This window comes from Sylvia atricapilla, chromosome 6 (genome assembly GCF_009819655.1).
Source record: "Sylvia atricapilla isolate bSylAtr1 chromosome 6, bSylAtr1.pri, whole genome shotgun sequence".
NCBI lineage: Eukaryota > Metazoa > Chordata > Aves > Passeriformes > Sylviidae > Sylvia > Sylvia atricapilla.
In genome coordinates, this window is record NC_089145.1 from 44,515,656 (window position 1) to 44,643,222 (window position 127,567).

At 44.5% G+C, this 127,567-nt stretch overlaps 1 protein-coding gene across 1 annotated transcript; it reads right to left on the bottom strand.

Moving 5' to 3' along the window:
• Nucleotides 1-2,441: 2,441 nt before the first annotated feature.
• RCOR1 (REST corepressor 1) lies at nucleotides 2,442-85,210 on the bottom strand. The gene is made up of 12 exons (XM_066321758.1): nucleotides 84,809-85,210; nucleotides 84,649-84,708; nucleotides 43,947-44,030; nucleotides 26,233-26,285; nucleotides 22,056-22,217; nucleotides 19,330-19,448; nucleotides 15,789-15,867; nucleotides 11,049-11,243; nucleotides 9,980-10,057; nucleotides 9,760-9,817; nucleotides 8,973-9,202; nucleotides 2,442-6,851 (listed from the first exon to the last, which is right to left on the bottom strand). Exons 1-12 carry the CDS (start codon nucleotides 84,993-84,995, stop codon nucleotides 6,810-6,812), a joined length of 1,347 nt encoding a protein of 448 aa, XP_066177855.1. The 5' UTR covers nucleotides 84,996-85,210; the 3' UTR covers nucleotides 2,442-6,809.
• Nucleotides 85,211-127,567: the final 42,357 nt, after the last annotated feature.

The window sequence follows — 127,567 nt, forward strand, 5'->3', positions numbered from 1 at the left end:
AGAGCCCTAGGCTCTGCCTTGATCTGTAATAAGGAAGGGAATAAGCACTTTCAGGATGTAATACATTAGATCACTTTTCAACATCTAATTTAAGATGAAATTAATTATACCCTACAAAAGCTTATTTCTCTCTAAGGGATTCTGGACAGCGAGCTCAGGCAGTGATATCCCTATCCACTGATGAATCCTGCACCTTGCCATAGAATAGTCAGGTACACGTGGATCTCTGGCAAACCCACTGCACCCATTCTTCTATTTCATTAATTCATTTTCCATCGTGTCTTATTCTAAACCTTGAATACACAAGGCAGCATCAAGAAGTCTGCAGCTACTGAGATCACCTATTCATCTTTTTCTAATAGAAATCAGTTCCGTTTTGTCACACACACAGTCTCATCGTCCATTTCAAAAGCTTATCCAGGTCTTGCTAAGCCAGTCTCATGTGCCAGATGTCAGACAAATTAGGTCTGTGCCCCCAAAGTGTGCAGAGGGGGAAAAGCATCTCCCACCTCACATTTTATTTCCATCATTCCACACACTTTCTCCTGTTGCAAGCTACCTTCATGAAAACTAAAAACATGTCCAGAATCAGAACAAACAGCTCACCTCTCCCTCACCCTTGTCTCCAGCTACAAACAAGAAGTCAGCATGATGTGACTCCCATTTCCTGATCTGCCCAGTGTGAACTCCTTACCTGGTCAATGATTTTACCCAAATCAGTAAATCCTGCCCTTTGCTGCCCTTGTTAGGCTAGGCTGCAGCCTTCTTCCATACAAACTTCTCTCCTTTCAGCAGGGGAAAATTTCAAGTGATTTCTCCATCTATCAAAGATCAGATCTCTACACTGCTGTCCTCAAGAATTCCCTTCTTGACAACCTTAGAAACTTCGTTCCCATGTAATTTTAGAGTGATTCCTTCTTAGTTCTTCTGCAGCAAAAGAAAACTATTTCTCTACCAATGTCAGCGAGCCCTTTGCAGAAATGTTTTTGTTTGATTTTGTTTGTACATATACATTTTGTTGACTGTTCACTAAAAGCATGACCAGAAATTACATTTACTCTTAGAGCTTCAAAGGCTATTTGTGGGTGGATAAGCCAGAGCATGCTTCAGAGGTGAATCATAGGTTTGATACCTGGTTTTCTCTCTCAAACATCACTCTGCATCTTTCAGGCTGGAACAGGTTTGTACTGTTACTTCATAAAGCTGATCCTTGGGGATCTACTAAGATCTCGTCACACTTAGCAGCAAGAGTGAACTCTTCCCTTTCAGCTGAACTCCAGCTTGTGCCACATCCTGCAAGGCAGCTCTGACTCTAAGGGAGAAGTGTTCAGTGCCACCGTGTTCAGATCCCAATTTTTTTATGTAGGACAGACTATCAGGAATAATACAGCATTAATTCAACACTGTATTCCCATTTTAAAATATGTACCATTACCAGGCACAGATACAGCACCTCTATTTCCAAAATCAGTGGTATTAGCACTACTTTACCTTTGCTTCTAGGCTCCTCAGAAGAGTACGTGTTCAGGCAGGGGAAGTCCCAGTTCTCCTCACCTTTTAATGCTCCCTGACTGAAAGGAAGTTCCTTCTTTTTAGTTTGTTTCTCTTTGTTTTACTTTGGAGTTGGGGGGCACATGGGCAAGAAGGACTGGTTTGTATTGAAGGTTTAAGTGCTTTGAGTCAAATAACTCCCCTAAAAAAGCAGATTGCCACCTTACAATATTGGTACCGTATTCTCTACCAGCAGGAAAATTACAAGGAATGCTTTCCAGTAAGGAAACACCCTCAGCTCTCAAAAATGCTGCTTGTTCTTCCAAAACCCCAAATCAGTCTCCCCTCCCTACCACTTTGCTTTACAATATAGAAATGCATGACTAATTCCTGCCCTCCATAGGCTGCAGAGCTGGAAACCACCAGTGTCCTGCTGCCTTTAACACACACGAGCAAAGCAGAGAAGTTCTCGTCACCCGTCCTGCACTAACCCCGGGCTCTCAGAGCACTGCTGGGACCTGCCTGCTCAAAGCAGCTTCTTCCCCCAAACAGCCCCACAAAGTCTTGTCTGTGCTTCTGTGTTTGGTGCTTAGCAGCACCCCAGCATGTGAAGACAGAAAACGTGATCTTCCTGAAATTTCCAAGGTGCAAAATTTCCTGCCCTTCTGAGTGTTTTCAATAGTAACATTGCACACTGCTAAGTTTTGAGGGCAAGTGTTAACTTTCTCTATGTATTTTAAATGTGTTTCTTTCATTTGAAAGATGACAATCTTGTTAACTTGTAGAGCCAAGTGTTTTTTACACAAAGCAAAGAGGCAGTAGGTAATTCCTCAGGTCATCCTTATCTTAGCGACAACACTGTCAGGAAGGGGAAAACCCCTTTTGCACCTCCTGACCTAAATCTGAAAGGTAGGAGGTCAGTTACACATCAGAACCGCACTTTACATCAATAACATTTTACTACATATTTTATTACATCAATGGCTTGAAAAAATTTTATTTGATGTCAGCAAACATTGGAAATCATAGAAAAATGAATTATGTAGAATTTCACAAAGGAATTTACCCCACTATAATTCCTCATACAGTAAAATAATCCAAAACCAAATGTTACTTTTCAGTGGCTAAGCAATTTTATAATGCTATGAACATTCATCACAGTAAGTGTGCTGAATAATAGAAAACAGGCAAAAAAGACATTTAAAATATTACTTACAACAGCATTATTACAACATACTTTCTTTAAAATCCCAACGAGTATTTCGTCACTTCAAAAGCTATACAGCATTTCCATTATATTTGCAAACTTAACCTTATACATCTTTTAAAATCTTGAAAAAACTTCTTTTAAGCAATCTATAAGCAGTTAACAAAATTGATAAAATCTACATAATGGAATACTATACACTCCAGTATAAATTTTATTTTAGGAGAATATGAATGTAAACACTCATTATTATACAACATGCATAGACTATACTGACCTTCCATCTTCTGAACTGTAACTTTCACTGCAATTGTGCTTTACTATCAACAGGAAAAGCTGCATTAATCCAGGGAGTGGCAGAAAGTATTTGCTTTAGGGGCATTGCACAAGATCACTAGATTTTAACTTACTGAAGACAAGCTGGAGCTAATAAAATAATTTTTCTCTTTTTTTGTAAAATATCAGCCCACTCATTGCTGAACGGGCTATGCAGAAATTCATACCAATTTGAAAAATAAATGCATTATCAAAGAAAATCTCCAATGATATTTTTGCATTTCATTAACTTGGAGATTTTTGTTCACAAATCCAGTGATCAAATTAGTGTAATGCACTGTTTGGCTCATATTTGGTGTGCAAGAATACCAACAGCATATTAGCGATTTCATAGAATAAAAACTGAAATTTAAAGTGACAATGAGCATATTTTAATACATAATGTTTCTGATGTACTTGTACAGGAAAGAAAAATGTTTGTCAGAACATTGCTTTAAGAGAGTAAGAGTTTCACTCTTATTTTAACTATTAAAAAAGTGTTCTAGTGGATATTTATGGGGTCTTCCTGGTTGCAAACTTGTAAAAATATATTAAACCATTATCCCCATTGGTATTAAATATATCGAGACACAACCATTGTGGCTGCACTACCAGGTATGGCTACTACGGTCTTAAGCATCTGATTGTACATTGTTGCTTTACTGTTAAGCACAACTGAGGCGTGTATTTTTTTTCCCTTGGTTGTAAGATTATATTACAAAAATTGATCACTGTTTCAAACCAGTTAAACACGAATATTCAAGTAACAAGGTTGTTTTAATGGTTAAGTGAAAAAAGAAGTTACCTAGCACTTTACACAACTACATAAAAATTAAATAGAACAAATGAAATTTGTTTATGCATATGCAATACACTTTTATATCTTTAAGATTTCTAAAACTAAAACTTAAACTATCATTTTCTTTAACGATACCATATTTTGCACAATAACTTATACTTAGGAGAAATAATTTCCCATTTTCCACAAAATATATATAATTATGACATTCACATCGATAGTTTAAGAAACAAAATTTAAGTGAATATTCTTATCTTATGCAGTTATCTTTGTGGACCCTTCTAGTCAGAATTCAACCAGTTGATGTATCTAATGCTTGACCCATTTAACAAAAGAAAAAGAGGGTCTTCACCTAAACAAGGTCAAACCATTTCAAAAGCTAAAATGATTTTATTCCATTTAAAAACATAGTTCAAGAAAATGTAAAAAACTAAACGTTTAAAATACAGTGCTATTATATTGCATGTATCAACTACAATAAGATAGCAGTCAACTGAAAAGTAATTAAACAACTTTTTTCTTCCTAATATCACAAATTATACACGTTTCCCCCTACCCCATGGGGATGAAGCCAAAACACAACTTTTCTGATAAGATGGACAGATTTGAGGGCAAAAACCAATGAGAAGTCCTCACAGGTACCTAAGTCTCCAGCAGAAGCCTCTCCTGATGAGTTCCCCCAGCTGGGATGCAAGCTCCCACACCACTCCCATACCAGTGAGGACCTGCCTCCATGCACTGGTACCAGCAGGAGGTTTAATATTTAATACTAGAGTGTTTCTAAAGAGCAGCATTGCTTTACACCACAACTGTCAACTGGATTCACAGTGCTATTTGCCCGGTCTTTACTCCTAACTCACACTGGCTAACACCTAGCATTCCTTCCCACCAGAGACTCACAGCTTCAACTGGCACAGGTCTGAAAGAACATTTGAGCCACCAGAGCTGCCAGCTCACAGCAACAGCTGTAGAGACACAAACAGCTATACAGAGGAAAGGGAATAGCTTCCTTCAAACCTCCCATCACCTCAGAGGATCTCTCTGGAGCTACTAGAATGGAACTGCTCAGAAACAGCTGCCAAGTGGCTGAAACAGGTCCTTTTGGGGCTCCACACTCTAACTTGCCCTAGGAAATCTCTACCTGTACTGTGCCTGTGTGTTGCTGCCCAGTTTCTGACACTGAATTACTTTCCTCACACATGGCCCAAGGTTAAGACCACACCTCACTGCTACAAAAGGCCACGTCCCCTGCCTTTCCTGGGGCTGCGACCACCCTGCACAAAGTGCCAGAGCCAGCTCTGTTGCCCAGCTGGCATTAGCCTGCCTTGTTCAGGTACAGAGATCAGTCAGCACAGCACACAGCACGGCACAGCCCAGCAGCCCAATTTCAGCACCAAGTCCAGGGCTCGGCCCTGAGCCCCACAAACCTCAGCTGCAGGCCAGGCCAGAGACTAGCCCATTTCAAGTTGTGTTAAGAAAGGCTGGTGCTGTACATCACTGTGTGCCATCTGGCTTGAATCCTCTGTAGAGAGGCAAGAAAGGTCCTTTCTTCCACCTGCAAAGACACCTGGTGGTTTTTTCCAACATCATTAAATTAACCATTTTTAAATGCTTTGTGACTAGTGTTATTTTGCGGCTTTCCATTGGACAAGAAGTAATACTGCTGCTTCTAGCTTCCCTGGACACTGTCTGCTCGGCAGTCAGCAACCACCTCGTTCAAGGTGCAAAGTCCTCCCATGGGACTTGCAAGAACAGTTCCAGTTCAAGCCAGCTAGATAGGCCATCCAAGCAGAGGGCTGGGATTTGAAAGCTGCATGCACCAAGTATTTGGAAAAGCACCTCTTAGATTTTAAATTGCATATTTTGGTTCAGAACATGAAAGCGATGTGTGCTTCAGAAGGGTTAAAATGGCCAATGAAAATTAACCCAGTTCTTCTCCATTACACTTCCAAGAAACCAAAACTCTTGAAGGTTGAATTTTGTGCTCCAACCCTCATCCAAACTTCCAGTGGAAGAAGCAGTTTGATGTCTTTGGCGAACAGCGCTCTGAAGAGGAATGAGACACTGGGACAGAAAGTGATCTATGGTTGCCAAATGCAAAAAGGCACATATTCCCCAAAAGGAGAGGCACCAGAGAAAGTTGTTTTGACTTAATCCCACAGAGGATCAGGAAAAAGAAAGTTGTGTAGCACTCACTTAACAAGTTACAATGCAAATGCTGAATGCCAGGGGTTAAACAGCGTATCAAACAGTTCCAGGTTAAGTATTCCCTTTTGCACTAAATAAAAGCCATTAAAATATACAGGAATAAAATGCTCAATTAGGGAGCTTTCTATGAAGCAAGAACACACAAATACAGTGGAAAGAATTGCACAAACCAGAAGTGTTATGAGTTACATGTACAACCTTGGACTGACCAAACCTTAGAAATAACATCTCCTATCACTTTGCATTAGTCATGATTGCTTGCTAACATGTCCTGTCACTGCAGAACAAACCTGACATGGCTGGCATGTGCACAGGCCCCTCCTTTATAGAAAGCTCACTAATCATAGTGTCATCATAAGAATACACAGGAAGCGGAGACCACAAGGCCATGCAGCAATACATACTTATACCCTACGGACCAAGTATTATAGGAACTCCTAATGTGTAGTTACTGTGGGGCTGCTAAGGAGCTCCTTGTTTTGCAGGTTGGTCAAAATTTATAGACAGGTGTTACTGGTTCTAGAAGTCCCCATGCTTAAGCATGACGTTGGTGAAATGGAGAGCTGAGCTACCTGGGTGCTTTTGAAAGAAAGTGGAGGCAGTATGGAGGAATGGGGGGAGATTAAGGCAGATGTAGCACAGGACTGGAAGCGTTTGCCTTTTTTTTTTTTTTTGGTAATAGCTGCTTGTCCACAGATATGATGCAGATGGCTGTCTGAGGTTTGCTAATACCTGATATCCTGGATAACACAGTAGTCAACACAAATTGTTCTAGGCTACAGCACCTTCTCACGAAGCAGATGCATATCTGACATCAAGTACAGAAGTAGCCTGGAGGGAAGGGGGAAGAAAAAGCAGATGTTTAGTTTAAGATGAATACACATAGGCTTTCTTGCATCTCCAAACTTCAGCCCAAATCCATGGCACTAACAGTGATAAAACATACAACCCTGGAACATGGGACAAATTCCAACAGCTTTCCCTATTCTGAAGCAACTGGGATTTGTTGTTGGGAATGTAAACACAAGGAATTAAGACTGGAGTTGATACTGCTTTATAACCAGCAGCCTCACCTCCCCGCTTCAAGTAAAAGGAACTATGGCCACTTGCTATGGCAAAAAAAGCCCCCAGAGGCCTGATAAACCTTTCAGTAGGCAGCCAAGGCATGCCAGGAAAAAAAGCACTCGAAGGATTTCAGTGTTAGGCCAGCAAAGTCTTCTGGCTACTGCTGAGTCTGCCTGACTTGACCAGACACTGCCTGTACAAGTGTCCTCAGGAGCAGGCACCAGCCATGCAGCACTGCACAAGGAGGACCAGGAACCCACTCCCAGCCCATGCAGGTCACTTATGTCAAAACCCCAATGACGTTTCACTTTGGCCCCAGAAGCACTGAGACAGACACGCAGCCAGCACCGTGCTTACACCTCTGAAGGCAGGGGCAACACCTTCACAGCTTCTTTTGGTCTGGCTCCCAGCACTCAGCACTTGGTCTGCCCCAGAGTGGGCACTTTCCATCACTAATCTGGGGATCATAACTGCTGCTCTAGTAGTAATTCTGCCAGACCTTGCTGTGATGCCTCCACACTCTCCCAACTCATTTGGGATCCTCATTGCTCCAGTTATCCATACACTTGGCCACATTAGCCCACTCCAGTTCCTGCTGAAGAATTTTTTTCCCCCAGGTCAAGTGAGACTCCCCTTTTTTGACCTCAGCTTTCAGAAGCAAGGGTGTATTTGAAAGTAGGAAGAATCTCAGAAGGCTCAGAGAAGAAAAGCTCTGCATTACCAACATATAATTCTACAGGTCACAGGCAAAGACAGTGACAAGAGCCACATCTTTCAAATTGGTGGCTATGTACTAGCACCAATGCTGCTTTGTGCCAACTCTCAGTTCTGGACGAATGGGACAATTTCACTCACACACACCTATGAAGGCAAGTTCTCTGAGTTTGGTTTTGTTTATCTGTCATACCTTTGGACTTAGTTTCCAAATATAAACATCTTTGAATTGCATGCTATTGTGAAGCAGTGAACTTCTGCTTTTTGAATGTCTGAAGGACAACATCCAAGTGATCCAGCCCTCACCAGAACCACAAAAATACACAGCACACCGATAAGTCTTTACTCCACGCACAACCAAAATTTTCCTTATCCTGTTGACTGTCCTTGCATTTACAATACACAGCTTTTGCACCAGGTTGTCCTACAAATTAGGCCAAAGGGAATCCTTGATCATACTTTTTAACACACAAATCTCTACCATGGTTTTCTTTTGCAAGACTAAAGATTGGTCTTTATTGTTAATACTAAATTTTTGTAACTAATTTCCATACTTAAAACATCCTACTGTCTCTTCATTAATTTCAAACCTGCGTGGCCTTTGGAAAAGTATTAACTCTGAACCTCCATCAAGGAGAGGCTGTTCCTAGAATTTGCCTTTACAGAAATAGTTTTAAAATTATGGGAACTTTGCCTTTAGGTAATTCCAGGTTGAAGTTTCACACAATCATCTTGCTTATAGCTTTCTTCTCTTCATTCGAGTGAAACCACTCACCAAAAATGAAAGAACAAGCTTTGGCTCAGAAGACTCTATGGTCCCACAAAGCCAAACCTAGAAGAGCTAGGAGAACTGAGGGCAGGTAAAACATCCAAGTGAGATAAAGATGCATGGGATTTCAGCAGCAAAGGTTTTAAAACATTTATGTTCTGATGGGATGCACATACTGTCAGAGTGCTGCAAATTTACTCTTCTTCCACTTTCGTACAAGCTGGATTTCCCAATTCCCCAAATCAGTACTGGAATTGTATATCCAGATAATGTGAAATATGCACAGATTGAACATCGAAAAAAATGGCTTTTGCAAAGACTATATATACACATAAATACATACACACATCTATCTGAACTGGGCTCAGACTGGGAATTTTATGTGACTTTTAAATTGGATTTACCTCATCTTCTTCTTCAGACATTTTAGTGGAATTATCAGGGGATTTTACAGGCTTCTGGCTATTGGTTCCATTTGTCTCCTCTTTGCCGTGCTCTGCCTCCCACTCCTGTAGGACTTCATCTATGTTGAAACGACGTCGATAATTTACAAAAAAGTTTTTCACTTGCACCACAGATTTGTTTCCAATCACATCAGAGATTGCCTGAAAGTCTCGGCCATATTTTCTGATTGCTAAAAGCAACAAAAAGAAAAACAAAAGCAGTGTGTTATTTCCATAAAGACCACAAATCAGGCTCAAGTCACAGCATAAAGATCCAAAGCCGAACTTCTGTCAAGGTTTCAAGCCTTCTTCAGATTAATCCAGGATTTAAAAAAAAGTCTAAACTGGGCAAGAGAGACAGTTAAGATCAGCCTTGGAGAAGAGAAGAAAATAGAGGCATAGTAAAAGATGGTCAGAGTCAAACATATAAGACCTGTATAAATCTGCCTGTACTGCTTGAAAAGCTACACAGGGAAAGATCATAGCAGTGACTCCAGCAGAGTTTCACTTTCTGAAAGCTTGAAGGAGCAGACATTATTTGCAAACATCCATATGATGCCATTTATATTGCCCAGGGAGGGGAAAGGAGAATACTGTTTCCTTGTTCAAATACGTTCTTTGAACATTAGTACATGGCAGCGTCCAAGTCCTTCTTCCTCAGTCACTGAAAAGAAAGTCAGCTCTGAAATGCAGCAGGGTTTTGACTATCAACAACTGTAAAAGTACACATAAGCTTGTAGTGGCATACCTTGTACAGCAAGAAGCTGCTCATCTGTGGTCCAACGCGCATTAAATTTCTGGACGACCTAGACAGCAACAACAAAAATTATGTAACTTCTTTTATATACTTTCACTTGTATCTGAGCTTATAAAAACCTCTCAAAAGTGCAACAAGGAATTAATGGTTAGTCAAAGTATATCATTAGCATTTATCTTCACAACTAACAAAGATCAGAAAATTATCTCACCTCTGGAAGTCTGTATTGCTCTATACCACCTTCAAGCTTTTCTTTGAGTGCGCTGTTTGTCTGTTTGATATTCTGAATCTGAAAAGAAAGTTCCATCCCTTTAAGAAGGATTAAAAAATATCTTTGGACAAGGCTTTTTCCAGCAGCCTTGGCAGGAACCTCACAAGCTCAGCCTTTCAGTTTTTCTCACAGCCTGCCTTTTCCAAAAAGGAAGTTTGCTATATTGGAATAATGTACAGCAGGAGCAGCTGGCAAATCAGGAGATCCCATTTAATTTATTTTCCTCTGCCTACAAGTTATTTGGAGCAAGAACTGCCCCAACTTCCAGGTCTGTATAAAGCCCAGCATAAGAAGACCAAACTCATCTGCAGCAAGTAATGAATCAAAGACTGCTAAAACGGTTCAGCGTCTCCCAGAGTGCCAAGAAAAAGGCTTCAGGCCAAAATACCAATTTCCATTAAGTTTAATAAAGAGCTTGAGACAGTTCTCTGCTTTACAAACAACAAAATGCTCAGATCTAGGCAACAAACTCATGTAGCAAACCTGTATTTACTCACAGATATTTGAAAAACATTTGTTTCAAAGGCAGATCCATCAGGGAAGCAAAAGGTACATAGGGAGTTTGTTATCATACCCATCTAGAAAAGACTAAGCCAAATGTATCTGCCACTTAGGAAAGTACCACATGAAAAGGCAAAGGAAACAGCTGCTGCAGATGGAAATCGGATATTGATGAAACCAGTGTCACCTGAGGAAAGTTACAGTTTAAACAGAAGGAATTCTGAACTGCAAGAAAACCTAAGTGCCAACAAATGTTCCTTCAAGTCCTTGCTATGAGCTTTTTTCCTTGCTTTACTTCAGGTCAAAAGTAGGCTTGCCCACAGAACTAAAAACCTAAGAGAGGTAAAACCCAGAGCTGCACTCAGAGCACAGGGACAGCAGCTTGTCAACTAAGGCATGTAGCATTGTGCATCATCACTGCCAAGCTACAAATTCCTGCCAACTTTGTAGACTGCAATAGGCACCACCAGCAAAGCCAGCAGTTACTCCCGTACGATCCCGTTCATACCTGCCGTTTGATTGAGACTAGTTCCATGTCCAGTTGTCTGAGTACAGTGGTAGCAGCTGTTGCATTGGCAGAAACAGCCTCTACATCTTCCTGGGAAAGGAACATTCCTTTGGGAGGTTTCCTCTTTGCTCTGTTCTTGGCCTGTGTACTGTGCTTCTCCTTCTTCACCTGAGGGACAGTTTCAGCAGGCGGCACCTGGGAAACAGCAGTCAGTCATTTTACAAAACTGAGTAACTTTAGAGATCCCTTCCAGTTCAAACCATTCTGTGACTGATTTTTAGCCACCAAAGGCTAGAGAACAACAATGCCAATACACAGACAGGAAGACATTTTTGCTTTAAGTGGCATGTCATACAAACTGTCTTATACAAATTTCTCCTTTTCCTTAGCAGCTTTCAGTGTTTACAGAAATACTGTGGTTTCCTTCACTGCCCATTCTCATTTTGGGAGACAGATGCCCAATTTTGCATTTGTTACATATTCTGGTTATTTTTAAACCTCCAAAACCCCTCTTCTTGTTTTCATTATCAGATCTGATCACACCAGTTTAACTGAACACCAGAAAGAAACAAAGTGAAGTGTGAAGACAGAAAGAACATAACTAAAACAAGTTTACTGAGAATTGTTTTACTACCTGACAGACACAGAAATGACTAACCAAATTTATTTAAAGCCAAAGGATAAAGGAGTGAGTTGACAACAGGATAATTCTTAGATTGTTACACCATTTCTTGGAAGCCAGGTTTTCTTGCATAGCACTTGTGTATCAACTGTTCCATCAAAATGGTGCAGTTTTGCCTAAAATAAACTTAGTCCTTTTTGAAAAAAGGAGTATTTCACAGACCACTTCTTATTTTCATCCTTTATATCTAAAGCAAAGACAGGTAGATTAGCTAGGACATTTACTACAGATCCTTCAAGAGCACACCTGATTCTAAGATAGCAAAACCATTTCCTCCAGAATTTATACTCAACCATCAACTCATACCTAAGATTTATTACCCAGCGACTGGAGCCTGGCCAAGAACACAGATCAGAGAGGTGGCAAGGAGAGAAAAAGCAGAGAAGGAAGGCAGTACATCTGAATCCTCTGTCTGATCACTGTGAGTTTAAACACATTGGCTTCACTTGGTGCTATTGTTTTCCTCCAGATGTGCAGCTACATGCAGTTTCTACACAGTTTGTGGCACTTGCTCATTAGCATTGAATGCCTGCATTTGAAACCACATGAGGCTGAGCACCAAACCCCAAGTAAGTATGAGGTTTTGACTCCCAAAGGATTCCAGCACAGCTGTCACAGATAAAAGCTTTCGCCCTTCTCACGGGCATAATGGTCAGAGCCCCACAGCAGCAGCAATGTGGACAGTTGCCTGCTCTCAACCTTTTTCTTCCATCCATTGGTGCAAAGTATTCCATGAGATACAATGCCTAGGGCAAGCCCAGAGGTAACTCTGGCCATTGCAGGAGGGATACCCCTATTTCTCTTTGCAGAGGGCAATGTTGAGCAGGAGAAACCAGACTGCCTTAGTTATGAACAAGTAAAATCAGCTCTGCTCTCTGCTTCAGAAGAGAGCACATTGATAACTGAGCCAGGTAAATTATTCAGCATGGATAGACATTTCAGATCCACTCATATTTCATCTACATACACTGCTTCCCAGGACCATGCAGCAATGCCTCACCACAGGTTTAGGCTGGCTGTTGACCAACAGACAATGCCTGCAGTGCAAACATCCCAGAAGTCTCAACATTAAAGAAAAATGAAAGCAGTTTCAAATTACTGCTTTGCACAGTTCAAAAAAATGCAAAGCTCTTTTGTATTGTGGACAAGAACCAGAGCTCCAGCAGAACAATTTCTGACAGCTCCAAATGCCTCTAGGCCCCAGCAAAAATTGGAACATCTAGTCTGTCCTGGAAACTCTTCTTTCCTGGCCACACACATTTCTCTCTAGAACTAAATCAGTTTTGAAAACCAGAGAGAATTAAAATGCAGGGATTTAGAAGGGACTTAGCAGTGCTCCTATTTATTTAGATATTGTCACTACTATCCAGTGCACTTCAGTCTTACAAATCCTTTAATACAAAGTTCCCTTCCTCAGATTTCCCTGTGTAAAAAGAAGATACAGCTATCTCAAGCTACGTAAAAACAGAAGATGAAGTGGGAGGCAATTCCAGGAACAAGGAAGATACAAAGAAAGCAAGTCTAGGTCATGACCTCAGTATTAAGGAGTCACTACTCAAGGAAATCCAAACAGTTGCACTAACACTGTAAGTAAACAAAAAAATTTTTACAAAAACGAAGATTCCCCCTCCAATGATCCTCAAAAGAGGAAACAGACAAGAGAATTCAGAAACTCTGAGAAATCCCAGTATTACTGGGTAAGTCAGAAAGCAGCCAACAGGTCTCAGAGCTGAAAAAAGCCACCTCTGTAGATTTGGGACAGAGAGGTTCTTTACAGTAAGAGTCCTGAGCTGCTGGCACATCATAGCCCCTGCATGTCTGACCACATCATTAAAAGAACCCTAATGATCAAAACAAACTTATCCCCTCCTGGTTACCTGCTCCTCTCCCTCTCTCTCAAGACATTTCAATAAGCCCTGAGTTTGGGTACTGTAAAATCAGAATCATTGAATCATTAAGGTTGGAGAAGACCTCCAAGTTTGGCACGTCCAACATCTGACCAAACACTTGTCAACTAAACCACAGCACTAACTACCATGTCCAGTCATTTCTTGAACACTTCCAGGGATGGTGACTCTATGTCCCCAGGCAGCCCATTCCAGTGCTTAACCACCCCTTCAGTGAAAAAATTCTTTCTGATACCAAACCTGAATCCCCCTTGAGGACATTTTCTCTCATTATGTCCCTGGCTACCTGAGAGAAGAAACCGATCTCCGCCTTCTACAACCTCCTTTCAGGCAGCTGTAGAGAGTGATAGAGATCTCCTCTGAGTCTCCTCCTCTCCAGACTAAGCAACCATAGCTGAACTCTGAACAGGCTGTGAAGGCTGTCAGCTCCATTTTGCCCTCCAGCACGATCCCTGTCCTGAGAAGTCCCCACAAGGCTGCCTGCCATGGCATACACAGTCAGACTGCATATGCTTCATGAGTTTCATGAGATTGTTGGAACGCCATGGCCTGTACCAGTGTGACAAGGAGGGCACAGAGCCTCCCCCCACACTAAAATTTCCTGCAAAAATGTCTTGATGGTAACTGTCCAAACTAGATATCTAATCTGGTTTGGCCTTACAAGAGATGCAGCCAAGTTGATGAAGAACTACCTTTCCCTCTTCTGCAGCAAGTTCAGGACATTTCAGCATTGGTTGCGAAGGAAAAAATAAAGGGGGTTGAAGGGAGCTCTTTTACAAATGTGAGCTTTTGAAGAGCTTACAGAAAAATCTAAACTGTAAATTTATTAAAGTAATGGGAAATGAGACAATAGTATTATTTACAAAACACTATAGAGCTGCAGTACACAGCTGCAACTTAGCTAAGTGAGAACCCTTCCTGTCTGCCTGTTGCTGAGACTTCTGAGAACTCAGTTTCTTGCAAGGATTAATACAAATGGCTTCACATCCACTTTGCCCCTAGGAAGACATCAAGGGTACTGGTTCCTTCAGTGGAAACAACAGCCAAACTTTTCTGGAAAGTCTAGAGAGCATCCTCACGTAGGTGAAGAGCAGATGGGAATGTTGTGATTTTTCAGTTATTTGCATTCAAAATTATTTGTTGCAGAAATCAATCTCACAGAGTGACTGACAGAACTGTTACTCTTGGACTTTTTTTTTTTTTACTGTGTGGGATCACGTTTTTAAATACTTCTAGTGGGTTTTCCCTAAATAAAACCTTTAAAAAATTAAGAAATTAAATAGAATGACTGCGAGAGAAAGACTAAGAGGGAGAGACTGGGAGAGAAATCAGGCTAGAAAAAACCAGGAAAGGGAGCTTACTTCAAGGAGAGGTGGTCTTAAGCATTTTCCTGTAACTCATAAATACAACCCACACTGCAGCTGAACGAGGTGCTTTTATTTAGTAACAGGTAACCTGCAGGTTATGACTTCCTAGGGTATCACAGGCTGGGTTTTCAGAACTGTTGCATTTGTGTAGCTATTTTCATCCAGAACTCAGTGCCCACTGAAAATTAAGTACTTGGAAGTGAGACACAAATACTAGATTTTGAGCTGATGTAACAACAGATCAAGGCCAGCCAGACAGCCAAAATGAATTGGTCATAAAAACTTTCTCTTTTACTTTTCACCAATACAGCTGCAATCCTGGTGCTAGTGAAGTGACAAGCATTGCTGGGGATTTCAGTACATCAGGAATGTACCTTAGAGTCCAACGTGTACATAAATGCACTTCTGTTCTACCTAGAACAAAAGGATGTATTTCCCCTCCACCAATCCATTTCCACATGGGGATATGCTTCTACTCCATTTCCATGCACTTAGGTTGATTTAAACCACTGAGGGTGGTTTAAGGTAACACAGTCAAAGAGAAGATAAAAGAGACTGGAAACAGTCACATAGTACATTATCATGGGTTAAATTTTCCTAGCTCTATCCATAATAACTTATTTATCTATACTTGTCTTGATCTAAGAATAATTCTGAAGACAATTCTTTTCTTGTATGACAACTACACAAAGTACTAAAGAAAATTAGATACTGTCAGCTTCTACACAAAGTACCTAGTAAGTAAACACTTTCATTTGTACAGGAGTAAGAAACAGATTTATACCTCCTTTTTGCTCTCCTTGTTTTGTTCAACTTCAATGTCAATAGGGTTATTTCCATTTGCTTCTTCCATTTCATCCTCACTGGAAGACAAAAGCAAACAGCACTGTATTAGTTTGTGAGCCTCTCTTTTTCTATAAATAGCATGCTAAAACAAATGCATGAATGCCACAGGCAAGCCCAACAGCTTTCCTTAGTTTCATTCCCAGGATGTGGGTTTTTTGGGGGGGTTGGTGTTGATTTTATTTGGGTTTGGTTTAAGTCAATAAATTCTTAATTCTGAGGATACTGCATACAGGAACACTTCACAGCAGCATACTCAGGCAAAATAAATCTACACAGATGAAGGCAAGAGACTTGAAATTAATTCCACAAGTTATCTTTCAAAGAACATGGGACACTAAGCATTTTTACTTGAGGCAAACTGAGACAAAAAGAAAGACTTAAAAATACAGCAAGTAGCTAAAACACATTTCATACAGCTCCCTAATATTTAGCAAAACAGACATACACAAGAACTCCCTCAAGAACAAGCATAAAAAAATGTTTGGTTTGTTTGTGGGGTTTTTTGTTTGTTTGTGGGGGTTTTTTTGGTGGTTTTTTTTTTGGGTTTTTTTTTGTTTGTTTGTTTGTTTTGTTTTGTTTTTAAATGACAGCCTGATATTTCATTCTCCGCTGGAAAAGAAAAAGACATTATCAGTTACAGAGTAAGAATAGGCATGAAATTGAGGCTATATTGAACATGACCTTGGCACACTTGTCCAGTCTGGCTTAGGTGGAATTTTAATCAGATATTAAATCAAATGCATTTTCACAATTTAGAATTTTTGTACTGTACACAACCAAAGTTAATTGCAGCATTTGAAATGATGCCTAGAAAAACAAGAAATAAGTTGATGTAATCAAATCATTTTTTTTTAATCAAAAGAAATAAACCTATTTTGTCATATCAAACTTCGCAGCCTGTGCTGAGGAACATCAGCTGGTGCAGGTATGTCACAGCTCCAGTGCAGGGCAGGGCTGTGTCACAGGTAACAGGGGCCAGCAGGCACAGCACGTGCTGGTGAGCTTGGCTGTGGCATGAGCACTCATGTGGCCATCTCCCTGATGCAGCCACATCCTAAGGAGGAGGGGCCTGACATCCTTCTCCACAGGAGCAGTCAGTTGTACAAGTTACTTCTGCTCTCCCAAGCCAACAGTTGATTCATAAGACATTTTGTTTGGGTAATGATGATTCCAGGGAATCAACTTCCAAGCATCCCCTCCCAGAGCTGCACACACAAACCCCTCACATACAACTTAGAATGGCTGCTGAAAACCTGGTTCCAAATGCACCGAGAGTTGTGTTAGCGGCAATCTGATGGGTTGGGGAATTTCCCTGCCTAGCCACAAAAAGGATATAGAGGTATCTGAGTGAGATACCTCAGACTGCCCCTTCTCTTAACCCCATCTCCAAAAGAACTTCCTTGTGTTCTTTCTAGGTTCAGATTTCAGCCTTTTCACAACAGTCTCTGCTGTGCTGATAGTCTTCTCTTGTATTCTGGCAGGTTCCCTAGACATGAGCTAAATTAAAGCCCACCCTCTCATTTCTGCAGTCATAGACACTGATTGCCACAACCAAAGAACCCTTCTGAACTTCTGCCAACACCAAATGGCACAGTACAACCTGAAAATCCAGGCACCCTAAACTCACCCAGAGTAGATTCCACACCCTCCATGGCTGCACTGACAAATCCTTTGAGGGTGTAGGGGTTTGACTATTTTACATAATGGAGGGGAAAAACAGAAATCAAACATCAAGCTGATGGTGTGCTGCTTAACTTCCTGCAGATGTAAATCAAGTTAAGCATTTCCAATCCAGCTGCCTTCCTCAAAGGTTACAAAATTACAGCACATGGCAGTCCATGCAGTTCTTTCCCGTTCACCAGATGCTCTGAGGTGCTACTTTTCCTAGCAAACAGGCATAGGTACTGAAAGCTGTATTTCTAAATTCCCATAATTTCATTTATGAGCACAGAACAAAAACAGAGATGAGTATTAAAAGACCCTAAACAACATAGTACCAGAGAAACACATACTTCATACAAAAGATTCCCCCTGCAATAATTTAATAGGAAAACTGAAAAACTAAACAAACAAAAAACCCCAAAAACCAGGATGGGGAGCAGAAAAATAGACAGCCTTTGCAGAGAAGAGAAAATAATAGAATGGAAAAAGAGACTCAGGTCAAAGAAAGCCAACCAAACACTGGACAAGTTGGCTGTCAGTATTCTCCCTGGCCCTGCCTGTTAAGCAAGTACTGCTGACCTAATGGAGAGATGGGAGAGGTTGAGTGAGTCATTGGTGTATCACAGTTCAACCCTAGAAACATATTTCTTCCCCATTCCCAAACAAGACTTGTTCATATGCAGTGGAGCCAGCAAACAGCCAACTGGGAAATGCAACAACTCCTCTGAGGGAAAAGGCTCTTGCAGAACTTTGCCCAATTATGTCAGAAATCTTCCAAAGGCAGCAAGTTTAGTCTGCAAAGACAATAACTGCATTTCGGAGCAGGTTGAGAAGGCACCTGCATCAAGCAGATGGAGTTGTTGCTGTTCTGAGCAATCGTTTTCCCCATAGGCACCTGAAACTTCTGCATTTCTGAGGCTCTTTCAGCTCTAGAACCAGGTGAAGTCACCAAGTGACAGTAACTGTACTTACACCAATATGCACAAGGCCACTGCTGACCTTCTGCAGCCCCTACCTTCAAGGGGCTGCATGGGTATCCAGAAGGGTGAGCTGGCAGAAAAAGCATGAGTCAAGCTCGTTTGCTAAAGCTCAGTAGCTAATGACCTCCTGAACACCATCAGCCTTACCCAAATGCCAAAGCACCCAGCACTCCCTGGAACAGCTCAGCCAGGGAGCTCATCCTAAGATCCCCTGTGCTACCCTCTTCTCAGTAACACAAAATCAGAACCTTCATCTTTCTCATAGAACGGAGCTTGGCCTGGCAGTCTTATGCTTGGTCAGAGTTTCTAAGATGCAGGAGAGGAAGGGTCTGTGTGTGTACAGGCACAGGCTGAGAGAGGTCCTGCACCGGAGCCTGTTTCCTGTAGCAGGTGCACATTCTCACTCTGCTGAGCATCACATGGAGGAAATAAAGGCAGATTTTAGCTCTTTCATTAAATCCCTTTACTGACCTGCTTATCAGCTTTTCTGGCTCTGCTGACGACAGTGCCAATCAGATTGTAAACAGCTTTAATTTCAATTTCCCAAGCCTCAAGCGGTATCAGAGAAAAGTTCTAGAATGGTGGGACTGTAACCAGTGCGCTAGAGGGCAATCAGGATTGCAGTGTCATAAAAGGGAACACGGCTAACTGCCAACTGCCTTTTGGCTTTAAGCAAAGCAAAACATAGCAGGGAAGAGGGGTGGGGAAAGGTGTGGTACCAGGAAACATTTTGGGGAAAATCCTCCATCTAGTTTCTTAGAAGCTAACAGGAATTTCTGGGATAGACTAAAGAAATCAATGTGCGGCAATACACGGCCCTTCTGCTTGCAGACCTACCTTTCCTCACGTTCCCTTTTTTGTTTACGAGCATGACGGTCCATCACACTGGTTTTAGTCCTTGTCTTCTTCCAGGAGTAGTAAAATTTCACCAGGCTGGCTATTGATTTGTCAGGAAGCTGTAAATTAAACATGTATCCTTTTATATGTTTATATGAAAAGCATCCCCAGAACTTCACATACAATTGGGTCTTTTTTTCCAAGGAACATTTGACCTCTTTACATTGCTTCTCTAAAAGACCCAAGCAAGGCAGTTCTGCAACCTTTACAAAAACGATCTATAGGGGATTGTTTCAGGTTAGTGTCTACTATTTAGGATATCAAGATCTCTAAAGAGCATCTCAGCAATCTTCCATTCACCAGACAAGTAGCTGGTTCCCTCCAGAATAGGGGAACACAGCAAGAGCAAATCTGAAAAGAGGCCTCGAAACTTAACAGTTTTAAAGTTTTAACAGTTAACAGTTTTAAAGCCAGAACAGACCTAAAAGCCAACACAGTCACATGTAAGCAATCACAGAAACTGCTAAATTGCAAACATCCCAAACATATCTTTGATGTTTGGTTAAATAGGTTTAATACGTTTATTCACACCATTCACATGACAAAGTCTATTCAAAGGTCTCAACAAAGGATGTTTTCAAAAGGTGAAACGTTACTGTATGGTGAACTGAGGGTACAGGAAAACACAATATTCTTTTTTTTTTTTTTTGTCCTCACCATTACCCGTAGCTAGGAAAGAAAAGTCTGCCTCCAAAAAGCAGAAAACTACATGAAGACTAATTCTCTACTTTTGACGTGCTCTGCATGGATGCTCTTACACAGGACTTTTAAAAGGTGAAAGTCCAGTCTTTTCTGATGAATAAAACATGTTTTACTTAAGTGTCTGATTCAGGGTGGAGGACAGAGCAGGTGGGGAGGAAAACAGAACTCTGAGCAAGAGCCAGATCGCTTTCACTCAAACACTGCAGTTTAAGTCTTCACCTGAGACTAGCCTGGTTCTCAAACTGCAGACTGACTTTAGATTCTAGTAACAGATCACACCAGCATTCCCACTCCGGCCCACAGCTGCACACAGGCAGAAATCCATTGGTGCTGGCAAAGCACAGGTGCTAAGTCAATGTTTTGTTGCCAACAACCATGCAACAGGCTAGTGTTCTGAAATTAAAAAGAGTTCCACAGAACAAACTCAGGGACAAGGCTGTTCATGACAAACATCCACTTGGCTATAAACCAGTGTTAAGTGTGCCAAAATATCAGAACCAGCTCTGGTAAATAATGTAACCTGCCTTTCATTCTCTGGCTTTAGAGATTTCTCCCCTCAGTTCCAATCTGCACAGGTGCTAATGGGGCAGCATCTATAAACTAACAACTAACATGCTCCCAAGCCATTGATTCCTGTCCCCTGCTAAACACAAAGCTTCGTGCCATTTAATTCCTTTCATGCAGAATTGCTTTCCTGGGAGCAACAGTAAAAATATATCATTACCTAGGGAACAGTGCATGAGCTTGGCATCCCTGTATTGGAATGCACTTCACCCAGGGACAGGGAGCCATGCTTCTGCACATAAACTGAATTGAGAATTTCTTGCTTTGGCAGTTAACCAACCAACAGGACGGGCTTTATGTTCCCTTTTTTCCCCAGGACATTCCCCTGCCCTATTTTCTCTCCTATATAAGAGCACAGCAGTTCCAGAGGCATAAAGCAGCTTCACTCTTCAAGAGTTCTATCACCTGACCCAAGGGAGTGGAAGACCCTGGGACTCCAGGAACATGTGGAAATGAATGTCAGTGAAGGACAAGGAACATCAAGGAGGACATGACAAAAACAAGCCTCCTTCTGCTACCCTTTTGAAAAGGGACCCTCATCCTTAGAAGGCAAGTCACCTTTCACTTTTCAGTGAGATCAGCAGCACAGACTTATGTCACATGTGCTTTAAAGAGGCTGAACAGACTGCAACAGCCTAGGCTCACTTCAAAGGGTCACAGATAGTGAAACTGGGTCCTGCTGGAACACTCAAGAGGCTACTTTAGTGAAGGAGAGTAAAGAACAAAGTCTAGTTCCCACCCAGGTGATGAACCACTTGAAGACACTCTCAAGATGCAATTAATAAAAATGTTTACAACCCATCCTCTCCCTCTTTCAAAAGAAAATTGCACACTCCCTAGCACTTTTCTTTAAGGCAGAAACCCATCATTGAAGTTTTCAATCATATGTTTAAAACAGTACCATTAGCAACCAAAAGCAAATGACTGAAGCTTGCAAGGATGTATAAACCTTCATCACAGCATCCGTTCGCGGTCTCAAATCACATTAAGCACAGACTTCATCATTCAATAAAATTAATTCCTAAAAATCAGGCTGTAAGAAAGGAAATCAACTTTGCACAGAGATGATTTTTACTGCATATGTGTGGGCATATGTGTACAGACCATGCCTGAACTCCAGCTGAGACAAACACTATCATAGCACACAAGGGACTGAAAACTGTAATTTCCAACCAAAAAAAATTCACACAGCCATAGTTTATCCTGAACAAGTAAAGCACTTGAGGAAAACACTTCTACAGAAATTCTTGGAATATTGTTTCTTTCTATTCATGGTAGCATTTTCCCTCTAACATCCCCTTTGGCCTGTTCTCTCTCAAGAGCATTAGACACACATTCAGCACAAACAGCACTGAAGACAACAGTCTGTTCTGCTTTTCCATTCCTGCAACACCACTTACCATCTGCTGGATCCTGTGAAAGGTTTTCCCATGGAAACTGAAGGCCTGTTCAAACAAGACCTTGTCTTCCACTGTCCACTCATCTGGGAATGGAGTGAAGTTTGGCAGATCTGCCAAAGACTTCTCGATGTTGTGCTTGTGCCAAAACAGCATCCCAAGAGCCTAGAAATAATACAGACACCAAGGTGACAACTGTAATCAAAAGAAACATTACTGGAAAATGGAAAGGCAGAGCTACAACGTTTTTCTCAGGCAACACATTAGACATAATTTTAATTCTCAGCTACATCAGATGCTTTTCTGAATGCAAGAAACCTGGAATCTGCACCCAAGACAGGCTGTGAAGACTAGCCTGAAGTTTATCAAAACCACACAGGTCATCATGTAATAAAAGATTTGCAACAGAAAGGAGGGAGAAAAAACTTAAAAATTACTTCAGCTTTACTGATCATGATATGCACAGACAAGCTGAGCAAAGGATTGGGAAGTCTACCTAAAAAAGACTGGATGAAAGGCAGCTTCCTTCCAGCGCTGGACTCCATTTCCTGGCAATTAGAAGGATGGCTTAGTTGACTGGGGGTTGCTGTAATTGTTTACGGGGTTCTTTCTAAAGGGGAAGGGGAGAAGGGGAAGAAAATGAAACAATAACTGGAAGAAGGAAAGGCTGAGAATTTGCATCACCTTGACTGGGTGGTAAGAAGTCCCTGGTCCGAAGGAGGAATAAATCTCACTCATTCTGGGGACTATTCTTTTGCTCCCTTGAGAGGCGCGTCATTTTGCTGTTGCAGTCTCTGCTTCTCAGTTACAAAGACAAAGTGCCTGTACTGTGCTTCACCACCTGCAAACCATTCCCATTCTGCTGTCTCTGAGACACTCATGTGCAGCCTCCCTCTCCCAGAGGTCCACAGCCCCTGTGTGTTAGGACACAACTCTACCTCTGGCATGTCAGCAACCACTGCGAGTCATTTTCGGAAGGCCTGACTGCAGAGCTAAAAACCAGCCTTTCACAATTGCCATGAAGTGAAAACAATCCCTAACATGCCGAGTAAAACATAAGAGTAACCTGCTCATCATATGCAAACTCAGCTCAGGTTTCACAGCCATAGTTACCCTCATCTTGTTTCACAGCCAGTTTCACCCTGGCCGCCCAGCATTAACAAAATCCCTCCAAAATAGGGGTTTCCCCATTACGCTTTGCTATGCAAAAGAAGCAGTTCCTTTATGGGATTTCACACCCCTGAGATTCTGCAGAGAGCATGCATATAAATGTTAGTGTTTTTAAGATCTTGCCCAGATCTTACTGGGCTCTCAGTGCGACCCAGACACCTTCTCCTCCCTTTTGACACCGTGCAGAACAAGTAGTAATCTCAGTTGCAGCACAGGCACTCGAGATGTCACAGAAGTCACACAGCCATTCTGGCAAGGATGGAGGTCAAAGAAACTATTTTGCAGTCATGAAAGACTGAGTTTTCTCTCCCCTGACAAGCTCCTTCAGCTTCAAATTTGAGATCTACCTGACATCCTTATGAAGGGATAAACAAGGAGCAGGACATTTTGGGAGGGAAGAGTAGCATTAAAAGCACTGAGGTGTTAGTGAGAACTGAGGGGAGAGATCCTTACATAAAGCAAGAGGTAAACAAAAAGATTTTTCTCACAGGCTTATTTAACAGGAGATCAGTATTCCTCTTCCACCTATGCTGCCCTGGAAGAACTCTGCACTTGTACACAGGTGGGCACAGGGCCTTCCCAGGCTCCTTTGTCCAAGGGTGTTTGACAAAGGCTGGCAGGAAAGCCCAGGTCACATCCAGATTGTGCTGCTTCTAGAAGTCTGCGACTACTACAGCTGAGCACAACCACCCACAGCTGTCTGCACCACCAGCTGAAGCGCCTGCCCTGCCAAAGCTCACTGGCCTGTGGGAAGCCTGCCCTTTGCCTGCAGAGCCTCCCACCAGCACAGTCCTGAGCCTCCAGCCATCATCCAACAGCAGCAGAGCCAGCAGCAGGGCATTCAGCCACGGGCAAGGCGAGTGAAAGGACAGGGATGGGAGCCGGGCTGGCCCAGATTGGGCAGCTGGACAGGAACACTGCTGGGCAGAGGAGCACCAGCCAGCACACACCCCAGCATCCTGCCAGCAGCTCCCACACCCTTCAGCAGACTGGCATGCCTCAGCCTTTAAAAGGATGTTTTGGGCAGTGGGCACAGGTGGAGAAAAGGCAATCTCTGTATGATGACTGCTAGCCAAGCCACCTGGACAGAAGAGCAAAGTGACCAGCTGTCAGGGGAATGCATGTGTGGGAGAGAGCTGCCTTGGCCAGTGAAGCCCAGAGACAGTGGCCAATTGCTAAAGTGAGCTTTTACTGGCTTCCAGGGAGTCTGTAGCAGCTTCTCCAGTTACCCAGCCAACAGCAACTCTGATGATACCTGCTGAAGACAGAGTTTCCCTTGGTGACACAAATAATCATTCTGATTTGAAAGCCTTGACACTTGTCCCTGTAATACAGAATGAATGCATGCCTTCCAGAGCAACACAAGCTAGATTCTCTCCAGTTATTTCCTGAAAATGCTTAGCACAGCTCTCTAACAAATCCCAAAGGACCTGGGAAACACGTTTAACTCCAGAGTACTATGTGAGAGCGCTACAGAAGGAATGAGAAAATTTTTAGGAGCAGGGACACTTTTACAAGCTGCTCAGCCATTTTACACTCTGATGTGGCAAGTCATGCACATTCTGTACACAGAGGGGGAGAGAAAAATGGAGAAAAGGACTCCAAGGAATGAGAGGGATGTCTATATTTTCAACATTCAAATTGATGGAAATCTCTGATAGCTAAATTTAAGTTTTTCAAACCACAAGAATTCAGTGGGCTTTTTTTAAAAAAATCTCAATCTTCATTTTTATCAGTAGTCTGTATCAGTCTTTACTTTCCAAACAACACTTCTCCACTAAAATAACGAAACCCATTTCCACTGTTCCAAGACCACCTCTCTTGGGAAATGTTATCCACAATAACCAATAGTTGGGTATACCAATATCAGCTGAAGAGAGTTACCATCTTTATTTTCATTTCAAATTCACACATTTTGATGCCTTCAGGTTCATTTTATTGCTGTTTTCTGCTCTTAGAAACTACAGTTATCAAGTTTGATCATTCCTGTTTTGCTGGAAATTTTGCTGGCTATCTCAACTTCAGTCTCCTTGTTCAGCAAGAAGTCTTTCTAAGCATGAGTATCAACCACTAAAACTGACTCAAGGATGACAGCAGAAGCATTTACACAGAAGCCATTGCTCATCCCAACCATTTGTTTCTATGCTCACAGCCTCTGTCGGAACAATTTCATAAACTTTGAAGTTTTTGTACTTGTAGAGACAGTATGTGATTTGCCAATACAGTAAGTCATGAGATTCCCTGCCTTCCCTTTCCGAGCAAGTATTAGTGCATGAGGAAACTCCACAGAATTCTGAAATGTTTCCCAGGGACAGATCTACTCATCTCCCCAGCAAGTTTTGAAATCATTGTCAGTTAACACAGGAAAGATTAGTACACAATCCTAGACCACAGGGAATAAAGGAGAGGTCTGTTCCTCAGACCAGGATTTCCATCCCTAGGTTAGAGGTACTGGCTAAGGTCAGTGGCTGCTGGCAAAGTCATCCCCTGTTTACTGCACTGACAGACAAGGTGCTCATCTGTAAAATGCAAAATGATTTGCAGCACAGTTTTAAGGTAAATAACTGTGGGTATTGGTTTGCCTCAGAAAAGCACATGATGGCTCAATAGCTCATTAATAACTGCCAAGACATCCATGAAGCAGAGATGGAGCAGTCAGCTGGAAACTGCAGTGCAATCAGGCAGCTGTCCAAAGATAACCCAATCTTTTAAACATTGTTTAGGGGTTCTGAAAGTGCTCAAGAAGCAGTCACCAGAGGAACCATAATACTCATGGTCAGACTCCATTAGAAATTATAACGGTTTTGTTTTTCTTCTTTTGACTCTGGATGTAAAACCTGGTGTGAACTCTGTATCCACAGGCTACTATTAGGAACAGTCAGTTATGGGACAAGTGGTGGAGGAGAAAACATAGAAGATACAGAAAGAAAGAAGCAGTTCTAGGCAGTCACTTAAAGTCATGTTTGAATACTTTCTGAAAAATATTTTTAAGTATTCATAGGGCTATTACCTGCTCCATATTGTATCCATGCTTCTCTTTAGCAATGGCAATATATTCATCCACTGAAAAACAAAGAGAAGGTGTAAGTGCATTTCATATAATGATCTCATCTCATCTTCCTTTCCCCAGTCTAAAACCCAGATCTGCAGCTCCAACTTCAGTCCTCCACAGAGAACTCTCATGAACAGCTACTGTTTTCAACAATTCAGGAACATAAGGAAACAAAAAAACCAAGCCACAAGACAAAGTATTTTCCTTAAATGGCCCATGATATCCAATCCAGTTCCAGTACTTCTGAAACACAGCCTATAGTATTTCAGAACTTGTTCATCAAAACTGTAGACGTGACGGTGTCAGCTGCTTTTTGGGGAGTGTGTTCATTTTGTGGCGGGTTTTTTATCAGTTCATTGGTGGTGATTTTTTTAATAGCCCCAAAGTAGTTGTTCTCGTTAGGAAAAACACCCCCAGAACACAATCCATACCTTCCAACACTGCCAGAATCCTAGTGTGGTACAATCAGTGCAGATATCTTGGAGAATTTTTTTTTCAATTCTTAGGTCTCAGAAGTTTTCATCTTGGACCAAACCCCACACTCTTGTATTATTATGCCCCACGAGCTTTTAATCTTTACAATGTGAACGAGCACTGAGAAGTTGTATTTTGTATAGACAGGACTAAATCCAAATGTGTTTCACTCAGAGTGACTGAGCCCACGTTATGTCCAACAGCACCCATTTGAGAGGAATGGATCAAAGTTAGTAGCAGTGCTGTTCTGAAGTCTGCGCCCTTGTGCCTGATCATTATTAACCACACTATAATGATAATTAACACTCTTGAAAACAGAAAATTAATCTAAAAGGTGAGACTTCTGCTTCACCTAGCAGAGTGGAAGATGCTAGAAGCAGTGGTTGTCTGTATGATCCCAACAACATGCTAGTACCCTAAAACTGATACACACAGTCAAAGTTTTCATCCTTCTACAAAATTTGGACTTCACAATGAGTCACAACTCAAAAATCATTCCCTCTTATTTTTCTACAGATACCCAGGGAGGGATGAAAGGAAATTCCAGTGCTGAGCACAAGACTCATGGAGAGCACACATAGCAAGGAAATGCTTCTGTGCACACAACAGCTAAGGAAGCCACATTTCCCACAGTCTGGACAACATGATTAACTTCACCTCTCAAATGTGTTTCTCGCATCTTTTCTACCTTTATAAACACTCTTATGGAATTGTATGGCATTCTTTAAAGCTTCTCGTTCAAGCTGCGACAGTCCTCAATTATTCCTTCAGCTTATTAAACTAAGCTATAAACTCAAAAGGTACTGGGAAAATAGAAAGGATAAATCAGAAAACAAACAGCAGAAAAGTACTAGCCTCTTATTTTCAACTTGTCATTAATAAGAATTTAGATCTAGGTACCTAAATAGACATCCCATCTTTAGACTAGCCAGTATGACATGATAGTAATCACAGACCTTCATCTGGACAGGAAAAGTACAAAAAAAATTGTGTTCGTTTTCACAAAAAGGTGTTGGAAAAGAGGGCCTTGTTAAGTGCCCTGTAAAAGTCCATGAGAATGTTGATACAGTCATATGTTGAGGCAGAGCATGTTGTAAACACAGGCACAGAACAGTTCCACATTAGCAAGGACATTCCACGAGGTTCTTGTCCTTCCAAGCTCCCACCTGCACACAACGGCAACTCCCAACAGGCTGAAAAACTTGTTCATTGCTCCATGTTCCAGATCCATTCAGTAAAAGTTTTATTAGCCTGTTGGAAAAAGGTCTAGCCACAACCACTCAAATGCACTGCTACAACACAAATGCATCTCTCTCTCTCTAAATCAACAAAATACTTCTAAGAACTGTGTTGAACTGGGATAAAACCAACCCTTCTTGCAAACAACCTTTTCTTGCACAAAGGAAATATAATAAAACAGTTGCAAAGGCAGTGGAGGTGCTTGGGACAATGACCAACTTCCTAGGCTCAATTTGCTCCAGTACCTAACAGAACATCCTGAGGGTTACCAGTGCCTAGTATGAACCTTGAAAATCAGCTTCACCACAGGAAAAAAAACCAACTTGCAAAACCACATCCCAAGCAGAGACCATAATCCAGAAGAGACACACAGTAAACAGAGACAGAGAAGGGAACTGCCTCATATTCACACCATCCCTTCTCTCCACATGCCAAAAGGGGCAGGGGAACATCAGTAGGATAGGGGCAGAACAGCAACTTCCAGAGTTATAAAATCACATCAAGAATAAAGGCTATCAGGAAACCCTATGTGTAGCATTTCCCTGTAGTTCAGCTAAATGCTCTCTGCTTCCTTTAAAAAAAAGGTATTACACATGAAGTGTTATATATTTTGTCTAAGCAGGACGTGAAGGAAGGAGGAGGGAAAGGAGCTGAATTCTCTCAAGTCCAAGACTGAATTAAGCTCCTGAATGCTAAGTATCACTGCATTAACTACCTTGCATTCAACGTGGAAAGATCTACAGCTCCTCGTTTGCCTTCAGCATCTTATCCTTTAATATATACAGAGAAGAGATGAGGTTGTTCTCCTTTCCAGCGTATTATCTTTCTTATGCCTGATGTTAAGTAATGAAAACATACTTGCTCCCAAAAAAATCATTGCAGCATTTTCTGTCCTAACTAAGCAAGAATACTAGCAAGGTCACCATGTATCAGTAGGATTCCTCTTCAAACTAGTCAATACACCACCGAGCCAAACAGTCAGTTATGAGTGATTAGACACCATGAAAGTAAGCTTTCAGGAAAAGATGTTTTTACTGTCACGGTAGGTCCTGTAACACCTCAGTATTATATCTCATTGTTACAGTGGAGGAAAAGAAAAGAAGAAAAAGAAAAAGGCAATAAGGCAGTAAACCGACCATGAGCATTCAGCAATACAACTCCTAAACATTAAAAGAGCATTTGTGGGTGAAGGATGGACAAGGAGTACACCACTGTACTCTCCTCTTGGCTTGTTTCCTGCCTGCTTACTGCCAATCTAACCCTTTTTGCTTGTCATTTCTTGGCTGTGAGCTCACTCACTTTGATGCTTGCACCATCCGAGAGGAATGACAGTCACTTGAGCAATCCTTCCGATTGCTCTTTCTTTACCTTCCCCCTCCATATGAAGTAAGTAAGAAAGAGCATGGCACCAGCTGAGTCACAGGATCCCTTTGGTTTCCCATACCAGCAGAGCCTGGAATTGCCACAAGCTCAATGCTTTACATGCCACACCAGATAAAGAAGTGTCCTCTTCCATCTCTGCCTTCCCTCCGCACCTCTAGCAAGCACAGGGAAGTGGGCACGTGAATTTCTGCTCACTGCATTTCAGTGGCATTCAGTCACGCTCGGTGTGTAACCCAGCAATCTGTTTAGACATCACAGTTCAGAGTCAGAGGAGCCTGGGGCAGAGCCCTGCTTACACCAGAAGAGACAGCTTGCCAGCACAGCTCTGAGCTGCTTTCCAGAAGAGAACAAGCAAGAGCAGCAGAGCAACCTCAGCCCATTTCCCCAGCATAAATAAACTACAAAGCACTCTTCCCACCAGCATAACTTTTCCCCAAACAGGGTAGATAAGAGTATCCTAACCTCCCATCCAACTCCCTTCCCTATGCCAGAAAGATGTTTCAACACAGACCAGACCAAAAATACAATATACTTGAATTGAGACAGTTGTGTGACACAGGAGATGCATTGCTCCTGTGAAGGCTCTTGTTGCTACTGGAAACCAGATGGGGGGAGGGACAGAGAAGAGAATCATAAACTGTGTTTCTTCACCTACTTGGCTACATTTCTTCTCTGACATGCATTTTAGCTGTGTTGGGGTGAGCAGGATCACTCTGTCCACACCCAAAATGGAGAGAGCACTGGCCCAAAGAGCCCCTTCCTACAAGCCAGTCATGCTCAGGAAGGCAGGAGTAGCACAAGAGGCAGGGATGCAAAGGGAACAGAGCCTCACATACACACTGTCACCAGAAAAGAGGGGCACAGAGTGCTGAGATGCTAAAACCTGTCTCCCGAATAACAGATGACTGAAGGACCCTGAGTGTAGCACTAAGACAGCCAAAGAGATAAGGGGAATTGAAGGGAGTGGCAAAGGAAGCACAGAAAGATGCTTCTACCCCCCCTGCCCTCTCGAGAGGGGAGTTCGACCAAAATGGTGCCCCCTTAACCCCCTGAAGTTTGTGTTCTCATTCCCTGACAGCTTTCTTATAAAGGCTTGCCTTTTGCTAACCACCTCCCTGCAAAACTTCCTCACCAGAGGCAAAGGAAAACAGACCCTCTTGGCTGAGACAGGGAAGGAGGAACAAGAGCAAACAACTGCACTGCTGATTTTCAGTCCCACATCCTTGAACAGTGAATTGAGACGTAAAACACGAGCACTTATTTCAGGAGGGCGGGAGAATTCTGAAAAGAGAAATGCCTGAAAATAATGACTCCCCTCATCACCATTTGATCACATTATGATCTCTCTGAGTGGGTCCTTCTGGAGAATTTCTCCCCCCCCACCCAAATTGCTTCTCAATCAGCTCACAAGAATCACATTGTGTTCAGCAGACTCAGTGACCCCAAGGCAGTTTTGCAGCATGAGCAAGTGTGCTAAAGCCTATAGAAAGCAACAGGAATGCAGAGGTAGAGCTGTTGCTGCAACCTTAGTTCACCCCTATTACTAGGGTACTGCAGGAGCTCTGAACACTTTGCATATTACGTGATGCAATCCCCTGACAGAACAGGGTGAAATGAGGACAAAAGCAACATCCTTTGCAGCCTCAGTAATGTGCTTCACAGGGTTTGATCAATGCTGGAACCTGCAAGGAATTCTGGATGTTGCTATACATCTTCCCTTCCCCTCCATCTCCCTTGAGAATAGGGAAAAAAATAAAAGGGAAAAAAAAAAAAGGGAGAGAGAGTCAAGACCTAAAATAAATTAATACTATATAAAGAAAACAAGGACGTGTAGACACACACACGTGAAACTTTTCCAAATTCCAAAACACAATTATGACGGTACGCAAACAACCGAACACAGTTTTCGCCTCGCCTATAAAAACGAGCAGCTGCATTGCCGTCCCGCGGCCCTGGCGGCACCGGTGGAACACTCCTGCCACCTCGTGGTCCCTTCTCGGGAAAGAGAGCTGCCAAAAGCATATGAGTCTGCTCAGCTGTCTCGCTGAAGTTAGGTGCAACTGGAAGCAGGGCAAGCAGGCAAAAATCCTGAACAAAACTTAAAAGAAACTAAACCCCACCTGATCTTAGAGGTCGTTCTAACCTTAATTATTCTATGTTTCTATTCAAAAGGTTCTTATGCCTTGGAAAAGCTATTTCCTCTTCTTGGTAAGATGTGATGTAACAGGCAGGACAAGAGTGGGAGGGAGAGAGAGCACAGAGGTGTTTTGTGTCCTGTGCTGACCCACCCGGGCAGGCACACACAGCCTCCTTTAACACTGCTTCTAGAAACAGAGAGCGCTACTTACACAGACACAAAGGCTACTTAAAAAACCACTTCACAACTGAAAGCCACAAAAGGATTTAGGCTTCAACTCCACTGCATCTGCAGCAGGTGAGGATAAAGACTGGATGCAATTGCAAGGCAAAGGAAGACTTATGCCTTACCTGGGGAAGCTTACTTGAATAGGACTAAAAGAAAATATGCTGCATCAGGGTACGGTAACCTGAGTCATGGGACTCCGCAGTATCTATCAACCTCCCACTCACTTGCCTCTCTGTTGCTCAGATTTTACTTGTATCATCTCTTGTCCATGTACCATGTCCTTGTACCATGGACCATAGAGTGTCACTTCATTAAAAGTCTCCTATGGCAGCAGGACCAGACTAAGCATCCCTATCCTCCATCCACCTCTTTCCACTTGTGAGCCCAAGTACCTGCCTGGAATCCCAGGGAAGCAGACTGACAAAATGTTCCTCTGGAAAACTCTTTCCTAGCACATCAGTTTCCTCACCCAAGCATGCAATTAAAGGCATACAAGCATGGAGTGGTGGCTGAGAGTACAGAGATATTCCTAGGAGGGGCAGTCCTGGACTGTCCTGTCACCAGCCCTATCCACACAGGCCACCCCCATGTTCTGTACCAGCTCTGGAGCCACTCAAGGCACTGACCACTACCAAAGTGGAAAGCTATTCATACTCAAGCTATTCAAAGTGGAAAGCTATTCAAGTTTTATACGGTTGTGCACCATATAAAAATCCCTTTTGTTGAGATGTTACACAAGCCTGAGAAGAGATGAGCCCTCCTAGTTTCAGCGAGGAATGAGACTGGCTCAAGCCGAAAGTACGACTCATTCCTTGCCCCAGCACAGCACACTGGCAGGGATGAGCAGGCAGGTAGGAACAGGTCTACATAAACTTGCACTGGTGAGGAAAAAGCTGTTCACAGAACCACACCTGGAGCACAGAAACTGCAGCCTGAGAATAAATCAAGGAATAAAATAGAGTGCCCCACTGCTGGGAGATTTATCCCTTTAAAGCCCTAATACCTACTGAGAGTTTCCTTTGTCACACAAAGGCAATCAGTTCCCAAGCAGTGCACACTAATAAACTAAAAAGAAACACTGTATTTCCTACTTCTTTTTTTATTATTTTTAACACTGCTCTTTGCACAGCCTGCATCTAAGGACAAGTTCAAAGTTGAAACCTCAGTGATGGTTAAAGACACCACTCATCTGCCTTTAGTTTTTGCTACACCAGATAGAAGGCTGTACTACAGACACTGCTGTACCGACAAATTAGCATCATTTTTGTGGCTTGTCAAAACTATATTAAACTCTTTACCAGGAAAGGCCTTTTATTAAGTACACATATAACTTTTAAAGCCTTTACCAACATTATGTTCCCTGCTGAGGCTGCACCCTCTGCTGACACCATCATACCATGGAAAGTCTCCACACACTGTGATATACAACAGGGCAGTGTGTTAATGAAGACTGCCATAAAGAAAGCGAGACAGCTGATGCTCTATGCTGCTGCTGTTCTCCTTCAGAAAGGCCATGTGGATGCCCATGGTAAGGACAGTCACAGAGGATCCTTCGGGAAGAAAGACTGATTCTTATACATCCACCCCATTCAACCTTCAGTCAGAAATTTGCTCTGCCATACCACAGCAAACTGAACACCACTTTACTGGAGGGATGGCACAGGTTTAAATATCTACAGAGCCCTGGGCACCACAAACCCAGATGTTGCCAGATGTATGACAGAAAAGGATGAGAGAGATCTGACAGGGCAGTAACAAAGAGGGACAGTAACTGTCTTTGGGGCGTAGCAAAGAACAGGAAGTGCCAAATGGGATAACCATGGGACCTAAACTGTGACCATATGGAATCTGAGCATGGCTATCATTTGGCTCTGCAAGCCTGATCCTAAATCAGACACAGACACTGGACTGTATTAAATGTAATTATCAGAGCAATTGATATTGGGTTTAAAGCCCATGTGAGAACAGAAACCCAGCACATATTAGCTTCTGGCAAGGAGAAAACACTCATTCCCATGTACAACCTTTCAAGACAGAAAGAGAAGTTACAGACAGGATAGATGCACACAGCAAACACCTAAACAACAAAGAGAGTTAATGGCAGAATAGCTTTTTGCATTATTCAGTACAGTGCTCTCAATTCAGTCTGAGAAGCCCTAAAGCCAGATTTATTCTGCTGTCAAACCATGGCTTGAGTTCACTCTGCTGGGAGGTTACAGCCTTGGATTATACACTTCAACTACAGGCAGCAACACACCCAAGCGACTCAAGCAGCAACATTATCAATACAGTTTTGAGAGGTAGATTATTAAAAAAAAAAAATCATCATACTGTTCAGTGCAGGGGATTCTAACTTGGGTTATAAGAAACCTCCTTTGCACAGATTTTTGTAGAGAAATTATCATGTTCACTCCTTGAGAATGCCTGATCCAGTGAATGCTTTCCAAAAGTCATATTTGCTAATTTAAAAAACAAACAAAACCAACAACAACACACCAATTTAACACACTAATGACAGAATCAGTATGGGAGACCACAGAGTCAGGTTACAAGCAATCCAATACAAGGCTTCAGTACCATGCCCAGAAACATTCTCAGCTCTTCATCTATGTCATGTTTTATAGGTTGAAATTCTTGATCTGCAAACAGTCAGCGAGAATACCATAAAGCTTTATTGAGTAACCTGTTGCCAACAAGCTTCAGAAGCCACCAAGGAATATCCAGACTGAAAACATTCTAAAGAGGGTGAAACCTTCCACAAGGTCCATTTTCCAACCTCGGAGATTTTGAAAGCTCGTAAAACCCAGAACTACTATATTCTCTGCTGTTGTAGGAATGCAGACTAATGAGAGCCCTGTATCAGAGCCAGGTTTCCTGAACAGCATGTGTAACTCTACTTCCCCACAACACAGGGTCTTTGTGCACAAGGGGTATGCGGGAGCAGAATAGCCATCAGGTTAAATTACAGCTCATTATTACTGTTACTGATAATAAGGCTGTGACAAGAAAGGAGGAGCCATGCTGACTCCCTTTACATGGGACACAAAAGCAAAAGAAATGATCAATTTGTCCCCTGGCTACCTCTTTGAGGGATGTCACTTGGGCAAAAAGGAAGCATCGGGCAAGCCAGCAGTCAGCGAGAGGAAGGAGACAAGTCTGAGTCACACCATTACTGCCCACAGCAGATGTGGATCACCCCAGTACAGACAGGTCAGCCTTTGGGAGACACTAACACTCAGTGCATCCATTCTTGCACTTATCTACTTCCTATAGGCTTAGAAGCAGAAGAGGTGCAAAGATGTGTCTGACCTCTCCAAGAAGTCCACAGAGAAAGACAGCAAGGTTCCACAGCCAGATCTTGGCTTACATCATCCTTGCAGTAGCCTCTAAACCAAAGCAGCAGTGTTATGTTGACAGATATTAAGGTTTTAAAATAGCTGTCAAATTAAGTTAATTTAGAAAAAAAAAATCAAGTTACAGATTCATACAGCCCATGCTAAACCTTTGATTACATGCAGGCTCTCAGCCCTCAAGCCTGATCTTAGACACTCTGTAGAAAAGCCTATGATAAACCAATGTTATTAAATAGATCCTCGAATATCAGTGGTGTGTTATCACGGCTTTTGGTCAGGAGTTAGAAACCCAGTCCTTACTGAGAAATTATTATGTATATATATTACCACTAATCCTTGCAGGGCTAGAAAATGCACTACAACTCTACCACAGTTTGAACCTGCACAAGAATCACATGAACAGGGAAGTAACAACGTAGAGTGCAAAAGTAAGAGTACAGGAAAATTAAGTAGTAGGAGTGGTTCCTAATTAGAGCAAATAATAATACCACAGCAAACACCTAACAATGAGGGAAGCTCTGGCACATGTACTGGACAAAGCCATGCTGCTTTGCCTCCTGCACTAGCAGGTCTGTAAAGGTCACACTTGGCAGCGTATGAACTCATCATAGCGAGCTGTTACAACTCCTCAAGCATTCCTCCACGGAGACATCTCCCACAGGAGCTCCTCCCTGCCTGTGCACAGCTTCCATCATATACCTATAAATACATACTTGCTGACTAACTTCACTCTAAGGAAAAAAATTTAAAATAAGAATATAGAAAGTTACCCTCAGCTCATGACCCTTCCTATTTTTTGCTCACAGCTACCATAAGAGACCAGAAAAAACAACCTAGTCCTCTAGAATGCCCCAACCCTACCATTCCCAGCAAGACTGGAGCACACTCATCTCGTCCCAGGGCTGGGCCGAGCAGAGTGAAGCAGCTGCAACCTCCTAGTTCTTGTCATACTGGTCCTACAACTCATGCAGCGCCGATCGGGCTGGCTAAGGCTGCTCTCAAACGTATTTCAGATCAAGGCTTGCTGCCAGGGTAACTCTTAACACAGCTATCATCACTCCATTACATCCACGTCATCCTGTCTCTAAACTTCTGGTAGGAAAAAATCTTCTTCCGAGCGCCAGCACCGGTTCAATCCCACAGCAGTGGCAGCCGGCATTTTCAAAGTGGGTCATCCTGACACGTTTGGAGAAGGCCTGGATCACACTGCAGTGAAATAGAGGAACAAACAGGTGGCAGGAGAGAACAAGGCACATGAAGAAACTGGTGACTACCTCCCCCCTCTCAGCACAGCAGCAAAAATTCCTCCAGGATAACACAGCTACCTTAGATAAGACATCCTTTTTCTGGATACTCTCCAACATATTCTCTTCTTCAGGCTTTTTGTTTGTGGGGTTTGGAAAAAAAAAAACACAAACCCCAACCCAAACAACAAAACAAAACAACAATGCAATCCAGTGTACCTTTGTTACAATCCATCCAAATACACATCCTATTTTTCTGAAACTAAATTGCTTTCCTGACTCCACTACAGTGAAAGGGTTAAAAATTCACCTTAATTTAAATATGCATTCAGGATCCAGAAATATCAACCTGCAGCAATAATGATGAAAGAACTGCTCTGAGATTTCCACACAGCGCTGCAACAGCAACTAGCACAGCAGATGACAAACAAAGGGGAAACTGCATCTAAGTTTGAGGCAACTCAGCCATTTCAGGAATACACCCACAGCCTTTGAATGCTGGTTATCTTCTTTTTGCTATTCATAATATTGCTACTTTAAGAATCAAAAGTTGCCTTAGTTAAAAGGAAAAATTGCATTCCTTGACCTTCATCTTTTGAGCCTTTTCTGCAGCAACTGCAGCTGCTGGGGAAAGTGGCCATGACTATTATTTCTGCAGCTAAATTCAAGCAGGATCTTAAATTAAACACTAATTCTTTCATTTCTGAATTCATGGAGATGCATTCTTCAGCTACTGTATTTACATCCAAGCATCGCAGCTGCCAGGTTCGCTGCATAATATGAAATTTGGATTAGGGATAAACAGAAACCCAATTCTGCTTTTACATTAATCCTTTTTGCTGTCACTGGAACAGACAACAAACTGATATTTCTAGGTAAGGAGCATACACAAACAGCACAAACCTAAGTCCATTTTTTTGCTATCTTCACTTGAGCAACAAAAGGTCAGCATGTACCTTCAGGAGATGATCACAACTCCTCAAGTCTACCCCTTAGAGACCTAGCAGCTCTTTTTTCAGTACTCACACTTTTACTACTATGAAAAAGAAAGGAAACCAACTTCTCAACAAGTAAAACCTTGGACACAAACAAGCAGAAAAATCCCAAAGAGGAGAAGGCACAATACATATGCATCTTTCTTCCCAACTTCCCCCAGCACTTAGCCAACCACAAAAAAACCCCAAGTATAAGCTCAGCTAAGAGTTCAACAATACTATTTTCTCTCTGGTAGCAAAGCCTAAGCAGCTCCTACTCTCCTATCCCTGGCAAAGGTGGCTGCACTTTTACTGAGCATCAACACAACCTTTTGTGGAGTCACAAACCAGGTCACAATAGAGGATGGAGGGGAGAATGGATTCAAAAAAATCTGGCGATTTCAACTGTTTCAAGGGCCCTATTTAGGGCATGATGGAGAGGAGAGACTTAAAACCAGCTTTTTCTGACACATATGATACTAAATCCTCTGCTTCACTATGCTGTCTGAGGAAGGCTGCCTGTGTTCTGGGGAGCTCTGTGTTGTGGCTCTCAAATATCTCTGAAGCAATACTCCTTCCATTTTAAATGCATCCTGTAAATAGGGGCTTTCTTTTCTAAAAGACAGATTTTAAGATCAGCACTTTCCCCAGTCTACACTCTCCCATTTGTGGTTTTCTGCTCATATTTATTTATTTCTAGGGCACTCTACACCCCACGGAAAATGAGAGCTAATGATGATAGTGACCAAGTCATATGTTCACAGAATTCACAAGACAAAATAAGTAAGCCAAGGGGAAAAGGCTATGTTCAAACAGAAGCTCTTCTTGAAGCAGCTATGGCTCAAATACACACCAAAAACAGAGACCAGACACACAAATCAGGATCAGACACATGCAGTAAACCTTAGAAGACATTTTCATGTTCTTTATTCTGACAGTCATTTTAAATTAGAGAATAGACAAAACAGATTTCCAAGCTTGCTCAGCATTCTCTTTAGGAGAAAAACTAAAGAGTAATTCAGAGTCCATTTAATGTAAAGATTAACCCTTGAACTAAAGCTGGAGACAGACTTAGGCCACTTAAACCTGCAACCTGCCCTGAGAAATGTTGGCAATCACCATCACAACAGAGAAGAGCTACCAAAACTCACCTGCACCCTAAGAAGGCTGCTGACACACTAAGGACCAGGGCACACTTAAAAATGTAGTTGGGACATGGGCTTTTCCTGAAAATTCTGAAAACCAACTCCTAACTTTTTAGGGTAGAGCATCACATGCTCCCAAAGAGTTACCCAGCCTGTGGCACAGTTAACTAAACCTTGCCTGTCCAAACACCACAGGGTTAATATCTTTAGTAACCATAGCAACCAGCACTTCTTCCTCCATCAGAGCCTCAGCTGGCACATTACTGCCTTTCCAGCATCAGGTTTTGCAGCACATTTAGGGACTGCTCCCATTCCCCCCAGCCACAGGGTGTGGCCAGGCCCATTAGGAGGATATTGGCGCACTCAGCTGTTTCACCTGTTCAGGCATTTCTCTTTCCCATATCCCCTGGATCTTTCTATTTCCCCTCCACAGAGGGAAGGAGGATGTCTGAATTCCCCCCCCCCACCCCCCGTGCACCAAGGCAGGCACAATGTAAAGCAGGGAGCCTACTGCACCTTCAAAAGAGGAGATGCCACAGGATAATTTAGGAAGGGACTGGGGAATGTTGAAGCTGGCAATGCCAATCAGACATCAAGTCAAACAGAAGCAGCACTGCAAGATCAGAAGATCCAGTTGCCATCCACAATCCAGAGTCCCACAGGTATTAGGAACAGTGTTTGCCTGCTCAGTGACACCCCATAAACTGTAAATCCACTGGAGATATCTGCCAAGATATCAGTGAGAAAACAAACTCCCATCTAGCAGCACACATATTCTGTCAAGAAGAGACGAAAAATTACTTTCAAAGCAGAGCTTATCACTAGCAAAACAATCCATCTTTCCTTTTTGTAGTTCACCTCTGAACTGCAGATGCATAAAAGCAATAATCACATCCTACCCTCTCGCCTGGTGTCCATGCCTCGCTCCTGGGCAGCTGCTGCATGCCAACACTTGCTCATTTCTAAACTAACCCAAAGTCATTTTTTTGGTTCCACTCACTGGTGCACTTGGCAGAGAGAGAGAGACACTGCTGTTTTATTAATAGCTTCATGCTGGCCCAGCTCGATCCTGTGCAGGGTTTCCACAGCATCATTACAATGCATTTTTCACTATTTCCCCTCCTCCTTCACCATGTGCCACTCCAAGAGAGCAGATGCCTGTCTTCCACCTAGCTGTTCCTACTCCTCAATGTCACCTTGCTCAAGGCATCATTCTTCCTCCTGTCCTTCCCCATCCTCTGTGACAGTCCCAGCACAGCCAGAACAGCTGCCCTCCATGGCACCAAGTCCCTGGAGCTTCTCAGGAGTCTCACTTGGAGAGCAAGCTCTTTGTGAGAGGTGTGACCCAGTCACAGCACAGGGTATTTAGAGCAGAACTAGAAGGGGAGAACAGTTATTTTAAGTCCAAATGTTCATCTACTGCATAGTGACATTTCTTTCTTTAGTCTTCAAAAGAGACAGGACAAGTTTCTAGTTTTGGGCCAACTTTGTGACTGCTACGGTGGCACTGCTATGCAAGTGACCCCTCAAAGGCAGAAGTCTGGCAGTAGATATGGACCATGCTGGCAGCATTCAACTTTGGTATTAATGTGGGCAAGGCAGTAAGTGGCTTGTATCCAGGATTAATGGTTTAACAAGGCAGAGGAAAAAAAAAAAATCAGCAATGTGCCAACACATACTTTTGCTTTCGTCTTCCTCTGTTACATCCATCACTTCATGACATCCAGGTAGAAGGTTTCTCCACTGTCATTAAAACATTTCCTCAGCACACAGGGTGCATGGGACTCAAACAAGCTTTTAACTAATCGTGTGAGCCCACAGCATCAGGTACACAGATATCCACCAGGTCTTGGATGACACACTGGTCTTTCTGGGATTCATTCCAGCAGCTTACAGGAGACCCTCCCATAACCTCCAATGGTTTGGCCAGCCCTCTGCCAAAACCATCAGATGCACTGCTCTGCGCACTGTCACAGATCTGCTCGGTGTTTCTTAGCACAGATTCCCCTTTAACAAGGGCAGGTTGCACAAGTTCCACCAACTGCACAGAACTCTCCTGCTCACGAGAGCTACAGTTCACACTGAGGAAGAGCTGATGTGTGCTGCTTCCACCTTCCTGCTGAGCCCCAGCCACAGGAACAGAGAAGAGTTCTGTGACTTACAGACACAGGATGGACTAAAGCCTTTGGAGTACAAACTGAAGCAATCACAGGTACCAACATGCTGCTGATTGGAAGCATTTGTTCACCCACACTTCAGGCTGAAGAGCAGAACTGAAATGGATGTGCTAGCTGGGCCTCTCAGACATACAGCCCAGGGGCTAAACCAACCTGGAGACCACAACTCCTTCCACTTGCAATTTCACATTGCCAAGAATGATCTCCCCCACCAAGGATAATATATCACAAAAACCCATAGTTTAAAAAGGCATCAAGAAATATGAGAATCCATCACTCCCCTGGGTAACTTCCAGTAGTCAATCTCCAAAAAAACCTTCACACACTCGGACATTTCATTTCAATCTGTGTGGGTTTATTTTGCAGCCATCTATTTGTATTATGTGTGTCTCTTATTATGTCAAAATTTCTCTTTGAGAGAATAATTGACAATAGTCTCCTTTCAGTCTCTTTTCAGTCAGCTAAACAGATGGAGTTTGCTTCAGCTTCTGTTTCCAAATTGTTTCAGCAGCTCCTGTCTCCATCCTTGCTCAGTTTTTAAGCACTAAAGCCAAGGTTCATTCTCCTGAATGCTGCTGGGTGGAAAGGCAGCAAACTGTTCCAGTGACTACCCTCACTCTTTACACCCACATCACCTTCTGGGTGAGGCAGGACACTGGGAAGCTTTGCTGAATTACCTGCCCACTGTTTCCCCAAGATTGCTCTCTAAACCATTTCTTTCCAAACATCAGGCTTGATGCAGAAAGCCAGAAATTTCAGTACTGAGACTCATAACCCTCCAGTTGGGTCATTAAGAGCCCATTGCATTGGCAGCAGTCCAAGTAAGGAAAAGACCCAAAGCACTCTACAAGACTGTCAGTAGCATTAATTTTATTTACCATCCTGTCAGTCTACAGCTCATCCACAATTCTATATCAATTCCTGCATCACTGATGAAAATGCTGATCATCATCAGTTCTCTCACACATCCCCATGGACATCATTTAATTAGGATTCACAATCAACAATGCCAAGACTTGTCAGTGAACTTGAGAGTAGCTGGAGAGACCTCCTGTCCCCTGATGTTCTTTCATCATAAACCATAAAGCAGACTAGGGAACTCAGCTTGTGATACATTTAGTAAGTGCTCTACAGCCATTGCAGAGCACTGGTATTTTGGAGGAAGTTCCCATCTTTTGCAAGGAAGAGGGACTGCATCAGGCAATCAGCTCCCAACAGCTCTCTTGAATACATTAGAGCAATAAACTTATTTCTACCCATCAACAAATTTTTAGTTTCAAAAACACAAAAGCTCCTACCTTCACCAGTATTTGGTTTTCACAGTTCATTTTGAAGAAATGTCAGATAGAGACAGGAATACCTGATTCCTTTCAAAAGGATCAGCTCAGATTGACACAAAACAAAGCTATGACCAAGCAGCCCCCACTCTGTTCTCTCATTCCCTGCACAGCTGCCCTCTTCCCATCTGCCACTCCAAGGTCCCCTCAGCCACCTCTCACAATGCTCCTTAGGATTTTTACTACTACTAGATACCTAATTTCTTAAATCCATCCCTTTGTATCAAACAGGCACATGGGAAGTACTTTTTGTGCTATGTAAAGTGCAACAGTCTCATACCTCACTTCCCCAAACTCCAAATCAATTTTATAGTTTTTTTGCTGTACCTCTTTTGGAACATGAACTCACTGGTAAGTCTTACACTCTTACTAAAATGTTCAGTATTTTGAGAAATTCATTCTACTCCTCCTCTTATATTCACATTTTTCCCAACTTTTTAACTGTACTGACAGACAACTGCCACCTAGTTTTTATTTATCAATGTCATACTACTTTTTTAACTACCTCTTATGCTCATGACAACTTCTCAGCAGATATTATATCCTCTCTATACTCTAAGAGTATATTTTTGTGCCAATTACCACAGAATACTTAGTTAAGGATTATTTTACGAACATTTTTTCCCTCCTTTTCCTCCTCCATTCTGTCTTCCCTCTTCAAGAAACCAGTTTCCTATCAGGCAGGAGTTAAAGGTTCCAAAGCTGAGTTAAGATTCAAAAGACATTCAGAGGCAGCTACAGGAATCCTGTGTCACTGACAACCCATGAACAGTCAGTCACTCCTTTTGGTGGTGGCAACTATTTCTTGTTGTTACACCTTTTAGTAGGTTCCTAGCTGTAAATAACTGTCAAATACATTCCTCTCCTCATCAGTCTTATTTATTTCAGCATCCAATAGCCACCAGGGAGCAGACAAAGAGAGAAGGAGAACATGATCCTCAAAAAGCCCTTTTTATCTGAAGATCAGTACCATCATCCCTCTATAATTGAAGGGGCAACTTGCTCAGCGGAGCAATTGCCCCAGGGTAGAGCACAGGCCTTTCATGGCAGAGCCAGTTGGTGCACAGTCTCTGCTGCCTTAATTTGCAAATGCCACTACACCTTCACATGTGCCTTATGATGCATCCCAGGCCTTGGGTCTACGGGAAAATCAGTTATTCAATTAATAGTGCTACCACAAAAACTGCAGAGGAAGAGGAATGCATGATTCTCATTTTCAGCCCCAGAATCAGAAAGGATTAAAAAAAAAACCAAAAAAACCCCAAACCAAATAACCAAGGTACAAGCACAAAGTCAAAATTAGCTCTTTTCAGCTCCCTCCCCCAAAAGCGCTTAGGTTTAGTTACTGCATTCAAACAGCAGCCCTTTAATCAAGGAGTCCTACTTATTCATGAGGAGAACTGTAGCTAGACAAGCCTTTCAAACACTACTTCTGCCATCTGGCAGCAGCACTGAGACTTGTTCCCAGACACACACAGAGCGCTGTTAATTGCCCTCACGTGGAATTGCAAGGCACTGCAATTGTTCTGGCATTTAAAAACCTCCATGGGCTCCAGATGTGGATTTGTCTTTGTGGAGGAAAAGGTACTACTAATTACCAAATATTTCCCGGACCCCCACCTCCCAACACTTTTCATTTTGCTCTCCCCAGTTATTTTTGTCGTTTTCTACAGCATCAACAGCAAAACCAAGTCAATTGTGTAGGCCTGCAGATGAGTATCTTAAGAATTCATACCACGGAATAATGTTTGTCACATTTCTCTTGTTTTACCTGCCCCCACGGATTTGACATTGAGCAGCTGCCCAGTGAAGAACAAAGATCATCTGAGGATTGCTTTCTAGGCTTTTCATTTTTCAAATTAATTTCAATTAATAACGGAAAGGTCACAGACATAACCTCTCTACGGAAAGTGGCGACTTTGCATTCTCGTAGTGATACATGTAAGGCAAGAAGGGAATAAAAGTAATGGTAGAGACTTACATTTTGCTTCAGACAGATTCTGGTTAGGTGACCAGACCAGCATGCCGAGATTCTCCCTCTCCTGACTTCGCCTTGCAAGTTTGGCTTAAGAGAAAAGAGATACAAACCAAGTTATAGAGAAAGTAATTTCAGATGCAAAATGGATACAAAAGCAACTTATCACACATCTGCAACTTTTAATCAAGATATAAAACCCATCCAAAGAGTTAAAACCCCATCTTCCCATTCAGACCTGAGGCTTTTCCTTGTTTAATGCATCACCCCCTATATAACATGACAGATACTGCACACTCTCATGCAGTACACTAAGCAGCATACATTAGATCTAAATTAAAAGTTAATTAATGTTTCTCATCCAGCACACTTGATTATTTTTCTTCCAGCCATCATTAAATGAAAAAGGGAGGAGCCAAGTTCAGGCAGCAGGCTCCAAGCCCCAGACATCATGAGACTGCAGTGTGCAGACAGATTAACCCTTCAGGGTAGGCACATGTATAAAACCTCCCACACTGCACTTCTGAGCACCTCCTGCACCATCCCAGCAGCCCTTCTGTGCCTCCATCCTCCATACAGTCAGGAATGCCCACACACGTGACACTGGGTCCCCCAGTGTCAATCAGGTCCCAGTCTCAACTGCTCCAGAGAAATCCAAATGCATTCACATCAACACTGAGTCACACCCCCACGCTCAGACAACAGGTCAGCTTAACCCGGCTGGCAGGAGAGCTCTGAAAGTCTCAAGTGAAGATCCACAGCTGCACATAGTTCGAAAAAGCAACTTCACACTAAGGTATGCTTCAAGAGGAAGTTCTTGTCATCTGATGATGTTCAGTCACAAGCAGTCAAAAGAGGAGGAGGAGGAAGAGGACAAGAAGAGGAAAAAAAGAAACTCCCTTTTTTGAGTCAGCACACACACAGCCAGCCCAACCACCTGCCCTGGCAGAGAGAAACTTGCAAATCTTGTTATGAATGAGTACCTACAGTACTATTTCCACTACAAAATGCCACATAACGCTGAAGTTTTATGCAATATTTCAACACAATGCTATTTTCTCTGCACTGTGCAATTACACATATAACCACCACTTCATGATGCATTAAAACAGGTCAGAAAAGATCTTGTAACACAAAATTACATTACGGTACAATGAACACTCATAGTTTCACCAGTTTTTAATCTGAAATCTACTCAGCTAGGAACACTCAGGATTTAGATGACAAGGATATTTTAATATTAAATTTAAAGCACAGATAGCATGTATTGAAAATAACGACCTGTCAGCGACATATTTACACTCAACTAGCAGGGTTTTTTCATGATAGACACCACAATTTTCTTTCTCTCGGGTGTTTGGGAACGTTTTGCATTGTTTTAGTGAGATTAGCAACTGTGCATAGTTGTTTGATATTTCGCACACTATGCAGGTTCATTACTTTCTACACTAGGAAAAAAAAAAAAAAGACACAACATCCTCTGTTGGGCAAGAGATGGGAGGTGAAGACCAGACACAGAACACAAAGAGTGTCTGAAATTAAAATTACAAGTCCTAAAACATTTGGCATTAAATTCTACCTTCTTCCTCATTCCAAGTCTAGGCTGGAAAAGAAGGAGTCAACCCTAGGCCTCCCCTTTATCAAAATTTTCTCTTCACTCTCCTTATCCAGAATGGCCTGTTCTACTAAAATCTAACATGGGGTTCAAAGAACAGAAAAGTAGAAAGTCTCTCTCCTCACTTTAACCCACACTGAAAAGCACATTCTCATCACATACAAATACTCAAAGACAGAAATCATCAGTCACCATGAAGTCTCCGTGAATTTAAACACTTCCACCCAAATCCCAACACACCCCCAGTACCCACTGCAGCTCAGGAGCCTGATGCCCAAACTCTGCCAAGTGAGGTGTAACACCAGGCAGTGTCAGTCTGCCTTTAGCACAGCCTCACTTGCTGAACTGGCAAAACCCACCTGAATCAGGAAAACAAAAAAGTTTTCTCCCGGTTTAGCAGTCTGAACCTCCTCTGCTGTGGGACTCATCCCAGCCCAGCTGCCCCTGTCAGGAGCAGTGCACCCTTAGCTCAGCTCACCCACAATAAGGTGGGTGAAGCTTCATCTCCCATGGTTAAAACCCCAAGTCAGACTTCAGGGCTTTGCAGAGGGAGCCTCACAGCCCTTCCAGGCTGTGACTTGAGCCATCCCTAGGAGGTGATAACCAGTGCAGGGAGGTACTGCAGGACCTCATGGCACCCAAAAGCAGGGTGGTGAAATGTGTTCCTCATGCTCCATCACAGCTCCACAATAGGTACCCAGCATCTCCTCTGCCAAGGAAATGCCATGGGTTAGGAGCTACCTCCTCCCATCCACACATTCCCTCCCTGGGCATCATACACAGAGGTGCCTGCAGATGCTGGGCTTCATGCCACCCTCAGGACCCCCCTTCTTCCCAGTTCCCACAGCCCAGGGTCTTCCTCCCTCCCAGCCCCTCTGTAGCATCAAGCATCCAAGTTACACTGGGCTCATGAATGGGTGTGAAGCAGCACCTCCAGTGCTCCCGCAACTTGTCCCCTGCTCCATCTTTCCACCCAAGCCCACACCTATCTACCCTCAGGACTCATTCCTTGACAGCTCTAGAGGCCAATCCAAGGCACACAGTAGGGTTATGCTGGAACTCCTGCTTTTCTGCAAACGGCAGAAGCACCGAAAGGCCAACACACATAGAAAGATGGGAGTGGGATGTTCCTCAAGCATCCATAAAGGCTGATACCCCCTCCTTACATGCCAAGATGTTTGCCAGGTCCTTCACCTTCCAGCACCACATCCTCACCAGCACCCCTTCTCAATCCCACAACCCCACATTTACTGTCCCTCACATGTAAGGCAGACATGACAGGCATTCTTCCAAGCACAGTGCTGACCCTACCACAAATACACACAGCATAAGAACTCTTACTGCATGATGTACCAACGAAAAGCTTAAGAGCTTCCTCAGAATTTGGAAGCACATTGAAATGAAATGATTGCTTCAGAACAGCAGCCACGAGAGCAGAAGAGGAGCATCAGAGCAGAGTGGCTGTTGTATCTCTTTACAGCACTATTCCAAGCACAGATGCAATGCTCACCAACACTGTCCCATGCTTCTGAACAAGGAATACCAGGATGAATTCTGACACTCTGCACTTCAGTGATAAAGCCATAAAGATAATTCAATTTAATCTGCTGCATATTTAATGTAAAAATAGCCACTTAAGAAGGGCAAGGGTTAGTCTTTTTTTAGGAGAATAGATCAATTTAGGATCAATGAGGTTTGCTTGTTTAAGCAACTGCAGTTAAACCAGTGCAACCCGTGCTTAGAGAAGCTGTATAATGGCAGACAAGAAGATCTGACATTTTAGGTAATCCTGCACTTTCATCTAGCTATCCACCAGATATTTGTAAAGTCTCTGCCATGGCCATTAGCTCCATATCACAATTGTTGTGGGAGCACACACTCTGTAATCCTTTTCCCACTGCCAGCTTTCCCATTTATCCCAAGTCTGTCAGGAGTCACGGTTGCTTCCTCCAAGAGGAAGATCATCTACTACACGCAGCACACCCTAAATTCTGCTCCACTATCAGAATTGACAGGGAATGCAAACTCCCACTGCCTTTACCCAGGCAGAGAAGTGCACCCCAACCAGGCACAGCATCATGTTGCGTTTTCCACAGCAGTTACCATATCTCTCTCTTTTCTCACCAGTAGAATATACCCCTACTCCACAGACTATACACTAAAACCCAGGGGATAACCAATCGAGCTTAAAATTCACTTTGAGAGGAAAATGTTATTTTAAAGTTTGTCCCATTTTACAGATGTGGTTTACTGCACAAGCCCAAAAAGTTCTACTGTAAAAGGGAGAAGATGAAGCACGGCAGAACACATATATACCACTATTATTCTAAAATGCTGTGGGGGCTTTTGGGGGTTTTCTCCCCTAGAGTTGTGAGGGCACATCTCAAAAACAGTGTGCAGAAATACCTTGATTTGCACAGGAGAGAAACAATATGGCCATTTAATTTCCTATCACTTCTACCCATAGACTGAGGCTCTCCATCCCTGGGGTCTCCCTGAGCTAATGCACAGGTCTGGCACATGCAAGAGCAGCCCACTGAAGATTTGAAACCCTGATCCACAACAGCTAATGCTCTCCTCGCCTCTACCCAAGAGCTGTCAAGACAGGATACTTGGTAGGGAAAGGGAAACAGGAATGTCTCCAAACAGGAACTACCAAAGGTCGCTGTATCAGTGTACATACATCAAGTCCTCCCTACAGGTCAGAGAGTACCTTCCCTGTCCTTCTGACCCCACCCCAATTTCAACTTGGCCATGGAGTAACTGGCATCAGAAGGAAATACAACAGCATCACTGGTTCAACAGCATCACTGCAGAAGAGAGCATTGTTTCCCCTTCCACCATCTACTTGACAAACCAAAGCAGGGGATCTACCTGAGCTTAAAAAAAAAAAAAAAAAAAAAAACCCAACAAAAAGTAATCCAACAAAAAAGCTGTTAGTTTTAACTTAATACCAGTTCCCCGTTTCCCCGTTTTTTTCCACATATCTTTAGAGACAAGGAATAAGAGTAAGGAAGCAGAGACAGCCAGGACACCTCCCTCAAACACATCACAAGTTTAAACTGTCTTAAGGACCACGGGTGGAATGGACACCATACACAAGGAGCGTGCAGGAAGGCAAAACACTGCCTGTGAGCAAGAGCCCAGCAGTGTGCAGCTCCAGCCTGACACATCATGTCTTATTTTTTTTCTCCAAGTTAGAGAAGAAACATGCCAGAATAAACTCAGTGGGAGCAGAGGCCTCTCAAAGAGCCACCAATCACTCTGTCATCTGTTATTTTGCTTCCGTGCAAGGCAGCAGTGCCAGCTCTCACTTGAGTTCCTGCACTTGAGGGACCTGCTCCATCTCACAGCTCTCCCCAAGGATGCTGCATGATCCAGCCACAGCTGTGAGCCACTCAGGAGTTTTACATTTCCTTTTGACACCTGTACTGACCCCTGGGAGACATGATACTCACCTCCTGCAGATGTCAAGACACATTTTGCTTTCAGTTGCATCCTGCCCAAGTCAAAGTGAGGCTGGGGCAGGATGCCTCCAGCATTCCTCCTTCTCCATAACCCTTTCAGTAGTCTCTGATGTTTTTGCTGTTGCTGTTTGCACAAGGCATTTCAGAGCTATTTCAAAGCAAAGCACACTGACACATGACTATGTGAGAGCACTGCAACACACACCATGAAGAGTGGGAGGGACCCTGTCTAGTCAGCTGCTTCTGCTATTTAGAATTGGCAAAGGTAACTCAGAAGAGTAGGTCCACAATCAGGTGCTTGACACAAATACATACTTCTGTACCCCCTCTAGAAAGCAAACTTGAGCCTTAAACCAAAGTTTAAAAGCATTTGCCATAAAACTGTAGGGAATTCTTCAGGTACTGATCTTTTGCAAAGCAACAGGTAAGAATGTATTCCCAGATCCGAACTATGTCTTTCATGAAGTTAATGAAGTTTATACAACAACTGAAATACCCAAGGCACAGCATGGCAAGATTCCTACCTAAAAAAGGTACTGCTTTACTAACAGCACTTACTGATCCCACCCAACTGGTACTAACTCATTTTTAAACCACACATTGCAGATTTTAAAAGGAAGTGTAAGAAATAACTCTTCCTTTTAATATGCAACCCTGAGCATTACATATAAAACATGCATTGTATAATATCCAAAGGTGAATAGATGCTTTTATTGTTTGGAAGAGCTGAAGTTACCATATAATAAATCAGTTGCTGAATGCTTCTTAAAGCAGTTTTGGATCAAGTCTAATGTATTTACTTCTAGCGAAGTGAGATTAAACAAGTGCTTCCATTCCCAACCCTGCATTTTCTTTATCAATGCAGAACTTAAATATATTGCATAGTGTAAAATCCCCTGTTTACAGTACCCATGATGGCTGTCAAACAAAATAAGACAAGGGAGGCACGGGCTCCCAAAGCACAAAAAACTTCTCTCTTATGGGTTCATTGGTATTACTCAGGCTCACAGTGTAATTGTAAATGCACAGCTGTGGTACAACAGCACAACACCTGTGCGACACCAGAGAATTCAAACAAAATTCAGAGTCAGAAGGAAAGCTTCTTCCACCTTCCTTCCCCGCTATTGGCACTGATGTCCCAAGCAGCAACTCAAAGACATTTGAAGAACTTTGTTGCTCATCTCCACTTCCTTCTGCATGTGACTTCCCCCTGAGTCAGCAGATAATGGTTGTGATCCCCTTTCATTCGTGTTTTCCAAGGACTGCCTAGTCATAGCAGCTGGTACCTCATAGAAATACCATCACTGTACAAACTATAGCAGCATTAAATGAAACAGAACTCAAATCCTGAAAACTGAGAAACATTTTTTAATTAACAAGCTATAAATGAAGCAGCAGTTAGCTCTTCCTATACATGGCTACACCCGGCTAGCACTATAATCTATATGCAAATAAAGTTCTGAGGACATTTTTGTATCTGCCTAGGGAAACAAAAGTGACTATTTGGGTTTCTATACAAAGCAGCAGCACTGGAAACATGAGGTGAAGGGCCATATTGCCTCAAAATGATTGGTGCTGTGCTACAAAACCCCACAGTATCACATGCTACAACTGTGTGCAAAATATTGCTTTAAAAATTACTCAGTTAAAGATTAATCACCCAGCAATGATTACAAAGGTCATTCTGCAGTGATAAAAATTATTACCATTAGAAGAAATGAAAGAGAAAATGAGAAGCATAGATAGCAATAGTTGCCTTTTCTCTAAAGTAATCAAGTTCAACCCATCCAAAGTTTGAACTTTGCATCTTTGTATTACTATTTTTAAACCTTTTAAGAGCACATCTGATCCAAGATGCCTTTCCAGTTTAAGAGGCAGCAGTAAAGCAAAAGCTGTGGCCTACATTCTGCCCACAGCCCAGGCCAGACCGAACAATAAAGCCAGAACAGATGTTGAGGCCTCGCCTTGTATTTTTTTTTTCTTGAATAATAGGAGTCCACTCATTCTCTCCTGCAAGCAGGTGGCACCAATGTGCAGCCATAGATGAGGTCTGAATAACTATACAAGCAAACAGCCTTTCAATACACACTTTCACTGTGTAAAATTTTCTACACCCATACAATTCGAACCTGAGCTCTTCAGCGAGTTCTGTACACATAAGCCCTGCAATCCATACACGAGCAGGAAGCACATTACCCCATCAGGAACATGAATATACCCCTGCACATGCTTAGCATTGAGCAGCACACCTCTGCTAATCACAACAGGCTTTTGTCTAGACATGGCTGGGGTTTTGTACTGAAATGTGAAAGGGTTGGGGTTTGTTTAAAGAGAGAACTCAGTATAAAATTAAGAAAAGAAAACACACGTTTGATCAAGATTTTATCAGTGATTTCTTGTAAGCCTTTTTAAAAAATCATCCACTTTTTTTCTTTTTTTTTTTTTTTTTTAAGGAGGACAGCTGCTAACTATACCACAGCAATCCTGAATGCACAGGCAGAAAGCAGCAACCAGAACAAAGCCAAAGCCTGCGGCACCCGTGTCACATTGAACCGATGAGGCTCACCTGCCCTCCCAAGCACACTTCTCCCTGCCCCACATCCCAGGGAGCATCCCCCACCTCCTCACACTGCAGTTTAGTGCCAGAGCAGCTCCTAAGTTCCATCAGAACTAGAATGAGACTGGACTCATTCCCACTGGTCAGTACTAACAAAAGCCAGCACCACACATGTGGCCTCATGCACTCTATGGCTACCACCCCACAACCCACAGCTGCCACACAGATCCATCCTGCCAGTAACCTTGGGAATCCCTGCAGGCTCACAAATCTAACAAAAAACAAACACCACCCCCCAGCCCCCCCCCCCCCCCCCCAAAAAAAAAAAAAAACCACAATGACAACAAAAACCTCCACAGAACCATATAGTGAACTACTTTAAAGTTTGTTAAAAACAGGTAAATGTATGCACACAATCAGATCTGAAAACCAAACTACAAAAGGCAAACTACTGCTGGTTTCTGTTCTCCCCAAACACTGACCCAACAAGACAACACTTCTTTCCTTCCTTTCTTTCTAGCCTTCCACTCTATTTCCCTTACAGTTTCATTCAGGCAACAAAAAAAGTTACACAGGAATGCCTCCATGCACAAAAGTGAAGATCCACATGTAGAATTTAGTATACAGAAAAGGAACAATAACACAGCAGTTTCCTCAAGTGCTGGGTCTTGTGCTGCTGACAAACATCTAGAAACTGCTAAATCTATTTGAAGCCAAACAACCTACATCCTACTGATGAGGAAGCAAAGATAAGGCAAACACATCCTCTCTTTCCATCACAGATCTTGATTCTGCTGCCTCCCCTGGTCTTTGACAATCAGCAACTCCCACATGCACAGCTCCACATTCATACAGCCTCCCACTTCTTTACTAATCCAGCCCCCAGCTCTTCCCACCCACTGAACGAGGTCCTCTGTTGTGCTCCCTTAAGAACAAGAGCAGCTGCTTGGGCCAGTCCTGCCCATTATTTACAGGCAGCACGTAGGAATAACAAGACCAGGACCAGCAGAGACACTTCCTGAGCCTGGTACTGTATTTGCATCACTGGATTTAATGGCCATTCATGGGAGGAGGGAATTAGAAAAAAAAAAAAAATCCATCAAATAGACTAATTCTTTTTGAACCCATTTGTAATTTTGGCATCTACAACATCCTGTGGCAGAGTGCTCCAATTTAATTATATGTTTGTTGTCTGAAGGAGAACAAAGAAAGCCCATGCACATACTCCCTTCTCTACTCTGAAGCTGCTACCCAGTCATTTCATTTGGTGGCCCCATTTCCTGCCTTATGAGAAGCAGAGAATAACTGCGCCCTGTTCACCTCCTCTGTGTCTCTTGTTGTTTTACAGATCTTCTACTACACTATTCTCAGTCATTTACTTTCCAGGCTAGACAGTCCAGGCTTTTCCGCTTCTCCCTCATATGGAGATGGGAAACAAGAATAATTTCTGTACTTAAGTTATCTTACAGCTCTAAGCAGCACGTACACATGGGGGAGGGATGGGAATGGGGCACAACCAGAACTGTACGCAGTGTTCAAAGAGAGGGTACAGCGCAGGATTTATACAACATGCTATAATGAGGTGTTGTTTTGTTCTCAGATGCTTTCATAACAGCTTTTAACAATACAATCGCCTTTCCATTATTACCATTGAGTTGATGAAAAAAACACTGTCTACCAAGATCTTTATCTGGAAAGGTAATACGAAATTTCAAGACCACTGCTGTACAGTTAGGGTAGTTTAGAGACCACTCCTGTACCCATACAGTTCAGGGCTGTTCCACCCTACCCTCCCCTCAATTTTAGTTAGCACACAAGTGCCACCTATCAGAAGACCGAACACGTTGCCCATTCCCTCCATTCAACAGATGCCCACACCCCCTCCCTCCCCCTGCTGCCCCCTCCTCCCATTCACATATTGCTTTCTGACAAAAGGACAATCCAGCTGTTAGTAGGAAAAATAAGGCGAGAAACAGAAATAACAATATATGTAATTTGAAATGGGGAATATACAAGTGTTGCTTTATTTGGAAAGTGACAAGTGCAGAGTAACTCCTCTCCAACCCTCAGATGCAGGACACCTTTAGCACCCCAAGGTTTCTTCCCCTGGGAAAAGTGACGCAAGGCGCAAGAAGCCAACAGAAGGGTTTCTCAGGCCTTGTATGTCCCCCTCTTCCCTTTCCTGTTAAACAGCAATGCTGCCTAGACCACCCATTCAAGTAGTCCCCACTCCTCAACTCAAGCCACCCTTTTCCATTTTCTGGCAGCCCAAACAAGCAGCATTTTACTCATCTTTCCCACACATTAAGGACCAGCAGGCCTGTTTCTATTGCCCAATGCAAGAAGAAATTTAAAAAGTCCGTCTCAAGCGTTCTCTAAGCAGGAATTACTTTTTCGTATTTTTAGCAATACCTCATCCCTTCCCATCCATCAAAAGTTCACAACAGCCTTCTTCTGAGATAGCTTAAACTGATTAGTGGAAGTAACAAGTGCCTAGAAAGCATCAGTGACATAAAATGTAGATTCTTGGTGAACAGAGTGACTGGTTTATTTTTTCCACTTCAAAAAACCTTGCTAGGATGACAGTCAGGAACAGATCTGACTAACTAGAAGCCAGTCTCCAAAGAGTATGGGATGTGGGCACTTCTCATCCTCACCCCACATCTCGGGAGATAGAAAAAAATTTTAAAAACTAATGACCAGCTATGGTCAATGGCTTACAAAATAAAGTTGCTGGGCAAACTTGCTACTGCTTGGCAACACAGTACTGTGAAGGACAAGCAGACAGGACACACTCACATCTGCATCCAGACAAGAGTCCACCCAAGGGGACAACTGATAGAGAAATTCCATGTTACTCTGCTCTTGCAGAACCAAATAATTTTACACAGTCAAATGAATCAATCAAGCACAGTCAGCTTTCAAACACAGTACAGGCTTGTCACATTATTATTCTTTAAAACCGGGGTAAAACACCAACACTTTTCAAGGCCACAAGCACAAAAGTTCATCACACGACAGTGGCAAATATATATCCCAAACTCAGCTGAGTGCTTTGAACAGGCTGGACATCCAAGGAAGGCACCACCATGGCACCTCCCTGACAGAGGTCGTGCCATCCAACAGCACCAGAATCTGGCCTCTCCTGCCAGTATGCCCAGGAGAGGCCTCACCTCTGTGCTGAAGTCACCTAAACTAACCCATTTCTACCCAAAGCTGGTTTTATAGAGTAGCCTAGCTGTCAGAGCTGTGGAGATCACAGCCATGGAAAAGGGGACACAGCCTCCTCCCGAAACAGACACCCGTCCTCAGAGTACAAGAAGCTTATATATCAAATCCCACCCAGCACTGAGTCATGCACGATGTGGTGTGCAACTGCAATCAACAGGCTGCGAGCATGCCCAGTTTAACCCACACAAATCCGACTTCTAAACGTCTGTGACAGTTGCATATCCTCCTCTCACCCCCATCCGTGACACTCTTCCAGGTCCTTATCCTCACAGCACCCCTACCAGCAGATGAGAGCTTTTATCAACACACACACACAGAAGCACGCACACAAAGCGCTGACTGCCAGGCTCGAAGAGGCTGAGTGAGGCTTCCCTGACCCCATGTAAGAGCCCTAACTGTGGATCATCCTCCCTCACCACCCCACTCTCAGAAATGCTGAAATCAAATAGGGACCCACAAATAACACATTTGTGATATTTCAAATCAGATCTTGAAAACTCAGCCTGCTTCCAGCTCTCCTTGGAGATGACTGGTGCATTCATTAGCCCACAAGCTCCCCAAGGTACAGACAGTCCCTCTCCTTCTGTCTGCATGGGGCCCACCTCCACAGGGTGCTGTAAGGATAATATTCATACCCAAAAACACAAAGTCAGATTTAACGTGCCCTTGAAATGCAGGCAGCTCCCGGATCACAATTTTTCAACAGATTTCACAAGTTAGTTTGTTTTTTCCCCATTTCTGCCAAACACAGAGGCGCAGTAAGGACTATATTTAAAATGTAGCTAACGATCATGGCATTCTGGTTTTAACATTCAACTTTTACTAAAAGACTATCCAAAACAACTTATCTGGTTTCTCTCCTTCTTCCACCTTCAAAGAATCTCAGAACTAGTTTGTCCTGCATCTACATTAATAATCAGAGCAAGAACACGGTATGATAACAGGAGAGGCTAAGCAATTCATCACTACTGCACAGCAAGCATTGCCTTGCGCTCACTCTGCAGACTCCCACTTCACGCTGAACCTAACTGATCCTAAAAGGTGCCAAGGAACAGTGAACCAAGCCCAGGAGACACAGGCTCTCAGCATTAAATAGCAGCAAGTACACTTGCAGCCCGGAGGAACAAAACAGGGGCAGAGCTCTGCAAAGACGCTGGATTTTCCTGAGCTGCCTCCGCTTTAGGATTACAAACGCTCCTTCTGCAGTGCCAGCATTTGCATACCACAGCATATTTACAAAGAAATCAATCGGGACACAAGCCCGGAGGTGAACACGGAGAAGAGGCCCACAGCACTCGGGGCAGCCTGTAGAAAAGCTCGTGGCTTTCTGCTCACATGCTTCAGGGAAAAGCAAACCGGCACGATCCCCTTCCCCACCCTGTTTAACAAAGAGGACAGAAGTTTGCAGGCGCAAGGCCCTACAGGCTCTCAAACGCAAGCACCACGTGGTGAGCATCAGGAGCAGAGCTCACACAAAGAGCCGAGAAGCAGCAGGAGGCAGGGAAGAGGGCTGGGAAAGCCTCGGCAGCCAGGAGACGGGGGAATGGGAGAGCCAGCCTTGTCCCCAGCCATCGCCAGGAGGAAGCAAGCACAAAGGGGACAGTGAGGCTACGCAGATAAGGAGAAGCCCGCCGAATGCCAGGCCGGCAGTGCAGATAAACTGAGGAGCCAGGAGGCTGCTGGAAGGAGCGGAGTGTGTGGTTTGGTGGAGAGCTGAGGGAGGAACCCGGCTTGGCACTGCCCCGGGAGGGGAAGGAGGCAGAGAAAGGGTTTGCACAGCACTTACCTGCGCCAGAGCACGTCCCTCGTAGGGCGCACGCTGCAGCGCGGCCCTCCACACACACACACACAGAGCTACAAAATTCACTGAATTTTACTGTGTTCGGGGCCATTAGTCTTTCCAATCTGAGGAGTGAGATCCTGTTCAGCACATAAATGCCTCTTTATTGAGGCTGAAAATGCTTGTTTTCTCCAATTTGGGGGGCGGGGAATATCTTTTAGGCATAATTTATGTTCAGGGCAAAATATCCCCTCTCTCCTTTCCTTCCAAAAACCATCATCATCCTGAAAGCAACCAGATCGTCCCTCCATGTGTTTAGAGCCCAGAGGTTTTCTTGTTTTCCCTTTCCACAAATTAGAGAATGGAAAAAACAACAACAAAGTAGTGGCCATCCCCTAGCAGTGCTTGATAGGAATACAGATGTGCCTCCCTGCATATCAGTTATGCTGCCCCACGCTGCTCTCAACAAATTCGAAGTGTGGCTGCCCAGTTCATTTGCTTCACCCACTGACTGCTGGATAACTCCACAAAAGCAACCAGTGACTCTTCGCAGGGCACCATACTTAGCTCCAGACACCTAGAGAGGCATTAAGCAATTGTCCCTGTCCTCCTGCCTCCAGTGCTACCAACCCTGGCCACTCTGGAACAGACTCCATATTAACACCTTCTGAGCATTAGTGACCCAAAGCAGTTCCTTGTTCTGCCACCAGTTTGCTTCAAATCCCAGCCTCAGCTCCCCCCAGCTTGTACAGAAGTGCTTAATGGGGCTTGTACACATGAATGCAGAAGTTAAAAAAAAAAAAAAAAAAGCGCAGCAGTAAGAACAAGGCAGCAAGGGAAACAAAACACGCAGGGACATAAAGAGGACAGAGAGCCTCAGGGGAGGGACAGTATTTGGAGTTACTACAGACTGAGAAGCTAAACCATGCTAAGGCTGCTGGGCCTTCACCGTGGGGGGAAAAAGTCTGTGCAGAGCATCTTTGAGAACACAACAGCTGCACAGGTGCACATGCAGGCTGGAGCACAGAAAAGCTGAGACATACTGGCACCAGAGAAGAAAGCAGACTGTCAAAACTACAAGACAAGACAGGCCAGTGAATACATATCATTTACCTGTAGTGAGGGGCTCTGCCAAGCATTTTGAGACACTTGTATCTTCCTCAGCAGAAAAACTGTGTCCACTTCTGTCCCGGCCTGCATTTTCTCTGTAGCTTTCCCAGCACTATCTATTGCTTTTACTGAAAGATGACCATTTTTTCCCTGATGTCTGGATTTTCACAGGCTGCTATAAAATACTTTAAAGAATAGACTACAAGACAGGTACTATGAAACAGGTGGTAGCAACCTCTATTCTTAGTGCAACTGAGCTCTGATCTCTGACCAGGAGCTGCAGGTACTGCTGCAACCCTGTGCATTTGAAAGTCTTCAGTCTTCTGCCCTGTGCCACCACCCAAACACAAATTGCTACAAGTCCAGTTATATCTCTGTTGAAAGGCAAGAACAAGTGTCAAAATAATTCAGGATTGATTCCACATACTTTTCTACTCTTCCTTCTACCTCAGAAAATCCTTCAGTCTCACCACTTCCCTTGCACATACACAACCCCTGGCAAGAGCTTTGCACACATTAAACCAATATTTGTTAGCAGGGCCACGGACCCTCCTGAGACTCTCAGCCCCCTTAAGACATGCTCTGATTAGTCTGACTTTCTAACAAAGATATTTGTAGTCAGATATTTATGATGGTGGCAGTGATTATTGGTATAATTACAAATACCTAGCCTGAACATACAACACCAAAGGAGGAAGACTCCGCAGCCTGTAAAAGATACCAAGCTTCACTTAAAAATACTCAAGAGTAAACCAGCTTCACCAAACAAAACAACTAAAGCTCTTTTCTTATGCCAGACTTCTGCAGCACACATTTACTGAGCAGAGCAACAAGAACATCTTACTCTACTTGTTCCTAAGATCACACCCAAATGATGCCCACAGAAGGCACTGGCTGTACTGGGCCCAAATGCAACACTTCCTAAACCTCCACTCCTGCATGAAGGCATCCAGCTGCAACACTCATGACATGACATGCTCACCCTCCCACACCTCCACAGACAGCTCTCCACTATCCTTCAACAGCTGAGGGGGCTTCCTGCAGGAGAAGACACAGCAGGTGCTGCTGTGCGAGACACAGAAGCAGCAGGGAAATGGGATTCCTTGAAGCCCAAGACATATACCATCTTCACCATCATTCAGCAGAAATATGGTCTAAGTTTTCTGAGCAACTGAATGCTAGATCTTTGCGTCCAGGTATTTTTTCTGGCATATCCAGCATAACACTCAAGCACCAGCATTTCTGCTCCAGCAAGGCCTGAACACCAGCAATGCTTGCAAGATCGCTGGCACAAGGGAGTGAGACAGAAAAACCTCTGACAAGTCCCAAGAACTTCTGGGTATTATTTTCCCCCAGGTCGTGATTATCAAAGATACCAGCACAGGAATCCAGGCTGGTAAGGCACATGCTTGATCAACTCACACGGCCTCCAGAAAAACAGTCCCAACAACAACAGTCTTAGACCTGTAACCACCTTCAGCACACTACCTCAGACTGCCAAACTGCTGACAGCTGGGCCTTCCTTGTTTCCCTGCCCCCACAGAGAAAGAAGGAAGAAAGCTGCTTACAACACTCCATAAAAAACCACTTTCTCATAGTGGTGTTCCAGGTCCACTGCCAGCTGTTCCAGACTTGCAGAACAGGACAATCCCACTGCATTTGATGCTGTCCTGAACCAGAAGCATCAACTTACATACAGGAGTGTTTAGATGTCTGTTGCTGCTGAGTTTGGTCTAGATCTGCAGAGTCCCCTCCAAAAGCCTCTGTTTCTCCTTCTTACCTCCCACCTCACTCCCCCACCCCTAGACACAACAGTTCGACTACATGTATGAACAAGTTCATCAAAAGACATGATCAGTCCAAGAACAGTTCAACAAGTCCCCAGAACCCTGGCATGTCCCCTGACAACCTCAGCAACTCCTTATGCAACTACCCAGTCAGTATGCAGAAGAGTCACATGAGACTAGCACAGATCCTGGGAGAGCAGGTTTTAAGTTATTCCTGCACAAGAAAAAGAAGTGATAATTAAGCAGTGTCTTGTAAGATTCCCGGACTCTGTTTGAGAGTCCTTCCTTCCCTCGACTAGAGCAGTACACCAGGAAAACTACACTCCCTTTTACACAGTTCGTTTAAATATCCGTGCTATCTGCATTAGAGAACTCTGCAGCAATTTCTAGGAAAGATGACACCAGAGCACCAGTTTCCACATCCCTGGCTTACTGCCCTTGGACAGTTCTTTCTGTGCAGAGTCGGTAAGGCTGAGAACTTGTTTCCGTCTGACACTGATTCATGATGCAGCCTCCCCTCCCTTGCAGCCTAACCAAGAGCAGAGCCCTGCTGAAGTCCCAGTGTCTACAGGAACAGAGGAGCTACACATTTTTTTCACCAAGCCTCGCTTTGCTAGGTTGATGCTACTGAGAAGTAAAGCTTTCTGCGCTTGCACATTGCTTCTCAATCCCTAAAACTGAACGTCACATGGCAGCAGGCTCAGGAAGTGCCCTACAGCTCACTCTGCATAAGGCAAGGGCACCATGCCTTTGCTCTGCTGCTCACCCCCCTGCAAGGAAGCATTTCCCCTGCAGAAGCAGGGGAGAGACAAAAGGCACAGGAAACACACCAGGCATGGCATGTAGAAACAGAATGTAAGCATTTGTCTCTTACAGCCATCTCCCGACAGAATACTGCTGAGTACACACATGTTGGATGGTCAGTTGTTGTTCCCTCATCGAGTTTATGATCAGTCATGTCCAACTTTGCCCTGTGATGCTGGCACCTTCCTTAACAGAGGACTCAGTTCAATTGTACCAGCCAAGGACATGCTACCAGTACCACTAGGAAAGCAGATTTTTGTGCTTTCAGAAACAATTTCTCTGCTGTTCCTACAGAACCATCAATTTTGGCCACTAAAAACCTTGTCACAACAGGAAGAAATACCTTTTTTAATTAAAATAAAAGCAGCAATTATCCTCCCTGGTTTTGCCATTTAGCTATCCTAACAATCTTACAGGCTTCTAGGCTCTCCTACATAAAACTTGAAACTATCACACATTCCTACCACTTCTGCTGCTGTTAAAAAACATAGTGAGATTCCCTTGTTCCTCCCATTCCTTTAATTTGAATGATTTCAGTATCATTTTCAGCACTGCCACTAAAAGTAGCACTTCTGAACTGAAAGATGAACTTCCCTATCCACCTAAATTCTGGTAGAACAATGTACCCACATAGAGGATAGAAGGAATGGTTTGTACATGTGTGGTCTCCTTATGTCATAATGTAAAGACAATCAGTCTTGTTCCTCTCATGCATCATCCAGAGGTCCAATATTTCTTGAAGTTTGGAAACATGGGGAGTGAAAACTACTTTTTTCTTTCCACCTTTCCCAGAAGTTTTCAAAGAAGTCAGCTGTAGGAACATGGAACTTCACTGTCTCATTTAGGAATGAGAAACATGTCGTGCTTATTTGAGTTAGCTCATAAATTTCCACCAGGTATGCTTTCAAATAAAGCTTTTTAACACAGGGTACATTTGTCACTGTTCAGAGGTGAGACTAGAACATCACAGCACACCACAGTAATAAATGTATTTGTTGCCAGTTGGTGAATCTCTAAAACGAGACAAAGGAGGGAGGAAAAAGTGTCAGAAATAGGAAGTATCAATATTGTTAACTCAAACAGAAGGTTAAGTATCCTGGGGGCTCCGAAACGGTACATAAATAAAGACCTAGTGTCATAATGCAAACGTAAAGAAACAAGTACAACATCCCAGTCTGCATGGAAGCGTCCTTCATTGTGACATGAAAACATCAAGGACAAAAAGTAAATCTGATCCCAGGTTATCACCAATTAAATTCATACGTACCAATTTCCTTTTTTAAAATAAAACATACATTCAAATTCATTAGTGACAGAAAACACTCTGAATAACTTAATTGCAGCAGTCATCTCCATTTAAACCTTTTTACTTTTAATCCTAAATATATCTCAAGAGTATCTCTTCTGATTTTTCCACAATGGACATGGTGAGAGGAAAGTGGACTCTGAGAGCTTATAAATTACTCTTTTTCCCTGTCAAATCCTCACATCTCAATGACTTTTTCATTGAGATTAAGAGTTGTTTCATGTATTGAATCTTGCCTAGAGAACTGTCCAGCCTTCATGAAACACAATGCCATCATCCATGAATCAGTCCTAGGTGTCATTTATTTCTAGTTATGAGGATATGTGTTAGTCTGTGACCTTGTGACTTAGAGCACAGAGTTCACAAGACACCCATAAAACCATTTTATTCATTTATTAAAACAAACAATGAACCCGAGGGTATTATTTTCTTCTCACAGACCTAAAAGATCTGATCCTTGGAATGGGACTCCCTACATTTCATTACTGATTCATGAAGACCTACCCAGCTAAGTTGCTTTGTGGCCGGAAGCCCCATGTTTTCTCCTCTGAAGCAGCACTACTGGAATGCTTGTGCAATGCAGTTCTAAAGAAAAAGCTGGATAAAAATGGATTTATTTCTGACTACCATAAAAAGTGACTGAGCGTGGAACTAGGATGCTATTGGAAAACCATGTTTTGTTCTCTGGAGCAGAAGTAAGTCATTTTACCTCAGTGCCTCAATATGCTCCTGCCTTCAACATGGGTGATAGTCAGCACTTTGCAGATATACATGCCGAGGGCTAGAAAGCCTTGGCCTAAGGGCCGTGATTAGGACAGCATTCCACACTCCAGAGCAAAAAGAATTGCCACACTTCCAGGAGCCAGGCATGGACTGATCTTGGGGGAATTTCTCACGATGTAGCTCAAAGTGAGAAGACCACATAAAGTCAATTCCAGTTATCTCCTGGTGGCCATAGCATCCATCACACCCTAAAGAATGAATCACCCACTGTTAACAGCTCATCAACACAGGCAGATCACTGTGCCTGCTGAAGAACAACTTCCTCAGTAGACTCAACTACAAAAATGTCTTTTCTGAGGTGAAAGGAGAAAACAAACCAACAAAAAGTTGGAGTCCTGCAGGAGAGCTATTGCTACTTGCGGTCACACCCCCAACTGAGTCTAATTTTTCCAGTACAGACACCACCAGCAGTTGCATATCCAGTTCCAGTGCTAATGAGAGCAGCCACCAGCGTCTACCCAGTTAACTGGACAAGTCTCTTGATGGCTTTGTCCCTTTTGCTTCAGACAAAGGCCTTTCCGGGGACCCAGATATCATTAAATGGCTCCTCGCCAGAGGGGGCAAAGCAAAACCAAAACCTATTCACTGCAGCCGAACAAAAGAAAGGTGTCCTTGGGCTCACAGCATCAGAATGGAGTCTGGTAGGAAACGAGAAGCCTTGACTACCCAGGCAAGTCTGCAGCTTCCCAATTATTATTTAAGGTTTTACATAACTCCCTTCTAAATAGAAAACCCCACAGGAAAGGAAAAGGAAGGAAGGCAAAAGCAAAACTATTAAAAAGTGACTGGACTTCCTCTGTAAGGGTTATAAAGCCTTAACTATAACAGATTAAATTCACAGCCTAGTTCAGCTCACACAGGAAAAGCTTTCTAGTATAGACAAAGAGTTAAAACCATGTGCAGATCTGTAGCCAGAGATGTGCTATGCAGCTCAAGCTTTACTTAAACTACTAAAAGAATATAGCAGGACAATGATACCCATATACCTGAGTTACCAACAGAAATTCATGAAGTTCTTTCTCACACCCAGGAATCTCACTAACTTACCTGTAGCTGCAAAGCCAAGCTAGGACAGTTATGACATAATTCAAATCTGTACAGATACAGGAGATGAGAGCAAGTTAAACTGAGCAGTTACTGGTGAAAAAGGAGTCACATCACATTATGCCCACTCTTGCACTTCAGGGGGGTTGCTCCACAGTTATACCAATATGTTTGTATCAATTCAGCAGCCGAACTTCACCGGGAAGCCAAAATCCTCTGTGTCCTTTGGGTGTGCTCCTCGGAGGCTGCTGAACTAATAAACCTTCCTTCCCTACAGTCAGGTTAAAACAGCACCTTCAGGCTGCGTCCAACGGTGCTCTGACATTCTGCAGTATCTTTACATATGGTATCTTTGGAGGGAATATTGCCAAAATACAACAGAAGGACAAGGCAGGACCAATCCCACTCTCCCTCAAATCCCAAATTTCTCCACAATGAAACTTGAAAAATTATTACATGCCAAGGGAAAGTCTAGCCCTAGCTCAGGATGACTGATGCCAATAAAACCGAATTTTAACTCTGCCTGGTAAAGTGTTGGATGGAAAAAAAATCAGACTAAACCACCCAGTTATTTACAGCACTGCAGACTTCCTGTTTTGATGCAAGTCAGCAAGAGCTTCTGGAAAACTCAGGAACAAAGAGCAGTAGTTAAGGGTGATAAGTTAGGTAGAGAGAAGCTAATGATCTATCTCTGTTAAGACCTCAGAATAGAGGAAACTGCATCTATGCACCCCTTTCCTTTTCTAGCACTATTTCAAAAACTAATGCACAGGCAAAAAAGTAATAAAGTAACGAACTAGAAAGACGAGCAAGGTACCAGCTGTAACAAAGGAGATTATCTCTGCCTTTGGAGTTTCAGATACAATTCTCCTTCCCTGCTTTCCCAGTCTATCCTTCTGTATATGAGCCACATCAATTTATTCCAACCAGGCACTGCCACTCTGTGGTTCCAAGTGCAGAACACCTTAGGGAGGCAAGACGGCAGAAGTGATTCTGAGAAGTTCAGAACAGTCTTACCTCCACACCAGGTGAACTGCCTGAAAAAGATCACTGGACACAGCTGTTGAAGCAAAAAACTAAACAAATGAAGACATGACATTTAGATTCTTTTTGTTCTTATCATAAAAGCTCTTAGACTATTAAAAAACATTTTAACATATCACTAAATTTCAATCAAGTCTCTTGCCAACTTAAAATTTTGAAGAATCACAGGTGATAGGATAAGACAATACCATAGATTAAAACTAGCTACATGAAAGTGATAGGATGGGAAAAAAACACCCCACAATTCTTTCACATCATCAATTGGAAAAGAGGATAAATGGCAATACAAGGCCCAGCCTACAGTCTTCCAACCCACAGGGACTTGTTCCACTGACCTAGCTGGGCTCTGGGTCACAGCATTTACACTCTGAAGTTCATGGATTCACTCCATAGCAGTTAAGTACAAAAGCATCCCCGGAGCGTTCCCAGTATGTACCCTGCTATATTGGCAGAGCTGTGCTTTGTACACTTATACTGAATCACCTCCCAGCAAGTTCTGCTGTAGAAGGGTGTGGCTTGCTGGTCACACAGCACCTACATGGGGAATATCTGATTGCCAGCAGATGACCTATACCTCTATCTCAAATATAAACTAACAGTGTATCCCACCATCACAAGCCTGCACAAAGCCAGTAACTCCAAAAATTTTAATGCTGTAATTCATAAAGCCATGAGGAAAGACTTCTGCACGGTGACAGAATCAGTCACAGTGTACCTAAGAATTATGTGCCTCAAGGACTGCTCTCAAAATACTGCTCTCTGCTCCTCTGCAAGCATCTCTACAGCAGAACATGTTGCTGCACACCTCTCTCTTCCAAGGCCCTGGACCAATTACTGAGGAAGATCGTTCACTTAAAAGCATAAAATTTCACAGAGCTGAGAAGACACAAGCAGCAGGCAGCCAGACTTCCAGCAACTGCTCCTGCACCCGGAGGCTCCATCCGGGATCCTTGGCACATACTGTGCCAAGCAGGGACCAAGCCAGCACAACACACTTCAGACTTGCTGCTTAGCCCACCAGTGTTCACACTCTGACAATTCAAAAGCAAGTTTCCAGGAATAAGTAGCGGGGATTTTTGGCACTAGATGAATGGGTAACTTTTGTTAGTGATAAACACACCCTGCAAAAAGTCTTATGATAACCAAGGAACAGCTACAGGCCAATTTGTCTGATACACAAAATGCCCTGCATAGCTGGTAATACACCTTACAAAAATAAATTTGCCAGAACCCTTGGGTGCATACTAGCAAGCAGGTTGATGAGCCAGTGTTTGTTTCATTCTTCTCTCTGCAAGCCATTCCCACAGGGTACTGATTAGGACAACGTCTGTTTGGCTGCAAGATCTAGGAGAAGCTGTTCTAGCTACTCTGACCTCTTGCCCTCTTCTTGGCTCACCTGTGTGCCCATCTGTCAGAACACACGTCAAACTACAGCCTGCTGTAATTGGTCATAGCCTTGGAGCAGCTCCTGCCTGTCCATGTCATGACAGCATCTCTTCATGGTAAAGTAGGTCACCAGGAGGCCTTGAACCCTGAGAGGGGCCTCCTTAAATTATGCTTCTTCATCAGAGTAACAAGAGCTTATTCCCCTCAGGATGCCCTAAGGCTCCATTATAACTGAACCCAGGAAGATAATTTCACTAGCCAATAGACCGCGGTTTTCACAGACCACAGCAGACACATTTAGGACCTGCTTTTAATCTCTCCCTTCCAAGAGCCAACTGAACACGAGTTCTGTTAAAGTTTCCAAATAACAGGCATGTTGTACAGACACACCTTGCACAGAGTGGGCTGGAACAAACCTGAGATCCACTATCAAGGACTTTTGATGAATATGGCAGGCACTCAGCACCCTCTGGCTACCTTGCACATGGAAAAGTGACAAATGCTGTGGCGTCTCTATAGACCAGCTGTCCTCTCATCACTTCAAGGGAGAGCTCTGTAGTTGTCAATGAAGATTCTGAATTCATTTCCTGTTTTACACCATCGTGAGGAAAAATCAGCATAGCTCAGAGGCATAAGACAATGAATGATGTGACTGATGCAGAGAGTATTTATTTAGGCAAGCAGCTAGAGACAAATCTGGAAGAACTGAACTTGCTTCTATCAGCATCACTTGACTTTCCCTTCTCCAGCTTTTGCAGTAGATGAGGCCTTTGAGTGCAGGAAATTCTGGGCTCCAGGCACTTGCTTGAATCCAGCCTGCCAGAACACTTACCTGAAGGGTTTCCCTGCCTTCTCTGGTACCTTGTATTCCCCTCACAGATTTTTCAAAAACCCTCTTCTGTGACTATTTCACAAACAAAAAGCATGGAACAAAAATTGTCAAGAAACACCCTCCAAAACCTTTGTGGAAGGGATAAGAGGGTTTCTCCTGAATCAGTGAAACCCCCTGGCTCCAGTGCTGTGGCTGCTCTATAATGCCAGGCTTCACCTACAGAAGTGAGATTCAGAAAGACGGACAACACCAAAGCAGTCAGACCAGAGAACTCCCACAACGTCGGTGGTCCCTGGGAGCAGTTTTTCTTTCATGAGCAAGCAAGAGAGGCAGCACAATGAACTACAAAGTTAAGGTAACCCAGAGAAATGTGCCCATACACGAGCAGCACTGGACAGTGCAGGAAATCTGGTCCCTCATGACTCCATTCCAGGCAGAGGGAAGGAGTTAAACTTTGAGAAGCATCAAGGCTGCTCATAAGGCACAGAATAGGTCTGGCACAACAGAGTCTAAACCAAACACACATTTACTTCTTACATATTTCTCTTCCTTCCAAGCAGCCTGAAGGGGAAATGTGTACATTTAGCCTCTGCCTTCCCTGTTAGAGACATTTCTCCCTCTCACCCAGTGCACAAATGCAGGCTCCTCCCCGAGGTGGCCAGGCAAGCCAAGCACTGGCTGCACCTGCTTTGCTTTGCAATAAAGCCAGACGAAGCACACTGTCTCCACAAGGAATTCACAGTGGAATAGTTAATGCACCTCAGTTAGCCTGAAGCCAGAAACACTTCTGACTTTTGGAAGACAGATTACAAAGGAACATTTCTTCCTGTTCTACCTCCAGAAGGTGAATTAGTCAGTTGTGGTCAGACCAGACTTCAGATGCATCAGTTCTGTTCATATGACAGACCACAAACACTGACATCTCCTCTTCCCATCTTACTTGTCACCAAATCAGACGGGGAATTCCAGCCCTGCTTCATAAAGCACAAACTCTTCTCAGGCTGCTGTGCTCTTCTCTGGTGTTTCTACATTCACACACATTTGTCCCCTCCAATCTCATCCCAATACTGAACAACATAGGTAGCTTTAACATAAAATGGAGAAAGCTAAAAGGTTCAGCTTTCTGCCCAAGGTCACACTGGAAGTCAAGCAATGAGTTTCCTATGGTGAAACACCTGTCATCATTTCCATCAAGTGGCAATGATTCTCATATGTCAGGATTTCAGGTGACTTTGCTTAACGAAACCAAGCTCTTTTTGGAGTGTTTTCTCTGCCACCAGTTTTTACTTTCAGATGTCAAAGTGTTCTTAGCTGCAGAGCAGAGTACTCTAAACAAAGTTTACCTTCTCTTACTAAGGGAAGGCTTGTCTGTTGCTCTGTTTGAAAAGTCAACTGGAGGATATTTTTTCAGAGCAAAGTTTGGAGCTACTGGGCCAAAAGGAGGAGGAAGGGGAAGAAACATCATTACATTATCTGTATATCACAGTGGCTCACCTCCCAAATGATCTCTTATTCGTACAAGTCCAGCCTTCACTGTACAAAGAGAGGTGACCCAGCTGGGGGCTAAGAGAATGCAAAAATTAAAAACTTGATAAATGCTTAGCTGTGGAGAACACACATGCGGAGCAGAGGTGCTAATTACTCATCTTACTATCCAGATTAACTGTACTCTGAAAGTTCTGTCCTAAATGGGAACAGTTTGTAGTTTTCCCGTGGCACACAAATGCCCCAAGCTCCTCTATGTGGACCGAAGTAAGTACCAAGAGCCATAAATGCTGCAGGCAAGAGCATTCATTTTCCCCAATCCCAGCATAAGCTCATCCTTGGACAATCCAAATGACTGAAAGAGGATAACAGGTTATTTTTCTTCCCTTGCCACTGCCCACCTCTTGTTCCTACATATCCAAACCCTGGAAGGAACCTATCAGTCAGCTTCACTTATCAGTCAAGGGACTGGCAGTGGTGAGAGCCCTTCAGAGGCTTGTGTCAAATCCCAGCATCCTACGTGCGCTTTCCCCCATCACCACCAATTAGTCAGACATCTATACAGAAGGGCCATTTCTGGTGTGCTGACAGCTTCCCCTGTCCAATTCATTCCAGAGTCTGTCCATGAGCATTACTTCATTCTCTCACTCGCTTCACTAACACTCTGGCTGTGCTTGGCCACAACCAAAGACTATTCATTTATGGCCATTTGGAGGCAGTACTCCCACCACTTCCCTCAGTGCTAGCCCACAGTCCTACTCCACTCAGTTGTAGCTGTATGGAGGTAGCTCACTACTATGGAAGCTAAATAGCAATTTAAACATCTGTTTTAACAAGAAAAGCTTTGTCATCCTACAGCTGTGTGACACCAACGCATCTGTGAAACAACAGGGTGTAACTGTACTGTGATCCAAGTACAACAGGGATCTCACGCCTGTATAACAATGGCACTAAGTGCCTGTTCTTATTGAACCGGGTTCTGGGCACACCTGATGAAATTCAGCACCAGCGTGACCACCTGCTGCATGAGGGACACCCCAATGGCAAAGGAGGGTCCTGGTCTGAACATGAGCCTTGGGAACAGTGCATGAGTGACTGCTTGTTTTCCAGGAGTAGATTTGTCAAATAGCACAAGGAACAGGAACTGACATGACTCACAAGAACGGAGTTAGACAAGGCCTGTCCCACACTCTTGGAGGCCCAGAGATGAGGATAAATAACAGTATTTCCACCTCCAAAAAAGATACAATGCTTTGTGCTGCTTGGGGGTGAAGCAAGGTGTCTTTAAAGAAGGAAGAGGTTAGAGGTGGAAAGAGAGAAAGCTGTAAGGGCTCCTTAACCCAAACAAGTATTTAGCCAAGAATTTACATCGATTAAAACACAGAGGTGGAAGAAAAGGACCTCTGCTGTAGAACTCAAGCCTGAACAGAAGTAACAAGACTTTAGAAGATCCACTCAGAGCTAAATCCAGACTCTAGAGCCTGCAAAGCACACGTCCTGCAACTTTACTCAGCTAAATGCTGTGCCAAGAGCTGGCCTGCACGGTGACTTACAGCATTTGGCTCTTCCTGCATCTGGCTTGGGCACATTCCCCAGAGCCAACAGTTCATTTGGCTCACTCACACTTCCAGCAGCCTGCCACAGTCCAGGTAATCATACATGACATCCCCATGCCCTGAGAGCAGTACAAAGGGATGCTGCCTAGCTTCAGAGGACAGGCAGGACAACCAGCAGGAGAGTAAAACATACTGTCAGGACAGCAGAAACACACAGTTGCAATCCCCCCACACACCTTCATCACAGGCTATAGCAATCAAGTCATGAGCTCCGTGGCGACCAAGCCCAGCACAGCAGGGCCACATAAACAGCACTGTGGAGGACATCACACTTCACTGATGGTCACAGGAAATCACAAGTGACAGCAACAGCAGGTGCCAAACACAACCCCACTACGTACCCAACGTGTATCCCACTATGTAAGTCCTCAACTTCTAAGCACACTGCTTCTGGAAGGGGTAAAACAGAAGCCACAGCAAAGAAGACCTCCAGCTGAATGGCCTAAACAGCTGCAGGTCTGGCAGAGGGCATGAGAGCAGAGAAAGCCACTGGTTTCCTTGCCTGGGAGGAGAGAGAGGAAGGACAGGCCTCCTCTGGCTCTTCCATCACCAGGCAAACTGCCTATTTGCTCAGGATGCCAGAGCAGTACCCAGCCACGTATGTAAGCCCCTAACACAGACAAGAAGAACTGCTGCAGGCAGAAGCAGCTCAGCTCAACATGGAAGTGTCAGGCCATCAGACACAGCAGTCTTTGGCTAGTACAAGACTGTCATGGATGTAGCTTCCCTTCTAAGCTACACCTCACCACCCCTGGCTGTCTTCTGATGTCAGGAATTCAACTCAACACCACATTCTCCAAAAAGTTAAGGAGAGTGGATTTTACTCACTTGAACTGAAAAATGTGTTTAATCTATCAAATCACAAAAGAACAGAAATAATAGACATGTATCTTCAGAAGAGGACACTAAAAATATGACTTTTTTTAAATTAATATTTTGCCTAGTGTCACTTTTCAGCTGATCTTGGCCTTCTTCCTTTTTTCTATTACCCACCTCCCATCTTAGGCACTTAAGCTTCCAGCTCTGCTGACCTCACAAGTCCTTCTCACATCATTCTTGAATCTTCACCGATTTCTCTCTCCCTACAGCTGCCCTCCAGGACTACAAAATCTTGCCAAAATGCACAAGATAAAACACATTTCTGTCGTCAAGTCAGCTCGTCCTTTTAACATACGGCACACAAAGTCTCGTTTCATCTCAAACTCAAAGCAATGAAGTTTAGTAGTCAGCTCTCATTACAGTATTGCAGGCGGAGAAATTTTAGGCTCATTAGAAAATAGTGTATTGAAATTTCTGTATTAGATGCAGGAACACTGGAAGTTACTTTAAAAAAAAATAAAAATCAAAGGCAACAGAAAAACATGTTTCATACAGCCTGAAAGCAATTCTGCCATTTCTTTTAAGCTTTCCAGCAACATAAACATGGCCTTTGAGTTAGCATTTCATTTCAAACCACTTTAGAAATATGTGACTGCTTTGTGATTTTTCTGTTCCTGTGGACATTTTTGTTGGAAAAAGTAAATCTGGATACATATGTTCTCTAGTCAGTGGTCACTGATTCCCTAAAAGAAAGGGCAAAAAACCTGAGAGCATTAAAAGATGCTTTTAATTACTTTTACACTATTGATGAGAATCAGGTATTTCCTCCCTACTGCATAATCTCTATGTGTCAGGTACTGTACAACTCACTATGACGTTCTCTTTCAAACTTGTTTAAAACTGCTTTTGTATTTTTATCAAGCTCTCCACCCAGCCCATACCATAGTTATTAATCAAATGGGGAGAAAATTACACACAATAGAATTGTTTTGCTGAAATTCATTACAACTGTCATTCCTAAAGTTTCCAGGTACTTCCTGAAAACATCCCCTTCCCTCAATTTCCATGAGATGCAGAAATTGATGAAATACATCTCTGCAAAGGAAACTCCACAGGTAAGCCTTATTCAGATCTTGGCTACAGCTTCACTGAGTCACAAAAGAGAATTTTAGTTAGAACGATTATGCCCAGAAAGATATGGAAAGATGGATTTCTTTTGAAGGCAGTATCCCATATCAAATCTGTTTCCACCTAGAGCACAGCTACTTAGAACATTTTGTTCAAACTGAAAAATTTCCAGCCCTTTGATTACAAAGGCAACCTGCCAAGTAAGAGTATAAAATTAGCACATTAGTGCAGTGGTGTCTTCCTTAGTTTGGATGCAGCTTCAGTGCCTCAACTGCATGCCATAGTTTTACCGGGGTAAAACTGAACTAAGAGTAACTAGATTCATTCTTTTCTACTCCAGAAGCTAAGAATCACTTTTACAGCAGTGAAATACAGATATCACGCCAGATTATGTCTCCTGATGAATGACTACGAACAGAGCAGCAGTAAGAGTGCAAAGGCAATCCTAGCACACCAGGAGAACTCTGCTGCAAGAGCCAACAAGCACCAGGGTAAGCAAGCAGCACCCGACCCTGGTAGCCCTTTCTGCTGCAGGGCAGATTGCAGCACAGGTGTTTCCCACTGTGGCTTACAAGTGCCAAGTCCATTTTTCAAACCCTGGTTGTAACTGCTGCTGACTTTAGAAACATAAGCTATTTTTAAAATGCATCATCAAAAAAAGGTTAAATACAACCTTTTTCTTTTATTCTCATGTTTGATAAACATTTCAGCAGGCATCTATCCAACTTAGGCAAGCTCTGGGTGTGCAACTGCTTTGTCCTAGTCCTGGCTGCATGAATTAAATCCACTGCCTGTATTAATATACAAACGACTTCTCCTATCTATTTCTCTCAGAAACCCCATCACATTCCTCCTACCCCCTTGCCCAGCAGACACTGAAATAATTTCACAAGCAACGGTACTGCACTCAGTGATCTCCTTCTCTCCAGCTGAAACAAAAGGACGGGGCTGCTGCTATAAAGGTATTGCTGTGGGCAACACAGCAGCCACAGCAGAGGGAGCAATAACCAGACAGGACAGCATTCCACCAAACTGAGCTGGAGATGGCTGGTTCCGAGAGGAGCCCAGAGCCTCTTTCACAAGGACTCAGGTAAGAGGGCAGCAAATAGTCCCCTTCCCAGCAAATGTCTGAGCAACAAGGACTGCATCCAAGCCTAACTCTCCAAAAGCTCATTTATTTGCTTTAATGATCTGTAAAAATATTATTAGGGGTTCAAGAAGTTCTGTCTTTATTTTTCCTCCATCCTTCCAAATAGCTTCAGCAAGATGAGCACAATAAACAACATGAATCTGCCTAACATAACGACTCTCACACACACTTCAAACAGCTTCAGCACTTACAAAAGTCTTCTCAATCTACATCCATCCTTTCAAATCAGTAGTGGTCAGTCTCAGATTGCCATCCCCCTTCTGCTCTAGTATGTGGATGTTCCCCAAACATTAACTGCACCACACCTCCAAAACTGCAAGACCTCCCAACTCAAATCATCTTTGCATCTGCTCCAGTAGAAAAAGTAATATTTCACCCAAATCTACAAATGCACTGCTAAACCCTTGCCAATTTTCAGCCTGCTGGCAGAACGGCTGGATTTGTGCCTGCCCTGTTTGCACCACAAGGACTGCACCTGACTTGTGTGTGGAGGACAGCTTGCTGTATCACCTGAAATCGCCCAAGAAAAGAAACTGACTCCATGCACTCACAATCCCAGGCAAATCTTGGGGGGAGAATCATCTTAAAAACCAAACCAAGAGTACTAAAAACCCACCCAAAATATAAAGAGAGCTAGAGCACAATGCAGCAGCTTCCCAGAGAGCAGACCCACTTCTCAGAGCCAGTACCTACAGGAAGAAATGACTTGCCAAGCAACTCAGCTCTTGGGCTGAAATCCAGAGGACAGCTCTGAAAAATCATCCTTCCACCACCAAGTTCCCACCAGCAAGCCTCTCTCCCAAGTTATTTGATACTTACATAAAGCCAAACAGGAGAAGAGAGGTGATGAGAACTTCAGATGAGATCCAGCTGCACCCTTCCAGCCTCCCCTCAGCAATGATGAGCCCAAAGCTGAGACTACAGCAAAAAGAAATCTCTTGCTTGTCCTCACTGCAGATTCGAGTCAACCAGCAACTTCCAGGATTGCTTATCCACAAAACAGGCAAGAAGACCTACCTTCTCTCTCCAGATTCACAGGACAGGCTTCAGAGTTACTATCAGTAATTCAGCCTCAGTGCCCAGCAGACAGGGGCCAGCTAAAGGTTCCAGACAAGCACTCAGCCAGTTCCCAGGGCAGCCCTGGCTGAAGGAAAGATCAGCTCTCTCACCTTTCTCACACACCTGTTTGCTCACAGCAGCAACAGTTCAGAAGACTGACAGCACTGGCCAAAGAGATTGATACTCCACCAGCTAAAGTTGGGGGGAGCATTTGTTCCTACAGAAACAAGTGGCTTCCACAGGAGAAGCTGAGGCAAAAATTCTTCAATGATGAAACAAAAGACTTAAGGAGCCTGAAAAGGCAAAAACGTCACTGCTACACAAATGCTTGAAAAGCAGGCAGATACCATGTCCAGAGAGGCATGCAGGTTGTAAAAAACGTTAAGAGACAGACTTCTGGTATATTTTTCCCTCTTACAGAGCAAAATTATAAAAAAGTAAAAATCATGACTACTTTCTTCCAGCCTGAGAGGAAACTTGGAACAACACAACTACAATAAAGCTCAGACATGGGTGTCTCTCCTGGATGAACAAAGTACTAAGAAAGAGGACTGAAAAGCACAGGGAAGAGTACAGGAATCCAAGCAGAGCTGGCTTGGTAAGAGGGTGGACAGAATCTATAAACTGTACTAAAACACTAATGAAAGTTGGAGAACCACAAGTAGCACTTAGGAAACAAAAAAGGGCTGAGACACACTAAAGGAAAGAAATCTTTTCTTACAAGAGTTGACTACAAAAATGGTTGGAGCAAAACAAGCAAGTAGACTTTCTCCCCAGAAGCAAGTAATTTATGGAAGGACAAACAAGGACAACTGCAGTTTGTTAAGGTGGTCAGAGGGAAAGGTATAGCAGTGAGACAAGATGCAAAGAGAAAACAACTTCAAAGCAATTGCTGTGGGAGGTTAAATTAGGTAAGAGTGTATTTTGCTAAGAAAGAAAAAGAGCAGGTGGTAATTGGGAGCATCTCTATAAATGGCCTTATTCCAACAGGAATGACAGTTACTGCAGAGCAAATGTTTGTAAAATAAAAAAGATCCATTTAAACCAGTGGCCAGAACATAACTAATTACTGCTGTGGTACAGGAAGCCAACAGCTGCAGGGACAAAGACATGCTGGAGCTCAGCCTTCAAGTAGCATACAGGGGCCATCAGTCCCTGAAAATTTGGGTCTCCAGTTCCCTTTGGGCCCCCATAATGTGCCATACATCCTTTGTCAGACACTGACAACAAAAATAACATGAGGGAACAGGCTGCCCTTGTCTCTCAGACATAAAATGCCAAAGCACAAGCTTGGGACAGAACAACTTATCAACAAGTTGAAAGGTCTACACCAGCTCATGAAGCACACAGAGCACCTATGCTAACAGTGTGCAAAAAGCAGGGCAATTTTTGAAGGTGTTTACTTTGCCTTAGTCATAATTTTAATTTTTACAGACAGAGTTTAAAAGTGATCTTGTGATATTTTAAGCCCATGACCTTTGTTTAGAGTGTATGTCACTTGTAGCAGTACCTATTTTAATGCAGACAAACTTTTACACTGTGTGGCACAATGGTTTTGCATTGGGAGGCACGTGGCTTTACTTCACAGCACTTGGATTTTTACAAAGGTTGTGTCAAAACCTACCTGTTGAAACTGCCACCCCACCAGCCACCACCTACTCATGATTCAGATGTACAAGAGGGGTTTTCCCCAAGGTTGGCTGGAGTCAGGGGACTCATCTGGGGCAGGTTTCATTCTGCCAGCCTAAAGAAAGACCCAGATTTAGGGGTGAGCCCAGTTGTCTTCCCCCACAGAAGTGGCAGAATATCTGGAGTGGGGTTTTTTTGTTTTTTGTTAAGACTACTTAATCCACACTCTGAGCTGGGTCTGCCTAGCAACAAGTTAGAGTTTTAAACTTGTATCATCCTACTTGTGTTCCCATGGCTACTGTCATGAACAGTGTGGTAGCAGCTGCACAAATCAGCACAAGGGTCCCAGGAGGGACATCTTTAAGATTCCCAGACAGAAAACAACACCAAGAAAGTACAAATGCTACACCTGGTATGCCTGCCTGCCTTCAGAGTCCTCTACTTCTCCCAGAAGCACCTCCACCAGCTTCCTCCTAAGGATGGAGAGACATCAGCCAAAGGAATAGATGTGCACACTGGTATCACTGATCATTTTACATTCTTTAGAACAAAAAAGCTTGGGTTACAGATGCGACACGTTTAGATTCTCACACAGCTGTTAGCAACCTAAATGCAGAACTATGCACAACTCCAGCCAAGAGCACCTGCTACATGGGGCAGTGGGCTCTCAACACAGGGTGGGAAGAGAAAAATCCCCTGTCACCACATACCCAGGGCCAAAACTCAAGGCAGTGTTACTGATGAGAACAGGGGATAAGTTTAGACAACTAAACAAGGTGAAAGTCAGAGGGAAGAGAAAAAAAACTCCTTGCATTTCAATGCAAGCTACATGTAAAGAATTGCTTCAAAAACAATGCTGTTACGTAGACCAGAATTTCCCAGTCCTGTCAATTCAGTTCTTCCAGACAGAAAATTATTTCCTACTCAATAGAGGTTTTTCTTAGTCTCTATCCATCCCCAAGCCCCATGTAGAACTAGAATCTCTCTGTACCCTCTCCAGGGACCAGCAGGCATTGTACCCTGCATACAAGCCTTGTTTATACATATTCCTTAGGGATTTCTGAACCCAGAAGCCACAACTACGATTACACATTTGTTACTGTTGTGCTTTCACACTAGGGCTACAAAGTCTAAAAGGACACCAATTCAAGGTCATGTACACTAGTAATTATTTTCAATACCAAACTTTCAAATCAAAGTCTCTCTATGAACTAAAGCCCAACCTGATAAAACATCCAGTCATCTAAAAGTACATGCACAAGCCATGATGGCAGGTTATCCCAGATACCTAGAGAGAGCAGAACTGAAAAGCTGCAATAGACAGCCATGTGGCTAGACTCCCCTAATTAGACAACTGCACTGCAAAAGCAAGCTCTCTCAGGTTAATATTTGAAATCCATCCAGGTGAAGAACACGGAGCTATGGGAGCAGGCAAGAAAGATTAAATAACTTTAAGGACAAAAATTCACAATCTTAAACTCCTACCCCTAAAAGGGCAGGGGGATACTTTTTCAGACACACACACAGAGTACTTATGAAACCCTACTGATGTCCCCTAGACACACCTGCACAATAGAGGGACAGGACTGAGGGGGAGAATAGACTAGAATTGTCTCACGAGAAGGGATTTTTGCAATTTTATCACACTATTGCAGCCTCCTCCCCCTAGAGAGGCAACATTTACCAATACTTCCTTTATGAAGTTCAAAGAGCAAGCTGCTGCATAAAGCTGAATTTTTGAAGATACTGGAAAAGGTAGGTTAAATAAACTCTCTGGTTTCTTCTCAAAACATTACATGAGAAGTACAGAAAATCTACTGAGTTTGATCTACAATACTTAAAGCCAATGCTCATCACAACCAGTTGCATGTCAAAACAATGTGAGGAACACAAAAGCAGCCCAATTCTCCAGTATGCTGGAGAAACTTTCACCACCTTCACTGAAGCTGAACACATCCTCTTGCACTTTCACAAAGCACAGTGTCATCAAAACGTTCATATGGAACAATAAATTAAAGGCTTGAAAATTTTAAAGAAAGGGACACCTAATCAAGCATTCCTTAAAAAACGCTTTTTAAGATCAAGTTTAGCTTACAAATCAACTCAGTATTTTCAAGAACTGAATTTCAAACTGCTCTTTCAAGTTTAAAGACCTAACATGGGATTGCTCATCTTGGTATACTGCCAAGTCTAAGCCTCAAAAGACAAGGTCACCCAGAGCAGAAAGAAGTACAGACTTCCTAGGAAAGGGGCATATTCTAACTACCTCAAAGTTTTCTTTTTTATTTGCTCTCTATACTCAGCTACTAGTCACCATGTCTCAATCTTACCTTACACTTGGTATGGGTAAGGCAAACCTTAGCCACAACCAGAACTTGCCCTGTCTGAGGGAAGCAGGGACTAGCACTAACCACAAGCTTCTGAGGAGGCAGTTACTTCAGATTTACCTTCCTGGCACACATTAAGGAATTGCACACTGAAGTCACAACACAGTTAAATACATACATATGTCCAGCAGAGCACTGTCATCCATACTACTCTGAAGGTATGTGACAGGACTAGAGCCCACTATAAGCCGCATTATACAGTGTGCCTTGATCACAGAGGCAAAGATTTCTGAGCTAATTATAATGACTAATCACAGGGAGCTCTAAGCCTTCCCTTGGCCAAGTCACAGACCTAACTAGGACTGAAAACAAGAGTTTTAAGAGCACCTCATTAAGCAGCAGGAACCAGCTATGAAGAACAAAGCAGTTACTCTACCTAGTATTAATTCCAGTCCAGCCATTAATACATTTGTCAGTACATGAGACAGCTATTACCTCCACATACAAACACTGCATGTGCCAGGCAGGGAAGGAAGCCACAGGCTTTGGCTACGCTTAGATTTGTTTGTTTACAAGAGCATTAAGGTTTGAGAAGGATGCTCTTGGTGCTGTTTGAATAATGAGAAAGCTCCAAAGCCATGCCTTGAAACACGTTTGAGTGGGAGCTGTGCTCACCACTGGAGCCTCTGCACCCCTTCATAGGACGAGTGAAGAGGCTGGGTGAAAGCTGCCTACTGAGCAATGGAGGCTCAAAAACTGTCTCCCCCTGAGGCAAGCAGCCCGCAGGTGAAAAAGATACAGCACCAAATTAACAGCTGTACTCCTGCTGAGGAGCCAGAGGTATGGATAACAAAGTTTCCAACTTGAGCACTACGCTCCATTTTCTCCAGGGTGGGTTTTAAAAACACAAGCTAAAAGCGTCATGTCAGCATCTACAAGTCAGCTTCACTCTGTAGCAGCAGGACTGCAGCCTTTCCTGCCCTGGAGACTGGACCAGCAGTACGTACCACTGACAGAAAAAGGTGACACAGATTCACCTACACACCAGTACAGCTGCCAGCCCAGTAAGGAGATGGCAGGAGTCACCCTCCCCCTTCTCCAGGGCTGCTGGACATCAGCCTGACCCTTTGACTGTATCTAAATTCCTACGGCGCTGAAACAAAAACCCAAGGCTTTGGCAACAGTTTCTGGTGGATCAGCTGGAGGTCAAGGACCTTCTCATCTGCTCTGCACTACAGCACATTCACAGAGGCTGTGACCTCTGGGAAGGAAGGCAAGGTAAATATAGCCTATGAGGAAGTATGGCGCTGAGCAGACTACAACTAGGGAGAAAAGCTCCTCTTCTCCCACCAGAGTTTAAGAGAAAACCTGTAGGACCCAAATTTTCCACCTCCTAATTCTGAAAACACACTTTTGCTGGAGATGATGTACATCTCCTCAAACAACAATGAAAAACCCAAGGTGTGTGTGGTTTACCAAGACACCAGACAGCCTCTGCCAGTCCAAACACCCTGGGCATTAGTACATTATGGTTTGGTGTTTCTGATTAGATCAAACACCCTCTTAACTCTTCCTTTTTTTCCAAAGGGACTGTTGCACTAAGTGAGTTCAAGGCATAGTCATTTGAAGAGATGAGATAGCTTTCCAGGATACCAGTATTTCCAGTTTCAGAAGTTTGGTTTTGAAATTTGCAGTTGCTTAGATGGAGATCCCAAAGTCTCACCTAAAAAGAACTTTTTTTTTTTCCTCATCCTTTTCTGATGAGTCCATTCAGCAAAACACCATTTTCCCTACACACAATGAGACTCAGACTACTTGCAAACTATTAGGACTGGGAGGCACAGGACTAGCTGCAAAAAGAAAATCAGAAAGAGCAGGCTGGGAGTTGGACTTGTCAAGTGTAAGTCGTTAAGGGGGCTTCTAAAAACCTCTTGTTAAAAGGTTACAGTCCTGATTGTGTAGGTCAATAGCTGCCTCTGCCCAAAACCCCACGAAGTAGTTGATGATACAACCTAATGAAACATGGCCTTTACAACCACCAGAGAAATACAACAGTTCCAGGGGAATCAGACACCTAGGGGCTGTCTCAGTATTATACTTTCAACCTTTGAACCTAAATAGGCAGACAGTAGGCTCATTTTAAGAGCCAGAGGTGGATGGATGTATTAGCTTCCATATAGCTTCCATGGGCTGGGGTTTTTTAACTCTTCTTAGATACAACTACACTGACAAGGTTTCTCACTATAGCAAAAAGAGTTGTTGGTTTCTTTTCTTTTTTTACCCCTTCATTTTTTGGCAATGCTGAAACAACAGTGTCTTGGTCACAAAAGAAGGCCTAGAAATACCAACAGATTGTGCAGGAGCACACAGAGTGCAGCTAACAGTGTGGACCAGAAAACAAGCTCCTCAAGGATTAGTGACATGGTGGCAGTGAACACCTTCCAGTAGGCTTTTCTGAACCCAGGGGTGAAAGCACTACACGTAGATTTCCTTTCACCATTTTTACTTTTACTGTTACACTACAAAAGCAAAAAGCTGGGAAGACAGCAACACTGCAAGCAAGGGATTGAAGTCTCACAGCTGACATACATCCCAAATTTGCATTTACACAAGACGCTGTTGAGTCACACCTGCTTTTCCGCATCTGTTTCTACTGGAAAGAGCCCCAGAAGCTGCTTTCCAAAGATGACCAACACAACCAATGTCCAAAGATACAAGATGTGGCTTGTACTTTTACTGCCATTGCAACAAACAAGGAAATCTAAAGTTGTAATGCTACAAAGGACAAAAAAAAGAGTTTGTCTGCCTTCAATACAAGTCAAAATTTGGGAGTAACTGTTCTCTTCAGGGAGTTATTTAACACTCCTGAAAATTATGGAAGCTTTAATCATCAGTGAAATTCACTGGCTGTGTTAAAGTGCTCCACTAATGTTTTCTTCCTTCTATTTTCACTGTTCCAATAGCATAAATTAATAAGCAACAAATAAAACAGTCAAGTACAATATCAGTGCTTCCCCATATGAAAGATTTTTATTTAGCTTTAGGATATGCAATGTTTCCTTACACTGAGTTTTTCCATTAACAGGACATGTGGGTTTCATTTGTATGGATTAAAAGAACCATAATAGTTTGCCTCTTCAAATTCTCCCATGTCTGTTTCAGAACTCACAAGAAATGCTGACCTACCAATATCAGCCTTTGTTCAACACACTGAATTTTGGGATGGCAAATAATTGATTCTGAGCTCTAATAAGAGAAGAAATAGCAGACAAAATAGCAATTTATCACATCACATCTGTGAACTCAAGGCCAAACAGTGAAGCACAGCTGAAAAGTGCAAGTTTTACTGAGTCTAGTGAGCTCTGGCATGGGATTTTCAGCCCAAGAAGTTTTGCTTATTCTTTTCCCAAGTTGAACTGGGAAAATTCATTGCCTCTGCAAAAGCCTTGCCTTTACTGTACAGCTACTATTATTAAACAAATGACAATAAAGGTGTAAGTACCGTGACAATAATAATAAAGCTGTAAGTTTTTGAGATAATAAAATATGCGGGATCAATGTAGTGAGAACACACTTTCCCAAAACATGGGGAGATTGGGATAGGTAAAAAGGACGGCAACATTAACTTTAGCAAAGAACCTACAGGCTCTGCCAGCTCATGGAATAGGCCAATAAAGGAGCTGTGAGTAAGAACCACCTCCTACAGAGGATTCCAGCCATGAGCATTTTTACAGTCAAAGAATCACATCAGGCCTTTCCTTGGCCACTGCCAGAGCAAGTTTTAGCCACAAGGAATACTACAAACTTAGGCCAAGGTATTTTAATTCAGATTGTGAAGCTGATGTTCTCTGGTTTCTGGAACTGTCAATTTCTTTCAAGGATGAAGGAAAAATATAGCAGCACAAACCTTAACCCTTTTCCTCATACTCTGGTAAAGCAAGGGAGAGACATGAACTTTCTATCCTTCTCCATGCTAACAAAAAGATGAAGTCCCTTCACTTCCTAAACTTAGGCAACCACTGAGAGCACTCTCTTCTCTTACAGGCCAATATCACGCAATAGTTTTTTGCTCTTCTCTGACTATTTAACTCATGATACCCAGATTAACATCCCACCACTGCCTTGTTATCTACCTCTCTTTTCTCCTGCAGCTCCACAGAAAAGGATTTCAGACCTTTCAAAGCTTTCCTAATTTCACTACTCTTGACAGCAGCTCGCAATGTGGCTGAGAAGTGAAACAAAACGAAATACTTTCTCTGCCCCTCTGCATGGGGACAGAGGAACTGCCATGTAAAATGCTGATGTATGAATAAACAGTTACAGATACACTTCAGCCAAACCAGAGGTGTAACTGAACATTAAGTTTAAAAAAAAAAAGAAATTCACACAAGGTCTGATGTGTGTTATTTTTCTCCTCAGACACAGTCAGAGCAGCACAAGCATTCCACATGTTCCCTTTTCAACCTGAAGGTGAAAGACTCCACAGCTCAACAACAAACTTTCAAGCTTCAGGACCTTTTGTTCAGCCAGTCACTAAAATTTTTAGTGAGAAATAGACACAGCATCTGTGCACTCTGATAACACTATTTCATAGATTTAACTTTTGACATTACCAATGAGACAGGACAACTAAACAGTTTTAGTCAAAAGGTCCTAGTGCAGCAAGTTAGGCTTATTTAGGGTTTTTTTTTCTTAAAGTGGGACACAAAAGAGATATAACAAATTAACTTAATGGAGCTTTTAGCTTTCAGGACCAAGAAGGGATGACAAAATTCAGGGAACAACGTGGCACTGCAAAATGATTCCTGGGTACTTCCACAAGACAGGAAACAAACTCTTCCACACACAAGCAGAAAAAAAGTTTACCCCAAACTTCTTAACTAAAAGGTTTACTTTTCAGAAACAAAACCAAAAAACAAACCCCAGAGACCAGTAAAGGTGGATCTGATGTCCACTCAGGTCATAAGAAGACTGATCATTTACTTTGGGTGAACCTACTATGAGATTGCTGTATTACACTGTGTACTCAAACACAATCACCTGCTGATCCCATGTTAGGGTACAGATTACTCAGAAAAAAATTCTTTCTTCAGATCACACATTTCCCCCTCCCTTCCACTCCACACAGCACAGTAAGCAATAAGCTTTGTATAGGTCACTGTATGTCTGTAAGTTTAAACCAGAACAATGTACATCTGAGTACACAACACTGAGAAAGCAGCTCACAATATTTTTCCCCCCTCCACCTATTATTAGAGAAATGAATTGCTCAAAAGAGCGTAATTCACCAGGGTGACCATAAAGCCTAAGTATTGTGATACGTGGCTGATAAGTCAGTGTGATGCACGTCGTGTGCTACAGAAACGCTGCGTTTGACCTACAGATTGAAAACCAGTGTCAACTGCTGCCTAGCTAACAGCTCGCCCTTCCTCCCCCTCCCTTCTCCTCCTCCTCTCCGATGTCCACCCCCTTTTTCCTCCTGGTCAACCAAGAAATGGACCTCCCTTGGATCTTATTTTGTCAAGAAAACGAAGGGGGGGAAGGAGTGGGGGAAAATTATTCTGTAAATTAATATAAGTATTACTGAACTTAAGGAAAAAAAAAATCCTCTTTGCCCTCCCCTCACCCTAAGATCTTAACAGTTACGAACAGACATATATATTTAATAATAAAAAAGGCAACCAACATTAGTGCACAGTCTGACGATGACCCACGATAAATCTTTTTCCTGAGTCCACACAATAGTAACTCTCAGGATTATTCGATAAGGAGACACTGTGGCTTTCCACACCATTCTTTTTGTTTTAGTGCGAGAGGTGCAGAGGATTCAATTAAGTTTGGGCTGGGCAAAGGAACAACTCCAAACGCTAGGATCTCCAGACAGAAGGAGGGTTTTCTCTAGCTACAACCTCCACTCACAAAGGAACAATATTAAAAAAAAAAAAAAAAAAAAAAAAAAAAAAGCTTAGATTTCAAACTAAAGAGGTCAACAGCCTGTCTTTCTATACACGGAGATACATCAGTACTACCGTGCTTCCAGCACCTGCCTTTCAGCACAGCCCCAATTCCTTTGTTTGCTCAAAATTTGCTTCCATACCACTTTAAATTAGCTTACAAAGAACCGACCGCAGCAGAATAGCTGGAACGTGAAACAATTTTTTTTGTTTGGAGGACACAGGTAACCAGCTTCTTAGGAAGAGAGAAAATTAAAATACAGACCTAAGTCACTTCTAAATACCTTCAAAAAATTATAATTATAACTTGATGTCTTTTAGTTCCACCCCTATCACTGAGACCACAGAAACATGAGTTCATGAGAGGGTGGAACAAACAAAAAAAGAAAGAAAAATAAACAACAACCAAAAAAAAAAAAATCGAACAAAAGAAAAAAAAAAGGGGAAAAAAAAGAAAGAAAGAAGAAGAAGAAGAAAAAAAACCCACCCAACTGCCATCTCCTGCCTCCTCCAGCCCTGCCAGCTTCCCTGTTCCTCCCTGCCTGCAAAGCGCCCTCTGGAAAGCATCGAGACTTCTTTTATCAACCGTGTGCGCTGGGGAAGGGGGAGGGAGGGGGTCCTTGTTCTTGCTCTGGGTGTTTGAGAGTGGAATTAAAGGCAGATTATTTTTGGACCCGATGAGCGGAACCCGGGGACGGCTGGGGGGGGGAGGGAGTCCCCCCGCACATCGGGAGGGGTCCAAAGCCCTGGATGAGGGGGAGGATTTGCCCCCCTTAAAACATAATAAAGACTTACCGGGGTCGAAATCAGGGACCACCGCCTGGTACTGCGGCCCGACCCTCATTCCGCCGCCAGCTGAGGGAGGCAGAGGGAGAAGCGTTACCCGCGTGGGCCCGAGCGGCCCCTGTAACTCCCCCCCGCCCCCAAAAAAACGCACCCCGCACCCGCTCCTCACCGTGCTCCTCATCGCTGGACGACCCCGAGCTCCCCTCCTCCCAGGAGTTCACGCTGCTGTTGCCGTTAGGGGCGGCGGATAAACTTTTGCTGCCGCCGTTGTTGTTATTATTCGCCCCGGCGGCGTTCTGGTTCCTGCCCCGCCGTTTCCCCGAGACCTCCGGGCCCTTCTCGATCATGGCTGGCATTTAGGGGAGGAAGGGGAGGGGGGGTGTGGAGAAGAAGGGAAGGGGTGGGGGGAGAAGATCAGAGTTTAAAAACTGCGGGGGGGGGGGGGGAAGCGGGGAGCTGTGGGAGGCGCCAAGGGCGGGCGGGAGCCGGGGCGGGCCGGGCCGGTGCGCGGCGGTGGCGGCGCTGCTACATCCCCCACCGCGATCGCCCCGAACTTTGAGGCTCATCCCAGCCCTGCGCTGGGACTCCGCTCAACCTGCGCTGCTGCCCGCGGCCAGCCCCGCCTCCCCCCGCTCCTGCCCCTTCCCATTGGCCAAACCTACATTTTGGGAGGCCATCCCGCCCGCCGATTGGCCGGCGCCGCCTGTCCATCGCGGCGGCCCGGCGCTTCCGTTCGCTGGGCGCGGTGGAGGCGGACCGCGGGCCGTGTGTGTGCGGGCTCCGCGATCTCTCCGCCCAGCGATACCTCTGCTCCGCGCTCCTCTGCTCCGAGCGGAGCGGGCGGGAGGCGGGGCCGCACCCCCGGCCGGGGAGCCCCTCCCCGCTGCTCCCCCGGCCCGGCCCCGGTTCCGCCGCCCCGCCGGGAACTCGGACCCGGGAGGAGCGTGGCGAGGGACTACTTTCCCCCCCCACCCGCCTACCCCGTGGCGGAAGGTTACGGCGCGGTTTGAATGGGATGCCATACAAAGCTCAGTTGCCCGGGGGGAAGCTGAGCCCGGCAGGGTCGGGGGGAGTCTGGGCTGTTCGGGACGGCTCCCGCCGGCAGCAGCGGCGAGAGTCCTACGAGGGAATGGGGGTCCCGGCGGCCGGGAGTGGCCTGAGTAGAGCAGGGGGGCGGCCCGACCGAAGAGGCACCGAGAGTGCGGGACAGCGCCGGGGTCGCAGAGAGAGGGGCAGCGGCAGCAGCCAGCCGGGAAGCGGCACCGCACGGATGGGTCCGCGGTGCCGCCCCGTCAGCGGGGCGCTGCCAGCTGCCCCCGGGCCGCAGCCGCCCGCCGCGGGTCTCGCACGGTGCCGCCATCGCCCCGGGCGCCGCCCCAGGTCCCCTTAAGTAACTCCGTGGCTCCCCCTCGGCCCCTTGTGCCGAGCCGGGGTCCGCGGCGAGGGCCCGGCCGCGCAACAGATCCCGCGCCCCGCATTCCCGGCGGCGCGCCCGCCTCCCCACGCGGCCCCGGGGCGGAGCCGGCACCGAGCCCTCCCGGCGGGCGGCCGCGTCCCACGCTCCGTGCCTTCCCCGCCGTGACCCGGCAGCGGGGCCGGGCGGGGAACAAAAGCGGCAGCGGCGCCGCCGTCCCTCCCCTCGGCACACGAGGCTCCTGTCGGGAAAACCCGCACGGCGTGGGGGAGAACTGGGGGGGGAAAGGAGGCATCCAGCCCCGCCGTAGCTAAAATGGGCAACCAAAGTATATCCGAGACCGCACGCTGTTATTTGCGACTCGAACTGTGCATCAGGCTGAGACAGCACAATGCACGGTCATGGAAAGCAGCTTGTGGGGTGTGTCTGCTATTTTCATTCAAATTAACTTCTGTAGCAAGTTTTTTTTTTTATTGGCCCGAGCAATTAAAAGTGCCATTTGACTAACAGCGGTTATCTCGTATCAGCCAAACTGTCCCCAGCCACTCCCCGCCTCCCTCTGCCATTTTAATCCAAGAGAATTTGCACAGGGGGAGGGGGAAAGAGCTGCCGGGGGAGAGCCATCGTCTCCAGCCCTGGCCTTAACCCTCCTTCTCTATGTTCTGCGTAGGATTATCAAGATTATTTCAGTTCCAGGGAGTAGTTTGGAGACGGTCCTTAATACTCACGCAGTATTTTTCTCCATTAAAATTAAGGGAAGACCTACCTTGTTGAGGTGTGTGGTAGTTTGCTTCAGCATACTGTGGTCTTTACAGTATCTCCTTTCCCATCTTCACTCGGTATGTGTGTTGTGTACATACTGATACGCAGTCAGTTTCCTTTGTTAACGCATGTACCTGTGAGTATTTATTCACCCCAGTTATTTACCACTGAAAAAATAAGCTCATTTTCACTGCATAAAAATAAATACATACATATAAATAACTTTTTCTAGCTCACAAAGCTAAAATTTATGATGGTGGCTCTTGATCCCACATTCTTTGAAAATATCAGTTCTAAATTAGGGGAGTAATTAGTGACACTCTTAAACCCCAGCACTGACAGCCACAAATATTTCCGATTGCAAAGTGTATTAGCTGTGTAGCAGAGAATACATTTTCATGATAGACAGGAATGCAAACACGGCTGAGTGTTCATTATCCTTCTCCTCTGTATTCGAGGAGTTCTACTCCAGAAATGCAAGGGCAGGAAGGGAACACCCGATCTTTCATTTTGAAATGAGCTTTGAAGGCCCCAGTACTGAAGGGAGGGGAAAAAAAAAAACAAACAAAAAAGCTCACCCAAGACTTAGGCTGAGACATACCTGAACTTGAACTTGAACCTGAACCTGAGACCACAGATGACATTTGGAAACGTGTGTACAGCTTACACTGAGACACACACGTGCGCACAGTTTTGCAAATCTGGGCCTAATTTTGGTCTTCCTTCACTTCCTCTTCCTCCCTCCCTCCTCCTCTCTTCATGGCCATTACCCACTTAGGCCCCAGGATTAAAATCTTAAATCAATCATCTAAATTATTCAAAACACAATTTCCCTCGTTTGAACTGTCGAAACAACATTTACTGCCGGCACTTCACCACAGCGTGCCCGTCCCAAAGCCCTGCCCCGCAGCGCCTGGCAGAAGAGGGCTGGGGAAGCAGCACATTCCCTGTGTCCCCAGCTCGTGGCAGTGCCATCAGGGATGCCAGCCCTGCCTGAGCCATGCCCCGGGTCAGGCGGGCACGCTCTGCCCTCCGTGCCCGCTCAGCAGGCTGCTCCTTGACCCCGGAGGCGATAAATGAGCAGGTGCCCAGGAAGAGCAGCGGGTCCGTGCCTTCTCCCTTGGCTGCCAAGGGCTGCGTGTGTGTGTGTGCACTGTGCATGTGTGTGTGTGTGCCCAGAGCAGGAAGTCTCAGCCTTGTCACCGTCACAGCCCGTTTGCACCTGTCACAGCTGTTGTCCCAGGCCAACAACACCCTCTTCATCCACAGCGGGGCTGCTCTTCACTTCCCAGCCTTTCTGCAGAAATTCATGAGCCCTGAATATCACATCTCTGATGCTGATGGAGCTTTTTGTTTTTAACCGTTGAGAAGATTCTTCCTGTTTGCTTTGCCTTTCTGAACAGTGATGTTTGGTTTCTTTATGCTTAAGCTAAAAGCCTGAGTTTTTGGGAACGTCCCAAACAGCACAACAGATTTTGGTGTTGTTCTTGAATGAAACTTTGAAAAATTGTTCTCTGGCCTTAAAGAAAGCCCTTTGCGGAGTGTAGGCAAGTGTGTAAACAAACACTGTACATAAAATTCAGAACTGTGTTTTAGTTTTTAGCAACAACAGTGAATACACTTTATACAGCCTCTAACTCATACTAAAAGAGCAACAAATTCTACTCTGGCTCACAGCCCTTGCTCTGGAGAAAACCTGTGTTAAAACTTTATTATTTTTAAGTTCTGCAAAGTTTGAGGAAACCCTTTGAGCACTAAGAGGCCCTCTGGTAGGTACAGGGTCTTGTTTACCTGGATAAAAACTTCATTTGGACACGTCAGGCCATGATCCCACACATGACTGCACACACCTGTATGTCCTGCTCAGGCTCCTCAAGAGGAATTTCGTGTATTATCTGCAGCAGACTTAGTTATGTAAAGCAGAGATGGTATTTTCCTAGCACCTGAGCTTGGCTTCAACTTCTGGACAATACTGTAATGTAGTGGTTAACCTGTTCACCTGTTTTTAGATATTAGAGCAAATAAAGTGGAAAAAAAATTCTCTTCCTTATGAAGACAGTGTCACTGTTGTGCGTATACTGTGGCCTAACAGGTTGGACCAGCCAGGACTGTCATTTTTTAAAATTTCTTGAAATTTGTTTCTCTTTGTTAAAAGAAAAGCACCTCTCCTTGCCAATTTTTAAATGAAAACTTTTCTTATTGTCATTAACCCTTTTAGTCTCACAAGTAAAATGCAGATGAAGTAGAAATGCAACCAGGATGCCCAACAACTGAGCAGCTTTTATTCCCTGGATGAAAAACAGAGTGTCTTCTGCCTCTTTCTTGGCGTCCTTCCTGCCCAGGTGAGTGTATCAAGCCTTTTCCCAGGACAGCAATGCTCATTGTGCATCCTCGGGGCTGCTAGCTCTTGCAACAAAGAGTTGGTTACGAGAGTTAAAACCCTTCCCATTTGCTGGAATTGTGGAAAAGAGCTTTCTCACTTCCTTCATAATGTATTTTCCTTGAAAACAGATGCACTAAAAATGCTTACCCCACTGAAAATGTGCCTGTGTGTTTACATAAGTATATATATATATATATATGTATGTATATACATATAGCTGGTTACCAGAAGTACAAGGACAATTAATCACGCTCTAAACTGATTGTTTTTAATACTGAAAGGCTATTAATCAGGAAAATGTTACCCTTTGAACAAGATGTTTATACAATCAACACCATAGGGGATTTTTTCCCCCCAGTGCTAAGCTGCCTGCTAATGCAGAGAGGAAATCGGGTTTATTATCTCTTACTTTAGAACTTTGTGATCTCTTACTTTAGAACTTTGTGCTCCAAGTTCAACAACAATTTTGGCTGGAATTTGGAAGGAATGCACATGAGATGATGCCAGGTTCTCTTAGGTTTCAAGGGCACTCCAGTGTTCAATCCCCAAATCTCTGGAAGCATTTACATGCCTAAAAGACATAAACAGTCATGATGTGCAAATTTCAAAAGCCCCTATTTTTGCTTTTAAAAAACCAAAAAAAAAACAAAAAAAAAAAAAAAAAAGGGGGGGAACCTAATTTCATTTTAATGTGGCTCAAAGACTTCTAAAATCTGTCCCTAAATCTCTTGTGGGCCTTTGGAAATTTCTCCTTTGGAGCCTTTCAGCCTAAAAATTGCTTTTAGAGAAGGAATAATATAGTAAATTTTAATCCAAACTTTTATTTCCCGCTGGAGAGAATGGCTCATATCCTGTAGTGAGTGGGAGGCCAGCAGAAAAAATCGAGGGGGGGGGATTGTGGTGGGAGTGAGAGGGTGCAGAGCTGGGGCTGGATCAGCAGTGGGAGGCAGGAAAAAGGCTGCTGGCAGCTGCAGGGTGAGCATGGCAGGATCAGGGGAGCCACTGCAGCCGAGGAAACACTGTCTTGGCCTGGAGCAGGGCTCCAGGCTGACCTAGAGGGGAGGCACTAAGAGATAGCCCTGGGAGGAAGAAGAGGATGAGACTGAAATCCTGCACAGGCGGAGGCTGGCAATGCCAGGGAGAGCAGCAGGACGAGAGCACACGACAACCTTGTGGGCAGTTGCAGAGAACACCCTGTCTGTCCCCAGCAAAGTACTGACACAGCCCCCAGTGGGATTGTTTCAGTATTTGTGCTAGGAGATATTTCACAGCTTGTGAAGCTGATGGGAGAAGGAGTCACCCATCTGTACATGCTGCTGTGACCACTCCCTTTGCAGAGTTTTGGCTCCTTTTTGTCCGGGGCATACAGCTTTCCCTGCCACCATATGTTGCCCTCACAGGACTCCACTTCTTCCCTTTCCTCCTGGGAGCTCCTCTCAACAAATTAAACTTGAAGTTGTTGGGGAGCCCTGCTCCCCCTCAGCTCCCCACTGCCCATCCAGCAGTGCTCCAGGGTTGGGCACCCTTGGCAGGCAGCCCCTCTCTGTCCCCATCCTGCACCTCTGATCAGCCCTGGAGAAGAGCTCAGGAGAAGAAAATGGGAAATGACAGCAATGAGAGGAGGTGACACAGGCTTTAGTGGTATTAACCCCTCCATAGCTGGTGCCTCCTCCCAAAAAACAAACCTTTGGTGAGGCGAGACAGGCACCTTCCCTTCTCTGAAGATGAGGAAGAGGCATGCAGCAAAATCAGAGTAGAAAGCCTCAGATAGCTGATGCGTTTGCTTCACTCAGTTCTGTGTTTATCTCCCATATCTAATGAGAAACACACTGTGTGAAGAGATTCATCACTCCTTAAAAAAAATATGGGGAGAAAATATTTCCTTTTAGGGAGCCACTTAATCATAGGGATGATTGCGTTAATGCAGCACTTAACCTGGGAATATACCACTCTCTTTTTATAAACTTCCATTTCACTTGTCTCTGGGGCAGCCAGTGAGAAGTGCAAGTCTGTGAAAGGAGATGGAATTGCAGGGGACAGCTGCCATCATTTTTAGGGTGTCTAGGAGTCAAATAACATCATTCTTCTCACAGGAGATTTTGAACAAGAAACGCACACAATCCCTTCGGAGAGCTTTGTTATAAGACCTAGTGGGACAAGGACTGAGGTTTAACAGTAGATATCCATTGTAAGAGCTTTGCAAGGAATACAAACCCTTGCATTTCAGTGTTTAAATCAACCTTTTTTTTTTTTTTTTTTTTTTTTTTTTTTTTTTAATTGAGTGAGGGAAGAAGTTCTCCCCAGGAGCTCGTGCAGTACTGTGGCATTACCTTGGAAGGAAACTGCTATGTCAAGGATAACTAACTATAAGAAACATCACCCAGATCCAGCAGGAAAACTTCTCTATGCCAGCCCCTCCGTGGTAGCAGCTTTCCAGTGGCCCATGTCACTGCAATCCACGGTGGGAACAGAAAAGACTGCCCAGAGAGAGGTGTCCCACCTTTGCAACGTGTCAGGCAACCCCCTCCCAGCGCCCTCCCACGGAGACATGCTGGTGCCCAGGGCTCTGACCACAGCAAAGTCCCTCAGCCAGGTGGTCTCAGCCTCCCTGGGAGTCCTCTATGTGTCTTGCTGTCTTGCTGCTATCCTGGTAATCCCAGCAATGGGGAAAAGAAATCCAGCTGAGAGGCAGCTGCTTGCTCCTGAAATTGTACCAAAAAAATCCCCACATTGACTTTCTGCCAACACAGCTCCCTCTACTCCACCCCTCAGCCCAATCTCTTCCCATGACATAGGGGATCTTAGGGAAAAGCAGCCAGGGCCATCCTACACGGCCTCTGAGCACTGGCATTCCCACGGGAAAGGAAACTATTAGAGTTAGCGAACTGTTGTAACAGAGTAAAAATGTACAGGTTGGAATGTCCATACATGCATGTGAGAGTGAAGAAAACCATCTTATTCACATCCTTCTGACATATGTGGGGATCGCTCTGCTGAAATCTCTGGAAAGTCCCTTTGTTGTAAATCCAGTAGAAGGCTCGGGCCCAGCTTCTGTGAACACAGCCCTAAGGCAGCAAAGCTCAACAGGACTCTAGTGCCAGCTTTTGATTGTACACTTTCTCTTCATTCAGGTCAAATATAATCTGGAAATCTCAAATGCTAGTGATCTCAGAGGGAGGAGAGAGGAATACAGGTTAGTTCCTTACTGGTATCTGTCTAAAGAAAACCTACAACACACAGAAACCCAGAAAAGAAATTTTAAAAAATCAATGAAACCTCTATTTAGTGTCAAGGGAAGCACTAAGCATGAACCAAAAGAAACAATTTTCTAAAAAGCCACGACCTAGTACCTCTTAAAATCACAATTAAAAAAAAAAAAAAAAAAAAAAAAAAAAAAAAAAAAGCTACATTCCTATCTGCCCCAAGCTTTCCTCTTATTAAACATAGAACACACCAAATACAGATTCATTTCCCCTGCCCAGCAGCACTGAGCACAGGAGATGGACGGTCTTTCATTGGTACTCTCTTACAGCCACTGCCCCTCTGGGATTCCCCTGATGACACCAGAAACCTTGCACCAAACTCAGATATCAGACCGAATCTTTACTCTGTGGTCTTCCTCTTCTCAGTTACATTGTTGTAAATCAAAGGTTTAAACTGATTCCAACCTGCTCAGTGGCACTGGAAGGCTCTGGATTAATATCAGGCAAAGGCATCTGTCTCCTGCTGTTTCTGTGCCTGTGGTATCAATAGTGATTTTGAAAATTATTATTTCCATACACTCTGTAATGACTTAGAAGGAACAGTTACAGCCTGTTGTGCAAATGTGAATAATACTTGCTTTTTAAAAATGTGGATTTTTCATACTACAGGAACTAATGACCCTTTCAGAGCAGTTATGGTCTATCTTGTCAATTTGGTTTCTATTCATGCATGCTAAGTGAATTTTTATAGCTAAACTAGGAGTCCTTAAAAATGGGCCTTACACTGGAAATGCAGATGTGACTTACTGTGAGTTGTGCTAGGAGAGCATCCCTGTCCCTGGGGAGCCAGAGCCAGTAATCAGAATTCCCTTTTCCCGTGCACATAACATGACTTGCAGGCACTCTTTCATTTGCGCTGAGAGGCAGGAAGGAGAGGCAGAATTAGCCCCTCAATACAATAATATTTCTCACACTTTCTCCAGCTACTCTCTGCAGGCATTAGTAAAGGGGGCCTGGCTGCCAGAAATGCTGAAAACCTACATCTCCAGTTAAAAGAAACCAGAGAGCAGAGTGCTCAGTGGCTCTGAAAAATCAGAGCTGCAGAGCTTTAAACAAATGCTTTTATGCTCTTAAAAATATAAATACACGGACTCACCTTTACTTTACTCTCTACTGTGAGTGCCTTGTTGAAAGGAAATTGTGTATTTTCCAGATCATCTGATTTCTCTTACAGCTTCACTATAAACTCTACTGCATGCATACATCAATATATTTACCTGCCTGCTTCACAGCTGGAAAGAAAATGAAGCCATCTCAATCACCTTCACATTCAGCAACAGAAAAAACTGATCTTTTCTTTCCTCACTCAATGCCAATTAAAATGCGAAACATGGATAATCTGATCTCCACTAAATATTCCAATCCCCTCCATAGCACAGAGTGGATATACCTCCATCCTCAGTGGCAACATGAACCTTTTCTAAGACTGGAAAAGGCAAAAGAACAGAGCCTGTACAGTCTTATTACTTATTTATTTAAAATGTTGTAGCTGTGCCTCTCTTCATCTCTTGGCTCCTTACCCAAAACCTGTGTAATGAGAAACATCACAGGACCTGACTACCAGCAGACACTACACCTTCACTAAAATGAATACATTTATACTGATTTATGGCAGCCAAGGAGCTGCCACAGCACACCCAGGGAATTCCCACCTCTCCAGAAAAGAGGTACACCGCTGACAATGCCTTCCCAATGTCTTCCCTGTATTTCTCACAGATCCCATGCCTTAGTGGAGTAGGACCCATCCCCACCCCAGCTTCTAATCCTGTCTCCGTTGCTGCACCGAGTGCCAAACCACCTTGTCCTGCTCATGGAGGCTCTCCCCTGGAAAGGCACGGAGCCAAACCTGGCATGAACTGATGGGATATGTACAAAGGGAAATCTTGACAGCATCTGTGAACAGAGTTTAAGAGAAAGGAACAAAATAATACCACATATGTTAACAGATTGAAATGGTAGCTATGGTGACCACAGACAGACAAAGAACAAACCATTTTGACTGAATTCAGCCAATTCTTTCTGACAACAAACTGCAAGTATAAAGCAAACTTTTAAAAATCCCTAATGAAATCATTATAACAAATCCATTCAGCTCTGTTTGGATTGTTTGCTTTCTAAATTTCCATGGCAGCTATTACATTAAACCTATTAATCATTGATGTAGTCAAATAATATCCACCAACTAAAAATGGGGATTTTCTCACTATAAAAAAAATTTTTAAAATTTAATTGATTGCATTTTCAAGGAAAAATATAAAAGTAAGGAATAGTCATTGTAAAATGGCAGACATTCATAATTCAAGGGCATTTTCTTGTGCATGAGAGAGTGTCTGGGTTTTGTAGAATGCAGGCTTGTTTATAAAAGTTGGATTACTTTCCCTGTCCTGATATGCATCGTAGCTATGAAAAATGACTGTCCTGTTTATTGCGTATCACAGTGTCAAACGTCTCAGCGTCTCTTTCCTCCAGTGTGCCACGGAGCTGGAGCTCTCCCACTGAGGACCGGCCAGTTGTGCCTAAGGGAACTGAGCTGAGGACAACGTGGGAGAGCACAGAGCTGAGCTATCGAGGAGCAGAAAAGCTGCCTACTAAGAGCCAGCGCTGCAAATAGGCAGGCAGGAGACGGGGAGGATTACTCCGGTGCCAGCACAGCATAAGGCTGCTCAAAGTGCTGTGCAGCTGCTCGCTTGCTTGCAAACTCCCCAGGAGGCTGGCAGGGACCAGAGGAGCCCCCTCAGTGAATGTCACGACGGAGACTCCAGCACATCGCCTGCTCTGGAGCATCCAGGCTCACCCTGATGGAGACCCCCGTGCCTGCTCGGTTTTAGTCTGGAGACTGTTTCAGCACACCCGAAACAGGCGATGCTGCCCCTCCACCCTGTCCCTGCCCGCAGCTGCTCTCACTGGGTAAAATTTCAGAGCACAACAAAAAAAATCTTACTTCTAACCCATGGCAAAGCTGCTGTCATTTCCCTGGGTGAAGGCTGAATGTTTAACTTGGTGCGCTTGGTCCCTTTGCCGACTGTACAGCTCCTAACAATATGAATTTGCATTATAGCCGTGCTTTTGATGCTCCAGGAGCAGTAACTTCAGATTTCTGCAGTGCACGGACACTCTCAACTCCCCTCTCGCGTTTCCATCTGCGCGAGCTCATCCTTCTTTAAAGAACAAAACAAACCTAAAAAGCAAACTCGCAAGAAGCGCCCACCGTTCAAACGCTGCTCTCTTTCATCTGTGTGCTGACGGGGGCTCAGCAGGCTCAGCCTGCTGCCAATTAAATTAAGCTCCCAGCGATGCCATCGCTGCCTGCGTGACGAAGGGCACTTTTCCCGGCTGGCTCTGCCCCCGGTCCCCGCGCAGCAGAACGGGACCGAGTTTACGGCCTTTCATTTCTGCCGAGCGTGGCCCTTCCCTGCCTTCTCCACCCACACACTTGGCTTTCGCTCTTGCCAGCGCACGGGGCAGGTCCTTCGGGACCGCGCTGGCTCCGTGCGGGTCCCCCGAGAGCTGGGCTGAGCCAGGGTGAGCACACGTGCTCCTGTCCTTTGTGCAGGGACGGCCGGGGAACGAGCATTAGGTCCTGCACAGCCTCACCTGCTCAAGACGTTTGCTTTCGCTGCACCTTACGTGTGGCGAGGAGAACGTGGAGGGGTGGGAAGAGGGGAAAAAATGAGCACGCTTTCTTTCGGTATTGCCGGCAAACCGTAAAGAAAGAGTTACTTTAATTTTACGTGCAGTAAACCCTCACTAGATGGCTCCTTACAGCAAGTAAATATATTCCCCACAGAAGGAACACTGATGTGGCACAGCCTGTGCGAGAGCAGAGATAGCGTGTTGCTAACTGGGCTGTATGGCTGGCTGAGTGCTTTGCATGGAAAAGCAGGATATAACACGGGGGTGTGTGGGTGAGCAAGTGAGCGCTTACACGAATTACGAATGACACCACTCTGCAAGTCATGAACTGTGAGTCACATGGGCACCGGTGTCTCAGGCACATCAAAAATGCAACTTGCCCTTTCCTGTAGCTTTTTATGTTAATTTGTTTCACATTCAACTTTCTAATTCAGAACGCAGAACTGGGCTGTGGTCAAGGGTACCAGCAGTGGAGATCCTGCAGCGGAAACAGCTGATCCCAGCAGCCAAGGTAGCAGATGGTATTAAAGCTGAACCCCCCAATGTCATGTAATCACTCCTAAAAAAAATAAGCAATGCTTGCTTCTGAAATGTCCCCCCATTACCATCACGAGAACATGTTATTTATAATGTGTGTATTGGCAGGATGTTCTGGGCAGAAGAGCAAAAAGAAATGAGCTGTCATCTGCAGTTAACCTCTCATTCATACATCACTGTGTGCATTCAGTGGTTCAAGGTTATGCAAGTTGATTGTGCCCTCATTAATGAGCAGTGTTAATTGGTGTCTATCCTGCTTTGAGATAAACATGTATATTATGTGTTAAAAGTACTGCAGGCTGTGAAGGAAGTGCATGGTATACAAATGTGTATGGGCCCTGCATAGGGAGCTGCAGGGAGAGGTTGTGAAATGCTAGGACTGATTTAAATCCACCAGCGATTCCAGCCTGTGCAGCCCACGTCCCTGCAAGACAGCCTGGCGCTGGCTCGAGGGCCGAGTGACTTCTGCTGGCAGAACTGCCACTGTGTGTGTGCCCCCGGCTCCCCACTCTGGCTCTTGTTGCACCCCTGAGCACTCTGCCTACAGCCCACTTTTCAAGGTGAATTAGCAGTGATTTTGGTTTCCCTTAAGCGCCCAGGCTGTAACCTCTCTGGCCGTCAGCAGCTCATAGGTGGTTTAACCACCAGTGCACCAGGACAGACAGACACGGAGAAAGGTGTTGTCCATCTCCATATAAACCACCCCTGCTCAGGAGTCAGGCAGTGGAGCCAGGTCGGCTCCTGGTCTGTGTGTCAGCAGCCCCGAGGGCTTTATCCAGCCTCTTTTCTCTCACATTTCCCTCTGCTCATGTGCTGGCATGGTGCTAACTCAAAATTAGCTCAAGTACACAGACCCACGAGTCTCACCTCTCCTGGTGAGGGACAGAAAACAAGGTTTGACATTGTGTCAAACTTGTACATCGTGAAAAGACTTTTTTTTTTTTTTTTTCTTTTTTTTTTTTCCCTGAGAGCTGCTAAAAATCAGCACAGATAAATACCCTGAACCAGGTCATAATCAACACACAACATTGATGCAAATATGACTTAAATTAGAGAATTATGGCAATTACATTAAGTAATCTACTGGAATATTATAACAACTCAAAAGAATTGAGTTACATGTCTCATAAGCAAGCACAAGCCATTCCAGGCCAGTGCAAGAATTTACCAATAAAGTAATATTTGATCATCTAATTAATGGAGCTGTTATCTCCTCATGACAAGCAGGGCTTAGAGCTTTTAGGTTGTTAAACATTTTGTCTCAATGCTTAAAAGCAAGTAGCACCCAACAGACCTTTCCTTTTCTCAGTAGTGTTCGCTTGAAATGTAATTGTTTACTTCAGGCCTCGAAGGCCGGATTAAGAGCGGAGATTGTTTGCTTTAAATTATACACACAAATTTTATTGTCATTCCTTCTGCCACCAACAAGCTGTTTAATAAATGTCAAAGTGGCAGAGCTCACCAGCTGCAAAAGAGGAAGGGTCAAACCTGTGAATCCAGAAATAATACTGAGATTTTCCTCTCTTTTCATGAAATGTACTTGCAGCACGCAGCGTTGAAGTGCTTCCAACTTTCATAGCAACAAGAAGCAGCTCATGAGTCAGCCCAAAGAGGAAATATGTCATTAGCCAGGGAGTTTTCAACACATGCAAAACCATCAACGTGCCTATGGCATCCAGGGAGGAATTGTTATAATATTCGTTGTAGTCAGCAATTTATTGCCAGAGCTGTGGGTGTGGGCAGGTATCTCAGTGGCTGAGGCTGTGATTGCCCCCAACATCACTGAGCATTTCACTACATGGCTCTCATGCTCCTCCTTTTCAAGACAGGAAACAGACGAGACATATTTGTTTTTGATAACTGCTGGAAAGACCCAACTAAGTCCTTGTGGTTGTACCTTGAGTTCTTCTTCATCCTTCATATCGTGCTCACCGCACCAAGGAAGGGGTAGGGCTCTTATCTCGGCTTTCTGCAGTTCCAGCCCTTCTGTAACTGAATGAAAACAAACACAAAGAAAAAAATAGTCAGCTTCCTACATTTTCTTGCCCGTGTAAATTATGCATCACACTCATTATAGAAAAAGGAAGGCGCAGATTTGGAAATCAGTTGTGAGTTTCTCCATATTTCTTAAAATTATGCAAGTGTTACAGCTGCATACACAGGGGACTTTTTTTTTCATGCAGCTTTACACCAAAATAAAGGCCTCAGTTGTTCTAGTTGGTGATTAGGCTCAATATTATGCCTCTGGGAATGGGAAGCACGGGGACTCAGAGGAACAGAAAACTTAATGAATTCTTTACTTGAAGAAGAAAAAAAATTTCAAAATGTTTTCCAGAGCTCACAGGAGAGATTTGGAGGCTCTTCCTTCTTCAGGAAAATGCAGCTCCTCCAGGTGAAAAAATTAACCCTCATCTGCTCTCAGCTGCCTCTCACCAAAGGTTTCCTTGCCCTCAGAGCCCAAGCTGAGCTGCAGAGCACAAATTCTCCCATGGGCTAAAATGAAGTGACTGGCCCCTTTACTAGATCTTTTTGCTAACTAATATGGCTCATACTGGCATATGTCCCTGCAGGACTTGGGACTCACAGCAGGATGACTCAGAAACCAATCTTTAGTTGCACAACAAGCTCCAGAAAGACGAGGAATACAACCAGTGAATTTGCATATACTCACTTTGGAGGGGCCTTGCAAGTGGTCCATGAACCAGACTTAGGAGGCCCCTAATTTGGCCTGGCTCCTGGCTCCATGTCTGACCCAAGATCATTAGACCTCAGAATGGAAAGCACTGCACCATGGCACAAAGGGACAGCAACCCTGCCCAGCAGGAGCAAATGGGAAATATCCTTCTCTGGAAACACCTTTGGGTATTGGGGGCTTTCCTGATGTTGGTGTGGAGATTTTTTTCAAATTTTAATATTTTATGTAATGGAATAAATAAAAACCAAACCTCAATCTCAGGACTGCTTGCAGAACAACTGGGCAGCTGGCAGAGCATCAGTGAGACAGGGCAGCAAATCCCCACTGCCACCCTGAGGGAGAGCCTCCTGGTGCTGCTGGGTCTGTGACACCTGCCTGGGGACAACACCAGGGAGGTCACAAACCACGACAGTGGGACACCACTGGAGCCGTGGGCCAGCCTCAGCTGCCAGCAGTCCAACTAACAGCGTGCCCTGAATCCTGGGACCCCGCCACTGCAGCACTGAGGTGTCTTGTGTGACAGGGCCAACCTGAAGGCAACCCTACTGCCATCCCTGTCTACACCAGGAGGTGAAGACACAGTAGTAAAAGCTACCCGTTGTCTTATTTTATCCCTGATCAGATGAGCTAAATCAATGAGCTGTGCCTGATGCTTCTGAGTGCACTCAAGCCTGCACATAAAAGAGGACTGGCAAAATAATCATGTTGCAAAATGCTGAGAATAGTAGAAGTGGTCACCCAGTGTATCCAGGCTGCTAAGAAAGCTCTTTTGATTAAATCAAACACAGAGCACAAGAAAAATGCTCACGTCATACATGATGGTGTCTCCTGGGCTGCCTTATACTGAGATGAAAAAGAAAAAATTACCCATGCAAAGCCCACATCATCCATAATCTGCAATGCATTTGGACAGAGGGAGGCCAGCCCTAACTCAAACCATGTGTGTTTGGCTTTAAAAACCAGCATCAGCAGGACTCAGCCAGCCTGTGTGCCATCCTGCCTGCCCTGGATTCCCTGCTTCTCTCTCATATTCAGCATTTCTTTCCATGCTCACAGCTGAATCACTCTTGCATCAGCAGCATCACCATGGGCAGCGTTCTTCTCCAGGGCAGGCAAGTGGCAGGACCCCCAATCCTGCTCTGCTCCAGCCATCAGCAGCGCAGGATCTCTTCTAGGATACTGTATCAGACTCCTGCAGGACTCTGTGCAACTCTTTTTTTTAATCCCAAATTAAAACTTAAACTTCAAAGGCATAGATCTAGGGGGGGTCTCTTTATGCAGACACTGTATTTCCTGAAACAGATCCTTTAATTTTGTGGTGAGCCAGAGTTGAAGACATTTGTATTCAAATCCTTATTTAGGCTCTAATGCTCTTTAGTATTGGATATAGGGATTTTAGACTGGAAATGGCACTTTTGACTTTACTATCACCCCAAACAGACAATCACATTTTAAGCTGCTATTTCTTTTCCAGCCTTCTTATGCCATTCCCCACACTCTCCCAGAAACTGTAATTATTCTGCCACATCTACTTGACTAATAAAATTTATTCTGTTCTATGTTCTTCCCCCCATTTTCTTCACAAGTCTTACACCATCAAATAAAATCAAGGTTTTCATTTGTAAAGTCGTTAGCAGCAGCTCAGCTTTTACTTACAGTTCTTTGAACAGGCTACAGAGATGGTAGATGGGTAGAAATGTCATGTAATAGCATATACTGTGGTGTAACATCCAAGCATCATTTTGTATGGGGTGTCCCACAATACCTTCTGCTTTTAGGTGGGCTTTAGCCCTACAGATGATAACAGTACTGGTTCTAATAATTTTTCTGGATGTTAAAAATAGACATGATTTAGTTGATGTTCATGTCACTCACGCCAGCTCACCTCAGTGTTTGCCATCCTGGCTGAACACAACAGGATTTGTAATCTCCATGGGTTCCTTGCAGAACAGCCTTCAGGGATCTCTCAGGGCCTTGCAAGCTCATCTTGTACTTTGTATGCTGGCTAAAATCCACAGGGATGGACATCACTGGGCTAGTGCTGAGGCAGGGGCAGGCACAGGACCACATCCCTCTAAAGATGCAGTGACTGAAACTCCCTCAGAAGGACAGAAAGCATTTAAAACCGCACCTATGCTCAAAAAAAAAAAAAAAACAAAAAACCAAAACCGTTGAATATACACAAAAGATTTGTTTGAATCCCAGCTCGTTCCCAGCTCAAACATCAGATGAGGTGTTTGCTCATCGTTTTTTGCATTGGTGGCTTTAGGAGCAGCAGCTTTTGTAGCTGTCCAGCAAAGGATTCATTCTCAAGTGTCCCTTGTGTGCCTGCAATGTCCACAGAGTGCCATGCACCTCCTCCACTCTCAAGCGTCCAGGTTCTTTTCCTCAAATGTTCACGCCTAAGCTGGAATGCATGGGCAGAGTCTCCCACTCACTAACACTTAATTCCCAGGCCTGGAGCCTGGGAGGGCTTTGTTTCATAGGCTGGTGTTGCTCCTGCTCTTAAAAAAACCAAACAAATCCCACATTAAGGATGAGCCTGAAATTTTCTGTACGTTCCCTTTGCAGAAAACAGAGACTCCAAAAAAATTGGGGAAGGGGAGTGGAAACCAAATGTCATTCCCAAAAGGCAGCAAGACAACATCCATTTATGTAGTCTCATATCCCCTCATCTAAAATCAATAACACCCCCAAATAAATAAAAGAGGCATAACCATCCAGCAGGTCTGGGGAATACTGCAAAAAAGTAGTTAGGAATATTATTTCATATCCTCAGCATATGGATGCACATTGCTCTGGGAGCAGCTTTCCACGAGCACTCCAGCTAACAAGCTTGCTGCAGAGCAATCTTTGAGCAGCAAATTTTAAAAGAAGGCCTGGAATATATTCCCCAGAAGACAACTTGGAATAACTAATCATAAAAAACTCCACGCTGGACAGCTAATTTAGGAGCTCTGATCATCCTTTCAGTAGCTGGAAATATAACACTTGATGTGCTTGTCCAGTCAGAACAGATGTGTGTGACTCAGAGCTCGGGAAGTTGTCGCTCACCCTGCACTCAGAAGCAGAACTGGCTCACAGAAAAGTCATCAGTGAGAATGAGTGTGTGTGTGTGTGTGTGTTTGTGTCAGGGGCTCCCCTTCAGCACATTATTTACTGTGAATTACTTAGGCAGCCCTAGATTTTATTTGATAATTTTTCCCTTGATGTGCTCCATATAAAGGCAATGTTAGCATTAACCAAAGCTAATCCACGGCGCAGTTGGGAAGGGGATTATTTTGCCAATGATTGGTTTCTTTACATGGACTTGTGATCAAAGCAATATGGTTCTGATTTTTTTCCTCTATTTTTTAGCTTTGTAGTATGGTTCTTCTTAATAGTAAGTTACTGCTATAAGCATGCTGTGAATTTCCAATATAGCAAAGCTTTAATAATTTGCAGCCATAATTGTTCCTGCTTCAGTCCCCAATTCAATTTGGTATGGAATTCCCATCTCCCAACACAAAGCTTAACTCAATGGTATCTGTGTGAGACAGACTATGAAACTAGTCTGGTATAATGGACTTCATTAAGGGATAGGCAAATTATTTTCATCTGTAATCTAATTTTAAATGGAAAAAAGGGCTTTTGAATAAATATTTTTCCTTCAAAAGTTATTAATTTCTGTGGGGAAAAGAGGCATGGGTATTGTTGGGGTTTTTTTCCCTTTGTTTTCATAGAGGGTTTGAAAATTATTTTCTGGTTGAATTATTTCTTTGGTTGAAATAACAAATATTTAAGCCAGGGGTGGAAGCAACATATTTTTATTTTTCTGAAGAGTCAAACTGTGCAAGGAGCTTTCACTTCTTTGCCTGCCTATCTGTAACCTCTTTTGAATGCTAAAATCCAAGCTCGTGGACTGACACAAGCATCACCCATCTCCAGACCTCTGTGGCCATTTCTCTGCCTGTGTGTAGACTTAGTAGCCTGAAACCATTTTTTAGTCCAGCCTGAAAGTAGCGAGGAGTGAGATTTTAGCACAGATACCTGTTTTTAAGAGGGAGCCTGTGTTGGCAGAAGACCATTAACCCTAACCTGAACACACACAGACTAATAACAGGTTAGTGGAAAGTCTTATTCAAGCCCTGCACATGGCAGTAAATTACTCCCTTGATGAATAAAAGCCATTACTTAGTATTTAGCATCATAGCAAGAAGCCTCTTCGGCCTGTTCCTAACAGAGATGTTACAGTTAATTTAGTGTAAAATTATCACCTGCTGTACAATAAAACAACAAACTGCAGTCAAATAATCTCTTAATAAATGAAAATGTGTAATAAACTGTGTCAGCACCACAGAGACTTGGCAAGGCTGAATACCCTAAAGGTACCAATCCAAACAAATTCACCATACAATATATGGCCTATGTCATTTCTGGTTCTTATCAGAGATGATTCATCTGGGAATCCTTGGCACTAAGTTTTACCTCTAAAGGCCAGGCAGTTATTACAATGATATAATTTCTGCCATATTAATTAAATATAATGTCTATTAGCCCCTTTATAGGGGTCTATAAATTCATTGTAAACATATGCTGTAGATGGGCATATGCAATCTGCAAATGTAATAAACATTCAGTCAGCTTCCTCTCCTTGCAGAGCTGGGGAAGGTCAAATGATCACAGTGCCAGAAAAACCACAGATACCCAAAGGTAAACCTAATCTTGCTTCTGTCACACATTATGATGAACATATATATATGTATGTATATATACAGAGACCTGTGTCTCTGCAGAGAAGGAGGCAGCACAAGGAGCATGAGTTGGTGGCAGCAGGCAGGAGGACATGCCACTGCTCGCACTGCCTGCAAGCTGCCAGATGCAGTGTGTTGGTGAGAACAGATAATAAAGGCCCTCCAAGTCACTGCAGTTCAGCACAGTCCTTCTCTGGCCTCTTCCAGCTGCAGGAGAGCCATGGTCATGTGGATATTTGCTGGAGATTCAAATGCTCACTTTACCCAGTATGAAAAATAAATAAGAGGGGAAAGCAAACAGGAAAGCAAAGCCAAGGGAGCAAAAGCTGGATAACACTTTTTGCTGTCAGCCAGACCTAGACTTTGAGCAGCATCAACAGACTTTCTGAGGCATCACATGAGAATGCTGAGGAAGATGATCCCCATTCCTATGCTCCCCTGGGGAAGAGGAAGGCAGGGTGCTCAGTGGGCACTGAAGTCCAAGTCCATCCATTTGAAAACTACAAAAGAGACCTTGGAGGATTGGCCTTTCTCTGCCCCACTCCACACTGGCTGCTTTAGCGAGCACTGGGACCCTGGTTCCCCCAGCCACACAAGGTTTTTGCTGGTGTGTGGAGCAGGTTGTCCCTCCTGGAGCTGGCACAGGTCTCCAAAGCTGCTGACTCTTGGCTTCTGCTCTTGGAGGGAGCCTGAGGGTGGTCTGCAGCAGAGGCCGTTTACACTTTCATGCTGTATTTATTCTTGTTTTGTTTCACATAGCTCACAAGGCAAGAGCAAGGGACAGCTGGTGACAGCTGAAACCAGTGGAGGGTCAGGGAAGGACACGGCAGGATGCAGCTACCTAGAAGAAATTTTAAATAAGCATCACCATGAGGAGCCCTTCTATCTTCCCAGAAGCACTAAAATTGTGACATATTCAAATTGTGAAAAACTGAAAAATTACTTTTGTTTGTTTGCTGTGTCTCCCATATAGGAATTTCTGATCACGTTCCCACTATCACAGCAAGCCCCGTATCTTACAGTAGAGTCCAACTAGAATAATGGCTTCATTGAGACAACTTGGGAGCTGCCTGGCACCCCATGCCAGCCCTCTGAAGGGCTGCCCCTGGGGCAGGTCAGCAGCACTGGATAATCCTTTATGTTAAGCATCCATCTGCTACCACTTTTATAATGCAATCTTCACTGGTACAAATAACCCTGGTCCAATTCTTCCAACCACAGTCTGGCACCTTGGGCAGCAGGAATGACCTCTCAAGTCTACTGGCTCACATCTATTTTCCAAGCTGCTGCTGGTATCTTTACACAGGTAATCATGCCCCCAAACTCCTTAGGTCCCCACTCCTCCAAGGTGACTTCTGCAGAAGAGCAGTGGAACAATTTCTCTCAGGCTTTCAGGATGAGGAAAGAAGCTGTGCTGATGCATAAATTTGGCTGGGCATCTAGTGGCAACACATCATTCCAGTCCCTACCCCTAGAAGATGGCCAGTATGTATTTTTCCATCCAAGTTCCTGGCTAGGAGGTTGACATGACACTACTGGAGACCCATAAAATGTTTGGATGCTGCTACAGGGCTGGGGTTCAGCCTTTGTGTGGGTGTGAGTGGGGAAGAAGGTTCAGGAGCCCATGGGGTAACCACACCACCTGTCCTACGGCTCTGGTGGGGCACAGAAGGTAGGACAAGTCACCCTCATCTAGTACACCCCTCCCTTTGTAAACTAAAGGGGCTTACAGCCAGAGGCTGTTTTACAAAGACAGGACCACCCAACCCATGGCAGACGCTGGGCTTCTGACTTCCCTGAGTGGGGCCAAAGGCATCAGTTTACTCACTTCACACCACCACAAATGGCAAAGCTCTCAAAAAAAGCTCTGCGTGTTTGGTGACACACAGCCTTCTTAAAAAGCAGAGACTGATCATTTAAACACAGGAAATTAAAGTGACAGCTGGAGGAGACCTCTCCTCCACCCCGTTCGCTCCTTGGGAAGCTCCATTTCTGTATAAACATCTTCTGCCATTAACCTCTCTGGACAGGTTCTCCTCAAGCTGTGAGAGCAGAGACTGAGTTTAGATGAGCAGAAGATAAATATAGCATTTTTCCTCAATTACATCAAACAATAATGGATTATCAGGGCATGCCAGCACCTTCTGGTACCAGGAAAGGGCAATGCAAGGGTGGAGCTGGTGGTCTCTGACACCTGCCCTGCCAGGGGTCTCAGCTGTGCCAGAAATGGGTACATTTCTGCTGAGAGGGCAGCTGGTATCTAAGTTGGCCTCAGGGGAAAAGTGAAATATAAATGCTCTGTGCTTCAAGCCCATACTAAAGTTTTCCTCACTTTTAAGAATGCTTTTGACCAAAATGGTGAAAGATGCACTATGCTGAGTGGTGTGCACCTCCTGACATAGCCTCTCTCCTGTCATAGTGCCATGTGTGCTTGCAATGGTAACAATAAATAAAAATAAAAAATAAAAAATAAAAAATAAAAAATAAAAAATAAAAATAAAAATAAAAATAAGTAGTACAGTGAAAATATTTTTCCCTTATAAGGCCAGGAACAGTCTATATGTCCATTTTTATTGATACAGTGCTTGAGAAAGTTCTTGCCTGATTAGCAGGCAGGCTGCCAGGCACCATCTCTCAGATCCACAGCATAGAATTGGCCCAAGTCATCTCCAGCAAGTTTCACATGGAGTCAAAGGCTGAACATAATCCCTCATTCTCTAGTTCTAAAACAGATGGCGAAGCACTCTCCCAGACCCAAAATGGAACCAAGAAGAGGACTTGGAAGTAGTGCAGTTTTACCTTCACAAATTCCTTTCATTCTAAGGACAGAGGGGAAGAGTGAAGCAAGTGTTGTTTTATTACAAGGATTCATGACCAGAATACTGAAGAGATCTTTAGAGACCTGTGAGGGACCGTGACATCCATGGGTGGCTGCACTCTTCACCTGGCTGTGCAGATTTGCATAGGGGAGATACCTCTAGCTGTTTCTTCTCTGGCAGAGGAAAACCAGCAAGCCTGTTGTCTGTGTCTGATGCAAAGGAGGAGTCACCAATAACACGATGCTGTAGAAAACCTTGTCACTACCAAGAGGGGCTGAACCTGGCTCAGTCTCCAGCTAAAGGCAGCTGATGTGACACTCAGCTCTGGCCACCAAGCCAGTGCTAACCAAAAGGACGTCACAGCAGCGAGACTATTGATCTGACTCACTTTGTGGTCCAAAACTGATGCCTGACAGGAATTGCCACCTGTAAACCTGGCCACCACAGCACAGGAAACAAAACCATCAAGGGTGAAGCCAATGGGCAGAGCCCAGGGCAAGGCAAGCACTGGTCCTGCTCCCTGCTCACTCCCATGGGAGCGGAGGTCAGGGCATCAGCTGCTCCTCACTCTGCTCACAGCTCAGTCCATAAGGGCAGCAGGACTGTGAGTACATCCCCACATCCTCCCACCCCCCAGCATTTGCCTGCTAAAACAGTTAAACCACTCAAACCAACCTGCTATGGTTTCAGTTTATCACCTACCACATACGGATCTGTCAGCGTTCACTGGCTCTCATGGTGTTTGCTTCCCTCAAAATGCCATCCTATAAAAAATACCTAATTCAGGAGGGGGAGGGAGTTTGATATTTTCTTCTGAGCTTTGGGTTTGTTTTTCTTTTCACCAAGCAAAACCACTTTGGCCTCCTGTAACTGGAAAGAAAAAAGTGCGATCCAGCTGTGATTGAACTGCTGTTAGAGACTGAAAAAGAGGGACTGTAGTTACATTATTCCATCCCAGAAGGACCTCTCTGTCTGTAAGGCATGTGACTGTACAATTTAACTGTATGACCTTACTCTGTCAATGAAAGGGACAGACCACTGCCTGCACTTGTTTTCTGGCTGCTATCACCAGGGCTCCCACTGGGTCTCCCATTCCAAACAAGATCTCCAGCCTCAGCAAGTCCCTTTCTTTGTATTATGAAAATGGTTGCTTATATGATTACTATTGCTACTGGCACTTCAGTGTGATGTGAAAATAAATGCTTGGTTTGGTACTGAACCATGGTTTTCAAGTTTTTAATTAAAATTAATAAAAATTGAGTAAAAATGGAAGGAAAGTTTGAAAGTCTGAAATTTTTAGAAGAACGGGGAACTGTTCACCTTTTCTTTACCTTTCAGCTGTTTCAATGTCATTAAATTGCATTTTTTTGTGGAAGAAACCCAGTCACTCCAGTTATGAGCTGTAAAGCTAAGAAAAATAAACAAGAAGAGTTTCACTTATCCTTTATCTGTTGCCAAATCAGAGGTGCCTTTTGCCTGAAGTGCAGTTACATTATGACAGAGATGCCCACTGAAGGAGGATTTCTCAACAGCCATGGCCACTGCCATCCCTTATGTCCTCAGACACGATTCACCGCACTCACCTGAGATCACCTTGCTTTCAGTTTTGCCCAGTCCTGGATTTTCCCTTCCGCCATCAAAGGCAAAACCACGTTTGCACAAGAGTTCATTTTGCAGCAAGGGCAAGCAGCTGGGGCAGCAAACCAGCCCCACTGTGCTGTAGGACATGGGGGATCCTCCCAAACTGGGGGGAACATGACACCATCCAGGAGTGACTCCCCCTTGGCTGTGGAGTCCTGGCCAGGTGGCTGGTGGATGTTGGACCACACTTTGCTCACATCCCTGACCTCACAGCACATACTGTGCCTTCCCTGTGCAGGGCACACACAGAAAGTGATGCTTTGACTTTTTGGAGTCACTCCTGACTTACACCACCACCATGGCCAATTTAGAGGTTCCTACAGGAGTGGCACTTGAATTCGGTTCCCCATGATTACTTGTGTGGTGACAAGGAGCAGGATTTGGGCCTGTATTATGATGTCATTATTTTCATAATGATTTCTGCTTAACAGACATTTCCCCCCCTCTCTGCTGGGTGCAAAACTCACACAGAACCAAAATCTGTCCAGAAGAGCATTAAAACACAAAACTATTTATGCTTCACAGAAGGACCCTTTCCATGAACACCTGATAGACCACAAGGGTAGTTCTCATTCCATTTTACAAAAACCTCCATTACAGTAAGTGGAAGGGAGGCAGGGGGATGTTTTAAGTGATGTGGAAGCTGTTAAACTGTCAGAAATTCACATCAAGAACATGAAGCTGCAAAACCCCCCCCCACACACACCCCAAAGAATTCCTACAATTGAGTTTCCAGGCCAACAAGTGCAGTTTTGCATGTGTCCAGCTATCAGGTATGAGCAGAGACTGTACTGCCCTGGCAGTTTCATAAGTCAAACCCAAGTTCCTCTGCCTATTGTACTGCTGTACAAGCTGGGGAGGAAGAGCAACTGAGACCTCTAGACACAATTGCACCCATGTTACTGGAATTATAGAGGGTTGATATTGCAGAAAGAAAGAAACAAGAGAAACCTGCCTGCACCCTGCTCTTTGCTCTGCCCAACAGCAGAGATGGTCCCACCACAGCCATGTCTCCGTGGTTCAGGCTTTTCCCTGGTGTGTGTTTCTTTCCTGGCTGTGTGGTCTGGGCATGGCAGATGCACACAGGGGCTCAGCATCCTGAGCACTGCACACCAGTACAGTTTAACAGCAGTGACTCCAAAGGCAAAGTGAAAAAGGTTATTGCTGAGTAATCAAAACTGAGTTCTCGCCTGGCACACAGCTGGGAGATGGAGCAAGGCAGGCTGCAGCTAAGGTTTAGCTTCCTTGGGGTGCAGCTGTCAAGGGAGAGCACCCCATCACAACAGGGCTTCCTGAGCCCTGTGTTGGGGCTGCAGACTCAGGCATAGCCAGTGCCCGTAGCCAGCCTGCAGGAGAAACCTCCAGGAGAGGCCTGGAAATGGGAAACAGCTCCGTGGACAAGCTCTGTTCACATGTGCACAGTGTGAATATAACCCAACAGCAGCACAATCAACAGAGAAACAGCAAAACAGCCACCTCAGGGTTACTCAGAGAGAGAAGGAGAGATGAGCCCACTTTTATCCTGCTTAGTGGGGAAAAGAAAATCCAATTGCATTCTCTCTGCAACCAACTACTCAACAGCTTCCTTCTGTTGCTTTGTTCTTTTGTTGTTCGTTATGGGCCTTGGTCTTTTTCTTGCTCTGACTATCCAGGTTTTCCTCTCAGTGTAATCAAGCACACAGCTATCCTGAAACCATTTTCTCCTCTTCCTGGAGAAGAGAAATATTAAAGCACAGGTTTTCCTCCCTCAGTTCAGCTCACCTCTCTACTTTCCACAGATGCCATTTCCCCTAACCTTGAATTTCTTCTGCTGAAAAACATCCCTCAAAATAACTAATCCTCCTGCCTTCCTTCTCTGCCTCCCACCTCCTGTTTCCCCATCCCTACTCCTCTCCTGTTTCTGGTTTCTTCCCTTTCATCTGGTTTCTCTCCACCAGCTGGTCTCTACATACACACAGCTCTCCCCTTCATTCTCAGTCTCTCTTCACCCTATTATCATTTTTCACTTGTGATAACTAGACCCTCAGTAAATATCTTCTCTGCCTTCCTTGCCCCTCCCTCCCTTTTCATTACCTCCTAGCTCCCCTGTCCTGCATTTTCCCTTCTAGGGCTGCCTTTCATGCTCTCTTGGGATAAAGAGGCCACTCAGTGCATCCAGAGGTCTATGTGGGCTCTGGCAACCCCTACTAAAATACTAAATACCCTTGCTCAGAAAGCTGCCCAATCTGCATCCCCACACTGCTGCCCTGCACAGCTCCCAGCCACTGTGGTGATGATTACTCCAGCCAGGGCTCACTCTCTTAATTAAGAGAGGGAGGTCAGATAATTTCCAGCAGGTCAGGCTGCCAACGCCAGCCCTGCCAGGCCGGTGCCTTCCTCCCCCAGAGTCCCCAGCTCTGCATGAGAACTCCTCCAGTGCAGTCCCAAATTACCCCCAACACAGCTGCCAGGAAGGGCTGTGCATCTCCCCCTGTCAGGGGGGACAGAGCCACACGGGAGCATTTCGTCTCAGAGCTGATGTTCGTGAGACTTGCCCTCGAGGACATATGTTACAGCAGCAGCATGACTTATAAACAGAGCCTTGCTCTGCATCCTGGTGGCACATTCCCAAGTCTCCAAATAGCACAGGTCACCGACAAATTGTATGATTCAGATGCCAAACCCTTGGTATCTGGGTTGGCTCTAGTTAAGAGGCAGAGAAAGGAGGGCTTGTGGCTCCTGAGGAGTCCAGCCCATTGCTGGGAGAGGTCAGAGGGGTTTTGGCCTATGTGTGTGCTTTTGTTAAAGCTGGACTTGAACAAAGTTTCCTCTCCCAAAAATGCCTTTGAGCTGCTTTTCCCAGGGGTATTTTTCTCAGCATGGGATCCTCAAGCAAAGGTTTCTGCAGCTGTCAGAAAACAAAATGCCTGCTAAGAAAGCCAGTCCAGCTCAGTGTATTTTGTTTCAACGTCACTGTCATTCTTCCTCCTGATCATCACTGTTTGCCAGAGCAACTAAAGCCCTAATTCTGAACTAGACCCTGTGCTGAACACAGGAAGATGAACTCTCTGGTACAAGGGGAATCGTCTAGACAATTAGCTCCTGTGTGGAAATCATTTAGAACAAGAAAAGTAGATTTTTATAAACGTTGAAAACATTGAGCCATCACTTATCTGGCAGTAGCAGTGTGGCTCATACATATAAACCACCTAAGGACAGAGGAAAGGAACACAAACACTGGGTTTTGCCCAGCACTGCTTGTGACACCAAGACCTTGCCTCTTTCCAGGCTGCCCTAAAGGCTATGGGGAAGAGCAGGAATCACCCTCACAGGAGGTAACTGAGGAACTGGGTGTTGAGACATGCAAACACACAGCCAACTCTACCCAAGCACCACCCAAAGCCCACAGAGAACAGCCTGCCAGAAAGTTTTGCCCCAGCTCACCACGGCCCCTCCTCAAACCACCAGGAGTCCACAGGGAGCCCATGGCACCAGCCTCCAGAGAAGGGCTCTGCTGAACACACATGGGAGCTGGCACAGGAACACCATTGTCCCTCCCCAGCCCTGCAGGGCCTTTCCAAGGACAACAAGCCACCGCAGCTGCATCTCTGCACTGCAGCTCTTCCCGCTTGGAGGAACACCCGTTTGGGATGTGTCTGACCCCACATGAACCTTCTCCCTCCTTCCCCTGCCAACTGCAAATGCGTCACTGAGGGATATTGCCAGAGCCAGCCCCGGTGAGAAGTCGGGTGCTTTTTATTGCAAAAGGGATGAAAATGAGGCAGTCTGCACACAAAACTGTATCAAAAAGTATTTTGACAGGGATAAAGTTATTCCCATTTTTTTGCATCTAACAGATTTTATTTTATATTAAACCAAAATTTTCAGTTTAATTTGAATATTCTTTTTCTCTCTCCCCACCTTGGATTTAGAAGCTGTGTTAGCAAATGCCACAATGAAGCAGCAGTGCCATAAGCCCCCAAACAGCCTCTTTGCTGACCTCACAGCACAGGCAGTGGGTGAAAGACTCCTTTAAACTGCTCTGTTTTTCCCTTTGCCTCCCACTCTTTACTCCCCAGGACACAGCATCGCCTGGGACCACTGAGCAAACACAATCCATCTCCTCTTCCACAAATACTGAACTTCTGACTCTCACAGGGATAGAACCTCCAGCCTTGGGCTGCACCCCTTCAGCTGCCTCTGGGTTTGTGAAGGCTGAGGACCACACCAGCTCCTCCCCAGGTCAGGGTCAGTGATCCATGCCTCAGCAAAGCTTTGCCTGGGCTGGGTTAGCCCAGCACACTGGCAGTCCCCCAGGATCTGCACCCCTGGACACCTAAAATACTGTTCTTTTGCAGTATTTGCCAGCTGCAGGGTGGAACAGGCCTTGCTCACTCCAGCCATGGCATCACCCCCACCAGGTGTGAACACCAGCAGGTTCCCCACAGTCCAAAACTGGTCCTGGTCAGGTACAAGCACAGGGGGCCTGGGTTATCCTGAGCACTGCAGCTGGCTGAGAGCTATGTGCTAGGGCCATGCCAGCTGTGGGAAGATGGGTAATCTCCAATGAACCATGAGGCTGGAGCAGCCCTGACAAACCCTATCTGATCGTGCATCAAGCCAGCCTGTACAGTTTACTTGTCAGAATGCTTTAAGCCCATGTGGATGTGCAGCAGGAGCTCCTGCTGTACCACTGCTCTGTAGCAAGGGGGTTGTGACAGCAGAGATCCAGGCTCCAGGAGCAGCTTTTCACTGCACAGGCAGACCAAGCTCGTGGCTCTACTCTCATCCAGCTCCTGATGCTGGGGTCAGCCAAATCTGCATTGTGGCACGAAGCAAAAAGCAACAGCATATTTTAACTGTCCTTGTTAATAAACAGTAGCAGCAACCCTGTCCAGCCAAAAAGGGAGAATTAGAAGGTGGCAACAGGCTCCAGACAGGATTAACAGCACATATTCTGGAGATGAGGTATGGGTGCGAGAGGATGCAGTAGAGACAAGACCAGCAGTGCTTTCCTGCTAACAGCAGTGATTCATCCAAGAGAGCTAAGTAAGTAAAGTTTTCCCAGAAAAACAGAGCAAGGTTTATTCCTGTAATTCATTCTAAAACAGCTGGCTTTTAGTTTTCCATTGAGCATCAGCCATTTCCTTGTCCACTCTTTCCAGGAAAACCTTTAGAAAGGTTGAGGGGGAAGAAGGAGGGATGACAAGAGAAGGCTGTTCAAGAATGCCTGCAAGTTTATAAAAAAAATGTGTGGAATGCTCTTCTGTGACAAAATGTGAGCATCTGATTTTCTAAAGATTCCACACTACTTTCTTCCATTATTGATTTTTTTACGAGGTTTGGGTATATTCCCATTTGGCCATATTTTTCAGGCAGCTGTAGTGTGAGTTTTACACACCCTCTCCCTAAGCCAGGCCTGAACTCCCCCCTACCTCTGGCATGGAAATTGCTCTCAGGGAGATGCAGGCAAGGCATCCCTTCCACAGCTTCCCTTCCTATCCCTACTCCCAGTGTTGGATGAGGGGCTGGTAGCACTTTTAAAACTCCAAGGGCCAGAGCTGACCTCTGGGCAGGTATAACCCAGAAGGGTTTAAGGGCTGGAACTCCAAACCTCAGCTCAGCCATGTAAGATCCAGGCATCATGAGACGACTCATCCCAGTCCTGGTGAAACAAGGACAAATCCTGGCCACCACAACATCAGTCCTGCAATGGAAGCAAACATTTTGAAGTGCTTGTTTACAGCACCTTAAATAGAGAAAAAAATATTGCCCCTGTCATAGGCTTTGGTTTGTGAAGGGAGGAAAATGGGTTTTCAGGGGCTTTTTATACCTTTGTGAGCCTCCACTACAAAAACAAAAGGAGGGTACAAGAGCCCTGTTTGCACCATCAGCAATAAAATGTTACACAGCTATAAAGCAGAACCTGAGATTATAAAGTAAAACTAAGCTGAAATTTAGTACTTTTGCCTTAGGTCAAGAAGTTGCATTTTCAGTGGAACCTTAATTACTTCTTCCAGCTGTAGGTCTTAAATAAGCCTGTCTGTCAAAAACTCACAGATTGGGTTGAAGTGGAAATTTCTGCGTAACCAAATTTGGAGCAGATGAAATTAAAGAAAAATAAACCACAGAAGAAAAACAAAATGACATTATGTACTGAGCTGGAATTAATTTTGCTTTCTTGACAGGCTTCTGGAAAGGGTCACCAAGTCCCACATGCCCATGCCCAAGGTGTTGGGCAGGAGGAGAGAAGAGCCACAACACTGTTAATGCAGTGAAAACACTTACCAAAAGTTGAAGAAAGCCTAGAATAACTAAAGTCAAACTTCATTAGGTCACTCCTCAGTACAGCTGCATTTTATCATCTCCCAAGGTCAGTTTTCATGTGAGGGAGTGTCAAAGTCAGCAATTCACATTTTTTATTGATATGCCACTTTGCAGCAGGTTCCATGTTAAATTTATCGGGTGCAATTTCCAGCAGGGGAGGCGGCTGCTGTGGTGTTGCCTCCCCCACAGGGAGCCCTTAGTCCTGGCTGTGTCTACTCCAGAAACCAGCTTAGAGCAGAGCCAGGGCCACTCTAGGCTTAAGAGCTTTTGGCCACCAAGAGCTGTGGTAGGGTCCCACAGCCCCTCCAGCACGTTCATGCTGCTCCCCAGTCTTCCCTGGGGACAATGACCAGCCCAGCTTGGGCAGCCCAAAGCAGGGTGGACAGAGCAGCAAGAATGCCAAGAGCCACTGTTAGAGCGTTAGTCTGCTGCCAAAGCACATCCCCCTGAGCCTTCTAAGGAGACTTGGCCTCAAATCCCAAATCCACATTTAGAGAAGATCTCGAGTCCCTCAGATGATCTTCTTCATCTCTTTTTCCCTCAAGACAAGGAATGTGTCGTTCAGCCACTGTAACAGTTGGGACAGCATTTGGCCTGGAAGAGAATGACCCTCTGCAGAGGAAGGGCCATGGGGGCAATCAGCTTGCAGCCAACAATCCATATCCAAAGGTGTGGGCACCTCATAGCTTCACCACACAGCTGCTTACCAACGCTGGCCTCACTATTGACAAAGCCTGGAGCTTTTCTTCAGTGAAGAACCCAGTCACCCTCCTCTCCCCACCCAGCCCTCTACCCCACACTTGGTCTGGTCACTGGCCTGGAGCTTTCCCCTGCCTCCATTTCAGTCTGGACCCACTCCTGCTCGTTCTGCTGTGCCTGATCATGTGTGAGGAAGTACAGATAAACAGATAACCATCACATAAAAAAGAGAGAGAGAAAAAAAAAAAAAAAAGAAACTCCACCAGACTTGCAGGAGAAGCCACACGGCATCACACAGTGTCTCAAAACAGAGTGTTGTGATGTTATAACAAACCTTATCTACACCAAGAAAGGAAACTGATCCCCTATTATCTTCAATATACCAAGGAAAATATAATCTTCCAGACCCTATGAAAACAAAGGGCTCCCTGCACCTACCTCCCCCCCAGCCCAGGGAAGCACAAGAGAAAACTTGTGACAGACAGCCTCACCTCCCACCACACTGGACTGCGCTCAAAGCACAGAGCAATCGTCCCGGACATCTCCTGGATGGAGAGGTGTCCAGGGCAGGCTCTTCTGCTGGCAGCAGGAACGTGCTGGTGCGTGTCATCCATCCCCACCCACGCCTTTGCTCTGCCATCTCGGCCGTGCTCGGCAGTCCCTGGGGCTTTGCCCCCCTTTCCAGTGACAGTCACTGACTGTCGAGTCGTCTGGCCTTGGCTGGCAGCGAACAGGAGATGCTGTGCCCCAGCCCCGGGGCCCGTTCAGGGCCGGGCCCCGCTCCCAATGCCGAGGGCAGCCGTGCCATTCCCAGCCCGGATCACATTGCCCTCTAGCGGATCCAGAGTCACAAAAAGCCTTCGGCAGCGGAAACAATCACTGGGGGAATCAAGACAAAAAAAAAAAAAAAAAAAAAAAAAAAAAAAAAAAAAAAAAAACCACAACAACACCCCAAATCCAGCCGATCAGCTCCCAGCCAGGCACGCAGAGCCGCTCTCCGGGAACAGCCGCAGCCCACGGCAGTACTCACGGCAGTACCCACGGCAGCGCGGAGCCGCGGGGGGATGAAGCCCCCGGCGCCGGGAGCCGCCGGCCCAGCAATAGGAAATGCCAGAGCCAAGCGCTCACTCCCGTGAAAAGCAGCGGAGCCACGGTGCAGCTCCCGGCCATCCCACAGGACAAGGCCAGGACATTCCACAGAGCCCTTGGCTCCCCTCCACACTCGGGGCTGGAGCCTGGGTTATCAAAGGCTGCTGCACTTGGGATGAAAAAGCATCAAGAGATGTCCCTCGTCCTGGGAGTGGGCGGATTTCGAGTTGGCGGCTACCGAACCCTAAAACGCAGGTGCTTTTTGAGAGGGGAACACTTTAACTATTTAGCCGGGGTGGTGCGTTCAAAGTGACGGCTCCAAGCTGTTCCAGCCTCCCAGCCAGCTCACTGCATCGCTCCCACACCCTCATCCACTGAGGAGAGGAGGGTCAACTACCCCCCTTAGAACAAGATTTCAAAGCATCTTGCAGGACCTGTGAACTATCAGGACAGCAGCTCATCCCCTCGAAAGGAGGGGCAGCACAGCTGGGAGGTGGTGGCCCTGCCAGTGGCAAACAGGCCACGGTTCAGTCCTTCATTTATAACATATGTGAATAATGAAGCACCCACAAAGCTTGGGGGAGGCTGGAACAGCCCTTTCTCCCAGCAGCAATTTCAGTGTGAATCCCTACCAGCTCCCACAGGACAGAGCTGCAAGAGAAGCTTCCCAGGAAGACACAAAAAGCCAAGAGGCATCACTAACTGCTATGAAAGCTGCCCAACTTCCCAAGGGGTTGATATTCCTTGCCAACGTGATTCCAAATGCAGTAAGGGAGGATCAGTACAAGACCCAGCCTGCTCATTACATGAACTCCAATGAACAAGCCAGACTCTTGACAGGGCTTGATAGAAAACCAACACAAATGAGAGGAGAATTGAACTTTCAAGCCACTCCTCCACCTAAAAATAATTAATGGTAAAAGAAACATGACTATTTTTGCTTTCCGGGTCAGCACAGACAATCCTATGCCTCTGCTCCGTAGAAGGATTCCCACCCCAGGATGCCAAGTCACACCAGGAACTCAAGGCCATGTAGGGTCAGGGTATTTTCCCAGTTATCCAACCAGAGTACTTTGGGCCTCTTGCAGCCCCTCCTCAAGTGCTATTCAGCAACTTCTGCCTTAAAGTTTCTGTTGCTTTGTGGTTTGCAGGGTTGGACAGCTGCCACTGCATGACTGCACTGCCGAATCATCCAGCTGGAGCATTTTCTGAGGAGAAGCTCATCCAGGCTCAGATGCTGCAGGGAGCCTCCCAGGACTGTGTCACTCTTGGACACTCACAACCCCACTCCCAATAAAGGCATCCTCCACACTCTTCCTGGGGTGATCCTGGGCACCACCAGCCACTGGCCAAGAAGAGGTTTGTGGGTGGGAGCACGTGGATCCTCATATCTCCTGGGAGTGTCACCTGGTCAGGATACAGGTCAGATTGCTGCACCCCAGCAGGGCATGAAGGCAGGGATCAGACCAAAAGTCTTCTCCCATTCTTGATCCACCTCAACCAGGAAGGTTCATACCCTCCCATTAGCTGACAGCCCTCCATGAAGGAGTTTCACCAATATTCAATGAGGGTCAGGCACAGAGCTGCTTTTTGGGTTTGATTTCTCCATCTGTATTCCTTGTATCTGTGGTTCAGGTATAAAAGCCATGCAGGTGAGGTCTTGGTGCATTATCTATTCGAGACTGGGCAAGAAAGAAAAGGAAAAGGAGGTGGGTGCACAAGAGGTGCTATTCCTCCAGGCCTGGGTCAGTAGGTAACAGCCAGTCCCTGCTGCGAGAAGAATCACAGAGGCAAACAGCACCCAGGTTTCCCCTGAAAACTGGGAGCAGATGCTGTGCAAGACACTGGGCTGAAGTGCACAGTGCCCTTTAGCTGGGCAGTGGGATGCAGCTGATCACTCACCCTTGGTGAGGATATACTCTTGGACTCTACAGGACATTTCACATGCCTCTCACACACAGGCCCATTACTCAGATCTTTCTCTTCCCTACTCTTCCAGTTTTATTTCTATCCTTTACTCACACATCCACCCAGATCCTCCCATCACCCAACAAACACCCACTTAGCAATGGCTTGTTTCAATCACACAGTGGTCCCCACTGCTCTTGCTGAGTGAGGGAGAAAGCAAAGGACCTTCTCAACCTGCCCTCATCAGCATCCACAGGAGAAACAGCACCAACCTCTCCCCAGCTGCACCCTTCCTCCCCCAGTCCTTTCTTTCCAACTCCTTAGCTCAGGCCAAAGCTACTGTGCTCTGCATGTTCCTGCACTGCCCAGAGCTGAACACATTGAAAAATTACTATATTTTATAACATATGTGAATAATGAAAATAAATAACCCCTGATCTTCTCAGCCATTCTGTTAGAGCCAAATGGGAACAGAATTTACCTTCAAAAGTCCTGAGACACAGCATCCTAAGTGCGTGATTTTTAAGAGGCCTGAACAGACAGAGATAGAATTCAGCAGATTTATGTTTTTTGGGACATCAAATCTAAATTTGGAATCAGGCAGTTGCCTTCCTGTTAGCCCTTAGCCATCCGCTTTCCCAGAAGTAGCTGCCTGTGTTTCCAAGACATTTGGCAACTTTTCTGCCTCTCACGTCATGACAACTTCCACTGGTGTCTGTAAAAGGACTTTAAGTAAAAGGAAAACACTAAAGAAAGGTAGAGCATCCCCTTTGATATGAGTTTCAGAGGATATAATCATTTACTCACCTCATGGATTGAGAAGAACAGTGGTTTTAGTTCTAAGTGCACTTTCAGTGAAAAAAACGCACATCCAATGAAAAAGTTTCACACAATTTTTTTCATTATTACTGATGACAAATTCTATATTTGTTCAACTGGTGCCAAGTTAGGTCTTCTAAACCTCTGACAGAGCCTTATTTCATCTGATCATTAGTTACAAAATTACTTCTTTGAGAATACCATCTCCTTGGAGAATCAGACAAGTTGAGAAAATTTCCCTCTGGGGAATCACTGGTTTAATATTCAGATTCAATTCTCTTCTAAATTTCTGGTGTGCATCTCTAGTATATTGAGTAGAGAGTTGAAGACATTTAGTAGACTGTGTCATCAATTTGAAATTCATGTTTTGTCTGGGAATGTGAAGGCTGAGCGGCTAGAAGCAGAAGCATAATTGTCCCCAACTTACTCTGAGCCACTTCTCCCATTCTGAAGAAGTTTGCACTCAGCACTTTACAGGTAAAGCTGATTTTGTCATGTCCAGGTGCTTTGCAGCACTGCTCCCCATGTGAGCAGAGCTGCTCAGGTGCCAATGTCTGTGCCCCCAAGTCCCACTTGAGGTGCCCTCACATAGATCCTGTTTCCCAGCCAGGATGAAGCAACTCAGTGATGGCCATCCAGCTCAAAGAGCAGAAACACACAGTCCTTGATGCAACCTGCACCAGGAGTGAGGAGTGGTAGGAACAGAAAAAATGTCTGTCTACACCTAAAATCAGGCTGGACGTGAGAGTGAAGTGTAGGACACACAGCTTCTGGAGGAGGGGAAGCCTCACCCACTGGTGCCAGGGCACTCACTGGTGCCTCTGCAGAGGAAGGATTCCAGTCCCTGGGGCTCTTAATCAGGCATTTAATATAATTGATCTTATTACACTAAGCATATTACTGTTAAGCCTTCAGCTGTTAATGTTCAGTTGCTATTGGAAGGGTCAGACCCAGCCACAAATCAGCCTAAAAAAGACACATCTGAGGCAAAGAAGATGATTCTCCTGAGAGTAATAATTACTTTGTCCAGGGAGTCTCTGAATCAGCACAGCAACAACTCCTAAAAGCACTGATTAGCCACTGTGAGACAGACACCTCTGGGATGTGTCCCCCAAGGGCATCTGTCTGCAGACCTGCCTTCCTCCAGCCTCACACTGCAAACTGCCCACCCTGGATTTCCTGCTTCTTAAGCCCCAGATCTGAATAACTTGGACAGGTCTGTTCTCATATCAGAGAGCAGCCCACACTGAACTTGCTATCATCAGGTTTCACAGAGCTTTCCAAACTCTATTCATTGCACAGGCTCTGCAATTCTCCATCCTCCAAAACACTCACATTGGCCTCCAGCCCCACTCTTACATCCTCCAGGGAAGCCATCTTCATCTTCCAAGGCAGAAAAAGGTTCCCTGCATGTAGAGGTATCTGTAGACGGCAGGCACAAGGAACTCTGCAGACCTGAGATATTCTAGAAACATGTGGTTTTATTGCAAGGGTGGTGGGTAAAGAAGGCTGCTTTCAGCCACCAGCCTCGGCTGAAGGGAAGCCCCAAAGAGAGAGGGAGAGAGAGCAGGGGTATGAGGGAAGGGAGATAAAAAGCTAAGAGGGGTAAGAGAGGTAAGAAGAGTGCCGGGGTCAGAGCAGTAGGAGAGAGGGAGGTAGAAGAAGCAGAGGGAGAGAGCGGGCAAGAGAAGGGGCGAAGAGGCAAGAGGGTGAGGACCTTGTTCCAACACATTATATCTCCTTTTGTGTTGAATATTCTAATTTACAGTGACCAACCGGCGCAAGATACAAAACCTACAAACTTTGCATGCAACCTATGAGAACTACTAAATTACCATATCATCCTACATTCTAAACTCTAAAGACTACTCTTCTTATCTACTTTTTCCTTGATGCCTTGGCAGGGCAGAGACGACTGCATTCTTGGGTCATTTTGTTTTCTGTCCTTCAACCTATCTCCAGTTAATCACTGTCTTCCTGCTTGCCATGCCTACATCTCAAAGCTGGCCTTCATTTCTATTTCACTCACAGATTTTATATCTCCAGTATTTCTTACCAGACAATCATATCCATAGGCCTCTCCTGTCCCGTCTTTTCCAACACCTGCAGGCACCACTCAGCCCCTAGCAGAAAACTTAACAAAACAAGCTTCCCTCCAGCCCAGATCCCAGGACTGCTACTGAACATACCAGAAAAGATGGATACCCAAACCCCAAATCCACTTCGGGATTCCCAATCCAAACCTTCCAGCTTCTAAGTGCCCTCTACACCCAGCATGAGTAGCTAACAGCAACCACCTGAAGGCCAGTCCTTGGGAGCTATTGTTGGGGCCTTTTTGATGTCTAAATGAAAGCTTTAACCACCCACCTGAGAGGAGTTCATCAGCCAAGGGGCGATTTGTGGGTATTTGGGCAGTCATGGTGAACAGGGGGTCAGAGCTAAGTGAGTTACTCTGGGCCTGGGTGTCTCCACCCAACATCATGTGGAACCAGGCAGAAACCATGCTGGGTTGCATTCACACCATCTACTTTTCTTTGTGTCACAAGGGGTTTTTTTCAAGAGGTTTTAATATTGGTCAGCCCATTATCTGCTATTTGGTTAAAAGGAACCTTATCTTGAATGCCCTTTTTTGACATTATCAGCTGTGATTCCACAACTTAGAGAGGCTCAAATTATCTAATGTAAAAATCACCAATGATCTCAAAAACTATGTATTTGAGAGTGTCTTTTAATTTCTTCATTTTCCTCAGCTTTTCTAGGGCAAAATTATAACCTTGAAGTTGAAAGATGGAATAGAATTTAGCATAAAAAGAGTCAAACATTAGCTTTCAAATACCAGGAATGAGGACCCAGGGCTCTAAAAGGATCCTTGAATATTTGGAACCAGAACAATATTACAAGAGCCATCTGTGCTAAAATTATTCATCTCATTGTTTTTACACATGAGGTGGAAATCTATATTTGCAAAGTATTGCATGTGATTTAAGCATCCAAAGAGGAACTGAAAAAGAAAAATTCAGCCCTGAAGATTTGATCTATTGAAAATAAATAACTGAAAACTGGGTGTTTGCTGATTAATTAATTTGTGACCAGCTCTGTCATTGTCACTTATTTGATTTCCTTCTCTGTCATGTTTCTCTGTTTCACAGTGGACAGAGAAGATTGCATGGAAGAGTCCTTGGAAGTTATCAGCACCCTCGGATCTGACTGAAGGTTGTGGAAAATTCAGAGTTCAGTGTAAGACACAGCTGGCTTGAGCTGCTGGTAGGCAGGAAAAGAGCAGGTAAAGTGAGATCTGTGTCACAGGGAAAAAAAAAAAAAAAAACAAACCAGATTGGATTTCACAACACTGCCCACAGGATGCCTGTCAGACCAGTCCTAAGGAACATGCTGGGAAGTCTTCATTGCTACCAAGCCTATTCCACACCCTGCTGGTGAAAACCAGGGGCAAGGAATGGCAAACCCCATAGCAAAGGGTTCCTAAAAATGTCCTGCTAATGCTCACACGCCTTTCTCTCACCGTGAGAAGAAAGCCCTGTGTCAGCAGAGGAGGCTGTGCATGGACTGCGCACCATGGGACCTCTCCTGGCCAGCCTTGCCCAGGTCATCTGGGCCAGCAACATTAACAAAAGCAGTTTAAGGCCATGAAGTATGAGTCATGCATCTGTGACAGCCTCTGCACACAGGGACTGAACATTAGGACACACCATCTCCCACTGTTTCCATGTACTGCTAGCCTCCAAACCAGTGCCACTCAGTTCAGCACAGTGCACATTGTGCCCTGCAACTTGCCCTGGTTCTTTAATGGAGGAGAAGCAGAACCCAGCCATGCAGTAATCTCACTGGTAGCTTGTTTCATACAGCCCTGGTCATGCTGGGGAAAACCACTGCTGGAATGGGAAGCTTGATGTTGGATAGCCCAGGGACTTGCAGCCTGGGTTTGAGGCACAGCCTCTGGTCTCTGAGATGCTCTCTGAAATATTATCCACAGCTCATTAATATGACCCGCTCTGAGCAGCCTGCAGAGCACAAAGATATTCTATTGGAAAGTTCACGGCTACTCAAAACAAACAAGGAAATAAAACGGGATGAAATATAACATCTCCAATAAAGGCAGCATTCTGTTGTATTATCTCACTTGGAAAGAGTAAACTAAATCCAGTTGTGAGAAAAATGTTGATTTCACTCCCGATTTAGCATTCTCAAGGTTAACAGGGGATTACACGACACAAACAAGCTGCTACCAAATTAGTTGACTTCAGGCCCTCCCCAGCTCGATAAGCAGTTGGATCACTATGGCCACTTTTTGCTCTGCACTGCAGTAGGTTTTTGAGTGACTTCCTGTGAGCAGCAAGAAAGCAAAATATCACCCTCCCATTTCTGCATTTTTAGGGCCAAAACTGCTATTCTCTCCCCTTCTGTGCCCAGGCATGGAGATCTAGACAAGGACAGTTCACGACCATTGGTAAGGACCATTTCCAGACAGGGAAGACAAGACCATCACTTTCAGTTTCCTTCTTTGCTTTCTTTTTTTCTTCTCACCATTCCTTTCTCCTGAAAGTCCCCCCAGCAACAAGACCAAATTAATACTTGTGAGGAGTGTCTTACCAGACTGCAAATGCCTCTGCTCTTTATCCTAAAATAATTCTCATGTGAGTGACTAGAATTGCAAATTGTTTTACCTTAGCCAAATGTGGGACTTAAAATTATTAGGACTTTTAAAAGAGGCCAGAGGGTGCCCAGAAATGCCATTTCCACCTCGGGTGAAGCATGACCTCTGCAGGGCATGGCTGTGTCCTCTGTCACTCCTGAGGATGGCTGTCCTGCCTGAAGCAGGGGGCACAGAGTCAAAGCTCTCATGAGTCTTTTTCAATGCAGGCGACTTCCTTTGATCCCAGGGAGAGCTGCCTTTGTATCAGATAACGGCTCAGGGTGATATTTGAAGCTGGCAGGTCCATGCTGAGCTGGCTGGAGGCAGCAGCTCACCCCGGGTGATTTTCAAGTTGTCAGATGATGGAGAGGCAATGCTGGGCACAGGGACATAGTCCCACCAGCTGCAGATGGTTCAGGGTGGCTCTTGTCTCAACAGATTGAATTTGTCATCACCTGGAAATATCTTCTTGACAGACGTTTCACCATTGTACTTGGTCTTAAACAAACCTGTGTTCCCATCGGTGGGGTCACTGATGTCCCTCCTATGCTGCCACTAGGTTGAACACTTTAATTTAGTCACTCAGTAGCTAAAAGATGCTACAAAGTGACCTTTTGGGAAGGTGGAAATGCTGATCTCCGATCTGGGGGGAGCCCTGCCAATATACCCATGTATCCCAAAACTAGCAGCTCAACTAGTCCAGAGCCCAGAGAGACTTCTGGGTTCACAGGGAGAACCATGTGACAAAGCCCAGAATGCAAATCACTCAAGAAACTGTCAGCAGCCAGATCAAACCCAACATTTGCACTGAGCATCTCAGCAGTACAGTGTGACAAAATCTCCACTCCAGAATTACTGAATCTGGAGGAAGTTTAAATCCAGAAACAAAACACTTGAATCAGCCAGTATTTAGAGTGTGTGTTCATGGGTGGGAGTTCATGTGTTTGTATCCCATGCACACACATTTGTATGCACTCCTTAACTATGCAATTTCTCAAAAAAGGTTAAATCTAAGATCACAAGAAGTAAGGATCGCTCGTATTAGTTGCATTTTTCATAGGAAAAGTCACAGCTGAGGCTGGCACCACGATTTGCTTTTGCTCAGCTTTTTCCCCACAGACAGCGTTTTGGGTCAAAAATAACTGGTTTAGTGAAGCTGCAGAGAACTAGCCCATGCCAGGGGCAAATTCCAGGCCTGGCCTAAATGAGTGTAATTCACATTCAAATCAGCTGAAGTTATGCTAGCCTGCTCCCGGACTGACCCAGCTCCTGCAGCTCTCCTCCTCAGATTGTTCCCAGCCTGTCAGTGTGATGAGCACACGCTCCCAGGATTTTGGCACAGGAGTCAGGCGAGGACGGCTCCGGACATGCTGATCAATCACAGAGCCTTACATTGGACAGATCTGAAATCAGTCACCGAGTTACCAACTTCCATGCATGTGACAATCAGGAGCATTTGGGGATACATATTTATGTTTCCAGAAATGAAAACACAGGGAGCTATTAATAGATGAATCTAAAAGCATCCCTGGGACCGTGTGAGGTGTCATCATCTGGCAGCACTTCACTGTACCCACTGCTGGGAATGTAATCATGAGGGTTGTGATCGTGCACCCACCCGTAGCAGCAGCACAGGCTCAGCCCCACTCTGGGGCCAGCTCAGTCTCCACCAAAGGGGCAGCAACGCTTTAACTCCCCTCTAAAGCACTTGGAGAGGGATGCTGGAGCCCAGGCACAGCCAGGACAGGGATGTATTTTCCTCTTACCAACTCAGCTGTTTCCACCTTCCCTCAGGAGACAGGATCCCATTCCCTCTCTCCCCAGGCAGATTGAGGAAAGCCTGGAATTATCCTCTGGTTTCATGACAAAGGTACACTTGGGAGCAGGAGGGCACCTGTGAAGGATGCTCCTCAGCTGGGGGCAATGCTGAAGGAGGATGCAGAACTTAACCTTGCTCTTATTTTCTTGGAATAGGACCTGGCTAGGCTTGGGAAATGGCTGGGCAAGTGTCAACTTGATGCCTAGACCTTGTCAGCATGTGACCCAGCAGACTGGGAAGCACTTCTCATCCCCTGCATCCAGAGTCAGAAGATCAGGTGGGATTTGGCTGCACAGGTCACATGTTCAACGCACTGTGCATCAATATTCAGCACAAGGAACAGAAATGCAATATGTGTGTCCATTTGTTTTCATGTCTACTCCTCTCTTCTTCCTGCCATGACTTCCCCTTGGAACTGCAGGAGCATTAGACTGTTTTCCAGCTCTGAGATAGCTCTTATACAAACAGGCAAGGCAGTACAAGGAGATACTGTACTTTCCCAATAACCTCTCTCACATCTGTGCTGTTGCCCTGTAGAGGTGGAGGTGATGGCAGAAAGCAGGCTGAGTACTCACTGCTAAAAAGTGACAGCACGAGAGGAAGGTGGCTTGACCAGCTGATTCCTGGTTAAGTCCTCAGTTCCTGGGTATGGCAGGGTGATGAGCTCCTAGGGGGGGAAATATTCTTATAATTTAAAGCCAAAACCATGAAATAAATGAGCAATTTTAACTTTTTTTTTAACCTGTAATTTTTCTGGGAAAAAATTTCAAATATATTAAAATAGAGGTATTTCACATCTAATCTGTTCTGGCCCTTTAGTGCAGTCAGCTGGTACCCCCTTCAATTTCTAGGAGGTCATTGTACTATAAGGCTGTTTCAAATAACTTAAAATTAGTTACAGATTTATAAACAATTACATATTTATGTAAGATGAGGGATTTTCCTTAATACGCATTTAATGAGACACTCAGAATATGAACTAGCTATGGTTTGGGATTTTGTTCATTTTTATAGTGTTTCTACCCATTTATTTTATGGGCTCTGGGGATTGTAGGCTAAAATTGAGAGCTTGTAAGAGGTTATAAAAGAGAAGAACGGACATATTTTTCCTGGCAGTTTGAATAGCCAGGTTTAAGAATAGGAAAAAAACCCTCAAAAACCAGCAATGTCTTTTATTCACCTTAGGGAATTACTTTTTCCCAGTGCAGGACTCAGACCTGGGGACCTGTATTTTTTTCTCATGGGCTTTTTTCCACCACACCTGACCACTGCAGCCCCGAGCTCACCAATGTGAGAGCATCTCCTTCATCTGCATGCAGCCCAAGGAGGGAGAGGCTGTCCCCTGCAAACTGCCTGGAGCCCAAGCTGAAAGCCCCAAGAGCCCAGCCATGGGGGTGCATGGCACTGTGCCTCTCTCTGTATGTTTAAAGAATAACTCCTACCAACATCTGTCAAAGCTGCGAGAACCTGGCACTTCTGTAAATCAGATTTTCAGGTCTTCAGCAGGCATTCAGAGAAAAAGAAAACACATTTATGGGCCACCTGCAGTCAAACATCATGGAGGTCCAGACACAGATTTGCACAAACCAGTTGCTCGTGAGGGATGGTCTGAGTACCCATCAAGCCAAAAGCTCAAACTCCTTCTGTGTTGTTGATTGTACATCTCACATGCACCACTTCCAGCCCATTTTTACAGAAAATGTCTTGAAAGGAGAGGAAACAGCTGGTGAATAATACATTGTGTACTCTCCCAGTTG

Coding starts and splice junctions, on each gene's coding strand:
- RCOR1 (XM_066321758.1), bottom strand. CDS start 84,995: ATGCCAGCCATGATCGAGAAGGGCCCGGAGGTCTCGGGGAAACGGCGG. Junction 15,868..19,329: donor AAAAGGGAACGTGAGGAAAG/GTAGGTCTGCAA, acceptor TTTGTCTTCCAG/TGAGGATGAAATGGAAGAAG. Junction 9,818..9,979: donor AGCAATACAGACTTCCAGAG/GTGAGATAATTT, acceptor GTTGCTGTCTAG/GTCGTCCAGAAATTTAATGC.